At 38.5% G+C, this 144179-nt stretch overlaps 7 protein-coding genes and 2 long non-coding RNA genes across 10 annotated transcripts in view; 4 read left to right on the top strand and 5 right to left on the bottom strand.

Annotated features, from left to right (window-relative positions):
* Window positions 1-37429, bottom strand: part of LOC131682153 (laminin subunit alpha-1) — a 465292-nt gene extending 427863 nt beyond the window's left edge. Inside the window, exons 1-2 of the mRNA XM_058963402.1 lie at window positions 37258-37429; window positions 25375-26091 (exon numbers count right to left, since the gene is read on the bottom strand). Of these exons, the coding sequence (XP_058819385.1) occupies window positions 25375-25651 (277 nt within the window). The 5' untranslated portion in view covers window positions 25652-26091; window positions 37258-37429. The remainder of the gene's footprint in view (window positions 1-25374; window positions 26092-37257) is intronic.
* A 25777-nt stretch (window positions 37430-63206) lies between these two features.
* LOC131682149 (non-lysosomal glucosylceramidase) lies at window positions 63207-100646 on the top strand. Its single transcript, XM_058963398.1, has 8 exons — window positions 63207-63715; window positions 76192-76461; window positions 92703-93217; window positions 93279-93534; window positions 93588-93701; window positions 93770-93884; window positions 93958-94087; window positions 94554-100646. Exons 1-8 carry the CDS (start codon window positions 63549-63551, stop codon window positions 95648-95650), a joined length of 2664 nt encoding a protein of 887 aa, XP_058819381.1. The 5' UTR covers window positions 63207-63548; the 3' UTR covers window positions 95651-100646.
* LOC131682152 (uncharacterized) lies at window positions 70551-71303 on the bottom strand. The gene is made up of 3 exons (XR_009304029.1): window positions 71159-71303; window positions 70849-71101; window positions 70551-70782 (listed from the first exon to the last, which is right to left on the bottom strand). It is a non-coding gene; the product is annotated as an uncharacterized LOC131682152 (long non-coding RNA).
* A 2530-nt stretch (window positions 100647-103176) lies between the features above and the next one.
* LOC131682150 (transcription elongation factor S-II) lies at window positions 103177-105222 on the top strand. The gene is made up of 2 exons (XM_058963400.1): window positions 103177-103383; window positions 103901-105222. Exons 1-2 carry the CDS (start codon window positions 103315-103317, stop codon window positions 104744-104746), a joined length of 915 nt encoding a protein of 304 aa, XP_058819383.1. The 5' UTR covers window positions 103177-103314; the 3' UTR covers window positions 104747-105222.
* Window positions 105223-108412: 3190 nt separating this feature from the next.
* LOC131682151 (putative defense protein Hdd11) lies at window positions 108413-123156 on the bottom strand. The gene is made up of 3 exons (XM_058963401.1): window positions 123003-123156; window positions 109109-109455; window positions 108413-108768 (listed from the first exon to the last, which is right to left on the bottom strand). Exons 2-3 carry the CDS (start codon window positions 109448-109450, stop codon window positions 108604-108606), a joined length of 507 nt encoding a protein of 168 aa, XP_058819384.1. The 5' UTR covers window positions 109451-109455; window positions 123003-123156; the 3' UTR covers window positions 108413-108603.
* Window positions 123157-127164: 4008 nt separating this feature from the next.
* LOC131682148 (uncharacterized) lies at window positions 127165-129062 on the bottom strand. The gene is made up of 3 exons (XM_058963397.1): window positions 128888-129062; window positions 128295-128828; window positions 127165-128234 (listed from the first exon to the last, which is right to left on the bottom strand). The coding sequence occupies exons 2-3, from the start codon at window positions 128824-128826 to the stop codon at window positions 127426-127428; spliced, it is 1341 nt and encodes a 446-aa protein (XP_058819380.1). The 5' UTR covers window positions 128827-128828; window positions 128888-129062; the 3' UTR covers window positions 127165-127425.
* Window positions 129063-136043: 6981 nt separating this feature from the next.
* LOC131682145 (transcription termination factor, mitochondrial) lies at window positions 136044-138235 on the top strand. 2 transcript variants are annotated; one of them, XM_058963395.1, is made up of 3 exons: window positions 136044-136107; window positions 136155-136612; window positions 136672-138235. In XM_058963395.1, the coding sequence occupies exons 2-3, from the start codon at window positions 136219-136221 to the stop codon at window positions 138174-138176; spliced, it is 1899 nt and encodes a 632-aa protein (XP_058819378.1). In that variant the 5' UTR covers window positions 136044-136107; window positions 136155-136218; the 3' UTR covers window positions 138177-138235. The 2 variants fall into 2 exon arrangements, with proteins under 2 accessions (XP_058819378.1, XP_058819377.1); XM_058963394.1 differs by having other exon boundaries at window positions 136075-136612.
* Window position 138236: 1 nt separating this feature from the next.
* Window positions 138237-140470, bottom strand: LOC131682147 (ATP synthase mitochondrial F1 complex assembly factor 2). Its single transcript, XM_058963396.1, has 4 exons — window positions 140289-140470; window positions 139577-139773; window positions 138766-138876; window positions 138237-138706 (listed from the first exon to the last, which is right to left on the bottom strand). The coding sequence occupies exons 1-4, from the start codon at window positions 140359-140361 to the stop codon at window positions 138278-138280; spliced, it is 810 nt and encodes a 269-aa protein (XP_058819379.1). The 5' UTR covers window positions 140362-140470; the 3' UTR covers window positions 138237-138277.
* Window positions 140471-140789: 319 nt separating this feature from the next.
* On the top strand, window positions 140790-143150 carry LOC131682144 (uncharacterized). The gene is made up of 3 exons (XR_009304028.1): window positions 140790-141046; window positions 141101-141936; window positions 142009-143150. It is a non-coding gene; the product is annotated as an uncharacterized LOC131682144 (long non-coding RNA).
* Window positions 143151-144179: the final 1029 nt, after the last annotated feature.

Genomic DNA, 144179 nt, shown 5'->3' with positions numbered 1-144179 from the left:
CTCATCGTTTATGGTGCCTTTGGTTACGAATGGTTCACTACGTTTGCCGCAAGTTCATATTGCCTGCCAAATGAAGTACTTTAAAGGGAACGGGCATAGCGTAGTTGGTAAATCGATTGCCTTGTACGCAGCTCACCTGGGTTCGATTCCCAACCCCGCACATACGGTGAGAGATTTTTCCAAAAGAGATTTCTCTAACCCGAAGAGGCGAATGACTCTAAGGTTAAAACCTCTATAATAAAAAAGTACTTTAAAGTGAATTTCTACAGCTTCTACCGCTTGAAATGGAAATCCACAGCACCAGTATTTCGTTACCAACGTCGTGCAGCGTTCCCAGGCGCTATTCCACGTACTGAGTACACGTGACTATTAAACTAGGTATCACGAACCAGTTCACGAATACAAGAATAATATTTCATGATTTCGTGAACTATTTCACGAGCACGGATATTGGATCGTAACTAACATATTAGAAATCATGAACCAGTTCATGAATACATGAATAATATTAGATGATTTTGTGAACCATTTCACGAGCAGAGTTTTGTGATTTTTTACCAATTCCGGATTTTGTGTAGATACTGGTACCGAAAATTGAAGACGTGGTTTTCATTTAAAAATTTGTTTGTGGAAAGCGTGGAAACAACGAGAACATCGTAAATGTGAACAAATATGTGAACTCGGCTGCAGGCCTTTACTCCCATCATTACAAGATCAGGACGTCAGGACTTGTCAATGACATGGGAAAGCAGCAGTGTTTTTCGGAGAAAACGCATTTCTTCGATGTCCGTTATATCCGTGCGGACTCTTCACGTCTGTTGCAACTCGTCACTCCCAGGATACCTTCTCCAGGACTCGAGTAGTACGACATACCCAGATAGAGCAAGACAAAAAGATGTTCCATCCAATACAATGGTTATAATACTTCCAGCAGAATACACGGAGAATGTGGTGGAAAGGCGGTGTCTGAAGCCTTTTCCTGTTGCAGAGTATTCAAAATTTGGTGAGATCAACCCAATTTATTGTTATTTTATAGTTCATTATATAATTCATACCATGTCATAATTATTAGATCCACTTATCCACTTCCCATTTTCCTTCCCTACTAACAAATTCATCCCTCCGTAATACCTATGAAGATTGCGTGGGTTTCCCGTATCTTCTAAAGTAGGTACATTCTAACTAACATTCCCTTCCCTTTAGCAATCGTAAGGACATGGCCAGGTGTGCAGTGAACTATACAACATCACTGTATCAGCCACCCATGATGAGTGAGGTCGTTTTTGCTATGCTATGCTATGCTATGCTATTTTGTGAACCATTTCACGAGCACGGATATTGAAATATATTAGTGATCATGAATTAGTTCACGGGAATTGAATGGGCTCATGAATAAAATTCCGAATTTCGTGAAATAGTTCACGAAAAAATAACCAGAATATTTCGATGTTGTGAACTATTGTTCCTATAACTATGAAAAAAATCATGAGTCAACCTTTGGTTTTATGAATAATGTTCATAAAGTTGTGAACTAGTTCTTGGCGGAAACCGTGACTGAAGTTCACAAAACAAAATCAAATATTTTCACAAATGAAAGCCTTATGCGGGCGTTACTGAAGGGAAATTGAACATAATTATAAAAGCCATGATTTTTGGTCATGGTCCTGTTTTCGTAACGTAAAAACGTGATTGTTCCAGAATTCATGGCACTTTATTCACGTTTTTGGGAACAATTTTTTTTCCGTATATTATTCGTGCAATTTTGCGACTTTGAAAAATGCTAGAGTTGAACACTGATCCGTGTCAAGTCCCTGACTCTGTTGTACTTCAAGAAGACATTTGTATGCTTCAAGTGTTGTGCATGCTTAACGGAATGGAAATTAATGTTAAGAAAAGCAAGTTTCGGACGCTTGCAAACTCTATGCCATTTTTAATGTAGCCTACAAGGAGTGTAGATGCTATCCGCTACCTACTTTATTGCTGCTACGACCGCCATAGCTTTTGAGATGCTAGAATTTTTAAAACGGAACACTACAGATTTTGATGATTTCTAGACATAAAAGTAACTTTACTGTGCCTTGATTAGTAGTATACTAAAGTACGCTATACAAGTATGGGCGTTCCAGTTGAATGAGAATAACGTACACTTTCTGTCAACTTCAAACTCTAACCAACGAAAAAGCCCACATGAGTTGAAACAACTTCTTTCGAATTCATTCCCGATTGAATAACTATAAAATGTCATTCTCTCTGACGTATTTTTTTTTTTACAATGGAGAAGACCTTTATGTCCTAGCCCAGTACACGTGCTAACGGTAGGGTCCAATCTACCACACGGGGTGCACTGGGGGCGTGTCGGACTCGAATGGTGACCAGCCATTAATACCGACTAAACTCCATTGGGCTCCGCCATCATTCCTCCCAGGAACTACCTCTCGGTATTACTTCTGGGGGGATGGCTGTACTCAATGTACTCATTCACTCTCACTCGCGCGATCATACATCCTGTATGAGGCTTACTTGGGTGCTCTCTCAATCACACTTTGATTCACTCTCAAACACTCCCACATGAGGCTGACTTTTGTGCTCACCTTTTACGTTCCATGCGAGGCTGACTTGTGTGCTCACCTTACTCATTCCTTGCTAGGCTTACTTTTGTGCTCGCCCTACCCATCCATGTGAGGCTGACTTGGGTGCTCACCCTATCACCTGATTCACTCTCAATCGTGCCACTCTATTGTACCTTTGTCACTCCCTCTGGCATCCCATGTGGGACATTTTTCTTAGGCCCCACTTCTGACATACCATGCGAGGCTGACTTTTGTGCTCACCTTTTTCATTCCTTGCTAGGCTGACTTTTGTGCTAGCCTCTACCAACCTGTGAGGCTGACTTTTATGCTCACCCTTAACATGCAATGTGAGACTGACTTGGATGCTCACCCTTTCACTCCTCTGCCACGCCATGAGGCATCGATAGCTTAGTTCCAACATACTACGCTACGACCCTCCCGTCTTGGCATGAGGCAGTCCACTTATACGCCTATACACTCACTCTTCTGTCTTGCTTCGGGGTGGCTGGGTTTACCCCTTACGCGGTTGCCATTCGCTGCGCCAACCTACCTCGGCATGAACAGACCATTCACTCTCTTATTTTGCGCTTGGCCTTTTTCGCTCCAGCTAACCAATCACTAGTTAGCCGTGCCCGCCGTCTGTTGCTCGGTTCGCCAGATTACCTGTAGCCTACTGGCAATCTGGATGGTAGCAGCCGAGACTGCGTTCCACTTCTCCACCGTTTGACACATCCGCTGGATAAGGGTATCCGGGGTTGTGTCCCAGCCACAGACGTCAAGCATTGCTCTTCTTTCGACGTCGAACCGATGACATACGAACAGTATGTGTTCGGCAGTTTCATCTACACCTGGGCAGTCCGGGCAGACTGGGACCTCCGCGTGTCCGAACCTGTGGAGGTACTGACGGAAACAGCCATGGCCTGACAGGAATTGTGTCAGGTGGAAGTGAACTTCCCCATGGGGTCTTCCCACCCAGCTCGATATGCTAGGTATCAGCCGGTGGGTCCACCTACCTTTCGAGGAGTTGTCCCACTCACGCTGCCATCTGGCGACCGAGGTCACCCTGGTGCGCTCGCGGGCTCCCCTATTTCCACGTAGCTCAAAGCACTCCTCATCTTCCCGTATGACCAGCCCGACTGGCATCATGCTCGCTATCACGCAGGATGCATCGTGTGATACCGTGCGGTAGGCAGATATCACTCTGAGGCACATCACGCGGTAGGTGCTCTCCAGTTTCTGTAGGTAACTGGTTACCCTCAGTGCTCTTGACCATGACGGGCCGCCGTACCTGAGGATAGATACGGCAACGCCTGCCAGTAACCTACGTCTACTGGCGCACACCTTTGAGCTGTTGGACATCATTCTCGATAGTGCCGCAACAGCAGTCGACGCTCTCTTGCACGTATAGTCGACATGGCTGCCGAAGGTCAGCTTGTCGTCTATAATGACTCCGAGAGACTTCAGACTTCGCTGTGAAGTGATCGCGACTTCTCCCACATGGATAACTGCATGTTGTGCCGACTTGCGGTTGTTGATGATAACTACCTCCGTCTTATGATGAGCGAGCTCCAGGCCTCTCGCGCTCATCCATTCCTCCACCGTGCTAATCGCGTGTTCTGCGGTTAGTTCTACCTCAAGAATTGACTCCCCGTAGACCTCCAAGGTTACGTCGTCGGCAAAGCCGACGATCTTGACCCCAGGAGGGAACTTCAGTCTCAGAACCCCGTCATACATGAGGTTCCATAGCACCGGGCCTAGGATCGAGCCCTGCGGGACTCCGGCGGTAATCGGAACCCTTTTCTGACCGGCATTGGTCTCGTATAGCAGTACGCGGTTTTGGAAGTAACTTTCCAGGATCCGGTACAGACCCACCGGTAGGCTAAGCCGGTGTAACGAGAGCGCGATGGCATCCCAGCTTGCGCTGTTGAATGCGTTCTTCACGTCAAGTGTCACTAACGCACAGTATCGAATACCTCGCCTTTTTCGTTGGATCGCTATCTCGACAGTATTTATCACTGAGTTGAGAGCGTCCACTGTGGACTTACCCTTCCGAAAGCCAAACTGGTTGCTTGACAGACCGTCCGTACCTTCCGCGTACGGGGTGAGCCTGTTGAGGATGATCCTCTCAAGCAGTTTGCCAGTCGTGTCTATCAGACAGATTGGTCTGTACGCCGATGGGTCGCCTGGCGGCTTCCCGGGCTTCGGCAACAGCACCAGTTTCTGCCTTTTCCATCTATCGGGGAAACGGCACTCGTCAAGGCATCTCTGCATAGCTAGCCTGAACATGTTCGGGTTCGCTATGATCGCTGCCTTGAGAGCGTTGTTTGGAACTCCATCCGGCCCTGGAGCTTTGTTCATTGCTAGGGATTTAGCCACTGCGAGTAGTTCTTCATTCGTCACTGGAACCACCATTTCGACCGTGCCCGCACTGTCTCGTAGTGCAGGTGGCCAGGGGCTTGTGGCTCGAGACGGGAAGAGTACTTCGATAATCGTTGCCAACCGGTCCGGAGACCGTTCTGGGGGTGAGGAGCCCCCTTTGGTCTTGGCCATCACAATCCGGTAGGCGTCACCCCACGGATTCGCGTTGGCACTCTCACACAGGTTGTCGAAACACGCTCTCTTGCTGCTTTTAATAGCCTTGTTAAGGGCTAATTTCGCAGCTCGAAACACTTCACGGCGGTTCTCTCTTGCATCCTCGGTGCGAGCTCTTTGCATCCTACGTCTAGCTCTGAGACAGGCTGACCGTAGAACTGCAATCTCGGCACTCCACCAGTATACCGGGCATCTACCGTTTCTTGGCAGTGTTTTTCTCGGCATAGTGGCGTCGCACGCGCGTGATAGAACAGCTACCAGCGCATCCCCGCTTAGACTGTCGGTGTTGGCCTCCAGTCCCATGGCCGCGGTGAAAGCTTCGCTGTCGAAGTGATTGGACTTCCACCCGCGTACCTGACAGGGATCTCCCGCCCTCGGATGCTGCACACCATAGTTGATCTTAAAGCGGATTGCTAAATGATCGCTATGGGTGTAGCCTTCGTCTACCCTCCATTCCATGCCTGGAGCCAGACTCGGGCTGGCAAAGGTCAAATCAATCCACGCCTCCACTCCGTTTCTACGGAATGTACTAGCGGAGCCATCATTAGCTAGCACAGTATCGAGTTTCGCAAACGCTTCCATTAGCGCTTGACCCCTGCTATTTGTACAGCGGCTGCCCCACTCCACTGCCCAAGCGTTGAAGTCTCCCGCTATTACTACCGGTTTCCGGCCCACGAGGTCCGACGAGAGCCTGTCGATCATCTGGTAGAACTGTTCTATTGGCCACCTTGGTGGGGCGTAGCAGCTGCAATAGAACACACCATTGATCTTGGCAATCGCCACACCCTCGGCGGAGGGGTGTATTACCTCTTGAACCGGGAACCTTCCCGTTGTACAGATTGCCACCATTCCAGACCCGTCCGACACCCAATTGCCGTTGCCGGCAGGGATGCTGTACGGGTCTGATAAGAGGGCGACATCTGTCCTCGACTCCGAGACCGACTGCCACAGCAGCTGTTGGGCTGCTGCACAATGGTTAAGATTTAGCTGTTTCTCTCTGACGTATGAACAGGTTGAAAGAGCCCATAGCCACCCAAAATATAATTCCCAATAAATCAAACAGGCGACCACCCAGAAAGGCATTCAATAAACAAAAGTTTGGCTTTTATTAATTCGAGGAATACACGACATGCGCGTACAACCATATAATTAAACTTTACGGTTCCTTCAACTGAATACCGTTGCCTCGGGATTTTTATTCTGCACGTTCAATGAAGTACAAATAAACAAGCTAATTGAAAATGAAACAGCCCCGACCATCCATTAATCATTAGTTGTCGTTGCTGAATACCCGCGCACAACTTAAATATACTCGAAAGGGGCGCTTCCGATACAGGTGAGAGTCCCCTGGTGATATTTAGTGGGAAGAGTCAGCAAAATGTTAGCAAATTGATATAACTGACCACCCTGACTACCGAAACTTTGGCGGTACTGACTGCAAACAAGTTGTTGCATTTGCTGCTGGATGGTTGAAAAAAAATCAGCCACACATGATTAAAGATTACACCGGTTCTGGCATGGTTGGTGCAGCTGCTTGGAACACCATCAAACAGTATCGGTGATGCCTGCCCATATCGGTGCATGTTTGTATAAATACATATTTCGAGGGCGGTTCCTTGTTGATGGGCACAGCAGAAGCTTCGGCGTCAAGCATCCGACGGCTCGCCCCAGATCGAGCCCGCGAAACCTGCGCAAGCCGTCAAAAAAGTGCAGTGTTTGCCTACCTGCAGACACACTTTTAATAATCAATTAGTCACTGTTTGCTCGATGATCATAAATCATGATGGTTGTTGATTTTTAATAACGGGTAAGAAAAACAGTTTCTGATTCACTTGCGAAGCACTTTGATGGAACATAAATTGCAAGTTTCTGGATGCATGATTCTCGCCGTTCACTGTACTGTGTTTCAAAATTCAGCTAACATTTTTCCTTTCTCATATAAAGAAATCACTCTAAAAATCGACTTTTTGACCGACGACCGAATGGCCGAGTGTCATATACCATTCGATTCAGTTCGTCGAGATAGGAAAATATCTGTGTGTATGTGTGCATGTGTCATCTAAACATACACAATTTTCTTAAAGATGGCTGATCCGATTTCCATGAACTTAAATTCAAATCATAGGTTTAATAATAGGCTGTTTTGTGAACTTTAGTCGCGGTTTCAGCCATGATAATAATCGATTATCTGTACGTGAACTGGTTCACAACTTTATGAAGATTATTCATAAAACCAAAAGTTGACTCATGATGTCATTCACAGATTTAAGAACATTAGTTGACAAGATCAAAACATTCTGGATATTTTCTCGTGAACTATTTCACGAAACTCGGAATTTTATTCATGAATCCATTCAATTTTTGTGAGTTAATTCGTGATTCCTCATATATTAGTCACGATCCAATATCCGTGCTCGTGAAATAGTTCAGAAAATCATGAATAATGAATGTGTATGTGTATGAATAATATATACATTCGTGAACTGCTTCATGATTCCTAGTGTAATAGTCACGACTAACCTGCATGACCGTGAAATAACTTACAAAATTATAACATATTATTAATGTACACATATCATTGTTTTTTGGCAACACTCCTGTAGTTGTTTATATTGCGCTTTTGCTGTTACCCTTTAATTTTTTATATTATCGCTGTTTTATTCGTTCTCACTGAAATTTTATTTGAGTTTGTGCTTCCGTAAAGTCGTTGTTATTACATGCAACTGAAGGTTTTAGTGTTTATTTGCTCTGTCTTGTGTATCAAGTGAAAATTATCCCGACGTGCTTTGTTATTGTCTGCAGATAGTTGCTTCATAGGAGTGTCACACGATCGCCACTGACGTGTGTGACGTCATCGATCATCAAAGCTTCGTCGCTTCATCAAATCTGTTTGGTCTTCAAGCATGCAGCGTTATTCCGTCAGGTAACATTAGCAGCAGTATATGTATATGTCCTGCTGAAGCTTCGACTGGAACTGCTTGTCTCTCAAGTAATGACAACTCTCAGGAGTATGGGTTATCAGGCGATCATCTTTGGAATGATGTGCAGGAATTTCAGGAATCGACTCTTGATGCAGACTTGAATGGTAAACTGACGATTTATTACCAGAACGTCCGAGGCCTACGCACAAAAATCGATGCAGTTTTCCTCTCAATCTTTTAATCTCTTCTTCTCATTACGACGTAATTGTTCTCACCGAGACTTGGTTTAGATGATAGGATTCATTCTCGTCAGCTTTTTGGCGATACATATGCTGTTTATAGAAACGATCGCAGTTTTGAGAACAGCCGTAAATCACGCGGAGGGGGCGTACTCATCGCCGTGTCTACAGCATTGAATAGTTTCGTCGATCCAACACCTGTTGACGTTTCACTTGAACAGCTATTCGTTAAACTGAACATCGGTGTAATTTACTTACCACCAGATCGTAAGAGTGATCTAATCAGTGCAAACAACCATGCCCGATTGATTGATGCTGTTTATTCTTGCCTTGGAAGTAATGATTGCTCATTATTGTTTGGAGACTACAATCAGTCTGGCCTCATTTGGAATACGCGCAGCGCTATTGGATGGATTCATCTTCAACTGTATCACACAAATTAATAACATTGAAAATCGTAACGGTCGTATCCTGGACTTTGTTTTATTGAATGAGACAGCACTAGCCGACTGTCAGATCCATGAACCTGCTATTTCTGTGATTGATGCAAATCATCCTCCCGTAGAAGTTATTGTTAGTCTGCCCAAACCTTTTATTTATGAGGATATCCCTGATGATCTTGGCCTTGACTTTCACCGAGCTGATTTCTTGGGACTTGCATCAGCACTACTTCATATCGATTGGCATTCACTTAAGTATACAGAAGACATTGACTCTGCCGTTGAACATTTCACTGCTGTGATTAATGCCGTCATGGCTGACTATGTTCCTCTGCTAGGCCAGCTCGTAAGCCACCGTTGGGTAATGCACATGTACGACATCGTTGTGTGCCTGCTCCAAAGTTTTTGAGATCATAATGAACGAAGTGCTCTCTGCATCCAGGCAAAGCTACATTTCTCCTGATCAACATGGATTCATCCCAAAAAGATCAACCTCCACGAATCTCGCTCAGTTTGCTTCATTCTTGCTTCGACACTGTATATACCGACTTGAAATCAGCATTTGACAGAGTTGATCACGCAATACTTCTGGAACGGTTGAAATTAATAGGAGTGTCTTTTGAGCTGATTCGTTGGCTCGAATCATATCTGAGAGATCGAACACTTGTAGTAAAAATTGGATGTGTGTTCGGGTGTTTGGATCCACTCTCTTTCACACTCTTTATCAATGATCTAGCTACAGTATTACCACCGGGTTGTCGCATATTCTACGCTGATGATGTTAAATTATACATGATCGTCAAGTGCATCAGGGATTGCTTAGCTTTACAACAGCTCTTGGACACTTTCAATGACTGGTGCTCCTTAAACTCGCTTACAATTAGTATTCATAAGTGCAGTGTAATATCGTATCATCACAAGCACAAACCAATTTCACACGACTACTGTATAGAAGAACAGCATCTTGAGCGTGTACTACAAGTGTGTGACCTTGGAGTCACTTTGGATTCTGCACTCACTTTCCGACCTCATTTAGACTATATTATTAACAAGGCAAACCGCCAGATGGGATTCATGTTTAAAATTTCTAATGAATTTAATGACCCTCTCTGTCTCCGTTCACTTTACTGCGCATTGGTAACTCCATAATATGGTGCCCGTATCAAGCAACATGGATAGCAAGAATTGAAGCAATTCAAAGAAAATTCGTTCGTTATGCACTAAGACACCTTCCGTGGCAGGACCCTATTACGGTTCTTCCGCCATACGCAGACCGCTGTATTAGGTCTACACACGCTTGAAGCGAGGAGGAGAGTAGCCCAAGCTGTTTTCGTTGGGTCAACTCCACATCTCTGCACCGGAACGTGTACTCCGTCAACGAAGCTTTTTGCTGTTGGAACACAGGAACTCCCTGTATGGTAGCCATGATCCAATTCGCTTCATGTCTGCCACATTCAACGAAGTGTTTGCGGAATTCGATTTCAACGTGTTATCTACTACCTTCAAAAACCGGCTATTAAGTAGTTTCTGACATACCCGATATTTCCGGACGACATTTTAATCTGTATTTTTATTTGCTGCTTTTGTATATATTTTTTGCATTGTTTATTTTATTGTATTAGTTTGTTTTTGTTATATTTATTTCTGTATTTATTGTTAAGTTCTGTATTGTGTATTCATTTGTAAAGATATGGGGTTTTATGCCAGTTTAAGTATAGTTAATATTTCACTCAAATTGGCTTTTCCCCATCCCTTCATATTCATTAAGACCAACTAGGTCAGATGAAAACTAAAAATAAATAAATAAATAAAGACGTGCAATAGTCACGACTTGCCATTCATGCTAGTGAAATAGTTAACAAAATCATCAAATATTACTAATGTATTCGTGAACTGTTTCATGACATCTAATATATTATTCATGATCTAATATCCGTGTTTATGAAATAGTCCGTAAAAGCGTAAAATATTTGTCATGCATTCGTGAACTTGTCCATGATATCTTGTATAATAGTCACGACTTTCTCGTGATCATCAAACAGTTAACGAACTCATAAAATATCCATGTATTCGTGAACACTGGTTCATGATTCCTAGTACAATAGTCACGTCTGACCATTCATGCTCATCAAATAGTTCACAAAATTATAAAATATTATTCATGGATTCGTAAACTAGTTCATGATTCCTAGTAGATGATTTACGGTCTATTTTGTGTGCTTGCAATATTTAGAATATATACTTCTTTTTTTCAATTTCATGCAACGTTATAATGAAATTTTTACGTGAACTTTTTCACAAAATTTGGGAGATTATTTGTGGAATCATTTATGTTTCATGCACTTTTTCATGAAATGTCCAGCTGCTAGCGACCAGTAATAGGTAGGATCAGTAGATATAACAAAACTATTAGGAACTCGAACGACCGTACTCATTTCCAGTGTGATGTCTTGACAGAAAATGACAACTGCGTTAAGTACTGTTAATGATACAGTTCACATAATAAAACTGCTGATATCATGAACATGAGTCACATTACTCCACGTGTCAAATTCGAAGGTAAGTTCTGCAATAAAATATCACGACAAAGTGGATAGAAATTACGAAAATCGTGATTAAGAACCTGAAATCATGAACATAAATCACAAAACTCGTGACAAAAATGTCGAAAATCGTGACTAAGATCCTGAAATCAAGAACATGAATAAACATAAATCTCTGCTCGTGGCTAAAATATCACAACAAAGTGTATAGAACTTACGAAAATCATGACAAAGTTACTGAACATGAACATAAAGGGCATAAAACACGAAATTATTGCGACACCGAAAATGGCATGCCAATTTTCTTATAATGTTTAAAATCAAACCAAAATGTTAGGGTAATTATATACATATATTTACTTCAAAAATCAAAAGAAAAGTTAATCGATGGAGCCTTGAGTGTAAAATTGAACGCATTTTCGCTTGATGCCCTCCATCAAAGTCTTTACAGTGTCATCCGGTACCAGTTTCTCAGTTTTTTTCCATTTTCTTAACATGTCCTTCTCGTCTTTGACTGTCTTCTTGCTCTTCCGAACCATCATTGCCCAGTACTGCTCCACCGGGCGCAGCTCCGGACAGTTTGGCGGATTCATGTCCTTTGGAACAAAATGGACAGAATTGGCCTCATACCACTCCAGGACATTTTTAGAATAGTGGCATGATGCCAAATCTGGCCAAAATAGCGGAGCTTCGTCGTGCTGCTGCAAGAACGGCAAAAGCCGCTCGCCATTTACTGTGCCCTTTGTCACGAAAGGCTCACTCCTCAGTCCGCAAGAGCAGATGGCCTGCCAAATGAGATATTTGGAGGCGAACTTCGACATTTTATGCTTCTTAAATTTGTCGTCCACATAGAACTTACTCTTGCCGGTGAAAAACTCCAACCCCGGAATTTGCTTAAAATCGGCTTTTATATACGTTTCGTAGTCCATCACACAGCAGCCATATTTTGTCAGCATCTTCTCGTAGAGCTTCCGTGCCCAAGTTTTAGCCGTCGATTGTTGCCGCTCATCGCGGTTTGGAAAGTTCTGTACCTTGTATGTATGTAGTCCAGCTCTCTTCTTTGCATTCTGGACGTAGCTCTGCGACATGCTGATCTTTTTAGCCAAATCACGGCTTGAGACGTTGGGATTTAATCATCCGCTTCACCTTTCCCTCCGTCTTTTTGTTCTCCGGTCCCGGTTTGCTTCCAGCTCCTTTTCTGTGGTCCAACGTCAACCGCTCCTGGCACCACTTCAACACTCTGGAGAATGGTGAATGTTCAACATTTTTCCCAACAGCCGGTGCGACAGGTCAGGAAATTCCAGGTGTTTGGAAAGAATTTGTTCTCTCAACTGGCGTTGGTTCACCTCCATTTTCGTTGAATCGAAAAACACGACTTCGAGTTTGACAGCATGTAAACAATACACATCAATGAGAAAGTGTGCAAAATTTGGTTGATTTTTACCCAATGGTAAAAAAGTTAAGAATGTGTCGCAATAATTTCGTGTTCGCCCTTTAAATCACATCACTCGTAATTAAAATATCAAAAATCGCGACTAAGATCCTGAGATCATGATCATGATTCACTCTACTTATGACTAAAATATGGCGATAACGTGAATATAAATTACGACTTTCGTGAAAAAAAGTTCCTGAAATCATAAACATCGTTTGACTGTCGGCAGTGGATACCATAAATCGTGTTCAAGACAAATAACAAAAACTAAATTTGTCCAGAGAACAACAACAGTAACCCAACAAAACATTCGAATGTAACGCCATGTATATTTTCGAGGCGAACTAGCTTTTTTGAAATCACAAATAGTTTCATGAATATGAGGTTTATTATTTACAATTTCAGGAACTTGGCTACGATGTGACGAAATTGTGATCTTTTATTCGTGAATTTATGAACGGATTTTTTCCGTGAAGTGGAGGAGGGAATCAAAACATATGTTTTGTGCTTTTGAAGAAATGAAAAGTGCGTCATGCGAGCGGCTAAATTCTAAAGGAACAGCCTTTGCTCTCCAAATCATGTCAGAATTGGTAAATTTGTTAAAATAATTACCATCTATCCTGAGAACGTATCATTACACTGACCGTCGGTAGATGAAAATCTCTAAGAGTAAAAAAAACTAGCAGCTATATCTCATAGTTTCATTGTCGACTACTTCAAACTACTAATCCTATTTCTTTTACACTCATCCAGTTGTCAGCATGTAATACAGTCATACCTCAAGAAGCAGTGATTTCAGTCTTTCTCGAGACGTTTGAAAAAAACCCATTCCGTATATGATGCGGTCTTGAATGTATCATGAATTACTTCACTGTGTATATTTCAACAAACATACCAGTAGCCGTATACATTCTCCGCAATCCGTGCTAGATGATGCGACGATGTAGATAAGTCAGCACCTCGTGTGAAGTTATGGTCGAGATTCTATGCTGTAATCATAGTTTTCTGTGATGATATTTAACTTCCTTTTCTTTTTTGTGCAAAAACAAAAAGATTCGCCGACGTTGAGAACCGGGAACCAAATCGGATGGCTAAGGAGTGTGAAAGATCAGCAGCAGCTGTTCTGTAATCTCTGCGAAAGCACTTATTAGGTGCTCGAAAGTTGCTTTTTTGACCGCATGCATTCCGTCGCTGATCGATGAAGAAGCGTGTGGAGACCTACACAGATGAATAATTCATATGCACTGAATCGCCACTAGGGTGGTACAATTTTGATAGTTCAAGTAGCGCAAATTGTTCTATAGCTACTAATAACCTATGAAAAGTTAGGATTTTCGGTTAAGCGATGAATTCAAATGCTCAAATTATTTTTTTCAACATATCTGTTACCACTATTCAGCAGCAAAAGCCACCCTATCAACAACATAGCGGCGCGATAGGCGTCAACGATCGGTGTAGAGAACGGTGGTCGACGAGACGCCGCGTTTTATTTAACAAACCGCGGCATCATGATCTGCATGTTCTCGATGGTTAACAAAATCGAACAACGGCAATCGTAGCGCCAGGTTAAACCGTGCAGCCGTGCGGGAAAAGTGCATTCCTTCAGAGTCCCAAGCTGGCCCAGGAAGAAAGATGATTACGGTGGTTATGATGACGGAATACCGACCGTTCCTGCTCCTTTACAGTCCTACAGTTGAATTAACACTCGAGACCTGCGAACGGTTCTCGCTCGACGTGCCGCGCCAAGCTCGTAACCAGAGAGTGTTCATTACCGGCAGAAGTCATCAGCGCCGTTTATGCGGACGCAAATAATAAGTGGTGCGTTTGAGCAGAGTTCTGCGCTGGCCGCTCAGAATGGGATGCTCATTAATATTTCAAGTGAAGTGAATAACAACACCCTTCAAGTGGTGAGCGAGATTTGCCGCACGTTTGAGCGATGGATGCAGCGAACTGCGTTTCTTTATGGGGTGCATAGTCTAAAAAATTGCAAGTGGGCTCATAACTAGCAGACATACTTGATTTTTGATGATTCATGGCGCCAACCTGCTGACAGAATTATATTGTTTATTGTTTCGAAAACAACGACACACCCTCAGACAAATTCATTTTTAATTCATCGTGAGTCACTGGAAAGAAAACTTAAACTACTCTTGTACGAGACTAATTATTCTGAAGTCTTTTTGTCCTTTCCAGAACTCTTCAGCTATAGCGGCATTTAAGTGATAACTTGATACTTAACCATTTAAATCGATGCTAATCTACTACTAATTGACTGCTACGCTCCGCCACCTACGGCACCATCACGATGTGAAGTGGGTAGAATTTCTCCTATGTTTATAGCTAACATCTATTAGCACCGAATAACAAACCAACCACTCCCCACCGAAAAGCCACCCATCTAGTGCATAATGTGAATCGGCTCAATCCGAAATAAGCTCAATTAAGATAACGCCACAAATGAGTGAGATTACAATAAATTTCTCATTACGGTCCGCCGGCAAGTTTGAAAACAGATTGAAACCTACGGTTCTCGTATCGTCATCGGCGTAATGCGACCATCAATTTTCCAGCAATGATACACATAGTAGGTGTGACGCTCAGAAAAAATGCAGCGTCTTTTTATGGAAATTGATCCCCGATCGAGTGATCATTTGTTTATAGTGTGGTAAAGCTGTTAAGATTTGAATGCACCGACGAATTTCCAGTTGTTTTGTAGTGAACAGGTTGATATTGTGGTTGAACTGTTGGTATGTGTTTCCGAACGAAGAAGCGCACTTAATAGTCTTAGATAGGCTATGAATTGAAACGAAACGATTTGTACTATCCGATAAAGCGTCGTAAAAGGTAAATTTTTAAAACTGGCACGTTCCTTGTCTGTTCTGGCCAGATGCTTGAGTTTTTGTAGTCTATTCAGTTCTTTCGGTATTCCTAAACAATTCGACAAGACCACCGCAATGCTCTTTTTAATACACTTTGAATAACGTTTTCAAGAGGCGGCTTTTCAGTTGAACCTTTAAAGTCATTGCGCAAGGATAAAGCAACGACAAATAGAGGTACAACAACTTTCACCTGATGATAATTTTCTACCTGTCATTCGCTCACAAAAGGGTCAATATTGAAAAATGGTCCGAAAATACTTTTCTTCAAGTGTTTACATTCCATCTGTTTTTGTTCTCTCTATTCTTCCAAAATGCTAGCAGCCTTAACCTATTCTTCTTGATAGTCTTTTAAACCATTTGTTCCACCAAAAAGACGGATTCTTCCACGTGTAATCCAGAGGACCGAAAAAGTGTGATAAAGAAACCCATAAATCTCCTGCGATGTAGGCTCACTTTACTAATTCCCGAAAGAAAAGAAAAAAAATCATCCACCCGCAGTTCACAAATTCCGCAGGTACAAAATATATACAGTGAAAACCCGATTTTGTCAGCCTCACGTGAAAATCAGTTTGATGAGTAAACCACGAACCAAGTCAAATTAGAGTAAATCGATATTTTTCTTATCTAAAGAATCTTAAGGAAGCAAAATATGAAAAAAGAATATTTTAACAGCTTAGGTTTATTATGTCAATAATTTTGTCAATGTCTCCATTTTGTCAGTCCAAAATACTCCAAGCGGCTGATAAAATCGGACCTTCACTGTAATGCTTTTTTCTATTTCTCTTTATCTCTCAAGGCTGTTCTGATCTGATTCAAGAACCTAGCACAGCGGAGTTCACGAAATGATTATAGCTATCGGTTTCACTTCCAGGCGTCCGTACTAATGAGAACGAATAAGAGTTCTACATCAAACAGAGTTCTATTGAAGCAAACCACGATCTTCTAGTAGAGAAAAATCGGCACTCCTCCTCGATCTTCCAACTAAAGGCGACCAAATGGAATCTCCATAAATTACACCGTCCGGGCGGTAAGGAATCCCTTCTGTCAAAACGATTCGGAGATCTTGTGCTCAAGATTCGGAAATATATCAATAACGATCTAGGTTCGATTGCTCGCGGATATCGGTGACTAATATAGTATAAATAATAGAGTGGGACACGCTTATATGAAAAATAAAATAAAACTATGCCCCGGATAATTATATCATAATGTAGCCCTAAATGTCTACCATTCTGGATTGAGTCATAAGAAAAATAGTAGAGCTAACACTGACGTTATCCCGATACTATTTTCTATACGCGAGAATTCATATGTTATCACAAACAGCTAAACAATTTTCAATGTGGCATTTTTAATTTAAAAAAATATACTCCGCTCCTGTAAAATGAGTTCCCCGCAATTATATAATCAAGCAAAAATACAGCTTAACCGCAAGATGCAATCTCTTTCGTATATATTTATTCCAACAATAAATCAATGCGTTATTGTTGTAACATTTTGCAATCGTTCACGTTCCGTTATCTTGGCGCATTCGTATACCACGGATCGGGCATTGACGAAGAAGGAGTTTGCCATATCATTGTTCCATTCTTCGATGGAGCAAATCTCGGACACGCAGTGCAACGATCCCAAAAGCTAATTTACTTCCAGTTCACTTCGCCGCAAACTTTCAGCCCGTCAAACTAACGTTCATCTTTCTTTGTAAATTGCTTCACATCGAAGCCATTATTTATCATTCGATTTTCCGACAACAGACTTTTGATCAGTGTTCTGTTGTTACGTTCGACTTGAAAATCTTACAATTTGGTATTATATTACTTCAAATATGAACTGAATGCAGATGTCATTATACAAAGCATGTACATCGAGTATATTGTTTCAAATAAAATAAAACGCAATCATCGCTAGTATAAAAAGCGTTATGAAGAGTATTGGGTGCAATTTTTTAGAAATGATTTAGTTAGTTTTAGACCACTGCTAGTTCGTTGTGTCAAAAATCCCTTCACTTAATAAATTAATTTCTAAATAGAACAAACATAATGACACAATGCACGAATGAAAATGAAGCATTTCGTGCATTCTAATTAGCTTCGTATGAACATTATTCATATTTATGAATAACTTATGCGGTTATTTTTCTTTTCATTACAGGTTGTTCGTAAAATTGCAGGTTGATAATGAATCGATTTCGAAAATTGCACGAATTACTTGATTCATTTAAACAAAAACTTCATCTGATTACATGCAAAGAATTCGTATATTTTACAAAATCTATTCGTAGCAGATTATGTGAAATGAATTTTTATACTTAATTATTGTGGGGGTCTTTTAGAAAAAAAATCGTTTATATTACGAAAGATGTTTGTAATTATTAAAAAGATTCTCGCTTATTTTATCAAACAATTGTTTTTGCGTTTGCCCAATGAAACCGATGCGTAATAAACCCGCGAAACTCATTCCATATTTATGAAAAATTCGTAATAAAAAGTAATAAAAATAATAATTCGAAAAATTCGTATATTTCACGAAAGTTTTCTGTCCGAAAGTTATTCGTATGAGTACTAAGAATATATTCTCTCAATTTCCCTAAAATCTGATCACATATTCTATCCAATACATAGTTATAAACACTGCGGCGATCGTTTCATTCCCTTTTCTATGCTTGTGCACAATATTACAAATTATCGCATCATATTGCATATACTGATAAATAGAAATTACATTCTAAATTTCACTATCGTTAACTTTCGAAACAGCTGTTTTGAAAATATGTTAGTATACTGGAAATTCTCATGGGTTCAAACACCATACAACCTCATAAAAATACCATGGATATGGTCTGCGTTAAATTTCACGACCATAAAACACCAAAAAATGGCCACAAAAAACCAAAAATCTTAAGCGTTTTTTTCAAAAAGACATATCTACAATGAGTGACTCTCATTGTTTACTTTACTCTTCTGTTAATAATTCGGTCGCTTTGACGTTTATACCCCAAATCATTGCATAATATACTAGTCAGAACCACCGTTTTTCGATCTGCACTGTAAAATAAGTGACAAGTGTTATGGTGACGCCGTAAAAATCGAAAGAGAAAGTAAAATAAGAGAATCACTAATTGTAGACATGTCGTTTCGAATAAAAGCTCTAGAAATACGCCTGAATATGGTTTTTATAGGAGATCTTTCTGACCATAGGTATGGTGTTTTCATGGGTTGAACCCGTTTCAAGCATTATCAAAATATACAGTGAATTCGGACAATACGAATTATGGGATTTTCGTTTACTCGGGAGTCCACAAGCAGCACTGTGGTGCCACCAGTCAACTTTTGATGTTTACACGCAGTAGGCTGCGAAAAAACTTTGTGAAAATAAAGCATTGTATGAAACTGATTAACCTCAATTTTTGACAGTTCTGAGAGCTTGTTGACATGAAGATTTTTGAGTCTACCACACTATGAGAAACTGGGATCAGGGATCGAGACGCGTTTAAATTATAACTCATTGTATAAACTCGCTGTTATCGTGCAATATTCTATAGGTCGCCGGTGTGAGTTTTTGTTGTGTAAAAACAATGAAAAGGCAGTCACTGAAAAAATGCTTGTTCCAGTTTGCACAGTTTCTACAAATATAATGGATTCAATGTTCCTAAAATCCACAATTTGATTATTACGAAAATAGTCCATGGGTCATTCCGCGCGAAGTGGTCAAAGCACGCGTAATCGACCTTCACGAATTTGAACCAATTTTAGAGGAATTGTTCATCTAGGACCAATCCATCAAAATCCAAATTTTTGTGACAATTGAACCACCCCTCGGGCCATGGGAACACCCCCAGTTTTGACAATTTGAGAAAACCTTTGATATACTTTTGATTATAAAAAAATATTTATTTTTAGAAGGAGTGTTGCGAATTATGCGATTTTTCCAGTTAAATAATTAAAGTTCCTCAGACATTTTTACATAAAAACACCGTTTTGAAGCCAAAAAACCATAACCATTCTCATATAAAATCGCAAGCGCACATGGACAAAAATCCAACTTTAGTGTACTGCGTTCACACATAATTTATCGTGACGTACACGAGAAATGGCGAAAATCTACGTTTTCGTTTTTCCTCAGGCAAATCAGGGTCGGTTTTTATGACCAATTGAAGATTTTCTCAATATTTGTCGATATAAAAGGAATTTTATATGGTACAATGCGAGATTTTTCCGTCAAAACGGTGTTTCTCGGGTTTGGCTCAAATCATATTGAGATCATAAATGTTTTTTATTTCAAAATGTCTGAGGAACACGATGAAATTAGAATTCTAAAAACTAAAATATATGTATTGTTAGAAAATAAATTTTTAATTTATACATGTAAAAAACATAGTTGGCGGCACTGCCGCTCAAAACTACATTTTTTCTAGACTCCTTGAACAATTTCCTTCTAAAAACATCTTGTGGCTTAATTTTAGAAAAAATATAACCGGAGATATAACCAACAGAAAATCAAGGGTTTTAGCAATTTGTCAAAACGGGTTGGTGCTCCCAGGGGCCGAGGGATGATTCAATTGATACAAAAATTTAGATTTTTATATATTGGCCCTGGATGAATAATTTCCACCTTTTTTATCACTTCACGCTAAATGATCAAACGTATTTGATCATCAAAAACAAGAATTTGTCTAAATTAGTATTAAGTTATCTCGTGTATTCTCGACGTTATTCCAAATTATGAATACATAGTTCCATTTTTAATATGCACCTTTGCAATTGGAATTTGAAGACGTTATTCAAGCGTATGTTTTTGTATGATAAAATTACAAAGAAAACTTAAAAGACAATTAAGATTTAACTGAGAACGCCCCAATTCAGCTTTTTGTTGGTGGCTGCGTTCCTAAATGCACACCCCACTTTGCCAAGTCGTCCGTCCAGTGTCAATTTTGACAAATCATCAGTAGACATTAATTTTGACAAGCCATCCCTTGAGCCTCAAGTTTCACAGCTCGCACATTCCTACTCATTTTGGTTCTCTCAAACGTCAAATTTGAAATTTATTAATTTGTTTCTGATAGTTTTATGGAGAAATCAATTTTCCTTGAGTATCTAAATGCTGATCAGTAGGTTTATAAGCATATTCACAGCTGTTTGCACCTTGAACCTTGAACCTTACCTGAATTTCGACACAATGAAAATAGTGATAAAAATAATTGTATAGAAAGTTGACGATTGCTAGCTGGTCTATTAGCCGAAGAAATCGATTGTAGATTGCGTCTTCCAAATTTCCAAAAGTATATGTTGTATATCTTCATTTTGGATTTAGTGCCGCTGTTGATTTGGGTTACAATCGAATAAATCCAATGTTGACTGTGCGGATCCGTACCGAAATCGGTTTTTATTTTCGACGGAAAACTTACAACGTTTCAATTTGGTGTTAAGGTGGTATGTGGAAGCCACATTGCTAGGCACCGACTCGCTTGTTTACATTGAGAAAAACTGAAATCTGAAGTGAAAATTCAAACGCACAAATGAGATTTTCCGAACATTTTCCTTTGGTCATCTGCACATTGGCAGAAAATTTGAAGTTTTGTTAGTAAACGATTAAATTTTCGCGAATGTTTTTGCAGTGGTGTGTGAATAAAGTGCATTTGAAAAAGTGCAATGAAAACGAGAAGAAGAAAAATAAGAGTGTTTCGAAAAGAAACCCCAAGTGAAAAGGGGTGATATTTTCGCACAAAATAGGAGCTACAGATGCCATTCCGTCAAAAACTCGGATTTATTGTATAGGAAAATGTTCTAGCTTTCTTAAGTAGCAGTTTCGTGGCACACCAGCAAGGTTAGTATTTTTATATTTACTCATGTCAGATACATGGTTAGGCAGGGGGAGAGGGGTGTGTACGGCGTGACAGCTATGTTGTGGCTCGCATGTATAATGTCCTTAAACGTTTGAGCTGAGAACAGAAATTAACGCCTACCGCGTTGTGAAAGAAGGACAGATTGTCAAAATTGATACGACTGATGATTTGTCAAAATTGATACGACTGATGATTTATCAAAATTGACACTGGACGGACAACTTGTCAAAGTGAGGTGCGCATTTAGGAAAGCAACCACAAACAAAAAGCTGAATAAGTGGCCATTTTGGAAAACAAAAACAAGCAGTTTTTTCTCACATCGTTGGGAAAGACTTCATAAAAATGAATCAATGTATTCGGGGCATTAGTAAAATGATACACTGGGAATTCAAATGAATAAAACTTTATTATTCTTTCAGAGAAATCCCTCTGAATTGCCAAAATACGTCAGACGGAATGTAAAACGGCGTTGACAAGTTCGTTGACGATAATTATCCGATCCATAGGTTTATCATAAGAAGGGGTAATTGAGTGTACTACAATCGAATAATACCTGAAGGTTAAAATGTTTTGACTCTCCATATAATTTAGAAAAATGTTAGAAAACAAAGTGGAATATTTGGACTAAATCGATTAAAAATGAGTTATGTATTTCTTAGTTATTTATAAACAACTAGACATGCTTTGTTACGAATAAAGATTGTGGTATGAAGTTTCAGCATTTGAAATGATAGAGTATCACAAATTCATTATATATGATTTTATTCTGCATAAAGCTGTACTGTAAACTGTAAACTGTTTCCAAAAATTAGGGTCCTCATCTAGTACCATCCTGCTCATATGCTTTTATGTTAGTTAATCAACTGCATCACTCAGTTCATTAAAACAGTGATCGTTATGAATGTGAAGTAAAACACACCAGCATTAGCCATTATTACTAGTGCCAAATTCACAAAAAGCTGTCCGCACACTGACACAATTAGTGGTCCATATAATGCGAAATAACTCCCGGGGTGCTGTTATTAACATCGTCGCGTCGATCCGAAATAAATTCCAACTGTCTAGGTATGAGACATGGAACCCATGGCCGCGTTTCGAACATTGATCTTATTTTCTGTTCTCGTAGCTCGTTTGTCTACAGCTCACGCTCACAGGTTTTGATGGATCATAACTTTTTCCACCGTGGGCATTCTTTCGCACCAGGCAATTTGTATTGTTATGAGTTCGCCGAAAGGACCATCAATTAGGCTTTGCGCAGCCGTATACAGCACACGGTAGCGCTGAATGAAATTGATAGTTGTTCATTTTGGTATTAGTTCAGTATTTGGTAAACAATATCTATCAAGTTCTCAGAACTTGAATATGATTGGTTTTTCATAGAACTAGGATAGAACTTTCGACTACTGGAAGGCAAGCTGTTGAAAAATGCTCTCAAGTAATTTTCCAGAGATCTTTGAGGGGAATGAAAGATTGGAAGTCATTTCTTTTCTTTTTCTAGAGATGTTTTCAAGTTATTTTTATTATGATTTTATTTTGAATAAGATCAGATAGTATAGTCATCAGTTATAGTTTGCAGAATAAGCCTTCTAGAAAAAAAACCTTTAGTTAATAAGTAGGATCATTCGTGACTTAATAACATGGCGCCTAATGCCAATCAACGACGTACCACTAGCTCGGTTAATATAATCGTGGGTGAAGTCCCAAGATATACCGTGCGTGATTCCTGAGTTCGACTTGGAAATGATTATGATTATCCAAACCATCGATCAATGCACCGCCACACAGCGGAGCAAAGTACTTCTTTCGATGAACAAAACCTGTTGCATTCTGGCTAATGGCTATGACCCCTGAATTACTGACGTCTTCAGAAAAGTATTTTGAGTAGAGTTAGACATTATTTTGATATCTTACCAACAACTTTTTTATTACGACAAGGAATTGTTTCTCAGAATTTCGGGCAAGATTTTACCAAAATGCTGAGTAGCATTCCATTTGAAATTTGAGTAGGATTAACTCAGATTCAGAAGGATGCTTTCGCCTAAAATTATAACAGAATTTCGGAAGTGATATCAAGTACATATTAGAAAGTTTTCAATGCATACTCGTACTAAAAATCAACTGATTAACCGAGGCCCGAAGGGCTGAGTCTCTTATACCATTCGACTCAGTTCGTCGAGTTCGGCTAATGTCTGTGTGTGTCTGTATGTGACCAACAAATGCACAACGGTTACTCGGAAATAGTGGAACCGATTTTCTCAAACTTAGTATCAAATAAAAGGCACAACTTTCTCACCAGGAATAAGGAATCAGTAGCGCCTGGCTCAAATGGCACGTTTCCCAAAAAAACAAAATTTCCAACCCCTGGAGGGATTAAGAGTTTTTATTCAAACAGTAAGCGGAAATATCAACCCCCCGAAGGGATATTGAGATAACAGAACGACAACAGACCCGAAGAGATATTGTCGTTCAAATATGGCTTAAACTATAACTCTTTACCATACTGGGTTAGGAACAATAGCATATCCTTGAACTTCAGCTCTCTGTACATAGGTTCATCTATCTACAGAGAATCAAAAATTCGGATATGTAATTGCGTTACTGCTGAGCAATTACATATCAAACGATATGAAATTATGTTATCGAATTCACAATGATCACACGAATAATACTCAGCACGCTGAATAGTAGCCATATGATAACTGAGTTTGCAATGTCAAGTCAGTGCCCTGACTAGAATACTGCAATTGTGCATGGAAAAATGCAGCAAATTCTTTGACATTTTCGGACTAACATCAGGCCGAAAAGTCTTTGTTCAATCATTTTCAGTAATACCGGAATGCCCAGGTAGATAGCATTTGAAATGCTATCTACCTTTCAGAGCAAAAATAGATTCTTTTACCGCAAATTCTCTGTTGAAGTGCCGATTGTACGCCACACAGAATCGCGAAGAATTCTGCTTAGAATACTGTACAGTACCTACCAAGCGAATCTCATTGCACGACAATAGACACCAGCACCGGCTTGGCCCTCCAACAAGGAACCTTCTATAACAAACTACATAATCTTCAAGCTGTCGCTCCAAGTTTTATTATTCGCTGCAATCTATTTGAAAAAAATATAACAAAAGCAACTTCATCCGGGCATATAACTAATTTTTTTTTTTTTATCCCTTTATGGACAGCTAGGGCCGAGGGTGGTGGCTAGCAGGTTTCATACATCCTTGACCTGACGGACAAAGCTATGGTGCCTTGAACACAGGCAACGCAGATCCAAGGCCATCATTGAAATGATAAGTTCTGCGTTTGAGATGTACTTCCCCCGGTTGCCAGACGAATACCTGTAATTATTACTTGTTGCTTTGTATGTATGAATCTAATGTTCAGTCCTGAGTGGTGTATGCGTGGAAGATGTGGTTTTTAGCGTTCGAGTCCAGGAGTGCATATCTGTCTGGGTTAGCGTGGGCGTTTACTAATTGTGTAATAGTGTGATCGCTAAAGGAACTTCATCCGGGCATATAACTAAATTGTAACATTTATATTTCAAATGCATCATTCAAAAATCAAATAGTGATTAGGTTGAATGACAAATCAACCTTAAATTATTGTTTCAAGAGACATATTGTTGACAATACCCTGTGAACATTTACAGCAGTTCGTATATTATCAACAATATGTCTCTTGAAGCAATAATTTCTCGTTGATTTGTCATTCTATTAGCACGCTCACGAGTACCAATTAGCAGCTACAAATTTAAGATTCACGCATCTCTCTTTCCCATACTCAGACAAACCCAGCATTTATGCAAATGCACCAACCACAAATTTGTGCTCTGTATGCTATATGGAACAAATAACCCGCCACCTCAAAACAAACATTTCAAATTTAACTATCATTGACAAACAAGAAAAACCTACCATGCTTGAAGTGTCGCGTCCTATGTCCACCCCGCCGTAGCTGTCCGATTCGCATTCGTCCGTTCCGGTTCCGGGAAGGCTGTGCAATTGGGGTCACATCCGGTTCTTCCGGAATATAGAAGCTTTCATCCCGTTGATACCCATCCAGATCCAAATCGTCGTAACGCCGCAACTCTTCGATGTCCACATCGTCCCGACCCAATTTTCCGCTGGCCGCGGCTGCCAGTAGACAGCACGCGCCCAAAAAGGCTACCACTAGGTCACTAATTGACCACATTTTCGTTTTGTAAAATTCACCAGCTTTGTATTCCTTATGTTTTATCTTGCTGGTTTACGCGAGCAAACATCCACTACACACGATAACTAATCATTCAACTTCACCCTGATAAACATTGATTCTTTTCCGCACTCTTCGAAATGGTATTCTTTTGTTTTCACTTTATCATGATTTATGCAAACGTTGCCTTTTTCCGTCGACCGGCCTACAATCTTCCCGTACATTGGTTTCTTATTTCTGCAAAGGAACTTTGGCCTCCGGAAAAGCGAGAAGCCAGCTTTTATCACCAGTAAGGTCGACCTTAGTGGGTGTATGTTTCGCGGCGTCCGACGATTATGGAAGAATTAGCATATAGTGCCCGCTCGACGTTGCTCGAAGACCACGTTGGCCATTCCGTTATATTGTCTCAGCTGACAAGGCTCAGTGGAGTATTGGCCGACCTGGAAGACAGAAATAGACAAATATGAGCACATCTGCGAAAATATTTCCAACCGAGCATAAATAATACGGTGGACAGACTGAACTGGTGCTAGCGCTCCTATTTTTGGATACGCTAATTACTACATGCTCTGGACGGATTCGTGATGAGCAGCACAAGGCACAAGAAAAAAAAAGCATATAAATACAAATATTTTCCAGCGGTTAAGCAACACCTAGTAGCGGAAAGAGTGGTCATTGACATCGGTGTATCAAATGGGAAGGTTTTTTTTTGTCTAAACACGGAATCCACAGCAAAAGCCATAGCAATAATTGATTGCTCTTTAGTCACCTTAGTTGAAGTGAAAACCTGCTTCTACAATGTAACTGCGATTGTTCAATGACTACAACGTCAACAACAAAAACAACGGCAAGTCCATAATTCTGTTTAATTACCCATGCAATCGAAATTAGTGGTGTGAGAGCTTCTACCGGGCAGCCGAGCAAAAGTCTGCCAGCATCGTCCATGTCGCAGCAAACCTGTTTTTCGAAAGACCAGTCAGCTGTTTAATTTATCAATTTTAGCTAAATATTACCATAAAATTCATCCCGACACCTGTTTGTATTCTGTTGTTTCAGTTGTTGTGGTTGATCGCCTTTTCAGTAGTGGTGTCAAAAGAATCCTTCAAAAGGTAAAAATATTAGTGACCGTCAAGATGATAATGACAACACGAGGCCTACATTGATGGCTGCTATATTTATGTAGCTGGTAGCTGTAGAGTGTTGTTCTTCGCAATGCAAATATTCACAGAACAGACCAGTTCGATTTAAATTGCTAAATTTATGATAACGCGCCTCGTCGAGCACATTTTAATATATAGTTTATAGGGATATACATATATTATGTAAATTATAAACCGAAGAAATGTAGCAAAATGCTGCAAACATCTGTCCTTGCTTTGTTATCTTTTTGTAGTGTCGTAGAATCTCTAATCTTATTCTTCGTGTCTGTATTCTAGCCGTTCGATGGCATCGAAGTGATAATTTTAATAATGATCGGACAAACTTTTTGCAAAAAATAGTCCAAATGGACCACTGTTAAGAGTATGCCAAAAAGCTGAACAAATTAACTCTGGTCTACGGCAATAGCAACAATAATAACTTATGAGAGAAAGCCTATACGACAAATCCAGACTACATACTTCAGTCGTCCACTGCTGGTCGGGATTCCTGCCACATTCTCAACAATCATAAACTCATACAAAGGCCCGACACATAACAGAATCCTCAGAATTTCCGCTGCATTGTTCTACCTGTGAGCATGAAGTGTAAAGGGAAATACGCCCCTGCAATAAAATTCTAGCACATAGAAACAAAAAGGGAACCCACGAGAAGCGAAAAACGTACACCGCCAAAAAGGGATATCCGATAGCCGACGTTTTTTTACGGTACATACATATGCAATTACAGCAATTGCAACGAACAACATTCAAAATACAAACCACCTACATATGGTGTTATCAAGAGCGATTCGAAGCTAAAGATTGCACGAATGAACTGCACTCTGAGGTCATTATCATTATTCTTTCCAGCTCATTTCGTCCCCCAATCGCTCAATTGATACTGGACCGCAACACTTCAACCGGACGGATCGGTCTTTCGGTTATTCCTGCGTTGTGCTTTTTGTTTGTTGCAAATTAAACCGAGAAAGTATGGGTGTTGTAAATAAATATCAATAACCATGCATTTTAGCTCGATTGTACAGTAGGTAATCAGCAGTCAGCACTGCTAATAGCGTAGAAAGTCGAACTAACTCAACAGAGATTAAATATTTAGGAGTTGTCACATTATGCCAGTAGATTGAGGAGTGTGCCGGCGTCGGCGGTAAAACATGATGATAAGTTATGTTCTACCATAGACCATGCGGTAGACTTGGGTGCAACGCCCAACTCCTACTCTGCATAAGGCAAAGAATTCTTCACATTTCCTTTCGATCATGCCCATATGAGCCTGCCTAGTTCTAGTTTTCCGTTCTAAGTTTATAACTGATTCGCTCTAGAATACCTATCCGTCTTTCAATTTCATTGCTTTCGTTTCTCTTAGTCTCAAATTTGCCGAAAATAGCCAACAAAATCGATACAGTAAACTTATATTTGTATAGCACATACATTTTTGATTTTACGAAAAGTTCTGTACAAGATGAGTTAAAAAGAAAGTTTTCGATAATTTTATTTTTTTAAATAGCTTTTTGTTTCACGCAAATTAAAAAAAAATGAAAATCAAATAACGGTAAGCAGTACAATCTCGTACAGTATCAAAATACAGTTTTCCAGTTAAAATATTATATTTAGACTGTGATAGCACAGAGAACAGACATCCATGATCGAACAAAAATATTTAAAAAACGTGTGTAAATATTTGAATTAATATACTAAAAACACTAGCGCCGCCACACCAACCTATCCCAACTATCCGTCAAATCGATTCCGGAACCGGTTCGAAATCCTGGATGGATTCAGCATGGAATCTAGCTCAAGAAAAACAACCGATTCCGACTCTATCGGTTGATTGCATTTGAGCTGGAATTCATGCTGGAAGTCCGAATCGGTTCCGGACTAGTTTGACTGGGTAGATGAATAACCGCTGTCAATTCTGTCGCACTCAGCCACAAAAAAACATGACGACAGTAGCGCACCTGGTTTAGTATCCAAACTACCTTCGAAACCGTTAGAGATTTTACACAAGTTGAATGCTGAAGATGGACGTCTGTTCTCTGTGGTGATAGTTATTCATGGAAACAATCAATACAGACTGAAAATGATTGTACACTTCATACGTCGTTTCCTGCGTTTTCGTGCATTGTAAATAATTGGTTTCGTTCATTTCACGACCTAAAATATGGCGACTTGAAAAACGAAAATTTTCGTCATTTTAAATATTTAGTACACATTGCAGGAAATTTATCTTCGAAAACGAAATTACTTTTCGTAATAGAAAAGATTTTTTTATTTTTATTTTAGTTCGTGAAATGAACGAAACCAACTATTCACAATGCACGAAAACGGACCCGCGGATGGGTCTATTCATACCCAATTACAAATAAATTCGTACGACGGTATAATTTTTTTATGCATAAATATTTTCGGGATTCTTCGAAAAAAAATCGTTTTATTACGTAAATTGCTCGTAAACATCAGAAAGACTTTCGTATATTTCATCAAACAAGTCGTTTGAATAATGAAACAGATTCGTAGTGAGCCTACGAAACTCGTTTTTGGTTTTTATGACAAAATCGTAATAAAAGCAAAAACGTTTCCATAGAACTACGAATGATTCATTATATTGTTCTTACTACCGAAGTCATTATGTGTGTATGCATGTATAACTTTATTCATACATCTACGTCATTCTGTATTTTTTGTGTCACAGAGAATGGAACGCGGAATACTTAACTTAAGCACGCTGAGAACTCGAAAGTCTGTTTCCTTCAACACTCATGCCTCATAAACATACCGAGCAACGGCAAGTCTCAGCGATTTGTTTAGGACAAGTTATGCGCATCTGTAGGCCACGAGAATTTAGCTGACTACGCAAGCCATAGAAGGTTCTATTCGCAGTCGCAACACTCGCTTTTATCTCGCGTCTAACATCGTTCTCACAGCTCACTAGCGCTTCAAGCTGTATGAATTCGCTGACACCCTCGTACTGTATATCACCTATTTACCACTCGGAACCAAAACTGTTCGAACTACTTCGCTCACTACCAGCCAGCATGTATTTTGGTTTGTCAGAGTTCTCGCAGCCTTCCTTTTAAATGTCACAAATACCTCTTCCACTGGTCTTCGATCAACGCCAACGATGTTGATGCCATCAGCGATGCCAAGAAGCATGTGATATTTTGTGGTGATGGTTCCGTTCCTTTGGCACATCAGAACTTCGCACCATCGAGAGCTATGTTGATGAATAAATAAAAGAGTACATCGCCCTACTTCAATTCGTCTAGCGTCATAAACAAGTCGTATGCATCTCTGGCTATTCCGATACTTGATTTGAACTAATCTAGCGCCATATGAACCAACCTAAAGAGAGCGTCCGATATAAAGTGCTCAAACCGAAAGTAATTTTGTATTACGATTTTGAAGGCAAGGCAAAAGTGAAGCTCTTGTGTAATGTTACGGTTTATTTATATAAATATGTACCGTCGTGCGGGGCTACTTTGGATATGTAGGGCTACTTTGCACACTTTAGTTTTTTAATATTTTCTAACAGACTCACTTTTATTAGATTTATTATACTTTTGACATTTGTAGAGCTATGTCTTTTAACCATGTTGCGTATGCCTTTTGTCATTTTTCTTAACACTGTTAAAAACAAACAAAACACTTCAAGGGCCGATAAAAATAATTAGAGGCTCGTAAAATGAGATTGCTTGACAAAGCAAAAAATTTTGAGTATACTTAGACGACATACTATGTTTATACTATGAAAAAATGGCGTTTTTCGTTTGTTTCTAATGCGTTAGGATCAGTTTTTATGAGAATTGGAGGTATTTGTGTCTTTAAAAAAGTTGTTTCTAATATCATTATCAACAACTTTAACGAGGATACCAAGCCTCTAAATAATGTTTTGAGTTTATTCTCCATAATTATTTCCAGGAGGAATAATCACCAAAATTATTGTTTTCAAGGGATGCTCTGTATTATATTATACAATTTCTTCGAAGACATTGAACCTCCAAAGATGGTGGTTGCGAAAAAATTTGATCTCGGTCATGAAAAAACTGATTTGGAACCTTTATTTCAGAATTCTTGAATTAAAAAGCGCATAACTTGAGAACGTGGCTTTGTGTTCTAATTACGCCATCAATTTAGCACTCAAATATATGTCATATATAGCCCATTATTTCACATTTGTATTTTGTGAAATTTTCAATCCCACCGTGTGACTATTATTATAATTGATAATTCAACAAATCTTTTAATGCTCTTAAAAACCAATTATTACATACTAGAGATAAACGGCAAACGCCATTTTTCAGGATTTTCCTATTTTCTTTCCGAAATACAATATGCAGTATCAACCCACCCAAATTTTTTTTGACAAGCGATGTTATAAATGTTAAATTAAAATGAAAATCTCATTTTAGAAATGTGATAAATAGATGATATTTTATTGTTTAAAAATCTCTGATATCAGTATAAATTAATGATATTTCAAAAAAGTAAATAAAATTAATTAATTTTTATTTTATATCGAATTCAAGAAGTGTGCAAAGCTAGTTCATATAAAATATTTAAAACGCTATATGAACAACTTTTCTATCTGTGAACCAATTCTGCTCATACTTGGCATGAATAATACATACAAGATGGCGATAAATCTGTGCTGATATGATACAAATCCATCCATCAATTATTAAAGGAGTTATAATTCATCAAAATAGAAAAATTGATAAAAAGTTCGCAAATAAGCCTCGCACCACGGTATATACATTTATTATTTAAGAAAAAATTCTGGAAAAGCCACAGCCACGAGGGTACACGTCAAACCATTTCCACGTCGACGAGCTCCACGGCAGACATGAGTGGAATTTACGTGTCGCCTTCGCCTCATCAGAATCCGACACTAACTTAGTGACAGGACTAAGGGACCATTCATAAATTACGTAACGCAAAAATTGCCTAAAATTGACTCCCCCTTGTAACAAATTGACACAAATTTCTCCATCCCCTCCTCCCCTATTACGTAACAAATTCCCAGAATTTTTTTTTTCTTCGGTGAAAACATGTTACGTAACGATCTAGCTAACTCCCCCTCTCCCTATGTCACAACATGTCACAACTTGTTATACCCCCTCCCCACCTAAAAGCGTTACGTAATTTATTAATGGTCCCTAATCTAGCGTCTGATAGCGTCGTTGGCTTAGGTAGGTCTACGCTGTCCTCTTGCAAAAATAAGTGTGCGCTGGTTATGCGACTTATCGACGATGACAGTTATGTGGTAATGCGGTCTGGGCTTGTTTTGGTGGAATGTAAAAGACGGCCATTCTAAACTTTTAGAAAGTGGCAAACCACGGTGACAGACGTCCGTAAAGAGACTTTTCTTGGGGACAGTTTCCCGACACGTTTAAGCAGTCAGGTGAAGTGCGCGCGTGTGACAGATAAAATCCCTGTCGAAAAGTGCTGGCTCGTGGCACGGGCACTCGTGTGTGTAGTATTGGCTCGCCATAGAGGGAAAGCTAACCGCAAAGGAGCGCTCTCGCTTCCCCGGCTAAACGATAAGGAGCGACCGACACCGACCGTTCTCACCGTGGAGGATCAGTCAAACGAGCCAAGCTCTACTCCACAGTTAATTGACAAGGAGAACAAAGCAGCGTGGACAAAGGTTCACCCTGGAAGGTTCACTGCGGTGACTTCCAGATTGTTTACGGCGAATAGACGATCCGGCAATAGTTCGCCCCCGTCGCTAGGGAGGTTCCTACAAAAGAGCCAAGCTCACCTCCCTGGCTAAGTGCAAAGAACCGCTACCGTAGCAGCCAACTACAACCAGCATTTGCAGCAGGGAGAACGTGGCCGTTGGGAACCCCGGCCGGTCGTAGACGGTAAGAAATTGCAACTCATTCCCGCCACCAGCAGCATCATCGAAGTGTGCAGAACAGAGGAGATCGGAGTAAATAAACACAGTAAATTTTAGTTTATTTGTTTTTCCCTTTTTGAATTGTTTACATACGAAAATCCGAAATTCCGCTAGAAGTATCTAGGCCGCCCTGACAAGAAGGGTCCGCCGGGAAAACAAGAACCAACCAAGGCAACCCGCTACTTACAACCTCAAAAACCAATTCCAACTTTAAGAGAAAGTGACCACATAATTCTTAAAAACAAGAAAAAAGCTCATAAACTTGATCAGCAGTTTGAGGGCGTCGATAACTTTAATCTCAGAGTCCTATTGAAAACGAACTCTTACAAAATATGAAAATATTTCAAATCCAGAATTGTCTCTGGACGAAATTGTTGAAATGAACTATGATGAGATCGAATCCATCATGAAAAAGTTAAAAAGTATGAAAGTTTCAGGTTATGATGGAAATTTCAACATTCTTCTTAAAAACCTTCTCGAAATGACCATAAAATACTTAGTCAAAATATTCAACAAATGTTTTGAATTAGCATACTTTCGTAAAAGATAGACAATGCCAAATTTATTCCTACTCTGAAACAAGATTGAAATCCAGCAGAAGAATTTAGTCAACGAGCATTTAATTTGCTCTCTTCTATTAATAAATTATTTGAAAAAATAATTCTTATGATGGCAATGAAAATTCAATTTTTCTTCTTGAGCAATTTGGACTTCGTATTGGACATTCAACTACTCATCAACTGGTTAGAGTAACTAACATGATAAAAGAAAAGGCGTCCCTCAAGGGTCAAGCACAACTCCAATCCAATATAATATTTTTACAAAAAAATCGACTTCTTTTTTATCCGCTTGATTGTTAGTATTGAATCTCTAGAATAGTCTCCCGCAATCTTGGTGGCCTCGCTGAACTTCTTTTGTTTTATATAGCCATGCATTTCTATAACACAAGTAGATTTCAATCTATCGGTAACAATTTTCGAAAAACTGACAGTGATAAAAATACTGAACTACCTCTACCCAAATTTTCAAGAGCAAATACCCAATAGGTCATTTTGTAAAGCACTGCAATTTGATGTGGAACACCCTTCAATACCGTTGTTCTCCGCGTTTATCAAGTTGGCGAACACGATAACTCAAAAACTAATCAATGAATTGATTTGATTTTTTATGAGAACGCATAATATGTGTAGCCTGTCGATGAACCACAGAAAACTGAATAATTTTTTGTTTTCTCCCTATTATTTTGAAGAAAAGTGAGCAAATTTTACAGAACAATATGAGATTTTTCGGTTTTCATGAGGCCATTTTCCGAAACTCAAACTTTCTCTATTTACGAGTAACTACAAAGCTTTTACAAATCTTATTGAATTTCTTGTATTAGACAGTTTTATCAAGAGTTATCGTTTTCGCCGCGGCGCTCCTCGGCGTGTAATTGGTTGGACGATTACTTTTTGAACGCTCGTATGTGTGGCTCTGCGTGACTGAAAATATTCGCCATAATGATAGTAAGCTGGATCTTATACTATCCATCCATTCTCGACAAACATATGATTACGGCCTAAAAGCCAAGTGCCAAAATTCTCTTTGGAAGGAAATTCTTAATAAACCGTTAATGACGGAACACAGTTCACAGCAGTTATTGAAAGAGAAAGCTTTTCTCTTTTGTTTTCTACCAACATCTGCGATCGGCAAGTAACGGTTTGCACTTAAAATGAATATTGACAGTTGGCTTATACGCCATAATCATATGGTTGTCGAGCATTGTTGTCTTGCCTTCAAAATCGTAACACATTTTTTTTTTTGCTTGAATACTTTACACAAGACGCCCCCTTAAGAACAGGCTATCAAGAATTCAGAACAAAATTCTGAAAATGATTTTGAAGCGTCTACCCTGGTTTAGCACAAACGGATTACACAAACTCGCAAACATAGAAATATTAGAAATTATGACGAACCGTATTATAAGCAATTTCTGACAAAAATCGTTGCAATCACCAATTGCAACGATTAGCTTTCTTTACAGTTTATAAGTTAGTTTTTAAGATTTGTTTCCCTCCTTTATTCACATGACAAGTAGGCTTGAAACTTTCTACTGCAAAAATCACGTAACAGCGAAAACACATTATATTTTAATAATAATTAACTGAATCATGTAAGTAATAGGGATATAACGTCACTACTTGTGGTTGAACACCCAAATAATTGAATTAGAAATATAATGTCAACTAAGAAATATAATTAAATACAAAATTAAATATAAAAAAGCAATAGAAAACGACTTGCTCTTGATCCAAAGGACTAATTTATACATTCTTTTACATATAAACAAACCCACGGCTCAGTTAGGCTAACGCACACGACCTTCGAAACTTGACATTTCCTTTGTTTCTAAATATAGTTTTACTATGAAAAGTGCTATTTTAAAGAAACGCATAAACTTAACACAGTGTTGATCACACCTAAAATATTAACCAAGAAATCATGAAGCATCCTAGAATAGAAATGCAAATATCTAACTACTAAAACATTTTCTGGACAAATAGTGAGGCCACGGGACCAACTCGAACACTCACCCCATGTATTCCAACCTAGGAACAACCAGTGGATTTTTGGGTGAAGAATACTGTTGGATATAAATTTGAGAAGACTCTACCTCACATAGATAGTGAAAAAACCTATTTAGGGTAACAGCTCCCTAATAATTCATCTTAGCACCTCTATTCATCCCACCCATTGGAACACATTAGTTAGAGCAGTGTTCACTATCTCTGTTCATCGCATTAGCTTAAATGATAGGATGAATATGGATGCATTGTACTCGACTTTTCACTTCGCTCAAGCAGGAGTTTTTCCAGGCCAAATTTTTAATTATATTACTTCTTAGAAACGAAAACCTATGAAACCTATTTAAGCGCAATCCAGTGACAGTTGGCCAAGTTATCACCGAACTAGTGTGACATCCTAACTAATGAGATGAATAAAGGCTCGTCTACCATACGACCGAAAGTTTGATTGTGTTAAAAACACAAAGTACCAATTTCAACTTGGTGCTTCATAAAAATTAGATTTTTAATCAGATTTTTGTGATCATAGATTTCCACCTGTGACCCTTTAAAAGAACAAAAATATTGACCAAAAATGAAAACTAAAGATTAAAAGAATAAAAATAAAAACTAACAATCCATGCATTTTGGAAAAAATAATGTATTTTAATTATTTTAGTCCAAAAAAACTAGCCTTGCATCATGTGCTCAAATTCTATCAAGTTTCAAAATTTTTAAAGTATTTTGAAAAAAGTTGTGAAAGTTGTGGACTTAAGATGCGGAGAAAAAATCAGTTGCGCCTTGTGGTTACGACTTCGAGATTTGAAATTCACGGCAAAGTTGTCTGTTGAGAACAAGAGCTAGCATCGAACCAAACCAAACAGCTGGCGCTCGCATCCAATTTTTGTACGAAGAGTCCAAGAAACCTGAATACCAAAAAATATCTGGAAACAAGTTTTTTCATGCCTCTAAATTGTCTCTATAAACTGTAAACTTTTAAAATGTTTGCAGATATAGGTTAATCAAGCTTTATATGACATCAAAGAAATCATAAATTTCAAGTTATAAATTATAAAGTTGTGTGTATTTTCAAACATCTAAAATCTCTCGGACGTGCGCTCAAGCATACGAGGTCCACTGTGTACTGTTTAACAATACTTTTTCGCGGACATTTTTGAATACCCCTTACAACAGGTGAGCAAGAAATAATCAGCGCAAAGAAGTTCAATGATAAGAGAGCAACTAAAATAATTACACTTACCGATCGAAATACCACCAAGATACAATAAAAAATGTCCAACCGATGCAGGACAAGGTCTACGACACAATCCCTGTCGTCTTATTGCGGTATTCAAAAGCGCACTCTGAGCTGACACTCAGCAACCAACACTTAAGGTCCAACTGGGCACAATCTCAATCGAAAGAATAAAAGTGCATTTCCAATGCGTCAATCACGCTGTATATCAAGGCTTTCCCTCACTTTAGATTTTTTTCGCAGTTTATCTGCCCTTAATTACTCACAATGAACTTTATTTATAAAACAAAATATTTTTTTCATAGGTTTTCTCCTGCATTCAGGACGCCTCGTATATTGAGATGAATATTTCACACAGACTTTCACTGCCGTTTCCAACCGCAAGAAGGGCAAGTACCCGAAAGACCATTTTCCGCACAGCACCTTTCAGACATTTAAATTTACCGCCACTTATTTCAGGCGCAATCACTGCACCAAAATGATCCAATCTGCGGTTAAGAACACCATTTATTTTTATTTTCATTCAATCTGAACGCAACTCACTGATTGGCACTGCTGTACTGGTTAAATGCGAAAGCAATGCTGTCACTCGCGGCGGCGATACAAAAAAGCCGTTGACATATTAACACCGTATCATGTATTTCGGTCCACTCAGAGGCAGATCACGACAAAAGACAAACCGTCTGAACCTTCCGTTAAAGTGTGCGCTGAGACGCACAGTCTATTTAAATAGTACACCGCGCTAAGTAATTTACCATTACATGAAGGTGTATGCCGTAAACAATTCTCTGACCGTCACGAGCATCACATGAGCTGACTCAAGGCAGCATATATCCAAAAAGGACTACCAAACCACATTTCGTAGAAGCGAAAAAAAATAAACAAAACAGCGGCAAAATAATCCAACATGAACCGCAAACCGCAATTACTGCCAGGATTCGGTCATCGTCCAACACGCAACGAACTACGCACAAACACGTCCGCACAGTACAAGATCCCGCCGAAGACTAACCTCGAGAAGAAAAATTTGCGCTGATTGATCTTCTGCTTTCCTCCCGTGTATCGTCGCCGCCACAGTCGTGGGAAGCAGCGTATCGGAAGAAAATGCTCGATCGCAGACCGAACAGAATGCACACAGCAAGAACTGGAGGAGACAAAATGCATCGTTGAGCGCGATCGTGATCTTCCCCGGGTAATGAGCATAGATTCTCTCTTATTGTCTATGCTCAAATACTCTCGCTACATTACCGCGTGCGCAGTCTCTCGCTCAACTGATGCGAGAGATGGTAAACAACGTGGATGAAATGTTTGGGATTTAGCCGGAGAACAGTATGCAGTTGGGTAAAAAGTAGTCGACATTAGATCAAGGATGGCTGGTACATGTTTTTACCAATAAAATTTTGTACAGAGTACAACCAAAGCTGAAGAAAATTTATGAAACATGTTAAATCGTAAACGTCTCGACAAATTTGTTTTCTGAGTATCTTTCCGGACTTTTTTTTCACATAATTTTACTATGAAGTGTGGCTCGTTAAACCGTATACCGTTTTAAAATCCACTAACAGATGATAAGTCAAGAAGTTGTATTCCCGAAATATATCCAGAATTTGAATTTGGTCCTGCATTGGTATTCGCCTACAAAGGATTCAGCCAGCAGGCACCCCAGCAAACTACAAATCGTATATCAATATAGAAAAAAGACTCGTAAATTTGTCTACAAAAAATCAAAATTGTTTAGTTAGTCAATTTCAGTCTGTAGAAGTAGATTTGATACCGATTATTAGAAGAAACGTGATTTCATTACGACAGTTCGATCAGAATTACATTGATGTTGTTCGATCGGAAATGGTCGTAGGGCACTAACAACTTACATCCATATATAGCTACAAACATTCAAATTCACCAAAATCGTATTTTCGTTCACATTCAATCGTATTTCACTTTAAACTGTGTCTAAATCCGACAAACTTCCAAAAGTTAGGTACGGTTTAATATATCACAACATGTATAAACACCGATTTTGCGAAGTCTTTTACGACTTCTGTCATATGTTTCAATTCACAGTGCTGAATATATGGTGAAGATATACCGGATTAACGATTTTTTCCCTTACAGACGACATATGATCAGGGTTACCATATTCACAGATTTTTCTGTAATGTCACAGATTTTTTTTCACAATTTTTGATCACAGATTCTGTTTTACAGATGACAGATTTTTGGCATTTTGATAAAAATTTCACAGTTTTTCACAGATTTTTGGAAATATTGTCATTTTTCAGATTTTTTAGAAATTTATCACAGATTTTGACAGATTTTTTTCCTGTTTTAGTCATCACAGATGGTAAAAAGATTATTTTGACCGAAACACAGATTTCAATGTGGTATCCCTGCATATGATTACGAAATATTGCCTAGTTCCCTTATGACTGAAATAGGTTTGTGTAGTCGTCTCAGTGCTACAACTAAGACGTCGCAAGTTTGAATCCAACTTGAAGATGTGCAAAATATCCAAATGTGTTTCTAAACAATGCTGACAGTGGCCACAATATACAAACAGATGTTTTAATGCCTTTTACCTCTTTTTTCAAATTTGGTATGTTAGAGATGATTGATGTGCTTTATTGGAGTTCTTACATGCTGGCCTTCTTTATTGACAAAATATAGTTCATCGCATATAGTGTTCCGGGTACGTATACAAGTTATTTATATCGTAAAAAATGTGAGATTACGTCGATTATGCATTTGTAAATGTTATCTCTAGAATCGCTGTAATACGAGAAGTAATCGCATTCAATGTGTATATTGATGACTGGAATAGGAATTTCAGCAGCATATCAATATTAATTCGTCAAAAGGGCGAAACTGTTTTTTGTAAACAAACTTGTTTCGCTCATTAGTCTGCTGCAGAGTGGAATTTCATGCAAAATTTGCGTTAATGTAAATTTTTACCTTTCGTAGAAGTAATTTCAATTGTTTTCTGCTTCGAAATTATAGTAAATTAAGAGAAACTATCAAAATAAAAGTTTGTTTACAAATCTTATTCGCCCTTTTGCAAATTTAATATGGATATGTCGCTTTTCTGCATTTGGTACGACTCTTTTGAAGGCATATGCACAGTTATTATTCAGTTGAGACTTGAGAGTACCATAAGGCTTACTGGGACAGTATACTAAACAGAACATGGGTAGTTGGACATTCCCAAAAAAAAATTTTTTGGATCTCAAAGGCCATATTGTACTAAATGTTACAGTAAACGCAGATGCCAAATTTCACATAATTTGGACAATTTTGGACCACCCCCCCCGCTTCGCTTGAAGTTTTTGACGTTGGTACTATTGGAAAATATGAGAAATAATATATTAAATGTTATAACTTTTTAAGTAATACTCGAAAAATTATATGTGGGTGGATTGAACTCAGTTCCGAGTCCTGCTCGAATAAAAACTCTAATAAACTGAATACAGGCCAGACTCGATTATCCGTAGACTCGACTATCCGAAGACTCGATTATCCGTAACTCGATTATCCGTAGAAAATGACTTGAGTATCCGTAGACAGATTATTTTTCGATTATTCCAACTTGTTTTTTATAATTTAGGATCATTTTGATTTGATTTTAGCTATTTCTAATTTCTAAAAGAATCGCTATTATCTAAAAAAATAAAAACTTCGTAGAGGTACACAAATTTTACTTATTTCGTAATAAACTTAGAATTCAATGCGATGTCACATATATTTCAATATATATTTCAATACACAAACCGATTAATTAATAATTGATACCAGCTACAATTTTTTAGGAGAATTCAGTATTATAGATTCACTATATTGCGTAAAAATGGAGAAATTTCGCGCAGTTGGCAAAAAAACCTTTAAGTTCATTGCGATTACCTATATATTTTAATGCAAAAATCGATTGCAAATGACGCAATTTGCGCTAAATCGTATTCAGAGTTGGCAGCACCCTCTCTGATTGATTGTGCCAGCGATTAGGCCCTACGTTGTGCTTTTTTGAAGGACAAGGAAATGCGGATCAAACATCCTATTCCAAATCGCCTGAATGAGGTTTCAGAGGTCCACGGACAGTTAGCAGCAGAATGTTCTCAGAAAATAGCACGTAAATACATTTACAAATTTATTTTATTTAATATAATTACGACGAACCATCCGCTCAAAGCGGAGGGTTGACTAGCACTGAGGATTTTTATTTTTTATCTTAAGAAACATTTACATTTAATCCCTAATATAATAATGGTAAATTTATAGCACATACACGCATACTTTGTGTTCGCATATGGTAACGACGGTAGAACCGAAATCACAGCAGTATGTAAGGGGCGTCCATGAATGGTGTGTTGCAACACTGATTTTAATTAAACTTTCTGTACATGAAGACTTTATTGCAAAAAGCCAATTTACATACTTTGTTTTTCCAAAAGTCTTTTGAAAATGGTCAAACTTTTTTAACATTTTTTTTTCAAAAAGCTATAGCCTTAAAATGACAAATCCTACACAAAAATGTTGTGGGAGTGATTTTTACAAAATTATTCAAACTTTTGTGAGAAGGTATTGTCTAATTTAGCAACTAAGTATTATTCAAGAATCCCATTGAAAAGAATCTATGAATGACAACAAATATTCCATTATTACTTCTTTATTTTCTTGTTTAGTTCTGAGGAAGGATCACGTGAGAAACCCGTTAACGTACAAATGCTTGAGCCCTTCGCGATCATCCACGACACCGCGATCTCGCAAACATGATAACATCCCAGTGATCAGGTGAACGTCTCAGCGCTTATGAATTTTCAAACGTGGTCTCAAGCGTGAACCTAACAACTCCCGCGCTCGCACGATCGTCAATCGCTCGCTTCTGGAAGTTTCTATATTTGGTATCAGGAGACTAGGTCCTTGCCTTCAATTAAACCAATTAAAAAAAGAAAGCTCTCATATCCACTGGACAACACGTTCCTTGACGTCATGATCGGTAACTTCAGTGATATAGGGTAACTCACTCTCTGTCAGAATGTGACTTGTAGTCCGTAAATTAAATATCAGAATGTTGAATGTTCGCGTAACCATCCAAGAACACACGCGAATATGTGAATGGCTACACGGTTACAAAATCGAGTTTTGTACACGCGAAGTCACATGCACGCGAGCACACGCGATAAGCACGTTAACATACGAACGCTTCAGCCCTTCGCGATCAACCACGCACACCTACACCAACGATCGCGCAAACTTGATAACACCCCAATAATAAGATAAACGTTTGAGCACTTACGAAGTTTCAAACGCGGTCTCAAACGGAAACCTACAAACGTCCGTGTTCGCGCGATCATGAATCGGTCAGGTCCAGAAATTATGTCCCTCCATCCTAGCAACTTAAATCCATACATTCAGTTGGACCAATCAAAAAACAAAGCTCATATCCACTAGACAACACATTCCATGGCGACATGACCGGAAACTCGAGTGATATGAAAGATCTTACTTTCTTCTAGCAGCTAAACCGTACACCGAAAATTAAGTATCAGATGCACGGTTCGCGCGCGATCATCCAAGAACACACGCGAATATGCGAAAGGCACAGGGTTATAAAATAGAATTTATATACGCGAAGTTAAATAAGCGTTAGCACACGCAACACGCGTACGCGATGATACACGCGATTGCAAAATATCTACGCCCGCACATATTTGAACCGTGCAATGAATATCACATTCAGAATCACGGCCTGCTGCAATTAGACTTAAGCAGTGTTTTAGTGGGCGACGTTGCCTGTATCGTTTGCAATTGTAGTGTGTGATTCTGACGGGGAGCCCTTCCAACTCTCGAAAAAAAAAGATTTTTAAACATTTCAATTCCACAAAATTGTTACCATCATAGAAATACACCATTTTATTTAACCAAATAATTTGATATATCGAACAGCTCTTGAGTTATTCTCATTTTTTGATTTTAAAAAGTCCTACCTTGTATTCCCCCCTAGGTTGAGGGGTTAGACGGGATTGTAAACATCATCAAGCATATTGCATATTTTAAGATGGTTATTGCATTACACCTCGATAGTAATGCATCGAGGAGACCGAGAGAGCGTATGGGCTTTTTTATGTGTAGTGTTTTTTCATACTCCGCACCTGCTCAAACAAACGACATGGTCTGTGCGCGCTGTCGTTGCCGACTCGCGGATCGATGTGAATTGATTCTTGCTGTAGGCCGTGTTTGCAAACATTATTCCACAGCTTAATGGCAGGGTTGTTGGACACGGCTCGCAGTGAAGGTCATTGTGTGTCGATTTACCGGTCGACTATGTCATCGTGCTAACACGATGCCTCCTGATGAATATCGTCCGAGTCTGTAAAATATATAATCCTGTTAAGGAGTGCCCAACAGTACTACTACTCATAAAATAGCCCCAATTAACCACCAACCCGCCCCTCAAATCTTTGTAAAATTAAATCACTTCCTCTAGTTACTTCTTGTTTTAATATTATTGCAAAATGTACGGCTTAATTTATAATTATTTACCCCAAAAATCTCCCTGATAAAGTTCTAACTATAAAAAACACTAAATGACCACTTAATCTTACGAATATTATATTACCCCTTTTGTATAAGTATAATCTAACTGTAAAATTTCTTTAGTTTCATTATGTGTAATTCCCTGGTTTTAGAAAATCCAAAATGATCCAGGCCTACGAGAATTGTAAAGCCAATCCACTCTGGCACACAGTAAACTCGAGATGAATAAGGCTCGAGAGTAGTCCCTCAGGATGCGAAGGGTATCGAGATGTATTAACTGACAACGAGTTTTATAGATCGGAAGTTGGAATCTATTTCACCATGGGTAATGTCGAAGAGCAAAGCGTATGAACTGACGTTTATTAACAGTCTCGATTCTGTCAACTCTATTCTGGTAGTACGGTTTTCACACAGCTGTACAATGTTCGATCAAGGCACAATAAAGCGATTTAAGACAGTGAACGTCCCTGAAGTTTTTTGCTATCCGAAAGATTGATGCCTTAATCACAATGAATGAAGTCTGGGGTTTGAGCGTTAGTACCTAATCCAACGGTAGCTGAACTGGACCGGATGACGCGAAAGTGGCGACTGAGCATTTACTCGGGTTTAGAACAACACCACGAACTAAAGTTGTCCGTTTAAATCATACCACGAAATGAACCTTTCGAGTTCACTTTGAATAAATTCAGGATTCAATTGATATCGAATGCCGAAACATGCATGTCGTCGGCGTTTGGAAAGTTCGATATTGACGTCATTAAAATAGGAGAGAAGTATTACTGGGTCGAGGGAACCTCTTTGCAGGATGCCGGATGTAGCGAGAAACGTCTTTTTTGCACAACTATACGAGTTTCGTGTTTTGGAGCTAGCCACAATCCGGCACTAGCTTAGTTCTGTCACTAACTTAGTTTCGGATTCTGGTGAGACGAAATCGAAACGCAAATTCCATAATTTATTTAGTTATAGATTTTGTGCTCTCAACGAGCAATGGTGGCTTTAAGCAATTTTCTCCTTAGTGGAGAAAAAATAGTTTTACCTATTTTTTCTCCAACAAGGCGAAATATAGCATAGTTTATACAAATCTTTCTATATCTATAAGTATATATCTATAAATCTTTCACTCTATATAATTAATTTCTTAGTTTATTCATTTAATTGATGTTATGCCATTCAAATATTAATGTTGACAAGAAAAACACTAAAGAATACCTGCAGTGTATTCCAGGATGCTTTTCAATACTGGCTGTGTAAGGGTTAGAATAGAATAGAATAGAATTAATTGATGTCATGCCATTCGTTTATTTTATTCATTTTGAATATTTGACTAATCTTAAATATATTATCATTTCATTTCAACTATACCCCTCATTCTGCATTCTTTTCATTCATTCTTGTTATTTGAGTTCAGTTTATCTATTTTATTCGTGTCACTTTATTCATTTTATTGATTTAATTTCTTTTATCACTCTTTTCATTTTATTTATTTTGCCAGCTCATACATATTATTTAATCTCTACATTTTAATAATCTAACTAATTTGTTTCAGTTATTCATTTTAATAATTTCATTCTAATTATTAGTTTGACATCAGCCATTTTAGTCTATTATTTTTTAATATCTTTTAATTTTTCATTTTATTCTGTTCGCATTTTGCTCACCATTTTTCTTTCTTCATTTTATTAATTCTATTCATTTCATTCATTCTCTGCGTTTTATTCATTTTATTGATTTTGTTAGTTTATCCATATTATTCACATTATTAGTTTAATTTATTCTGTTTATTTAACTTTTTTCATTTAAGTATTTTTTTATTTTATTTATTTTCCGCATTTTCTTCATTTTATTCATTTCATTCAACTTGTTAATTTGGAAAGAAATAATTTATTCTATAAATTTTTTTAATTTTTTCGTAATCTAGGCTAATTTTAAATTTAATGAACTGAAATAATTTGATTTATTTATTTTATAAATTTAATATATGTTAGTCATACTACTCATCTTATGTATTTGATAACTTTCCTTTTCTTTTTTGGTCCATTTTTTTTAAATTTTGTTTGATTTATTGAATTTTCATAATATACATTCACATGCGCATTTAAAGATGATACGTGTAGCACATTCATACAAATTACAGTCACTACGTTGCACAGAGGAGTAACTAGAACAAATTCTTGGCCAATAACCAAAATTTTTTTTCGATTTTTTATTTAGTTATATTTTTTAGATACCTAAAAACATACTGCATATTATGGCAAAATAAAGAGTATGCCAAAAATTGCTAAATAATTTTTGCATGGATGCAAAATGGTGATATTTTAAGGGTTTTTTAATCATTTTTTATGATATATCCAGCAAAATCGCTTTCTAATGATGATGACTGTATTAAATAAGACAATATTATAACAAACGTAATTGAACACAACTATTAGTATAACCTCAGCTTAAAAATAACCGAAAATAGTAGTGTTTCTGTGTATTGGACCAGCTTTAGAAACACCCTTTTAACCATTTTATCCCAAATTTGAATGATAAAAAAGGTACACTATACGGCAAGATCCGGTAAAGTTGCTGAAACAACATTACAAAACAAGATTCCGGCTATCCGAAAAACATTCAATCTCTTCCGATCTTTTCCTATCCACAAATTCCAAGCGATTTGAAAATATTGATATTTCCACTAATTTGAGGTACGCCAAAATGCTGTAGGGCCAAATACTATGTTTGACAAAATGTATATCTATGAATATGTGCAGAGGTATCCCTTTTCTTCTCCCTTTTACACTGACCAACTGTTCATGCATCGGGAAAAACAAATGTATTCACAAAGATCACCTCGAAAATATTAATATTCGGAAGGATCTAGAAAATTGACCTCTGCACTGGTAGGTGGATAGATGCCAAATGGTCCCAAAAACTAGTTATTTTCTATTTTTAGTTCATATTATGGCATAATATCAGCAATAGCCGCAATAAATAGTTTTGGCCAGGATCCGACCCCAGTTACTCCTCTGTGCGTTGGTTGTTTTATAGCCCACAACCGAATTCGTGTGAATTCTATCTTAGACACATTTTTATCATTCAATAGATGGAAAATATGCAAAAATAATAAAATTGAATTTTACATTTTGGCTGCGCTTCGTTTCCACGGTGAGGTAAACAAACGACTGTTCAACTTAAAAGTAGGACGGTAGTGTACAAATTCGAGATCTTGCTTGCAGTTTAAACTTCAGGTATCTAAAGCTTAACTAATCATACACAGATAAAAATATTTCGTAATTTTCAATTTATTTTCATGCACATATTTGGAGCATGAATAAAAATGTAAAATTAAGCTCCACCACAAATGTACACAACTTGTCGTGCTTTGTTCATGGAATTTTATTATAATTTTACACGTTGATTGAAAATTACAGTTTCATTAAACGGGATACCAATGCCTTTTAATGTATTTTTAATCCAATGTTGCTATAAAATAAATGACATGTAATATTACACGAACGAAAGTGTAGAATAATATGCTTTTAGATGCTCCCATTGAGTACATTGAATTCAACTTAACTTTCAATCGAATTTTTTATTCAAGCTTTGTATGTTTACATTCGTATCGATTTACATTTCGTTTAAATTTCATTATTTTTTGGTGTGTAGATTCTGCTTTCACTGCATTGTTTTGATTCATTATTAATCATTATATGTATATAGGTAGCACACAATTCGGTGTTTGATGCTAGATCATGTCTATAGTAGCACAGGGCAATTCTGCAAGTCTCAAAGCAACTATACAAAATACTGAATGATATAGAAATAGTACAGTTTCCGTAAAAAGCGCTTAACTACCTTCACATTCACATACTTCTAAACGTAAACAAACAAAACCTAACCGACCGACTAAAGGAGCCGAAAAGGTGAGAAAAAATTAAGCATAATTTCCTACCACTTCTTGACTCACGCTATATACGCTGTTGCTGATTCTTTATGTTTTCTTGGCGAAATTTAAATAATATGTTTCGAACAGCACGAAGGAGCTGCATAGGAACAAAGAGCATGCCGCTATCGGGAGAGCACGCAAAGTAAATGGGAAGTGGGAGAATAAAAACCAACCGTACTCAGTCAAAATGCAACTACTTTACGAGTGATACAAAGGAATGACGCCTGTGAAACTAGTAATCAAAACAAAACACTCAAGAGAGCGGCTTTCCCAAACATGAACTCCTGGCTATTCTTTGTAATAAAAAAATGAAATCCTTGGTCACCGATTGCAGATAATGCCTTCGAATCATTTCTGTAGTGTTAATATGCGAAGATGTTTCTTCGTATCTGTATTCAGTGATCATTGTGGTATTGTGAGCATAATCGATGAGGCGTCTCCATGACATGCTATGCCCAAAGAACATTTTTGTCTATGTTGGTGAGCTGAGCACGATGTTAAAGCTGAGCTATCCATGAAAGAGCTTTATGGTTGAAATATTCCGCTGAAATATTTCGATCCGTACGGAACCATTCAAATGAAGCATTCGTGGTATATTTACTGTGCCATTTTAGGGTAGTAAGTTTCTGTAGATCATCATGGTATTTCAAAATACACGGTAAACTAGATGTACCTAGAAAATTATTATTAGTACAGTAAAGACCCGTTTTATCACCCTCTTGGTGAATTTTAGGTTTATAAAACGGGGACATTGACAAAATCGGGACATATATATTTCTAACTTTTTAAGAAATCGAAGCTTTTAAAATATTCTTCTTTAGTCCCTAGATGTAGCCTCATAACCTTTTTTGGTTATTTAGTTTAAATTTCTGGGGTCTGACAATGCAAAACTTATCAAAATAATTTTTTTTTAATTTTTTCAATTTCTGATCTCTAAGATAAAATTATGCAATATGCTCAAGAAAAGGTTTACTCGAATTCAACTTGGTTCGTCTGCTAGAGCCCATCAAACTACCAACTATCAATTTTCATATGAGACTGACAAAATTGGGTCAAAAAGCTGATAAAATCGAGTCTTCACTGTAGTACCCATAAAGCACAAGTTGTCTAGATGGAACTTGATCACTTATCGGTGCAAATATTTTCATTGCCAACTAATATTACTAACCAATATGTGAGAATCCCTATAAGGGTACACAAATAACGTAGCATTTTTCAGCGATTTTCGACCCCTCCTCGTAGCATTTTGTCACAAAATTCTAACCTACCCCTTGTAAATAACGTAGCAACAACCAACACCCCCCTCCCCCCACCCGACCGCAATGCAGCCGGGGATGAAAAACATTAAGTATGTTTAACATTCTTTTCAAATACATGTCCTTTTCAAATGTTCGACGCCCGAATAGAAATGTACAGTAACAAAACCATGATTTTCACTGTGACCGTACAGTAATTTTACAATAATTTACAGTAAGTGTTAGTGTTATGCTACAATACAAAAACAATAAACTTTAACATTTTTACAGTAAATTTCAATGTAAAATAGACTTTTACAGTGAAAAAGGGGGGTGGTTATGTATCTTAACATTAAAAAAATCAATTTTTCTCCACACATTTTTTTCTCGAAAACAGTAAAATTTAATGTGAATGCATTGTATCAGCTTTTCGCTGAACAGTGAAATTTATTGTTACATGAAATTTTATTGTAAATCTACTGTGAGAACTTGGCATCGAACAATGTTGAAACAGTAATAACTATAATATTTATTGTTTTATGATTGTTTGTAGGGTAAATGCTATTGTAAAATTCTATCCGGGCGGCTTCTATCAACATTTTCATTATACCAGAAAATTGCATACAAAATAAGAACATTTCATGACGAATATAGTGTTGATCGTTTAGTATTGAAATTTATGTCATGGAACATGAGGAGAAATTTTCTCAGTTAACATTCAATTATTGTAAGAAGCTTACTTTCAACTAAATTACTCAATTTGGTTTGATTTAATCTGAAGAGAAAATTTAATTCAGCTACCAAACCAAATCTACTGGTACATTTTTTTTTTTTTTTTTTTTTTTTTTTTATTTCAATTATAGAGGTTTTAACCTTAAGGTCATTCGCCTCTTCGGGTTAGAAAAATCTCTTAGGAAAAATTTCTAACCCTATGTGCGGGGTCGGGACCCGAACCCAGGTGCGCTGCGTACAAGGCAATCGATTTACCAATACTGGTACATTATGTTGCTATGAACATTAGAAACGATGCGCATATTTTCTCACTGAAGCGAATCATAAATTAAAATTGGTATTAATTCTTAATATTTCGCTTTAGTAACATTGATAATAAAAAAAAAGTTTAAAAAAATATGAAAAAAGTTACATGTGAGTTAATTTGAGGTAAATTTAAGTACGTGAAATCGAGGGTATGTTTTTTATTTATTGGTTCCGATCATTCTACATTATTAAAAAAAATCTTAATAGCTAACTTATAACTAGATTTGGTGACATTAAAATCAAATAAATGAGAGGTTCCGTTGAATTTGTAACAGCATCTATCCACAGGATTGTTTTGACCATTAACAGTACGGTGTCTGTAGATTTTTCGTTTATTATTATAACTTCGGAATCCACAACAGGGAACGGTTTCTTAAAACACGGAGAGGTGCAAACACATTAATCCGCGCAAGAATATCTAGGCAGTCAATATTACTACTCAACATATCGAATATAAACAATCTTGGCAAGAATATGAGGCGGAACTCGAACATCGGTAACTCAATAAGCAATATTAAGCATGCATCTATCGTTGGAAGATCGTAGATGGGCAGGGTCATTCCACGGCAAATGTCTTAGTGCAAATCACACAAAACATTTTTGTAACCGGTTTATTTGGACGTTACCATGGGGAGCCCACACTTGCACAGCATTCTCTAAAATTCTTTGCACCAATCGGCAATACATATAGAGATTCTACGCACTAGTAGAAATCCTCAAAACCAGCGGTATTTCGCTTTAAGAAACCAACTATTGCGGATGCCTTCGCCGTCGTTGCGGTGATGTGATCCTAGAAGCTAAGCTTTCTATCAAACAGCACTCCCAAGTCACGAATGGAGTCCACTCTTTCGATGGCGTGGCCTTGGAGCAAGTACTCATTGTGGGATAGAGTGGAGGATCGCCTGAAACTTTTCATCTTACATTTGGTCAGTGTTAAGTCAGACCGGACTAAGTCGCAAAACGTCAAAAAATGAGATAATGATAGCACCGAGGGGCAAGCACTAAATCTTCAATACGTCGCAGTGCCAAATGTAGTACTTAATTAGTTACTTTAAGTACCATAAGGTACCATAAAGTACACTAATTATCGCAAATATTTAAAAAGTACGTGTTAAATTCATTGTACTTTAATTATAGGCAAGATTTTAAGTAAAGCGTCTTCGTACTTTAAATGCAAATATGTACTTTTAACAGGAGCGGATCCAGAAAAAAAATCGGAGGGGGTCCAAAATTTCGACTTGTTCATTGTACAATACGTAATATGTAATACCCTCATTTAATTAAGATCAGTTTTGGTAATCGAATCTGGTTTGAAATGATTTTGATCTTATAATTAATTTAAAATAGAAACTATTTTAAAATTTCTCAAGAACTTAAAAATTTACGTGGGGGGGGTCCGGACCCCTAAGACCCTTCCCCTGGGTCCGGCACTGACTTTAAATACTTTAAGTACTCTCACTTCGACATTAATTACATTAAGTACCTTATTAAGTACAACAGAACTTTTTTAAATACTTTGAATATTTACTTTAATTATATTCAAAATGCATGGGTAGGGGAATTGTGGCAAAAACCGACACTGTGGGTAAAACCGACACCCCACAACATTTCCTAGAAATCAAATTTTTATTCATTTCATAATGATACATTATTATTAGTACTTTTGTTTAGAGCATTTGAAGAAAAATTGGATTTACGTTAGTACGCCGAATGTCATAAAAATAAACAAAACATACGACAGCAGCGTTCATACTCGTCTGGATGTTAAATTTCGTTGGTAGATTTTGAGGTTTTAATCGAACAAAAGCTTTTCAAATCACCACATTTTTCAGTACCTATTATCATCGGTCTATCCTATGATCAACTAAGTGTATTGAAGACTAGGGGCAGATCACTCTAAGAATGTATAACAAATTTGCATCAAATTAGAAAAAATGCATTTAATTTCCATTTTTGCATCAGCTTGGCACTCCCTCGCAGAAAAGTTTGTTTAGCAAACGTCCTACGCTGATCCACTTTGTTCGACGTTTTGTTAAATGTAGGGCTAGTTTTTCTGTAGGGTTTTGACGTCTTACACGCAACGCAAACCACATTGCAGGCAACGCAAAAACATTGCACGCAACGCAAAATACATTGTGAATTTCTATTTTGATGGAAATAAATGCATTTAATTTCGCTGATTTTTAAAAATGCATCACAAGTGATCTGCCCCTAGATTGAAGACGAGTTTGAGAAATTCAATATTTTTAATTGCGTTTATAAATAAATGTGCGCTGTTGGGGTAAAACCGACACCCTGTGGTTAGGGTAAAACCGACACGCTGTTAAGATGGTTGTGTATACTTGCGATTCATTACAAAATACTGGGGATCTTTGTGACACTTCAATTAGCCTATTAGAATACTATAGTATTAGCAGAAATACACAGAAATACTTTTATTGTGTTTATTTCTTGTAAGTACCTTTAAAAATCAAAAATTGGAATTTTTGCTTATCTGATTCTATCGAAGCTCTTGCTATTTCTGCAAAAAGCTCATCAAACCGAATTTATAGTGTTCTCTTGGTTTGTCATAGACGAACTTTATCACAATGAGACAATGATCTTATGTATACCCTAATAGATCGTTGATGATCAGAGTCCGAAAAATCAAATCTAAAAGAGACAGTTTTACTAAGAAGTGTGTGTGTCACTTATAAGTGAATGAATCCAATTAGCAGAACGTAGAACGCTTGCAAATCTTTTCTTACGAAATAAAATGACACTGGAGGTTGCAATGATGTGCGCAAGGATTATTTGGAAATACTCATATCAATAAATAATCCTATAGCATAAAATACTCTTATTTATAGTACTACGCTTTCGAACTTTCTTCCCCTCACTACATGATGAAGCAATAAAAAGCACATATTTGCATCATACATACTCACACTTTATTAATCACGAATATATCTCATTTTTAATTAAGATAAAAAATTTAATAAAGTGGAGAGAAAATAAATTAAAGGGGGTGTCGATCTTACCCCTATGGGGTGTCGGTTTTACCCGCAGTGCCTACAAAAGTCACTTTGTTTTCCAAGTTTTACAACCAATAATTTTTATTGAAATTAATTTTTTGAAGCGCTGAAAAAATTAAGTCTTGTTAAGAATTTTCTGAAGAAGAATTCTGCATAAAAACCATAATTTTATTGGTTTTGTGGCAACTTAGAAAAATTGTTAAGCTTAAGGTGTCGGTTTTAACCATAATTCCCCTATTTCCATTACGACGCACTCAAACCTGCTAGTGCTTGCCCCTCGGATAGCACTGGATAAAGAATTTCTCCAGCTACATTAGACTCTTACCAGATTTGAAATATGTAACAATAAACAAGAATTATGACAAAAATTAATTTCCAATTATAACGTAAAGGATACTGCGATTCAAGGGTGGCAATAATCGGTTTTTTTCCTCATCGCTAAAAATGAGGCTCACTTACTGATGGACTTCACGCCCATCACTGAGCGATAGAAAATAACGATAGTAGAGGGATAGAATTAATACATCGCTCACGCATCGCTTGTCGTGCCATCAGTAGATGAGTTGTAAATGTATGGCTCAGTGATAGATAGATGAGCGATGTTATAAGATACTATTTTTGAGCATCTGATGTAGATATGATTCTCATAATGATGGAATTTTATGAGAATGAGATGTATGTACAATGGATGACGAAAAGAGAAGGGAAATAGATGTTTACCGCCATTTTCAAACTCAAGATGGCGACTTCCAGTTACGCAAAATCGCCAACAATCCTATTAATATGAATATTTTTGGAATGGGGTTGATGAGTACACGACGGAAATCGAAGTTTGGTGTCGTTTTGAAATTCAAGATGGCGACTTCCGGTTACGCTAAATCCTCTATAATCCCATCAATATGGGTATTTTTGGAATGCGGTTGATGAGTACACGACGGAAATCGATGTTTGGTGTCGTTTTGAAATTCAAGATGGCGACTTCCGGTTACGCTAAATCCTCTATAATCCCATCAATATGGGTATTTTTGGAATGGGGTAGATGAGTACACGACGGAAATCGATGTTTGGTGTAGAGGTGTGCGCCGATGCATTTTTAGTCGGCGGCGGCGTAAGCGACATATTTGGCCGGCGGCGGCGGCGTTGGCGGCGTCACGCCGTTGGACCCTATCGGCGGCGGCGCGCCGGCGTGTTTCGGCGTAACAAATATTGACACCTATGTAACTAAAAAAAACTTGGCAGTACAATTCCTTTCCCAAATTTTCGGGTTCTATTGTATGAGGCACATACAAACAGACGTTACAGCTTGAAGAAAATTCTAAAAAAATCATCGCCCACAATGTATTAGCGACATCTGTTGAACACATTGCACAAAATGTAATTCTCGCAACCACATCAAATTTTTTTAACTGATGCTCTAATAGTGCCCACCCTGCTTGCGAAATGCAAGATAATAAATGAAAGGTGGAACTATTTTTACAGTTGTAAAATTTGAAGAACGAAATAGAAAAATTGTCGATGTCGCATACTACGACTTCGCATGAAATAATGATTGCAATTGACAAATTTGAAGAATGCAGAGTAACGACTGTATTTCAATGACCCATAATAATTATTTATTGTTCTATACTTGGGAAATTAAACAACGGTAAAACAGTTTTTGTTTTGTTTGAGGAAATTAATTCTTGTTGTCGTTTCATTGTTTTTTGTTTCAATTTAGTCTTCTTTACCGTCGCTCCCACAGATACCAGGTACCCTAACAGGAGGCGTTATTAATGGCATTACTGCGCAGAAATATCACTTTTAATTATCGTGTAAGGACACCTTTCAAGGTAGACACATCCCAGTTAAGCTCAGTCGGAAATGAACCGGAATCCTGGCTGGTTCCAGTTCGTATTCTAGTTAGAATCGGTTGTGCCACTGGATCCCGTGTACGAACTGGAACAAGCCAGATTTCCAGTTCAATTCCGGCTGAACTTTGCTGGGATTACTTCATTTTACAGGCTGGCGTTTACTTTTACTTGTTGTAAGTACAAAATTGCCGCGATGATAAGGCATATTCGATTCCATGGCACTAGATTTTCTTTCAACGTAAGATTTGCTTATACCTTGAATGCAAAGTATGCTCGATGTGCTGGAATCATACAGATCTGCACCCTGACGAAACCTAAATATACAGTTACTATCATTCATAATAATTCCACGACTTGATGTTTTAGCTCCTTTGGGTTGAAGCTGATCATTAAACAAGGCTGATTGAAAATGGTCTTAGCGTATCTATAGTTTTCGTTGCACCTGCACACCGCCAATTTCTCCAGCAGTTCCGGGGATCTTCAAATTCTAATCCATTGCATACATCTATTTAGATTCGATACACCGAATCAATTAATTTACTAACATCCTATTATGTGCTTACTCACAGATCGGCATCGTGTTGTATCTTAAGAAATGGTTGTGAACAACTCCCGCCTTGCTCACTTCGACAAGAATGAGTTTCACATTTTCAGCCCATTTTGTTTTGGTTTGCATGAGATTAAAAAGACGGTAACGTTTTCGGATGGGTGCAGGAACTAAGTAACGCATTTAGCTCTGTGTCAACATCTTTTCACTAACGCCACGCTCGCTTATATGGCGCATTTTTGTAATTTAAATCGACCGTTTTACCTACGAGTGATGAAAATTCATCTCGTGTTACGTCCTCTTTGTCTGTGATACCGGGCTGATGCAACTGCCACTGAAAATCTTTCTTGAGTGGGGCTAGATGACACGATTAATAATTTATGCGACCAGAAATCTTACCCTCTGCATCGCCACATCAGTGCACCAACGTCGCTAAAAGTCAAGATCACTCTGCGCAACTATTCTTCAAGAAAAAAATTTCAAAATAGGTCACGATTCAATCAATGATAAATAAACCTCGTATTGAAAATAATTTTTGTGTTTTTACAAAATTAGTTCACGCAAAAAAAAGATTCCATTATACTCAAATGTTTAGCAGGTGGTTGTATCTGAATATGTTTAATATTTTTATGATTCTAGTTCATAACTTGATGATACATTGATTTATATTAGCTTTATTGACTGAAAAAGTAAAGTATTGAACGATTGTGCAACGATTTTCGTAAATTCTCGTCGTGTTATCGTGATATTTTAGTCTTGAGCTTACCGTCGGATTTTTTACACAGAGTCACGTGTCTTATAGTTTTCTTAATTATTTCACGGACATGAATTGTGGCTAGGTAATGTATTTTTGGTGCTCAGCGCAGTTTCATTTAATTTCGAAAATTACACTGAATCTTAACAAACGACCCAATCAAAAAGGGCAAGTTGCTGGCTAGCGGGGGGCTATTTGCCAACTCGGATGCGCTAATTGCCCTACAATTTGCCAATGGTAATTAGGGAGCTATTTTATATGCAACATTTGGGCGATTTGCCGCAGTCATTTTTTTGCCGCTCTATCCGCCTTTAAATCGCCCAGGGAACGCGCCATTTAATCGCCCTTAATTGCCTGATATGAAAATTAAAAATAATAATTATTTTCGGATTCACTATCTACTCACATAAATTTATCGGTACACTAGGTAATAACCACCAGACTATAGGAAGAATCGATGGTGAAATTCGTATTGCACACCAAAACTTACCACAATCTGACTTTCATTTAGACTCAGAGATCTTGTTCCACTATACTTACACACGATTTCCCACATTCTTTGGCTAAATGAAGTGCACTAGACAAACAAAATACAAGCGAGAACACGCCAATTGTTTAAAAAAACAATTTTAAACTTAAGCCAAACATGAACCGCCATGTTTGAAAAACGCAAAAAAAAACAACCAAGTCCATTTCAGCCGCCAGAAAATTTGTCTAAGTATTGAAATTGCCTTTAAATAGCATTCGCTAATTGCATTTGTTCCTAGGGGCAATTAGCACAGGCGAGTTGAGTCAAACGTCAAACTTTTTAAATCGCCTGACCATGTTCGTACGCATTTTTTTGACAGGGGAATAACAGGGTTACAGGCAGGGATGCCATTATGCCAGATTTATCTGGCACAGCCAGAGGTTTTGGCAGCTTCCAGACAAAAAAGACAAATCTCTCATTCTGTCAGATTTTTAAGTTTTGGAAGCGGCTACATCAACATTTCGGAAATTTGGGTAAAAATGTCCCAAATTTTACAAAAATCGATTGATGCACATTCTACGAAAACTAAAATATATGCCAAATTTCGATGACTATGAGGTCGTTGTCAAGTGCCAGATTTTGCCAGATATTTTAAATTGAACTGCCAGATTTTCTTTGAAAAATAGTGGCAACCCTGGCTACAGGTCCTAGTAGTTTCCTTGTATCTAATACTCGCGCCTAGGAGACTGGTTGCTGGCAGTTGTACACAATAGCTCACATAGAAATTTCAAAATCCAAAGAGTAGAGCGAATAATCCATGAATAATAGTCTGTATTCTTTGTAATTGTTTACGTAAGTATATTAAGATTATGTGAAAGATTTATTACTTTATGAACTATATCATGAACAGTTTCACGAGCTCGACTGGTGAATCGTGTCTAACATATAAGAAATTAACAATATCTTAAAAGTGGATGTGTTTTTTTTGAATTTGTGGACCATTTCACGAATGGTGAATTGTAACTTATATGCTCGCAATCATAACCAGTTGACAAAGCAAGAATGGATCCATGAATTATATTCCGAGTGTCGTGTCGAAAATATAAAGACTTTGTTAACTTAGTGATCTAATTCACAACCACTAATACCAAATAAAGATCAATATGTGATAAATCATGAATCAGTTAACGTCGTATATTCGGACCTTAGACAATGTTCATAGATTTATGGATAAAATTATGAGCTAATGATTTTCGAGTTCGCGAATTGTCGGCGTGAGAAAAAAGCGTCGGCGGCGCGCCGCCGGTCTACCTTTCGGCGTCGGCGTTTCTTAAAATTTACCGGCGGCGGCGGCGTGGCGCGGCGGCGCACAGGTCTAGTTTGGTGTCGTTTTGAAATTCAAGATGGCGACTTCCGGTTACGTAAAATCGTCAACAACCCCATCAATATGGGTATTTTTGGAATGGGGTTGATGAGTACACGACGGAAATCGATGTTTGGTGTCGTTTTGAAATTCAAGATGGCGACTTCCGGTTGCGTAAAATCGTCAACAACCCCATCAATATGGGTATTTTAGGAATGCGGTTGATGAGTACACGACGGAAATCGATGTTTAGTGGCCATTTTGAAATTCAAGATGGCGACTTCCGGTTACGTAAAATCGTCAACAACCCCATCAATATGGGTATTTTTGGAATGGGGTTGATGAGTACACGACGGAAATCGATGTTTGGTGTCGTTTTGAAATTCAAGATGGCGACTTCCGGTTGCGTAAAATCGTCAACAACCCCATCAATATGGGTATTTTAGGAATGCGGTTGATGAGTACACGACGGAAATCGATGTTTAGTGGCCATTTTGAAATTCAAGATGGCGACTTCCGGTTACGTAAAATCGTCAACAACCCCATCAATATGGGTATTTTTGGAATGGGGTTGATGAGTACACGACGGAAATCGATGTTTGGTGTCGTTTTGAAATTCAAGATGGCGACTTCCGGTTGCGTAAAATCGTCAACAACCCCATCAATATGGGTATTTTTGGAATGCGGTTGATGAGTACACGACGGAAATCGATGATTAGTGGCCATTTTGAAATTCAAGATGGTGACTTCCGGTTACGTAAAATCGTCAACAACCCCATCAATATGGGTATTTTTGGAATGGGGTTGATGAGTACACGACGGAAATCGATGTTTGGTGTCGTTTTGAGATTCAAGATAGCGATTTCCGGTTGCGTAAAATCGTCAACAACCCCATCAATATGGGTATTTTTGGAATGGGGTTGATGAGTACACGACGGAAATCAATGGTTAGTGTCGTTTTGAAATTCAAGATGGCGACTTCCGGTTACGTAAAATCGTCAACAACCCCATCAATATGGGTATTTTTGGAATGGGGTTGATGAGTACACGACGGATATCGATGTTTGGTGTCGTTTTGAAATTCAAGATGGCGACTTCCGGTTACGCAAAATCCTCTATAACTTCATCAATATTGGTATTTTTGGAATGCGGTTGATGAGTACACGACGGAAATCGATGTTTGGTGTCGTTTTGAAATTCAAGATGGCGACATCCGGTTACGTGAAATCGTCAACAACCCCATCAACATGGGTATTTTTGGAATGCGGTTGATGAGAACACGACGGAAATCGATGTTTTGTGTCGTTTTGAAATTCAAAATGGCGACTTCCGGTTTTGCAACCTAAGATTCGGATTTATTTTGAAATTCAAGATGCAGTGAAGGCCCGATTTTATCAGCCCCAAATTTTGTCTACTCCCGGTTTTATCAGCGTTCTGACCCGATTGTCAGCCTTATACAGTGTTGGGTAAAACATGTGTAACAAATACCGAACTTTATTAGATCGCGTCAGTTAACTTAATCGTTCTTGAACCGAACCGAAGCAAAGTAAAGCTGCACAATTGGTGCTTCAGAGTTCTAATTTAATTCCATATCGTTATATGGGCAAAAAATTCGTTAACGACGGCACACTGAAAAAAATTATGCGAAGTGCATTTTTTCTTTGGACAAAACAAGTGTAACTTTTCCTTTCCGTTTGGGTTTTTTTGTGAAATAGTACAAAAACATACGGAAAAGATTATGTTTCACAACAAAAAGTTTTAAACAAATGTTATTCTGCCATCATGACGCTAATAACACATACAATTCCTTAAAAACTACAAATAGTTATAATATTAATTATAATTATAGTTATGACATTAAAGTACATGTTTGCACATGTTTTACCCAACACTGTATAGAAAAAATTATGAGCTCTAAGAGCCTAACTAGATTAAATTCAAGTAAACCTTTTTCTGAATCTTTCTTTTCTTGTTTTAAAGATGCAAAATATGCAAAAATAAAAAGATCATTTTTTTAAATTTTGCACTGGAATACCCCCTTTAGAGAAATGTATACCAAATAATCAGAATAGGTTATATGGTTAATGAAAAGGATAGAAAAAATGTGTCCCAATTTGTCCAATACAGGTAATTTTCGATATCGGGGTATGTTACCCTCGGTATAGCGTCACTCGATATAACGTACTTATTTTATAATTTATTTTTCAGGTCCCAATTTCTCATCAATTACGCATGTATTCCATATTTTAAGAATTCAATATGTTACACACAATCTTAAAACGTATTAATTTGGCTTCTAATGAGCATGTTCGCAATTGGTTACTTCAGTGAAAGCTAAAAGAGCGATTTTTTCCAATTTCATTTGCGTATGATCGTAATTTATTAAAACCAACCACGTATCTCAATAAATAATACAAGATCAGTAAGTTCTAACTGAAAACTCAAATGAATAATATCAGATACAATCGCTTCCTGAATCTCCCGAATTCGGTTTTTCGGACTACAGAATCTTTTTATCATTCTCAACATTTGGGTCATCAAATTACTTCAACCACATGATCTACGAATCATATTGAAAGTAATGCGGACACATTTAACTCCGATTTCGGATATTCCTGAATTCAGTTCGCTGGACTCATGATTGTTTTGTCTGTTTTGCATTGATTTTGCCATGATGTGACGCATGAAATGACGTACCCTAGGAATCCAGCGATTTTTATCAAAATTTTACTGCTGGTTTTTGAAACTCCTGAATCTGGTTACTAGAATCGAAAAGTGTTTTCGAATCCTATTATGTGCCACATCAAATTAATAAGCGTGAGAGATCATAATTTTAGTTACTGTGTACGTTTTACGACCGGTTTGGGGTATTTAAGAAACCGGTTAGCGGACTGAAATATATTTTCAAAATTTCTTGAATCGTGGATACAAGTGGATCTTTATAGTCCATTCTAATGATATAAGTTCATGTATTGCTTTTACTTGATGAGGTGCAAGCGGTGGGAATATTAAGAAACACTTTACAAACCCAGACATAATAATAATGACTAATGATTTAATTATTAGGAAATGAGTCAAAATAAGAAAATTTTCAATAAAGATTAACTTATAACTGGGGGTGGGCGTAGCGTAGTTGGTAAATCGATTGTCTTGTAAGCAGCGCACCTGGGTTCGATTCTCGACTCCGCACATAGGGTTAGAAATTTCTAATATGAGAATTTTCAAACCCGAAGAAGCGAATGACCTTTAGGTTAAAATATCTATAATCAAAAAAAAAATATTGTAAGTAAGAAAAGTAATTGTGACATCTTTTTCATGGAACCACTATAATATTCTTAAGGGAAAAGCTGTTTCACACTGCTAGGTGGGTAAGATTTTCAAAATTAGTTACTCGTTATCAAAATTCTACAAAATAAAGTACCATAGATAACAATTCTGTGAGAATTTTGCATGCTTCGATATAACGTACAATTTTTAAACCGAGATGTATATCGAAGCTTAACTGTGTCCCCATTTCGTCGGTCTAAAATAAACACAGCGGCTGATAAAACAAGTATTCGCTATAGTGACTCTTAATGCTCAACATTTTTGGAATGGAGTCAATGAGTGTACGACAGAAATCGGTCTGGCGCCATTTTGAAATTCAAGATTACGGTTTTGCTTAAATCATATTCTTTATTTATTTCCTTTTAGTTCCTTGTCTCATAATTATTTCTTATTACTTTATTCTTAAGTTTTTTATGCAAAAGAAATTGTTTTAGAGTTGTAGACCATTTTTCTTAACCGGAAGTCGCCATCTTGAATTTCTAAACGACACCAAACATCGATTTCCGTCGTGTACTCACCAGCCCCATTCCAAAAATACCCATATTGATGGGATTATAGAGGATTTTGCGTAATCGGAAGTCGCCATCTTCAATTTCAAAACGACACCAAACATCGATTTCCGTCGTGTACTCCTCAACCGCATTCCGAAAATACCCATATTGAAGGGGTTGTTGACGATTTTACGTAACCGGAAGTCGCCATCTTGAATTTCAAAACGACACCAAACATCGATTTCCGTCGTGTACTCATCAACCCCATTCCAAAAATACCCATATTGATGGGATTATAGAGGATTTTACGTAACCGGAAGTCGCCATCTTCAATTTCAAAACGACACCAAACTTCGATTTCCGTCGTGTACTCATCAACCCCATTCCAAAAATACCCATATTGATGGGGTTGTTGACGATTTTACGTAACCGGAAGTCGCCATCTTGAATTTCAAAACGACACCAAACACCGATTTCCGTCGTATGAGTACACGACGGACCGCATTCCAAAAATACCCATATTGATGGGATTATAGAGGATTTTGCGTAACCGGAAGTAGCCATCTTGAATTTCAAAACGACACCAAACATCGATTTCCGTCGTGTACTCATCAACCCCATTCCAAAAATATTCATATTAATAGGATTGTTGGCTATTTTGCGTAACTGGAAGTCGCCATCTTGAATTTGAAAATGGCGGTAAACATCTATTTCCCTTCTCTTTTCGTCATCCATTGTACATACATCTCATTCTATAATAAAATTCCATCATTATGAGAATCATATCTACATCAGATGCTCAAAAATAGTATCTTATAACATCGCTCATCTATCTATCACTGAGCCATACATTTACAACTCATCTACTGATGGCACGACAAGCGATGCGTGTGCGATGTATTAATTCAATCCCTCTATGATCGTTATTTTCTATCGTTCAGTGATGGGCGGGAAGTCCATCAGTAAGTGAGCCTCACTTTAGGGTTGAAGGAATCAGTCGATTATATCTGCTCTTGGAGCTGATCGAAATCGGAAAACGGGCCTCAGTATTGATTTTTTGCCACCCTTGCAGTGCGATTCAAACTTTAAACTCGCTTTTCTCGAAATAAATATATTGTCACTTAGTCTATGTGTGGGGATGGGAATCGAACTCAGGTGAGCTTCGTACAAGGCAATCGATTTACCAACTATGCATCGCTCCCAAAGAGATTGTTATATATTGGCCCTAGATGAGCAATATTCGTAGTAAGTGAAGTCTATAAATGAAAATAAACATAAGCAATATAATCCCCCTAAGAAATGAATGTTTCAAAATCTTCTAATGAAGGTCCTTCGCTGAATAAAAAATTATTAAACCGGTGATGAAAAATCTTCAGACAATAGGTGATATGAATTAATTGAAATAATACTCATGCTATTACTTGTTTGAGCAAAGAAAACTTATTGAACATTTGTTCAAATCGGTATACTAAATCGTTTACTTTGATCAAAGTAGCATTTGCTCGATCATATTTCTGTCAATATTTTTGTTATCATATCAACTTGAGTAAATGCTCGGAAAAAAGTCCCGCAAAAGCATTCTGATTTTTATTTATATCACCTAATGATTAGGCTTCTCAGTGGAGTTCAAGATAATTTCTCCGGTCATGTGAACAATGGAAGAACTTTCTTACCAATTCATATGCATTTTGGTCATTGTACGCCAATCGAAGTAGTAAACTAGTATTAGGATAAAAATAGGTGTCATATCCAAAACTGGAAAAGGAAAAGTTTCACCTAAAGCTTAGTCTTTCATACAAACGGCCAGATTGATGGGCGGGTTTCGATCTCAGCTATCTACTGAACTAACGGTGGTGTGTGTACCACCTTTAAAAGTTCACTGCACACTCTCGAGTTTGTGTACGCACGCTTCATTCATTATTAATTTCTCTGTATGTCATGTGTAGCGTTGGCATTAAATCCGGTTGCCAGTATGCTGGTACCAGCATAATATAAATAAGTGCTAGCTGTTGATACCGCACGCTGTTAACAAGCAATACTGTAAACCGGCCACCACACCCAACCATACATACACCATAAACAGTAGACGAGAGAGTAGAATTTTTTGTTGATATCGATCATTATAGCGACTTCTGTCATGCATACATGCTTCACACTCTTCAACAGGATGAAATCGCTGGCAGTCATCAGTCTCCGGTGTAGTGTTTTCATAGTCGGTTGTGTCCCGTACAAAGGAAGATTGGGACAATTTTTCAGTCAGTTTTCAAGTGAAAAAAGTAATTGTGAAAACTTCTTTACTGCTGCCGGATTTATGAATTGTTAGTGCAAAAGAGGGTAGCAACATCTACGAGGCAAATTAATTTTGCTACTTGGTGCTGATGCTTAATATTATTTGCTGCAGTAGTAAAACGAGTAGAACATATTTATAGATCAACAATACTGGTGCTTCAAGCAGCAAAAATACATTGATTGTTAAGAAAAGTGTTTTCATTGTGCTTAAAAATGGATTGTGATAGTGCTCAATCCTTCTGTGAGTTTAAACAACAAGTGTCAATCGTACCTCAATTCGGCCTGAAACTTAAATTCAATCATGTATACCCCGAAACAAGAAATCAAAATCTGAAACCATCATTTCGACAAATGTGGCCTATACTCCCGATGGCCCTAAGGTAGGTTATTAGATCGAGTTCCATATATAGAAATGGCAAACACAATTTCACTTTCTATGCTGCCCGCATAAACTGCTCGGTATACAGTCATACATATAATGTTGAAACATGTTCATACCTATGCTTGTAGTCGCGCTGTCTACGATACTTAAGGGTTTACGAAAAGTCAATTTATGCTGAACGATACAATCTTCTTCATATCTCTAAGTACCTTAGAAGCCAAAATATAAAACATTTACAGAATACCAGACGATGTTTCCGAAAAAGTGCTTAGTGTCGAATATGAAAAATTGAAAATCGATTATTGTTTTGGTTGTTGAAGTTTTTACACGGGCATATTGATTTGAATGCCTGTGAATAAAATTCAAAGTTGAATAAACTTGTAGCATATGGCAAAATTGCAAAAAAGCATGTTTTTAAAATATAAATCACCGCCTGCAAACCTCAAAACATATATAGGCGTCGGCTAATTCTAAAACCTCTTATACAAACCGGTCCCAAAACATTGAATATTATTTCGTCTCTCCGCATGTGTATATTCTATTATCGTCCAAAAACCGGATAAAGTGGGTGGGAATAGGTGAAAAAGGCTGAAGCTGAGGTCATCGTTCAAGCATCGTGATTGTCGTCATCTTTCTCCAGTTCGCCACCTACTTCAGTAGTTGCTACGAAGTTTTCGATTATACCGCGGGGGCAGTTGTTTAAGAAAGCATTTTTGTATTGAAAAAATGCGACCAAAATATTCCACAAGATTGTGGTAGCTGAGCTGATAACAATGTTCGATACACCCGGCCATCTGGTCTGATTAGGTGTTTGTTACAGCGGGCTCAAGTGGACTTTTATAGGTTCCGATACAACCTGCAAATCGTTTAAAATTGAGTCTATCGTAGATTATTCCAGTAACATAGCGGAAGTCTTCTTGATCGCTTGAAGGAAGGGGGGGGGGGCATCTAAAGCGATCAACGAGTACAGCAAAATAAGCTGTTTGAAACAAGCCGGGAATAGCGGATAACTTTGTTATAGATTCATTCATTTGTCACAAATTTTGAAGCGTGACTTCTCTAAACCCCACTTTAGACTTATATAAACCCCGTTTTGTTTTGTTTGTTTACTAGAGTATTGCAAAGGGCAAGTGGTATCCGGTACGGTGAGTTACAATTACTTAGTTATGATGAACTTGTGATTATGGGTATAAATCATCAAATCGATTTTGCTTATATTATCCTAATAAGATTTTTTATCACCTTTCAGATTCTACAATTACCACATCTAAATCAGAAATGCGTATTTCGCAACACTACTTGTGTTGATAGTTGTGATGCACACAATTAGTATTGCGAAAAACACGTATATGCTTTAATGCACTCTAGAATAAAAACCCCTTATTAGGATTGAGTTTTTTATTTTTTATTGTTTCATTGGGCAAAGAGAACCAAGTGGGGAAATAAATTTTCAAGCGTTAAAAAAAAATTTCTTTGCGAATCTTTTCAGAACTTTGGGTGAAGCGAATTTATCAAAGCTTTGGTAAATTGTAATGTATCGTTTCAATAGCATTCTGCAATTTTTTCATGCAAAAATATCGACAAGCGATTCGGTGACGATGCTTTTTGTAGAACGTCCCTGGAAAAAAAAACACGATTTACGGTGTTAACTGCCATTCAAAAACTGCTTAACCTATTTATTTCAAATTTTGCCTACACATTCTATGTAAAAATACCTCAAAATGTAAAATAGTTCTCGGAATATTTACTATTTATTTTTTTACATTATAATATACAAAATTTTTGATCAATTCTCAAAAAATAGCCAAACTGGTGTTTTTTTCACGCTGAAGCCTATCATCCTCTTAAAAAAAGTTTGCCATCTTCGTTACAGAAAATAATGATAATTTCTAATCTTTGTAGATCCGCAACATATAAAAATCCTTAAGGGGGTGATCTACAACCAGTGGCGTATCCAGAAGGATGGTCCGATCTCCCGAAAATTTTCAACTTGTTGAAAATTTTTAAATCAGTTTGAATTTTATGTTAGTTTCATACTCATAATCTCTTCAAACCAAATTTAACCATAATTGTTAATTTTCAAATTGAAATTTCGTACCCCTCCCGTATTTTTTTCTGGTTCCGCCCCTGCGCAGCAAGATCTAAAAAATCGAGCTTTTGGACCTATGTTAATAGATAAATCGAAGAATATGTCACAACAATCTTTCATATAGCTTTTTTAAGATTCTAACAAACAATATTATCAGAAAACCGGTTTTAACCATTTCTGTGGCAAAACCGCGGAAAAAAGTAACGGAAAATTAAATCTTTGTTGTTTTAGTAATTTCAGCCAGAATTACGAACTGCACTTAACCCGTCAGTTAGGTATTACAGTAACGAAATAGTCCTTGACTCCGCCATTTTATGTGTTTACAAATATACAGTCGAGTCTCCTACTACGCGAATAACTGGGGGCGTTAAAAAGGAATCCGCGTAATAGGAATCCCATAGCTTATGGGATTTTAACTAATTGGTGCTGTGGCCGAATATTTTGTCTACGTTGACATTTAGCAAAGATCTGGCGGACAGACATTCTTAGTATTTTTTTAAAATATTTTTACTTATTGTAAAACCTTAAAAGATCCACGGCTCAGTTGTGCTAACGCATTGCGCCGTGTCAAATAAACCTTTAGAAAAAAAAACTGCCAATACCTCCCCTTTTTTGACACATCGGCGGACCCCCTGTGCATTGAAAATATACGAAACAACTGATTTTCACCTGCCAACAAATTGCGCTTCAAAATAAAACTCTTCGCCATATTTTTGAAAAAAAATTCATTTTGAATATCAAATGTTTTACTAGCTGACAAGCGCCGCTCACTAGCGCCGCATAGTGAGAGTATCCTATACTAATCGGGCACTCCTTGACATCTCGAGCAGCTTTGCTGAAGACATCACCCTTCTAAATTGCCATCATTTGGAGAAACTGAAATAAAAAGATGTATGATGACTAGCGCCACCTAGCGGGTGATATCCGATGTAATCATTACATTATCAAACAGCTTTTGTCGTTCTCAGAAACCTTACAGAAAACATCATTTTCCTAAATTATTAAACTTTCACCTAACATCACCTAACATGTACTGGAAGTTAAATTCTCCCTAGCGCCGCTTAGTGGTTGAATTCTCAAATTATATATTCACCTTCGGGTAGCACTTGACCCGCTGATGAATATCGCCGAAGACACCACACTTCTAAATTATCATGATCTCGAGATATATAATTTGAAAAATAGTACATGCTCACTAGCGCCGCCTGGCGGATCTATTTCAATTTGATTTGTTCATAATAGTGTAGCCCTTGACCTCCTCTTGAACTTTGCCGAAAACACGATCTTTCTAAGTTGTTAGACTTTTGAGATGTATCATATTCTATAATGTGCTGAAAGGTTGTACGCTCACTAGCGCCACATAGTGAGAGTATCCCAGACAAACCTGTCACCATTTCTTGAGCAACTTGACTGAAGACAGTAACCCTCTAAATATTCTCTTTATTAAGATAAAGAATGTTTTTAACATTAATTGATCATTTGCATTCGCACTAGCGCCGCCTGGTGGGACAATTCCGAGTTATTATTTTTACCATCCAGAAGCTCTTGACTTTCTGGACAAATCTTCCTGAGATACATCCTTTCAAAATTATCTGTTTTTCGATATATTTTATGTTAAACCAATTCAATGATAGTCACATTCATGACGAGAGGTTCGATTTATTTACTCTCTTTTACAGCACCCCTGGTGGCACAGTTCCCAAGTAATTGGATATCCAATTACTCTAAATTGTAGGTTTAAGTAAGCACAACAACTTTGCCAAAGAAAATATGGTGCTAAATGTTAACGCAGATGAAATATTCGGCCACAGCCCCAATCAGTCAAAATCCCATAAGCTCACACTTAGAAATTTTCGCAGTATTCGGTAATTTTTTACCGAACTTTCAACAACTGAACGTTCGGTAACCAGTTCGGTAATTGTATTGATGACAGAACGTTCGGTAATAGAATTTATTGACGACCTGTCAAAAGTTACCGAATAGTTTTGTAATTTTAACCAAAAGAATACCGGACGTTGTCGGTACATTCCGATTTTACTTTAAATGAAGATTGCTAGTCATGGGAGTTTCGGAAGGCTTTTTTATATAAACGGATAATTTATTATACTTCATAATCCCCTAAACATATATTTCGAAAACTATTCTTATTCACTTTCACTTTGTAATCCCTCCAACTTATGACACAACAAACTAAGTCATCCAATAACAGGCATTAGTTGAAAAGAATTGGCAGTAACGGGATGTGCGTAGTGCGATTATCCGTCTTCTTTGGATGAATACAAAACCAATTAAATAATAGTTTATTTTCACAACGATTATAGCATACCTCAATCCTTTGGAAAGCAGCTTGAGAGAGTTTTTCCTTGCTGCATAATCCTTTTTCGCTGGTGTACAAACGAAATCTTTCCACAATAATACCTGCGGATATAAAAATGGCCGCGATTTGACAGTTCATTTCTGTGGAGTGGCAGATTTACCAAAGATCGGTACTTGAGAGACAATTTTACAATTTACAATAAACCATTTTTACCGTACGTATTGCAATTTAATTTACAGAATCCCGTAAAACAAATTGTATACCGCAAGCCGTTCGGTAAAATTTGACGAATCTTCTGTAAAAATAGGGTTACCAACCGTCCTTATTTTCGAAGTTTTTGGAAAGCGTCCTTATTTTAATTCAAATGTCCTTATTTTTAGTCTCAAACCTTGGCATATACAACGTGGTTCAACATGATGTTTTTTAACAGGGCATGTCATGTTATTGTAGTTTAGTATTGTTTGCTACCACATTATGCTCACCATTTTCAAATTATTCAACTATATTTCGAAAATCAGCGATCTGTGAGAAATGTGTTTCGTGCACTCCGACCATAATATCAACGACACGACGAGACACTTGCATTCCGAAAGTGTATCACAAATATGACTACCCCTCAGTGACTCAGGTAACTGGTACTGTCAAATTTGATATTTGATCACAAAATGCTAGAAACCAGCAGCACTGACTAACCTGTTCGCGTTGGTCTCCTTTGGTTACTGTTGTTATCCCTGGTTACGCAGGTGAAAATGACAACAGATTTTTTTTCTTACCAATATTTTATTTTGAAATGTTTTTAAATAAAATTATTTATTGAGAATTTCGCGACAAAAGCTTCCGGCGGTTTCAGGCTATACATGCTGCTATGAAAAGTGATGAACAGCAGTTTTCTTTATGTACTGGTGGTTACTGTCTTCATAGACGGGTCGGTTTGGTTCTATAATTTATGAGCCTTGAAGTGATGACCTTATAGAAGTATACAACATGATTGATTCGTTATTCAACCAGCGGTGCCTTCCTAATTTGCTTCCAGAACCTCTGGAGATCAAAGAATTAGAGAAAACTTTTATCTAAAGAAAAATAAGAAAATGAGTAGTACATACAAAAACAGTCCCTGTTTGTTCCGGAATATTCTAATAATACCCTGTTTCCCGGTATACTGGAACACCCCTACTTAACGTGCGTTGTTGTTTAGTCATCTGGTAAACATTCTTTTAATCTATGTTAATCGTATGCATTAAGAAAACTCGCATAAAGCGAAGGTGAATTTCGTTCTGAGAAAAAGAAAATGAATTTCTGTTCAAATCTATATAGATATACAATGTACATGAAAAATATATGTATGTATATTATACATACATATATTTTTCATGTACAACTTTTCTGCTGCACCATGGCACATCAAACAGACAGCAACTTCAAGACTTCATCAATCACGCAGCTTGATTCTATGAACTTTTGATCATATTGGTCATTTTGGCATCGATAAATTTGTACTTTTAGTATGGCTTAAGAAGGGATCAGCGATCAAATTGTTCAACATAAACAAACATTTTGGCTAGATTTTAAAAATAACAATTGCGGTTTATCTATTAATTTACCTATCTCTATATATAAAAATGAAAGGGTTTCCGTGTGTCATCGCATAACTCAAGAACGAGATGACGGATTTCTATGATTTTTGCATTATTTTCTGTGAAAGGTTCTTTAGCAGGATCACAAAATATTAACATTTTCTTAGCTACCTATTAGTGCAATTGGGACATTTTTAATTTTGGATTGTTTGCATAGTTTGTCATTACATGTAGTTACGTTGGTGTGCTATTTGGTCCAGTTTTTCCGCGACTGTGTTTTTTTTTGTTAAAAAGTTCTATTTTATGACAAACCTTGCTTTCATGCATTTAAAAGGAAGAGCGGCGAGAGAGTTGATAAGTAATGTGTATGAAGGCACTACATATTCACAAAAGAGAGTATGAATGCAACGATGCTTTGTTTCCACGAATTCCCATGATTCAAACGAATTCAAATTCCGATTCGACTTTGAAAATTAAAATAAGCCATTGAAAAGCACCGGAATAAATTCAAAGTACCGTCGATTCTCCCATGGTCCTTTTCAGATTGGTAAAGCATTAGCATTGTTACTGTTTATAGAGATAGGCACAAATAAAAGCATTGTTGATCACAACGTGTTAGTGTACACATGTTTTACAATTGGAATCACCTCACCGGAATTGAAATTAATAGAAATTTGATCCACAAGCATTGCTATTTTTGCTTTTGTTGTATTTTTCAGTGAGTAATTATAGGCAGGACAACGTCTGTCGGGTCAGCTAGTTAATTAATATAATTAATTATTTAAAGAAATAATTTGGCTTTTATTAAAGGTTTAATTCAGGTTTAATAAAGCTTATCGCATCATGGTACTAGTTAAAAGGAGAAAATAACAAACTATTCTTTATCAATTATTTATAATGTTATAGAAAACTTCCCAAATAAAGTTCTTCAATTTCTTGGGGATCTTGGCGCTCATAGAGAACGTTATGCTTCAGTATGTGCGACATACCGGAAGATACACTGGATTCGCTAGTTGTGATACATAGAAGGTTATATTGAAATTCTGCATGTACTGCAACCGAGTACTAAGCTGCTTCAGATTATCCTGTAATGTGACGAAAAAAGGATGATATGTTTTCATTAGATGTATTAGACTCTATAGGACGCTTACCTTTGTTCTCAAGGCCAATCAACTTGTAACATAGCATTGCTTCATTTCATTTTACCACATACTGCACATGTACCGTTTCGAAAACTACTCCATTTTCAAGCTGCTGCAACGTGCGAGTATTTTCGCTATCGGTATGGTGATCGCAGATAATCTTCGTCTTCCTGCATTGTATGATATCCCTGTAAGCTTTCGGCACCAACTTGGAGAAATAATATTCATCGCGTTAATCTAAACCAGCTACGTCGACGTAAACCTGAAAATGCACCCAAATTAGACCAGACATATAACATAACCAACATTTAGAACTTACCGTTTGCCTCATATGTCAGTCCGTTATTATATTCGAAACATTCCCGCTGATCCAGGTCATCACATCGGACGGTAGCACGTTCATAGGATTTGTGTCCGTATGAAATTAATCTTTTCAGGAGTTTATGTTGTAAACATAAAATGGTTGCTATACAGCAACAGAAAATAAAATAAACAAAGAAGTGTTGCTGAAAACAATATTTTTTGGTCGCATCGAGGGACGACTCAATGAACTGGTAACTGGCGGTAAATTACTCGCACACTTTTTCTTCAAAACATTTCATGAAGTTTCAGGTCGTGTCGTTGATAATATGGTCGACATAATCGGCCAACTTACTCCACTATTCGCCATACAATCAAAGAGTAAAAGTTGCAATTCTCGTTATTGGATGATTAGCGAACAAATCGACCACATTTAGCACGCATTGAAGAAAACATAGCGGCGGTGACATTCCCAAGCATCAGAAACCAACATTACTCGACTAATTAGCCAGATACCACTTGAAATTCGTCATCAAAAATTGGACCAGTCGAATGGATTACCTCAAGCGCCAACATGGTCAATATTTAAAAAAAATTGTTTTCAAACAATAAATGGCAAAAATGTTCTTTTGATTGACAAATAAATATTTCGCGATTTACTCAATTTTTCAAATTTTTGCGAGATCAAAAAAACGTCATGATGAATCACCCTGTATTAAATTATTCAGATCAACTTTATTCCAAGAGAATCAATTTCAATTGTCAATTTCAAATACTTCCAGCGATTGTTTTTGTTAATGAATACTCTCTGTGACTCATTCCAACCAAAAGTTCTTTTACTCAGAAGTAACCAAAATTTGTTGGATAGCTCGATATGAGGTTTGGCCAAAGTGGTTATCTTCGCTCAATATTGGCACTACACCATTTAAATTTGTCTCGATCAAGATTCAACGTCCCATATCAACTGCTGGAAAATAAGCCAGAATCCCGATTTGGCAGGGATGTCCTTAATTTGCTCTCAGTCCATTTGGTAACCCTAGTAAAAAATGTCACGTTTACCGATGAACCGGTTTTAATTGATGATTACCGAATTATTTCGTCAAAACATTTACCGAACAGTTAAATGAAATCTGAGTGTGTACGGGATTCCTATTACACGGGTACCGCGCAGTAGGAATCCGCGTAGTAGGAGACCCGACTGTACATACATTTTCAAATAGCTAGAATTTTTCCTTCCCTTTCCAAAAATCACGTCCGCTCGCTTAACTGTACCTATTAATTAGGACACTTTTTCAACATAAACTGCCCAAACAAACCATCAAAGGAGAGAAGATTCGCCAAATATGTGAAGTTTGAGTTTTGGGACATTTTGTCCCAGAAATCTGTTCTGAATAATCATTCTTCTCTATGCTGCAAATCATTCATATCTTGCAATTTTTCTAATGTAAATAAAATCTCAGCAATCAAATGATATTGATGCGACCTGTGTCAGAATAAAAGAAGTTGGGTTTCTTGGGTATTTTGCCATTCATATCAAATTTTATAATTTTCTTGTGCATCTCTATTATTCGAAATCTTAAGAACAAAACAAAAACAGATTCGTTACCGATAAAATTCAGAAACCTCAGATTTTTTAACATTTAGTCTAGACACCTCATTTTTTCATCAATTCCCTAATACCCCAACTACCCATATTTTACCTGCAATAAGACATCTACCATGTGATTTCTAAGCGACGTTTTACACTAGAAATAAAAAATTAAATAATAACTTAGTGTTAAATGGAGTTAATATGTACTATTTAATGCAAAAATATGGAATCGAGACTAAATGTCAAAAAATACAATGTGTACGAATTTTATCGATAGCAAATTTACTTTTATTTTGTTCTATAGGATGTTCTACTTCAAAAAGGTACATTTAAAAAAAATGATTGGGGAATAATAGAGATATATGCACGAGAAAATGATAATATTTAATATGGATGACGAAATTCTCTAGAACCCCAACTTCTCGTATTCTGACAAAGGTCGCAAAGGTATCGTTCGATTCCTGAGATTTTTCACGTCAGAAAAATTTGCAGCGTAGAGCAGAATAATTATTAGAAATAGGGGGTTTTTGGGACACAATGTCCCAAAACTTCAACTTCCCGTATTTTTCAAGTAACGGAAAGACTCTCATTGTAATGCTAAGAATGTTTCCTTTAAACAATGGTATAAACAAAAGATATAGCATTTAATATATGTTTCCTCGTATTTTCCCATAGTACCAATGTTAAAAACTTCAAGCAAAGTTGGTGGGGTCTAAAATTGTTCAAGGATGTGAAATTTGGCATCTGAGCTTACTTTGACATTTGTCACAATATGAAAACGGGGTACGACGAGATATCAAAACAAAAAAATGCAATGCCCTAATCAAGGTACATACAGGCAAATTGAAATTGTTCGGTGGTTATTTCTACCAGTGGTAGGTAGAAAAATGAAATACAAAATATGTCCTGATATCATTTCCATTTTATCGGAATAAAATTCGGCTGGTTTACTACAACAGATCACTACTATATTGAACAAAAAACATCATCTAAATATGTTCATTTAAAAGAAAATGGACGAAAATATCTCATTTATAGAGGGATTAATCTATCAACAAACAGTATTACAAGAAAGAGCATATTACATCTAATAAATTCTAAAGGTGCTATTGACCTAAACTTAGCCGTTTCGCCGATAATAGTTGATTGCTTGTCTTTGGTCTTATTTATAGATACTGGAAAGCGGTAATAATCCGTCTCGGTCCTCGGGACATCTTGAAAGTTTGAACGAATTCTAAATTTTTTTTTATTAGAAATGTAAAAACATGTTTTAAACCAACTAGTGGTGCGAATATGCCTTTCTCATTTATCCAAACTATGATTCATTATGCTCAATATATTAATTGAATTCTTATTACACATAGCACATATCTCACGACTACCACGAAAGTCGACCAAACAAAAACGTGTAATATTTAATTAGCTTTATCATCATGAGTTCAATGTTATATTTATGAGATCATGTTTTGAAATGTTTGCGAATAGGCTTGGAAGGGAAGGAGGGTGTTTAGTAGACTGGGAGTGGAGGATGTGCCAGGAATCGTTTATCTTATTTCGGTAAGCGAGATGGACGAACGTCAACACATATACGTAAAAAAACGTATCGCCGCCTCGAACTTGATGACGCACACAAGCTTTCTAGTTCCAGCGTCAACTGAGAGAAGCGTCAACTGTTTAGAAACTGGAGCGACTGGGTTATCCTAGATGGTTAACCAGATGGCTGCATTCTTACCTCTCATAACAATCCGCTTCGCTATGATTGGCATCACACGCTCAAGCGCGTTCGAAACGTAAATCGGTTGCCTCAAGGAAGTCACCTAGGGCCACTGATCTTTCTCTTATTCATCAACGATCCCTGCACCCACATCAACTCTGCAAAACTACTCTATGCTCATGATCTGCAAATCTTTCGTTCAATTGCCTCAGTATTCGACTCTGCTGTGCTCCAAGACGATATAGATAATATAGAGGAATGGTGCTTGCTGAATATATCGTTACGAATATACCATTAAAGCTTGTGTCATCGAGAAGGAGGATTTTATCCGTGACTTCGGGGTGTTATTCGACAGAAAACTTCGTTTCGCCGACCACATCACTGCAACAACGGCGAAGGCTTTTGCAACATTGGGTTTTCTAAAACCGAACACAGTCAATTTGCTCAAATTTCTACGCACTGAAATTTTTATACTTCGACAAGTCCGGAACACCTTGGAGTTTGCTGTACAAGTATGGGCGTCATACCACGCCATTCAAGTAGCCGGCTGGAGCGCTTTCAGAGAAGCTTTGTACGATTTTCTCTCAGAAAACTGCCTTGGAACGACCCTATCCGTCTTTCGCCGTATAGTAATCGATGCATGTTGCTATGATTTGCCAACGCTAGAGTCTCGCCGCACTTTCTTGCAATTGTTGCGTCAATCCGACGCTAGCTTAATCCTGTCACTAAGTTAGTGTCGAATTCTGATGAGACGAAGTCAAAACGAAAATTCCATAACTAATTAATTTTTAACCGCTTTTTATACTGGAGGTTCACTCTTGCCACACATTTTCGAATGAAAACTTTTCAAGCGATTTTAATGTTAATATCCGATTTTTATTTTCTAATATATTTGAAGCGGGTTTTACGAAGCATGTTCTGTTCTTGTGAATTTAATTTTCGGCTGCTTGTTTTACGTTGTAGAACGCTTGATTTCAAAACGAAATATGGATGCGTACATTTTAATTTGATAAATGACGTAGCCAAATTATACTATTTTACCCCTGTTATCCTAGGCGTAGAATGAATGCGTTGAATAAAAAAGATTCATGATCTATTACTCATTTTACCAAACGTCTCTAGATAAAGTATAAAACCCGACAAAGATATACTACCAGCAAAGAAAAATTATACCAAAATTTTTTTTTTCATTTGGTTATCGGAAATGCTTTCAGTTCAAGCGATTGAAAATTATGAGAACTAGACGAACAGGGGTGGGTCCAATAATGTTGATTGTGCGGCTCTATTTATTTTGAAACGCTGTTAAAACAAGCACATCTGTTTCCACTACTACCGGAGAGTTGCGATCACTTGTTCATCGTAAATGATTTATTTATACCCCATTCCACGGATACAGCTTTTTTTTCTATCCGAACATAAACCAGCTAACCAAACACATGAATGTTGACCTAGAGTTTAAGATTGGATCTGGCATGTTTCGTGTAATAATATGATACTTCCGATGCAAATGGTTGGGTATTAATTTTGAAGTGGATTTGATTAGGAAAATGCTATACTCTTGGTAAGGTCAAAAATCAAAAATGTATTTCGTTTTGCAAAAAAAATCTACCACGGTTTGCTGCTTGACTTTTATACAACATTAGAAAATTCAACCTCTAACTGTAACAATGAACCCAGTAATAGCTTCTGATTACTAGACCCACACCCATGCACTAATCTGGATTTTCCATTTCCCTCCCATCGGCAGGTACATCCCGTACTACTGGAAGGTATCACGCGAGGGCCGCCAGGTGCTGATGGATTACTGGTACACGGAGACCGGGAAGCAGATTTACGGAGCCCCGCTCGGTGGTATTGGCGCCGGCACGATTGGACGCGGTTTTGCCGGCGAGTTTTGCCGGTTTCAACTGAAGCCGGGTCTGTATGAGTATAACACGGTGCACGCGAATCAATTCATCGTCACCATTAAGGACGAAAACAACGTGACCATTTTTCAGAGTTTGCTTTCATCGTACAGGTAAATTGGCCATAATGTAGATCGTATAAGAAGGCCTAGAGATATACATATATTCGTGTCGGTGTCCGTGTTTGATTTGCATATACGTATGACTTTTCACTCGGTGTTTCTGAACATCAGTCCTCGTTTGAAATGCTTGTTGCGCTATGCTACATCCAATTAACGGGGATTTATGAATGATTAAGATTTCAACAAGAATCACGGTTGTTAGATTAGTTCGTAATGCTGAAAGCAGAAATTGAAACTTGCACAATTACGTAAAACTGAACTAGGTTACATAAGAGTTTCTATGTATTGTATGTGAAGTGTTTTTCTTGATTTTTTAAAGTATATTGTAATTGGGACGTATGAAACATGTTTTCATGTGTTTGTACAAAAAAGGGTTTTATACAACAAACAACAACAATTACATGAAAAATGAGCATGTCAAGCGAACACCATGCGCGAATTTATTAAATTATTTTTTTAATTACAGTGTGAGCTGCTTTGACACAAAAAATGCCATTTGAGTTCGGTGATTCTAGAAACAAGTCGTTGGAGAAACCCGGCGAGGGGGGGCTGTAATGGGATGTAAGTCAAATTGGTCGGCTTCTCCGGATCGGTCCACGTGTCGACAAGTTTCGGCATTAGCAACAGCGGTCAGTAGATAGTTACAGTTGTGAGACAACAGCTGTGCGTAGACAGTTACACTAGTTTGCAACAGCAGCTAAGTATGAAACACATTGCACGAACGACACGAAGTCGAAAACAATTGAGATAAGTATTACCGCCGGTGATCTGTCCGTCGGAGTACCTGAGAAATTCCGCTGCCGAGAAACTCTCAGTACCAGCTAGCAGATAAATAGGAACGAGTAGCGCATAGGAAGATAAGAAACCCTGGAAGGTAGTTGTAGAGAGATATAAGTCATTATAGTATGCACCTCTGGATTGGTTCGCGTCTGGGCAGGCGACCCGTTAGATATTACATCAGTAGATGTCTGTCAAAGATTCCTTCTCGATAACAGATATTGTCACAATTTTTTGAGCTGATTCGTTTAGTACAAAAGACTTCGTCCTCCAGACCTAAAAAATATCTACAAAGTTTGAAGGTGACTATTCCCCCCCCCCCCTCCTCTCCCTCTATTATAAGAAACGTATAAAATAAACCCCTCTACCCCAGAACATTTTTTGCTCACGGGCCTGCACAGAGATGGAGGTAAACACAGTAAACTAGGCCTTACAAAAATGATTATTTACATAAAAACAGGCATGACGGAAGCTAGCATAAGCTATGTACGGGTATCTCCCTATACAAACTCCGCATTTACATATCAAATGATATGAGGTTACGTAATCGGATTCACAAATACTCAATACTCAGTACGCTGAATAGTAGCCATATGATAATTGAGTTTGTAATATCCAGTCAGTGCCCTGACTAAAATACTGCAATTGTGCTTAGACAAATGCTACAAATTCCTTCAACATTTTCGGACTCACATCCGGTAGAAATGTTTTTGTTCAAACGCAAGTTTGCAAGCTACGCCATTGGTCGCCATGCTGGAATGCAACCCAAGAGCGAATCTTCTTTCAAACTAATCCTAGCCTGATCTAGCCAATTCGTTTGCGAATCCATTTCCAGTAATACCGGAATGACCCGTAACAGGTAGATTTGAAATGCTAAGTTCTTCGATTTGATTTCTACATACGATTACTAACTTCGATCTCGAATGTGCCGAAATCTGTGCGATAAGGACAGCTAGACTCTCAGAGCAAAAACAAATTCTTTTTTACGCGAATTTCCTGTTGACAGTATTTGTACAGTATTTATCAAGTAAATGGGATTCATAGATACTGTAACGTATCCCACACTAATTTACACCAGCACCAGTTCCAACAAAGAACCTTTACTATACCAAACTATACGTATAGTATAGTTCAAGTTGTGGCTCCATAGAACCAGACAACCATTCCTCGTGAATTCCATTCTCACAATTAAAACCGTTTAAATTGGAAACTACATGTGGGTGTGAAGTCACTGAGAGCAAGTAAATACTCATCCCAAGTACCTATTTGGTGCCACATATAGTTGTTTAATGTTCAAGAGTGCCTCTAGAGCAATGTTGTATATACAGGTCTGGCGAAGATGGCACTTTGGTATTCGTAAGATGAATCTTACATGAGTGGTGTAAGTGATCACAGTATAAATCGACTTGCTTTCGTCATAGCGGTCGTTCCGCTCCCATTGAATCGTGTGACCGCTATGACGTCAACCCGTTGTGCCTCTGGATTGTTTACATATTTTTAGTTGCCAACACTAGCAAACCGTGTGTTCTGCCACACCTATATATACCTCATAGCCTCTAGAGCAACAGTAGTTATTGTTATGAATGCACCAGTCATCGCCATCAGAACCATTCTCTGAAGATGGTTTAACTTCGACTGCATTGTTGTGACTCCTCCCTATTGCCACCACACAAGGTACTCGTATGCCAGTGTTGGTCTGGCAATTGTTATGTATATCCACTGAATGTACTTGGGTTTGAGTCCCCATGATTTGCCGTAAGTCCGTCTGCATTGTCATAGTTCTAAGTGAAAATGACTAAGAATCAGAACTACCGGAAAAGAACTCACTGCAGGTCCAGCAGACCGCTTTTTTCCCGAGTGGGTTAGTAAGATTCGGAGTGTGGCGGATCCAGGGGGAGGGTCCTGGGGGTCCGGACCCCTCCGAAATTTTTAAACTTGCTAAGAAATTTTAAAATAATTTCTATGTTATATTTCGTTCTAAACTGAAAATCATTCCAAATAAGATTCGACCACCAAAACTGATTTTAGTTAAATGAGGTTATTACATATGACGTACTGTACAATGAGCATTTCAAAATCGAAATTTCGGACCCCCTCCGAATTTTTTTTCTGGATCCGCCGCTCGGAGTGATCTCTACCCATAGTGACGAAAGATCAGACATGGCGTGGGTAAGTGAAAATGAATATTCCCGAATAACAACTAGTGGTTATTACCAATCATTCCATTTTTTTAATTCCCTTGCAATAGTTCTCCGTTCTAGCCGATAAAACCTTTTCGCGGGTACTGAAACTCTCATGATAGTGTTTATTAATGAGAAGGTATCACCGATGACCGAAATCCCCTCAGACTAAATGGAGGTATATTTGAATATTTCTCCGATGGCAAAAAGGCAAAGAGGGATACGCCACCGGCTACTACTAATGTCTACGCTCCCTTGTTCACTAAAAAGCGAAAGTCACATCTCATTGAGGGAACATCTATTTATTTCCAAGATTGCTAAGGACTTCAACGACCGCATTGTCTGAAGGCATACTATTCTCGAAAACGCCTAAGTGATATCCGCATCAAGTAATGTGGTGTATTAGAATCGAATGTGTACAGAAACGTTTTGTGCGGATGGCACTAAGAAATCTACCGTGGCATGATCCAGTTAATTTGCCAGTATATCCGGATAGGTTTCAACTGCCGGCAATCGATACGTTGCAACGCCGGCGAAAAATTCCGCAAGTGCTGGTAATCGCAAAACTGATTAACGGTGAGATGGATGTTTCAGAGCTTCGTTCGGAACCCTATCTGTCCATTTAGACTCCAAAGTGTGATGGATATAATTATGTTAAATAAATAAATAAATCTTCTAATGTCCCTATAAATTTTCGAGAAAGGAAAATCGTTTCCTCTCTTAAACTTCCTCGTGAAGGCCTGAGGGTGTCCCTTGATACGTGCTGCTACAAAACCGAAGTAAGTGGCTCCTAGTCTCGGAAGTCTTAGAAACTAGCAGAAATTTTCACAGGGGATTTAAAAACCCCATTACTTTCCTACGTTTCCACAATGTAATTGCATTGTGTAAAACATGGTTAAATTCCGACGTAGATCTTCCGCAATTTTAACATTATTCGCCAGAGTCGTGAAAATAGTGTGGAGGAGCGCTTTTGGGAATCAAAATGTACTATTATTTCAATCGGATTAACCTTTACCTGGTACCAGTTATTGAAGTTGTCGCCTGTCAAGTTCGAATCAGAGGCAAAGACTTATTCACATTACTTCCATATACATCGCAGAATCGGTTCTAAAAGACTTCAACTCCTATGGTATGCAACGGGGTTGTCTTCACGATAATAATCAATTTATCTTACTATATGATATTCGCGACAATTTCAATATGACCATCGCAAATACGGTGAAACTGACATGAATTTTTACTTCACCAGCACCAAGCGCATTAGATTTATCATTGAACTCGCCCTCGCTACAATTTGTGTACCCGTAGATTAAAAGAGCTACGTGTTCACTATATCCGAAACAATCGAATCAAAAAAGGAAACTCCTTCGGTGAAAGTGTACAAGGTTTTGACTGGCTTGATTCTCGCCACTGCAATTAAAGGTCAGACGAAATGAGTCCCGGCGTGAACAACTATGGACGGTCTCCTACTCCATAGTGGGCAGAGAGTGCTTAGAAGTGTACGCGGAAAGGTCCTATAAGGACTTTTTGAAAATCGGATCCCTCGAATTTTTCCGAATTTACGCGACGTTTGAAGCGCAAGTGAAAAGCTTGATGAAAGCTGAAAAACGCGGTTATTGGCACCGGTTCGTCAACGGATTAACGAGAGAAACGCAGTTTCGTCCGGTAGCTTCGTTGTAGGTTCAATTCAAATTTTGATCGTAATACACAGAACCAATAATTCCTTTTCGGCGAAAGCAGCATTCCATGTCCATCCACGTTCAAACAATAGATTCGATCAAATGATACTACTGTATGTAAACGTAATAAATGCTCTTTAAACACACAAACTCATCTGACAGCAAAGATGCTTACGCTAAGCATTGTAGTGCGCATATCACCGTAACGTTCGTCAAATGATGACAGCTATGCATAACTTCTATGCTAATTATTATGACAGTAGTGGTGATGGTGAGGCTGTGCTGCAAGCAATCTCCCCACAAAACTGTTGGTTTAATATTTATCTATCAATGACCGGGCCCACATCGCTACGGTTCCAACGAGGCTCTTCGTTCGATAGAGCATGGAAAGCACTCCTTGTATTACTTAGGGCCACATGAGACTTCCTTAGTGCTTTATCTGAAAAATTATACCAGATTACCTTAGTTTGGGTTCTTTCGCATTGCTCCATTTCAGGCAATGAGAAGGCGGATACTTAGACATTAGAAGGTGATATTTATAAAACATTGTGTAGCTTCAACGAGTTTTTAGATACTTCTTGTCGAAAATTGATAAATTTCGTGGAACAATGGAAGTTTAGAAATCGCAAAGGTATCAACAAACCTTTGATGACGGGTGATATCTCGGGCTATGTCCAATCGTCTGTGCTTGTGCTAATGGTGATCGCGACATAAAACATATTGTCTGGTCGTGCGTCTAGTGTTCTTGCACCAAATCTCCGTTAACGAATCCCCTCGGCCTCATTCCTGTCCGAGATGTGCTGGCTAACCTCGATCGCCCCTATATGTCTCTCTTATTCATATTTATCAACACGATATATCGTCGCTGTTGTGCTATCTTATGACAAGCGCCATTTTGCACATTATGAGAAAAACGATTTTTAAAGTTTGATAATGAATATCTCGAAACATATAAATGGTATAAACAATTCAAAGAAGACAATTGATGCTTCTATCTATTCTGTATTAATTTCCCAAATATTACGAGGATCAGTTGATTATGTTACGAGTTTTTACAATAAATGTAAACAAAAGTCGCACTTATACGTGTCATAGCTGTGTATTGATGACAAAATTTGTATGGCGTGCCATAATCGTGCATGGAAAATTTTCCATAGAAATAAATCATCAATAATTAACTTTTATTTATATCTTTGGCTTCAGTTGGTCTATAAAGAATCGGCGAGATGCATTTTGAAGGAAATGAGTCAGGGAATCTAGAAAAAATAGTTATTTTTGGTTACAGTGTTGCCAAATATGCTATATTTCCAGTTCAAAACTTAAAATGCATTTTTCTCACAATTCGTATATTTTTGATTTGAAAAATGATTATGCCATTGTGTTTCTCAGATAGTTTTACATATAAAAACATCTTATACATCAAGATAATTTGAGCCAATCCCCAGACACAGTCATTTGAAACAAAAAATTAGAAAATTCTCAGCACGTTTCTCGCTATATCTCAGTAACCAAGCAGAATGTCAAAATTCTGTAAACGCCACTTTGTAGAGATTTTTTAGTTAAGTAATGTGGCATATCTAACTCAGTTTACCCCAAAATGGCGTTTGTCATAAGATAGCACAACAGCGACGATATGTCCAAATTTAGTTATCTCTTCTCTTTTGATTGATGTGGTGATTTGCTACCTGGAAATCTGGCCCCAAAAGAGTTCCCAGCGGATCCAGTCGACGATCCGGTTCATGTCCTGGCAGTGGCATGTCCGTTTGCCAAAACAAAAACAACAAGTTTAATTTCTTCTGCTCCCTGTTATTGTTGTCCGCCCTCTCTTCACTTTCCCTGGCGCGATCTTTGCTACTCTGATTTTGGAAAAAATCCCTCTTGCGTATGTTTTTTGACTTCCTTTTAAATACTTGTTAGTGTTTCTCCTTGTTTCAATTGATAAACATATAATAGTTCTTATTAAAAAATTACTAATAGCATATTTAGTTTTTGAAAATACTTCCACCCTACCTCAAATCTCAAAAAAATCATAACCAATTAACTATTATAGATAGCCTTGTTTATTCAGCAAACTTGTGTTATTATACATATTGTAGTGCATTTTGCAGGTAAACTTCACACATCTAAGCAGTCGATACTTTGAACATCCTAACCACAAGGACCACTCTAATGCCATTCATCTAAAAAATCGTCATAAAACTAACAAATTTGCCAAAGACATAAGGCACGCAATGTTACTAAGGTTCTTTTGAATTTTTTTTCCAGAACTAGTCTTATTATGCAGTGTAGTCCTCTGTACTTGACTCTTAAAGTGAACAGACTCTGAGTCTTACTATAAAAATTGATTCCGTCAGGCACTAGTTACACTGTTACTATTATACATAAATGATACATTTCTATACTTATTGTAATCATTAAATACAACACGTATAGTGTAAAATATAGGTAACCCGTAAATGCATAACGATGTTTTAAAACAACATTGCGAAAAACATCTCAAAATATCACAGTAATATATTGAAAATATGAGACAATTTTCACAAAATCAAAAAAAATGATTTGCGCCTTTGAGGGTTAATATAGCTCTCATGTTTGGAAATAAAGTCAAATGTGATATCAATTGATACAAAAAATATCTATTGCACATTTTTAAAAGACTTATTATGTACAACAAGAATGTTGTCAAAATCGGAGTGTGCCAAAAAGGGAGCATGTCAAAATCGGAGCGTGCCAAAAACGGAATCTTACTGCTGAACAAAATTGCATTAATATTTTTCTTCCTTCTAGATGTAGATGTGTGAAAATGTATTACTCTTAGCAATAATATTTCAAATTTCAAACAAATTCAAGTTATTACGTCATATTTTCAAGAAATTTGAATTGTGAAGCAAAGTAATTTTTATCTTTAAAAAAAATAGATGTGTTGTACATCGAGAATTTCAGACGCATGCATTCTGTGCGCGAGACACATACGTGGTTAATCTCAGGTTTTGGTTTACTCCAAACTTTCGAGTGGGTAATTCCCCCCTCGGTTATTTTCGAGTAGGTAGTACTACCCATTAGACTGGTTCAATTTTTGACTTTTAGCTCCACCAGACTCTACTGATTCCTTTTATGGCCCTTAGTGATTGTGCAAATTTTGTTACCGATCGGTTGTGTCTACGGACCCTCCAAAAATTTCAAAGTTTATATGGAAGTTTGTATGGAAAATCGGTTAACATAGAAAATAAATTCATAAAAAATCACCTTATCAATCAATTAATCAGAACACTATATATTTCTGAAGGTAATCCTCTACTGAACACATTCGTGGAACAATAAAAGTGCATGCAACAAGCAGCATGACTTCAAAACAAGTGGATTTTATTATTAATCATAGCAACCCTGTTTGAATAGCTGTATCTGCCATACGCGAGCGGTGGGTAGCAAGTCTAGTTTACACTTGTATAAGGAATCAGTAGAGCGTGGTGGAGCTAAAAGTCACAAATTGAACCAGTCTACTACCCATACTACATACGTGTTTCGCCGGCCCTGGAACTCAGGGTCTGTCGTCGGTGATGGCTCCGAAGGTAGACAAAACCGGGGGCAGAAAAATCGGGTGTTGATAGCTATTGTCACCTCAAATTTCAATGTGGAAGTGAGTTTTTCAGTAAAATTGGGGTAGCTATGTATGTTACCATTAAAGAAATGGAATTTTTCATCGCATTATTTTTTTTTAGAAGCAGTAATAATTAAGCAATTTATTGTAACATGACGTTTTACTGTAGATCTACTGGAAGTACTCTGCACCAAACATTGTGAATAAAATAACAAGACAATAATATTTGTTGTTCACTATCATTGTTCACTATTGTTGTTATTTGGTGGATAAATTTTATAATTAACATCTATTCAGATAATACAAATGTATTGAAAAAAACCTGTTTTAATCCACCTAGTGGTGCAATTGTGCCTTTCTCATTTATCCAAACTATTCATTCCATAGTTGTTGTTTTCTTTTTTATTAACGACTTCGAATGAGTTAATTTTTTTCCTTATTTATATTGTAACGATATTTAATTTGCAAGGGACTGGAAGGTGTGAAATATTTTTCAATATTAAGAGCCATAGTACTCAAGGAAGAGCGAGCAGTTGAAGGAAGAAAGTTTATAAAAGCGTGGAATAGGGTCATATGAGCAAGCTTAGAGTTTCCCGGTTCTGACAGCATAAGTCATTAAGTGCCTTTACGCTTATCTGGGCATGCCGCAGACTCAAGTGATTCGCATTTAATACCAACATATCCTTACCCCTGCGTTGCAGAAGACAAAAGGTTAAATCGCCGGAAAACTCTATGCTTGCTCATATGACCTTATTCCACGCTTTTCTTAACTTTCTTCTTTCAACTCCTTGAGTACTATAGCTCTTAATATTGAAAAATATTTCACACCTTCCAGTCTCTTGCTAATTAGCTGGAATTGTTCAATATAATTGTGAAAATGTCTGTCACATTCTCATAATACGTAGCACGTATCCCACTACTACCTCGAAAGTTGACGCCGAATCACTTTAAACAAAATAGTATAATATTTAATTGACTTTATCAGCCGGAGTTCAATGTTATATTCATGTGATCAGATTTTGAAATGTAGAGGAATGGGTTTGGAAGTAGAGGGGGTGGGAAAATAGAGGATGCCTCAGAATCCCTTCATCTTATTGCGGTATACGGGGTGGATGAAGGGAATGCAGGTGTGAGGGTGGTCCAGGGGGAAGGGTGATGAAGAGGAAAGGTGTAAGGGTAAAAGGGAGGGGACGTTGCTACATCCAACTGCATATTATATCTTCCATTTGAGACTTGGTTTGACAAAATCGATTCAGTCATCACTTAAGAATCGATGTGACTTTAATTGTGGAATACGCCCGGAATCCGGAGCTTGAGAAATTATCGATAATGGACAATATATTTAAAGAATATTTGACCGGCATATAGACCTGAGAGTCGATGTAAATTGGTGACCATTTCAATATATTTTCAGCCTATGAGGTATTACGATTGGTTTATATGGGAAATTCCACGGTGACCTTACTAACCAACCTGTAACTCCGGAACCAAGAGTCAGACCAAGAGAAATTCAGCAGCAGTCAAGGGTAATACTGTATCTTTCATATGAAATCAAGTTTGTAAAAATCGGTAGAGAATTCGCTAGGAAATAGGCGTGATATTAGCTTAGGAACTTGGTGAGTTCGCCGGCATAGGTGGCCAATGAGGTCAAATCTACTTTGATTGGTCATAAGTCATATCTATTACAACATTTAGACATCATGGTGTAACCAGTTTATATGGGAATTTACGGTCTGATCACACTATTCAACCCGTAACTCCAGAACCAGACGTCGGATCAACTAAAAATTCAATAGCAGCTTATAGGAGCGTTATACCTTTCATTTGACTAAGTTTGTGTAAATCGGTTCAGCCATCTCTGAAAAAATTGTGTGAGTTTAAATGACACACACATACACACACGCACATACACATACATACATACACACAGACATTTTCCGTTGCTCCGTGGACCCCTTCGAAATCACCTTGGGTCATCGCAGACCCCTTCGAAATTATACTGGGTGGTCGCGGACCCCTTCAAAATTAGCCTGGGCGGTTGCGGACCCCCACGGCATAACATCGATTCATATGCTGTCAATATATTATTTTCAGTCTGGTACGACCAAAAATTTGAAGTTTCAATATCCGTCCGGAAAATATTTTCCTCTTCGCGGACCCCCAGCAACGACTTAATAACCCCCTAGGGGTCCGCGGACCCCAGGTTGAGAATCGCTGGTATATGACAATCGGCCCTCCGGGCATCGGGTGTTGCAGTGATTGCATAGCGTTTCTTTATATGAGAAAGGCAAACATTTTTAAACATAGGAACTGTTATGTTTACCCATTGTCTGGAATTTGCTCGAGTCAATTTGTTACTCAAAAAACTAACAGAACTTTCTCCTTCGTTGCTTCATTTGAAGTTGCTTTTGAATTCAGTGGACGAAACTGAAATGAAACAGGCTGCAATCCTGTTTGCTTTGTTATTAAAATAAGAATTAATCAACCTAATGGTTAATGAAACGTCCTATCAAAATTTACACCCTACCACAACTGTCGCCTAGATTTTCCATTAAGGAGTCAAATTTTCACATCTGAATGTCAGTCCCCTTATTTTTACATATCAGCATACAGATTGCAGTGCATGCATGTAACCGGCAGCAATATTTTTCGTCTGGTGCACTGACTAGTGGAAGACGAACAAACAAACGTTTCGCAAGGGGTATGCAGATGTGTTGAGTTGTGTTGCTCGTGTATTTATCTCTAGCTTTGTCTTACTCATATTTACCCTGAAAAAAAACGGTTAATGGGTTTTTCTCAAGTAGCGAATAACAAAGCGAAACCTCTAGAAGTGTTTCGCTAAAAACCCAAGTTCTTGTTAATATCATAAACCATCGTCCCACTTTTTGCTCTCCTGCAGGCATGGCAGACCAGAATCGATTAAGGCATCGTAGCGCCTATCTGGAACCGGATTTTAAGAAAATCGGTTACCTAGAATGCTATGTATAATTATTGTCCTAAGAAATCAATTAGTTGAATTGCGGTTCAATACCGAAATTCTACAGGATTAAAGATTTTCATACACGTCATACATTCCGGCAAAAATCCGATAGATTAAACCCAAATTTTAGAATTATTTCCATGTATAAAGCACTATTATTAAACAAATCGCATAGAAAAACGAACTAAAATTTGCCAACGCCTCCAGACGGGCGGCGTCATAAATTACACCGGTAATCACTACCCGCTATTGCAGTGGGGCAGTACATTACAATATTTCCCCCTCTTTGAAAAACGGGCATATTTAAGATCAGGGGTTCATTCTTAAAAGGTAAGATTCCTATGCCAACTCAATGTGCGTCGCATGCGGCTGTCGAACAACAAGTTCGTGATATTCAATCCACCAGCCATCACATAGGATGATGAGCCTATTTGCGCCATGTTTCTATTATCACCCTACCCATTTAAAGCTGTTGGTTAGAGCAGTGTTTGCCATCTTTGTTCAACGCATTGAGTCAAATGGTAGCGGAACAATAGGGGCACTCGATTCGAGTTTTCATTGTGCTCAAACACGAGAATTTTACTGTTTTCAACGCATTTGTATTATTATATTGGTTCTTAACAACGAAGCAAAGCGGTTGATATCAATTTTTACGCATTCCATTGATTGTAAAGCAAGAAATTACCGAATTAGTGAGACACCTTGCTTAGTATGGTGAAAATAGGCTCATCACCCTAGGTATTTGCAGTTTCTGCAAGCAACGATTATGACGATGCTATATAAACTGCAGCGTTGGGCGGGAGAGGACTGAAACTGTGCGGTTTATTAATTAGGAGTCTGTAAGCTTATGAGCATTATGTTTTCTGCCAATCGCTCGATTTCCGTTTTTTGCGGTTGCGAGTGTCAATGTGGGGTATGGTAGAAACACTTATGCCCCAGTGGTTTGCTCACTGAATTTTACTGTGCAAGTAGCATAATTATAGCGTTGAACTGCAGGATGCGTGATTCGATACAGTTAACTTCATCTTGGCTATATGTATAAACATATACCTAACAATAGTAGCGATTGACGCAGCCGCTTCGAAGCACTAATAAGATGAGCACGATAAAACGAATTCCTATCACTATGATCTAGTTAACACAACTACATTTCAACTGGAACTTGACTTCAATCAGTGCAATATTTCTCTTGATAGATAAGTTTTGTAATTGGCCATTCGTCGAATACACTGCTATAGTAGACATTTCCATCCATTACAACCTTGAACACTTTATTGAGTATGATTACGTTAGAGTAAAGATACTCGTTTATATGCAAGATAATGTAATAGAAATGGGGCTGCACAACGACTAATGATTATGTTTTCTTTCCTATAACATGACATTTCCTACGATCAGATAACGTAGTGTATTTATTAATATTACAGTGGTGTTTAACTGGGAGGGGGGGGGGGGGGCTGGGGACAACCTAAACAACATCGAGCAACGGTTTCGGGAGAGCAATCACCGCCAGGGAACTCTCCGCAGGAATAAGTTAGATCCACCGCCGAGGACTAGTCGAGTAGACTGCAACAGAGCACCGAGTATGACTCGTCGATACGCCAGCGGATCGGATGTCACGCTCCATCCGGAACCGCCAGGGCCGGTTGTTCCGATAGAAATATAGCGAAAAATAGAGAAGAATCGGTATTGGGAGAACTTTTTTCGCCAGGAAACTCTCCGTCAGCGTAAGCGAGATTCACCGCTGGGGACTAGACTGAGTAGACCGCGACGAGACACCACCAGTCATGGGTCATCGGGGCACTAGTGAACCGGACTCCTTTTTTTTACAATGGAGAAGACTTTTACGTCCTAACCCAGTACACGTGCTATTGGTAGGTGTCCAAGCTACCACACGGGGTGTACTGGGGGCGTGTCGGGCTCGAATGGTGACGCTGCCATGAATACTGACTAAACTCCATTGGGCTCCGCCATCATTCCCCCCAGGGACTACCTCTCGGTATTACTTCTGGGGGATGGCTGTACTTGATGTACTCATTCACTCTTGCTCACGCGTTCATACGTCCTGTATGAGGCTTACTTGGGTGCTCTCTCTATCGCACCTTGATTCACTCTTTAACACTCCACATGAGGCTGACTTTTGTGCTTACCTTTTTCGTTCCTTGCTAGGCTGACTTGTGTGCTCATCTTACTCATTCCTTGCTAGGCTTACTTTTGTGCTCGCCTCACCCATACCATGTGAGGCTGACTTGGGTGCTCACCCTATCACCTGGTTCACTCTCGATCGTGCCACTCTATTGTACCTCTATCACTCCCCCTGGCATCCCATGTGGGACATTTTTCTTAGGCCCCACTTCTGATATACCATGCGAGGCTGACTTGTGTGCTCACCTTTTTCATTCCTTGCTAGGCTTACTTTTGTGCTAGCCTCTACCATACTATGTGAGGCTGACTTTTGTGCTCACCCTTAACATGTCGTGTGAGACTGACTTGGATGCTCACCCTTTCACTCCTCTGCCACGCCACGAGGCATCGATAGCTAAGTCCCAACATACTACGCTACGGCCCTCCCATCTTGGCATGAGGCAGTCCACTTATACGCCTATACACTGGCTCTTCTGCCTTGCTTCGGGGTGGCTGGGTTTACCCCTTACGCGGTTACCAGTCGCTGCGCCAAACCTGCCTCAGCACGAACAGACCATTCACTCCCTTTTTTGCGCTCGGCCTTTTTCGCTCTAACTAACCAATCACTAGTTAGCCGTGCCCGTCGTCTGTGGCTCGGTTCGCCAAATTACCTGTAGCCTACAGGCAATCTGGGTGGTAGCAGCCGAGACTGCGTTCCACTTCTCCACCGATTGACACATCCGCTGAATAAGGGTATCAGGGGTTGTGTCCCACCCACATACGTCAAGCATTGCTCTTCTTTCGACGTCGAACCGAGGACATACGAACAGTATGTGTTCGGCAGTTTCGTCTACACCTGGGCAGTCCGGGCAGGCTGGGACCTCAGCGTGCCCGAACCTGTGGAGGTACTGTCGGAAACAGCCATGGCCTGACAGGAATTGTGTCAGGTGGAAGTGAACTTCCCCATGGGGTCGGCTCACCCAGCTCGATATGTTAGGTATCAGCCGGTGGGTCCACCACCATTCGAGGAGTTATCCCACTCACGCTGCCATCTGGCGACCGAGGTCACCCTGGTGCGCTCGCGGGCTCCTCTTTCCACGTAGCAACACTCCTCATCTTCCCGAATGACCAGCCCGACTGGCATCACGCTCGCTATCACGCAGAATGCATCGTGTGATACCGTGCAGTAGGCAGATATCACTCTGAGGCACATCACGCGGTAGGTGCTCTCCAGTTTCTGTAGGAAACTGGTTACCCTCAGTGCTCTTGACCATGACGGGCCGCCGTACCTGAAGATAGATACGGCAACGCCTGCCAGTAACCTACGTCTACTGGCGCACACCTTTGAGCTGTTGGACATCATCCTCGATAGAGCCGCAACAGCAATCGACGCTCTCTTGCATGTATAGTCGACGTGGCTGCCGAAGGTCAGCTTGTCATCTATAATGACTCCGAGAGACTTCAGACTCCGCTGTGAAGTGATCGCGAATTCTCCCACATGGATAACTGCATGTTGTGCCGACTTGCGGTTGTTGACGATAACTAGCTCCGTCTTATGATGAGCGAACTCCAGGCCTCTCGCGCTCATCCATTCCTCCACCGTGTTGATCGCGTGTTCTGCGGTAAATTCTACCTCAGGGATTGACTCCCCGTAGACCTCCAAGGTTACGTCGTCGGCAAAGCCAACGATCTTGACCCCAGGAGGGAACTTCAGTCTCAGAACCCCGTCATACATGAGGTTCCATAGCACCGGGCCTAGGATCGAGCCCTGCGGGACTCCGGCGGTAATCGGAACCCTTTTCTGACCGGCATCGGTCTCGTATAGCAGTACGCGGATCTGGAAGTAACTTTCCAGGATCCGGTGTAGACCCACCGGTAGGCTAAGCCGGTGTAACGAGAGTACCATGGCATCCCAGCTTGCGATGTTGAATGCGTTCTTCACGTCAAGTGTCACTAACGCGCAGTATCGAATGCCTCGTCTTTTTCGTTGGATCGCTATCTCGGCAGTCTTTATCACTGAGTTGAGAGCGTCCACTGTGGACTTACCCTTCCGAAAGCCAACTTGGTTACTTGACAGGCCGTCCGTACCTTCTGCGTACGGGGTTAGCCTGTTGAGGATAATCCTCTCAAGCAGTTTGCCAGTCGTGTCGATCAGACAGATTGGTCTGTACGCCGATGGGTCGCCTGGCGGCTTCCCGGAATCGCCGAACTGACCTCGGCACCTAGCTGATTGGCTCGGTTTCGGGAGAACTTCTCTCTTACTACGCCACTCGGAGGAATATGGCATAGTGCCTGCTAATCCAATACAAGCTTCGACTTCGCTGTGTCTTACCGGCTTAACAGAACTTCTATTATAACGCGACATCACGTTTGACCAGAAATCGACTTTTTTCTTGTCACCAATGTACACATACAAAGCAGAATATATTAAATTGCATTACTTTCGGCTAATTCTTATTATCACAACATTATGATGTATCGAAATAAATTAAAATTGATCTGCACTCTTCCTTGTTTTATGTCTTTTTACCAACGCCACATTTGAATTTTTAAATGTTAAATTTGTGCCTGTTTTTCCATTATAAACGTGAAATTTTACCAGTATAAGTTACTATTGGGATTTTCGGTTGATTGACACCGGTGTAGTGGAGTACATTTTTGCCCTTTCTAGCAGCAGTGCAGAAAGCTGGGTATGTTCCATTGACACGTCTGCTAGAAAGTGCAAAACCAGTGCACCCCACTACATCGGTGCACATCAATCAAAAATCCCATATATTGATAGAATATGATCTCAAATCACAACTTGTACGAGTAGAGCCATAAGGTTGAAATAATGTACCAAATATGAATATAATTGCAAGTAAACAATACATCAAAATATATTTCGATTGCAGTCGGCCTAAAACGCCTCTCGGCAGTTGGGAGAGCAACATAAACCCATCGAAATGTAACTATACGGCACTATACCCTCGAGCATGGTCCGAGTACGATCTTAGCGAGCACGGCATAAAGCTGACCCAACGACAAATCTCACCGATAATACCCCATGACTACAAGGAAAGCTCTCTACCGGCTGCCGTTTTCGTTTGGACTGTTGAAAATATCTGTGGAAAAGATCGGCAGGTTACGATCACATTTACATTCAAAAATGGTACCGGCAATCGGAAGCAGGATGCCGAGGGTAACTGCGAGACGACTCCTTTCGTCCACGGGTCAGCCAAGGGTATCAGTATTAAGCAGTCCATCGCGGATATGCAATGTACCTATTGTGTCAGTTGCAAGACCTCATCGGAAATAAACATGACCAGATGCGAAAAGTTCGATCCGACAGGGAACGGTGAAAAACTGTGGAACGATCTGAAAGAGAATGGGCACCTTACGGACAAATCGGTGGATGACACCTTAAAAGGTGAATAATGTCTTTTGGCCATCATATTCATGGATCTAACCAACTATTCAATTATTCTTAGGTAAAGATGTAGCCGTTGCAGTAAGCGCGCAGATTTTAGTACAATCAGAGAGCAGCTCCGAGCTGAATTTTTCCCTAGTCTGGGATATGCCAAAGATTCATTTTACCAAAAAGTTGAAAGAGCACTACAAATATTATACCAAATATTTTGGAAGGGAAGGTGATGCCGGTCCTTCAATGTCGGACTATGCCTTGCAAAACTTTACAAAATGGGAGAAGCTTATCAACGAATGGCAGAGGCCTATTCTAGACGATAGGTATAGATTTGACCGTATAATGCTAGAATATTTACGACAATAATATTTTTCAGTGATTTACCGGATTGGTATAAGAGTGCCATATTTAACGAACTGTACTTTATCGCTGACGGGGGTAGTGTTTGGCTGACCATAGATGATTCCAACATACCGTATGATGATCCCAGGTTAGACATGGCGGCCAATTTTGCAAAAATCCTGTGAAACCTTATTTTTATTCATTTATGCCTACTAGATTGGCCTATGGACGATTTGCCTATTTGGAAGGCCACGAGTACCGCATGTACAACACGTACGATGTCCATTTCTATGCATCGCATGCACTGGCTAGTCTGTGGCCCAATCTCCAAGTAAGATATATTTGATGTATATAACATAATTGAGTAAACTGGTTCTTGTCTAAGTTTTGGTGATCAATTTCAGGTTAGCCTTCAATATGATTACAAAGATACGATATACCGGGAGATAACGGAAGGACGGAAAAACTTGTACGATGGAAAGATTTTGCCGAGAAAGATCAAAAATTCGGTACCGCATGATTTGGGTGATCCAGGTAATACCGTGTTCATGAATATATGTCACATATTGCATTTATCACTCATATGAATAAAGGTGTTGGGAGAAGTCGCCCCTTCGTCAATAGAAACTCACGCTTTTCTATGAAAAATGATCACTCACGCAAATAAATAAAATTCACAATTGCTCAGGGTAAATAAATCCACCGGAAAATGAACTAATCAATTTACCACGGGATCTTGTGGTGGCGCAGCCTTGCTAGTGTTCATTCTAAACATGCCAAAATAAGTTTATTCTACTTTATATTCGGTTTTCTTACTAATGAAGTATTTTCGTGAAGTGATCTGGTGAGCGAAAAGAACATTTTTGAAGGTGATCATCACCTTATCTTGAAACCAATCATGACACCTATTCAAAGTCTCCTAAATGTATTCAAAATAATTACAAATTTTATTTCATGGACAGATAGATAAATAGTAATCATCATCTTATCTCGTTTGCAGATGAAGAACCATTCGAATGGATCAATGCTTACCCAATCCATGACGTATCAGAGTGGAAGGATCTCAACACCAAGTTCATTCTGCAAGTGTACCGCGATTACCATACGCTCAATCAGTACGCGCAGCTCAACGCGGAAAATGCGAGCAAATTCAGCTCGATTGAGTTCATAGACAAGGAAAGTATGTATGAAATGTATGTTCAAGACAATCGGAATAAAGTTTTACCGGAAGAAAAAGCTCAAAACCGCAAATCGGCCTCGATGTACATAAACGAGACAAACGGGAAAGTCTACTTGATGGATGCGATGACTTACCTTAAGAGTATGTACCCTGCCTGTAAGTTGGTGCTGGAGAAAACCCTTGAATGGGACAAAGACAACGATGGATTGATTGAGAATAGCAAAACTCCGGACCAGACCTACGACACATGGGTTATGGATGGACCAAGCGCTTACTGTGGTGGACTTTGGCTTGCTAGTTTGCACTGCATGTCCGTGATGGCCAATCTTCTCGATCAGTCAGACGATTGTATCAAGTTTCGAGAGATTTTGGAGAAAGGAAAGGTGTCGTTCGAGGAGAAACTGTGGAACGGATCCTACTATAAATTCGACGGTCAGAGTGCTTCGAAAAATTCGATCATGTCGGATCAGTTGTGCGGCCACTGGTACTTGCGATGCTGTGGCTTCAATTACGATATTGTACCAAAGGAGAACGTGCGGATCGCCCTGAAAACTATTTACGATAACAATGTGATGCGTTTCTGCGGCGGAACAATGGGAGCCGTGAATGGATACATTCCCAGTAGTCAACCTAATAAAGATGGTCGAGCGGACATATCGACAGTTCAAGGAGAGGAAGTGTGGACCGGGGTCACTTATGCACTGGCATCGACAATGATCCACGAAGGAATGTTCACCGAAGCATTTCAAACGGCTGGCGGACTGTACCAAACTATTTCCGAAAAGATTGGTATGAATTTTGAGACACCGGAAGCACTGTACGCCGAGCGACATTATCGTGCTATTGGGTACATGCGTCCACTTAGTATTTGGTCAATGCAAACTGCCTGGGAGCAGAAGAAGCAAAATAGAGATTAAGGCTATTGTTCTGTTGATGTTTTTACTGTGCAATAGTAACGTGAGCAAACAGTTGGATCAGCGTTTTTCTTTCTGATTAGGAAAGTATTATTGTAGTAGTATTATGTATAGTTACTTTTGAATTAATTGACTCACTTGTAAAACTTACGATATTTATTAATCAAGTCAAATAATTCCAGCAAATATAAATGATTTTTTTAAACATATCACTACATTATAAAGCAATTGCAATGTTGGATAATGTGTGCCGCTTTAAAACGAATTCAAAAAGTGTATTACTAAAAGAATTAGTTCACATGGGAACAAGTTATAGTTTTTGAATCAACCATTGGTGCTACCTAGAAAAGGAGTTATTTTTTGTTTCACACTTATCCAGCTTTAGCACGCCATAATGGTGATTAATTAGATCATATTCGTTATATTTACGCAGTCGTTTTGATAATAGTTATTAACAATTTAACATCAAATTAAAATCAAATCCCATTAGAAATGATGAACATTCATTAAGCAAACGCCCAATGCATTAAACCAATGCAGGATGACATTCTATTACTGGGTGACTGGAGTAAACGATTATTGTTGAAATAATAGTATGATTACAGTATGAAGAGGACGATATTGGCCACCATTATGGCATGTAAAAAGCTGAATACTAAACGAAGTAATAAACGAACAGAATTGAAGGAATGCAATCGTACCCTGTACCATAAAGAAAATTTATGCCAGAGACCACAAAGTTTTTGATTTTCAAACAAATTTTCTGTGACGTTTAAAACGCTATCTGGGGCCCCATTCTCACAGTCACGTCACTTAGTGACTAGAAGGAAATTTTCTTTGTCACTAAGTGTCATGACTGTGAGAATAGGCCCCCTGGTGACGAATGGGTGTGCAAATGCGCCCACAATAAAGCAAGCAACAATCTCTGCGCATTTCACCCAACCATCCTATTACTTAGTACCATCCTGGTACTGGAACAAACCTAGTGTTGATAAAATAATATCATGGTGAAATATTTCAAATGACTAAACAAGACACTTTATTTAGTTTATTATACTTTTTTGTAACAATGTACAATAAATTACATGGAAGAGTATTATAACGTGTAGTAAGCCACGAAACAGAAAATTTTCAATCCACTCCACATTGATTTATTGTGTAACTTGGTTAAAGTCATTCAAAGCTACAGCAAAAACTGTGGATGCCAGGAACAAAGAAGTAGGTATCATTTTATGCAAAAAGTTACCAAAAGTGAAGCAAAGCGAAATTGATTCTGGCAGAGTTTCAGTCTGCAGTTTGCGCGATTTGTGCGAGAATTCTGGCAAGGAATTCGCTCAAATGCAACAACCGTTTCTGACAGAAGCGGTTACCGATGCGGCTCACTTTTAGCAAGAATCCAGCCAGGAATGTACGGCCAGGATTTCTGTACGCTACCTGCCACATCTTTATCGGATGTTTTATTCGATTCGTGCTAAATTCTACCAGGTAGGAAATGCCACGATCTTTGCACGGTTTATTTCCGTGTTATACTAGGGGTTTGCTCGGTTCATGTCAAAACTTGCCAGAAAACGCGAGCGAAACTGAGTTCGCCGTAGTTCAACTAATCCGACAGAATGCGCGCAGAAATCTGACAAGGCAGCCAAACCAAAAATCTAGCAGAACGATCTCTGCCAGAAAATTTAGTGACTGCCCTCTAAGAACGGTTGGTTTCAAAATCGTCCAATGAAGGACGTTCGTTGGACCAATTAGGACAACGTCCAAATAACCGTTCAACAAACGTCCATCGTTGGACCCGTGTTGAACGATTTTGAAACGATTTTTTGGACGTCTCAGTGGGTGGGTTGCAGCCCACTATTTTTCCCGTCGGAAACAATTTGTGTTGAATATTGTTCTCGGATGGATTTCTGTGTGGTGAGTTTTAAAATCCCGTGATGTTTCCCGCGGTTGGGTTTACACTTCAGGAAAACTGTCATTTTTGTGTCGACTTATTTCCCGTCACGGAATTTGAAATCTCGAGCTCAATTTAAAATACGCAAAGACCCAAATACCGTGACACGTTTTCCGAACTGTAAACTAGCCTTAAAGGCAGAACTTAAAAAAAAATTCGTATTTAAACTATGAATACGCCTTAATTCGTCAAGCATAGTATGCGCTGTAGAAAAAAAAATTGCAACTAAATTACCATAAATTTGTCAAGTACTTTTTTTTAAATATTGGCTGTACTGTACGTACTTTATAGCACCTAATGGTACTTAAAGTACCTAATTAATGAAGACTTTTGCACGTAAGGCCCGTGTCCAGCCTTTAACGTACCATAATGACGGTCATTTTCATCTCATTTATAATTTTCAACCAGTCCCTATTCTGACAATAGTCGTTTATGCCAATATGACAGCTACCTCCAGTTAGGAATGTTTAGCGTTCTAACGTTCAGCGCATTGAACATACCGGGCATTTGGTGTAATCAACTATTTGCCTTAGCATATTACGAACAGGGCAATGTTGGTCGCCATTATGGCACGTAAAAAGCTGGATAGCAATTGCTGACCAATCGTAGCGCCAGCTAATGGCAAGTTGCTTCTTGCTGACGGCATTTCAAAACGACAGTTTTAATTTTTACACGCAAATAAAACTTTACATGGTTGTCAGTTCTCAGTATCGTTAGTATTAGTTAGAAAAAGTCTAGAAAGAGACTTGTGAAGAGAGAAAAAGCATTTTTGGCAACGTATGTCCTACAGACACTTTATACACAGACTTGCGGAGACAAAAACAGTAAAACTAACAACCAGCGGTGCCAGATTTACAGACACGTCTGTATTTTACAGACTACTGACTACAGTCGTGATTCACTGGTTGGGCCACAGCCTTGTCCAACTAACGAATTTTATTCGCTAATTGGACCGACTAACAAATGACAAAAACTCTCCAAAAGAGATGTTAGCAGTGTAAATGCATCTGTTCATATCTCTAAATATTGTCAGATTGATTGTCAAAGTAAATTTGACACGAGATTTTGACGTTCAGATGCTTTTTAGTTAGACAATAGTCCAACTAGCGGAGGTCCAGCTAAAAAGCGGTCCAGTTGAAAAGTGTCCAACCAGCAAATCACGACTGTATTACTTACAGACATGCCGCCGCATCCGGACATCTAAATACTTTTAAAACAGTAACTGTCAACTGTCGCAACTGTCAAAAAAGTGAGCGTATACATTTTCATGCATTGTTCTATATGACAAACTATTCTTAAATCTACTTGTGTAGGGTACAGTTAAAAATCTGATCATACTACAGTCGTGATTCGCTGGTTGGACACTTTTTAACTGGACCGCTTTTTAATTGGACCTCCGCTAGTTGGACCATTGTCCAACTACAAAGCATCTGAACGTCAAAATCTCATGTCAAATTTACATTGACAATCAATCTGACAATATTTAGAGATGTGAATCTTCTTTGGAGAATTTTTGACATTTATCAGTCGATTCAACTAGCGAATCAAATTCGTTAGTTGGACAAGGCTGTGGCCCAACCTGCGAATCACGACTGTATTACCGGTTATTTTTAAAACATAGTCTTGTAATTAAGTTGATTCTTCCCTGGAGCGCACATCATCGGTAATGTAGTACTTATGCTGAATACTTTGTTTTTACCGCATTTCAAAATGAATTAGCATATGTATAAATAATTTAAGATTTGGGCATGTTCAGGAGCGTTTTATTTTGTATAGGAGTTTCAAAGTAGAACTGAAACTGAAACCTTCACATCCCCAGCAGAGCGTTTTGTTTTATAATTTCGAACAGTTTTGTTTTAAAATTTAAAACTGATTTTACTGATTTTAAAACACGTTTGGAACTGCTTTTTAAATATTCTGGGTGCAGTTGAAAATCGAAATAGTCAACTTGCGCCTTTCGGTTTTTCTCCTATTTTCACCGTACGCAAGTAAAGCGCAACTGGTGTAGATGATGCGCAACATGATTCTCTAACATGTACACAAGATGCGCATTAGTTGCCCACTTTGCAAATAAGGAAAAGGCGAAAGGCACAACTTCAATATTTCGAATTTCAACTACATGAAAAGTATTCAGCACAGACAGACCAGACTTGGGGAAAATAAATTTGAATACAGCAATGCTCAAGGCATGGCGAGACATGAATTTTAAACTGAATAGAACATCCGCTAAAACTGCTGCTGGGGACAGCAAGTTCTAGTTTTAAAATTTTCAGTTTTATATTAAAGAACTGTCAAAATTTTGAATCTAGATCTGAAACTCTCCTGAACATGCCCCTATATTACCAAAAATTATAAGAATATCTCAAATCCATACTAGCTCGTTAACGTGAAATATACAAATAAATGAAGGCACAATAACTCGAAACTAACTGTTTGCAGCTAGAGAATAAAGAAAGCATTAATAGAAAATCTTAATAATTTGCTAGTCAAAAGATGCAAAATCAAAAGATTTTAATAATAAAATTACATTCAGAATATAGGTAGTTTCGAAAGCATGAATTTATTGCACTTCTTTGAGTGAGGGTAAAACTCTACTACACATAACGACATACTTGAAAGGTTTCGTGAAAAATCAACAACAAAAATAGTAACAAAGACCTGAGCTTTAAATAAAGCACGCTGTGAATTACAACTTAGCTAAAAGCATTGCTTTCTGAATCCAGCAGCGGATATTGTTCTAGCCCTATATTCTCATTAATCATGTGCGAAACTCGACGCAATAAAAAGAAACTGAACGTGGTGTTATTGTATGACTGTGCTCACTTCACAAAGATTGCTATTTAATAAATGCTATATGTTGTACTGTAGATTCTAGACATTGCGGTTTTCGAAAATTATTCTGAAATGCAAATGAAGGCAGACAATCACAAAATGACTCAGAATGACATTCCGAAATTTCCAAAATAGAGGCTTAATATGTACCCAAGCATTAAATCTAAAATCGTAGTGTTCTTTGCTTTGAAGGGTGCGTCAGAAAACCAGGAATAAGTGTGGGTCATAAAGCCCGTCATAACGTCCGGGACATTATGACTCACAAGCGAATAACGATTGTAGTTGTATTTCGACTATACGACATGTAGTCTTCTTTAGTGTTCTCATCGGACTATAGAAAATTCCTATCACTGCAACTTTTTACACCGAAGACAAGTCGGAGGTGGTCGGTATGTACCTAGAAACTGACCATTGTCTGCTTTGAGGTATTAATTTGAAAAGACATGAATATCCGTTAACTTGAGCACGATTGTGATCAATAATGAACGAGCATTAATTTTTGGAACCCACTAGAACTTGCAGTTTTTGATAGACTAAATATTGGGCTACGAATGTTATATTCGGGAGCAATCCAAAATGCACATCATTTTATTCCCCAGTTTTAGGTGTGAAACTCTGGATGGCCTTAGCCAGAATTCCGGTTTTAATGGCTATCGGATTTGTATACAATTGTAATATATTACAATCGGTTGAGCCACTGGAGCAAAAGTTCTGACAAAACCTTCTGGACTTCCTGCTGATTTTTCAGCTTGATTTACTCGGATTGCGTGTAATCGATGCAATCACAGAGAACAGACATACAAGCTAGAACATTTTTTTTGTAAAACCTGCGTAAACATTCGAATGAAAATACGTTACAACTCACCGTTGTACACAATTTCGCATACGTGAGTAACCATCGTATCTAAGCTTGCACGCAAGGTCCGTATACCGATTGCAGGAAGTCTGCTAACCGATCGTAGAGCCAACCAGCGGCAAGTATCTAGCAAATGAGTATTTGGGACCGTGAATAAAAGGCGGAGCTAGTGTTCTGGGAAAATCTGTTAGTCTGTGGTATTATCACCTGTAAAAACCCAAACGCCATTAAAAAATAATTGAAAAACATATCGCTATATTGAGTAAATGGCCAATATTAGTGTGGTGTGCGATAATACATTGGCCGTTTACTTGAGAAACATTTTTGTTTTGTTTTAGTTTTTTGGCCATTTACTTTTTTCGTTGCTATATTATAGAACAGAAGAAAGCGTTTTTCTTAGTATTCTCTTTTTAAAAATCTCAAATCATCGAAGAAATATGCAAAATATAAAAACGACATTAAATTCAACTTCCCAGCTAATTAAATAACGCTTAAAACACATTGAGAATGTCCATAGCTCTTTTTGAGACGTAAAAAAAATTAAGTTTAGTGAAAGGCCAATAAATAATTTGACGTTTCAGCAAATGGCCAAAAGTAAACAGCCAAAAAATCACACGATTGAAGTACAAGGCCAATAAATTTTTTGATCGAAATCTATCGATTTTAATATCCAGTAAGCTTGTCACATACATAAAAAACCGTACAAGGTGTGAATTGCTTCAATATCTTGATTGAAAATCAAATTGGGACAAATCAGTAGAACTAGAACTTTTCTCAATCCTATTCGCCTAATTTAATAATACTTTAATCAAATGTGCGTGAAATTATGCTATGAACATTTTAAATGTATTCAGAATGCGTTCTAAAACATAAAAACATACATAATAGCCAACAGCCAAAAAACATTTGAAGTTTAGTGAACGGCCAATGTGCTATACAGTGAAAGTAAAGGGCCATTAATCTTTTTTGAGCAAAAATCCGCTCAAATCAAGTAAAATCTCCAAAAAATTATTTCAAAATATAGATTAAACCACAACGAATGTGTGAATTTTTTTGACAAAATTCGCCTTCGTTTTCAAATAGCAGTTTGAAATATATTACTAAAAATTTCAATCCCATTTTTCTCGATTCAGTCATTTTGTTTATTGGCCCTTTTCAAAAAAGGCGTGAATGTAATCTCTTACAAGATGCAGCGATGCCAGATTGGCAGAAACGCCTGTACGCCTACGAAAAACAACCCAAAAATTGCTCATTTTTGGGGTAGCGTTCGTTGAATAACGTAAATTTAGGTAAACCGCGTTGAAGATAGTTTCAATTCAACCATTCAATTGATGATAACATGAAATTTTATTATAAAACTACTGCGAGAACTCTGCGTCGAACAATGTTGAAACAGTAATAACTATAATATTCGTTGTTTTTTATTGCTTGTAGGGTAAATTCTATTGCAAAATTCTATTCGGGTTGGGATGCAAAACTCCCCCCGGTGACGGAAAGGCCGCTGGTAACCGAACCAACCTCTCATCAGCACGCTCTTTCCGCGGCCCATAAATGACATAAATGAAATTTAAGATTGATTAAAAATAAAACCATTACTTGCATTGAAATGTTAATTCAATATTTTTATTTCGAGATTCTGATGTAATTGGGTGTAAGAACCATCTACAAACTTTTACAGACATTTTAAAATATTTTTTTTACATGCGCTTCTCCAAAACATATGGCATCCCTGTCTCTTGTTTCCGAAGTCGACATATTTTTGACAGCCGATATTGCTTTCAATAACAATAACAATCGACATGCCGAATAGTGTTGCGAAACAGAGAGAAATACGATTCGACGTGAACGCGAAAATAGGACAGAAAGATGTTCGCATCGCTCTTGGACAAATCCTGCCGTCGAGAGACGAGAGAGAGCTTAGCGATTTTTTCACTCGCCTCGCACTCGAAAGGCGTCAGAAAGGTTTCTGAAAAATTTAATGTGCTCCGTTTAACTATAGTTTTTGACCGGGAAACCTAATCCAGAATCAATATGAATGTCGAGGAAGAGGTACTAAAAATCCAGAAGAAGCTCGGTAAAATGACCGCATCCGATGGGACGGTAAGTAGAAGTGTGAATTCTCGTTTTTATAGTGTCATGTCGATCTGCGCCAGAACGCGCATCAGTTTTGGTACAGTAATGGATGACTGTCGGATAGCGAGCCTGGTAGGCCACTGAAACTTTGTGAGCGAGACCGTTGTACGATATGAGCGAGGGCTGCGGAGAAAAGGAAGAAAAAACAAACTTCAACTTTTCGAGCTATCAGCCGGCAACACCACCCCTAGCTTGTTAAAGACGCTTTTAATTTTGTTTATTGCTATGATGTGTTTAGATCTATTCAATGTTTCTGCGTTATAGCTCTTGAAATAACCAACCGGCTGTTCTTAAACATTTAAAGTACCTACCTATAATACAATTTTTACTGGAATAACACTGCCACTCCCATCTGTAGTTCCATACGTCGGAAATTTAAATGCACGTCTTCCAAATTATTCTCCCCCAGAAAATGACCAATCCAGTTATACATGTATTTCTCATCAATAACCTAGATCTCGTTTTTCTTTCCACTATCCACTAGGGTCAAGAGCAAGCACTGGACTTGCTACGGGAATTGCAGCGTCTGAACGTTGACTTGGATATATTGACCAAAACACGCATTGGGATGACCGTTAACGAACTACGGAAGTGCAGCAAAGATGACGAAGTGATCAGTTTAGCAAAATCATTGATCAAAAGCTGGAAGAGATTCCTAGCTGCAACGCCTCCTTCGAAAGAATCAACTAAGGATTCATCTAAGTCATCGAGCAAATCATCCAGCAAGAATAGCAGCAAATCGGATATCAGCAGTGGCAAAAAAGAATCCGAGAAGGAAAAGGATTCCAAGAAACCTGTCCAGTCCACTTTCCCAGCTCCTTCCAGCAATACTACCGATGCTGTCCGCCTCAAGTGCCGTGAAATGTTGACTAATGCGCTGCGAGTGGATGGAGAACCTCCGGAAGGCTGCCAAACTCCAGAAGAGCTGGGTGACGAACTGGAAGAAGCCATCTTTGTAGAGTTCAGAAACACCGATATGAAGTACAAAAACCGGATCCGCTCACGTGTTGCAAATTTGAAGGATCCCAAAAATCCTAGTTTGAGGAGTAACTTTATTAGCGGAGCCATCACTGCCCAACGTCTTGCAAAAATGACTCCCGAGGAAATGGCCAGCGATGAAATGAAAAACTTGCGTGATCGTTTCGTGAAGGAGGCCATCAATGACGCTCAGCTGGCCACTAACCAGGGTACCAAAACCGATCTTCTCAAATGCGGCAAGTGTAAGAAACGTAACTGTACGTACAACCAGCTGCAGACGAGAAGCTCTGATGAACCGATGACAACGTTTGTTTTGTGTAACGAATGCGGACATCGCTGGAAGTTTTGTTAAACTTCGGAACTAATGTTTTCTCGTTTGAATGTTTGAAGAAATTTAAGCCCAAACAGCCCATCCCCAGCGAGGAAAAGCAACCCCCGTATAATATTTACTATTAACTTAAGTATAAGTGTTTGCTTACAAACTCGTATTTGAACTGCTTGCTTCAGTTTTGATACGGTCGATGATTTAAGTTCAAGAAAACATTATCACCTGGTGGACGAACACAACTAATGTGTTGCTGTTTAGACACAATAAGCAAAACAATTGTACGCCTCAAATAGTATTTTGAGAGCTATGTAGCCGGAAATTCTGAATAAATGCGAGAAACAAAATAGGATCCTATAGGTGATCTTCAGTGCGTTGTTCAGTTTGTAGGCTGTCGAAAAGTTTACAAAAATTAATTTTAACAATTCACATTATGCGATAATACATGAAAAGTTACAGAAAACTGCAGTGTGTAATGAAATAAAAATACAAAACGTACTAGAGTTGATTATTTTATCATTCATCCGAAAAATTACGATGGTCGTTACATTTTTTTTATTTTGAAAACCGTACTAAAAATTTTAAATTTGAAAAACTTGAAAATTTAAATTTAGCCGTAAGAATTTTTGGATTGAACACCCCGACAGGGCCGAGGGTGGTGGCTAGCGGGTTTCATACATTCTTGACCGGGCGGACAAAGCTATGGTGCCTTGAACACAGGCAACGCAGATCCAAAACCATAATTAAAATGATAAGTTCTGCGTTTGAGATGCACTTCCTCCATTTGCCAGACGAATACCTGTAATTATTGCGCAGAACTGTATGTATAATAGGGTGGGACAAAAAATAGATTCTAGCTCCGAGCAACTTTTTAGGTACCATTTGGGTCCTAGAACAACTGTGCAAATTCTTAGCTCGATCGGTGAAACTATATTTTTGCGCCCACTGTTTAAAGTTTACATGGGATTTTGTATGGGAAAGTTAACTTTTACAAAATAATTCCTCCAAGAGTCGCCCATTACTTCCTAAAAATAAATCGTTATGTGGCTTGTATAGGAAATTTAACAAAGAAAAAAAGTCTCGAAAACCACGAAACGATCTGATTCTTGTGGGAAAAGTTATTAAGCAAAAACCAATTGATGCTCTGACGATTGAAAAAATATTCATTTTTTCTAGCACCACTGCTGTTGGTTGTCCAATTATACGCAATTTTGTTTTAATCCTCTCTTAACGTATCTAAATCGTTTATCTATACTATTTGGCCACTTCGCAAGGTTTTGAGTTATAACTTGAGGCTTCTTTTGTACATAATAAAAGAAAGTTAAAAATTTTGTATATAATAAAACCGTCAGAAGCAATGATGCTATGAAAAGTGAAATTTTCATCAATCTTCAGGGCATCAATCGGTTTTTGCTTAATAACTTTTTCCACAAGCATCAGATCGTTTTGCAGTCTTCTAGACTTTGTTTCCTTCACAAATTTCTTAAAAAAATCAGACATCTGTTTATTTTTAGGAGATAACGGGCGACTCTTGGAAGAATTAATTTGCAAAAGACAATTTTCCCATACAAAATCCCATGTAAACTTTAAACCGTGGGCGCAAAAATATAGTTTCACCGATCGAGTTAAAAATTTGCAGAGTTGTTCTGGGAGCTAAATGGGACCCAAAAAGTTACTCGGAGCCAAATTTTATTTTTTTCATATAACCATGTCCCACTCTAATGTATAAGTCTAATTGTGAGTCCTACAGTAGTGGTAAGCGCGTGGAAGGAGTGATTTTTAGCGTTCGAGGCCAGGGGTGCATTTCTATCTGAGTTGGCATGAGTGTTGACTAATTGTGTAGCAGTGTGATCGCGAGCGTTTGTGAGTTAACGTGTTTGTGCTTGAGCGTTTGTGAGTTAACGTGTTTGTCGCTTGCGCTCGCGTGCGTAAATGCGATTTTATAATCGTGTGGCCATCATCATATTCACGTGTATTTTTGAACGATCGTGCGCGGACCATGAATCTGATGCTTAATTTTTAGTGCATGATAAAGATATTACAAGAGTCAGTTTCCCGATATCACTAGAGTTCCGGGTCATGCCGCCATGGAACGCGTTGTCTAGTGAATATGAGCGTCATTTTTGATTGGTCCACTGAAAGCATGAGTCTAGGCTGCTATAACCGAAGGTAGAGACTTCCAGATGTGTATAAGTCATGATCGCGCGAGCGGTGGGTTAATGCTTGAGACAGCGTTTGTAAATTTATATGTGCTGCAAAGTTCATTTAATTACCGAGGTGTTCTAACGTTGGCCAGATCGTGGGCGTAAGTATGTGTAGATGATTGCTTTTGCGCGTTCGCAATTGTGACCAGGTTTGTATTACCGCGAAAGCCACGAGCGTTTGTACTTTTTGAATTGGAAATATGGTGAAATTATATGAGAGAATATGCAATTAAAGTGTGTAAGTATGAATCTTATTTAGGATAGAAAAATTAGAGGAGCTATGACATGCCGAATGAAGAAAAAAGATGCAAAGAGATCAATTAGAAAGATATAAATTGAGCGATATTATTTTTGGTATACAACAGAAGTGGAAAGGCAAACTTATAGAAGTACAACACAAACAGGCCAATTGAGTGGAAGAAAAGAACACATGTAACATGCAATCAAACTACTTTAACTCATCTAAATGCCAGCGAATGATTTTTATTTACCATTAACGACAACTGCATTCTGTTAGGATTTCATCATTCTCTGCTGAACAGGAATGGATGATCCATGAGCGTCGGTAAATTGATTGTATCTTAATTTATCCAATCCTATCTTCCCGAATGAATAGAATCGAATGCACAAATTGAACACCGGATTTGTACTAGTACTAAATACTAACTAATAGGCTTCTGCTTCTAAATTTATTTAATTTCCTGCACACGATGACGAAGTCGACCGATAAATCGACACACAATGACCCCCACTGCGAGCCGTGCCCACAAACACTGGTATTAAGCTGCTGAACAATGTTTGCAAACACAGCCCACAGAAAAGGTCAATCCAAGGCGACGCGCAAGTCGGCCTCGTCAGCTCGCACAGGCTAGTGGTTAAGCGTTAGTATGAGCAGGTGCAGAGTATGAAAAAAGGCCCGTAAGTCCTCTCGGTCTCCTCGATGTACCACTATCGAGGCATAATGCAATAACCATCTTAAAGTCTTGCAGAGATTCTTCAGCACTGATGCACGCTTGATGATATTTACAATACCGTCAAACCCCTCAACCTAGTGGAGGGGGATTGAACACCCCGACAAATTTCTACGAAAAGTTTGAATTTTTTATACTATTCTAATTTACTTGCAATGCAACCATCTTATAGTAGCCTATGGCATGGTAAATTATTTGTAAGTGGTATGTGCGTTCATATTCTACATTCTTGTAGGTCAAATTTAATGGGCAATTCGTATCTCAACTCGTGGAATAAAGGGCAGCTACACGACGAAAGTTTCAATCTAACCTCAAATACTCAACCTAAATTTATTCACTTCCTATCAAATGCGCGTCAAATATAATTTTTACAATTTTTCGAAATTGGCTTGCAAGTTATTTTTGATTTAAAAATTCGTTTACTACTGGTTAAAAGCTGGTTGTGTTCCACTACGAAGTTGATAACAGTCTATTATCACTATCAGATAGAGAAATAGATTTTTTAAAATAAAAAATAATTTATACACATACAAACTTTATTGTCATTATCAAATATAAACATATTTTCATTGAAAAAAAAACATTAAGTACAGCAGTTAAAGTAAAAACAGTTCTAGGTACATTGATGTCTTTACAAGTCTGTCTCAAACAGCACTCGAGGTAACATTTTTAGTAAAATTCGTCACTGTTGCGGAGTCAGTCACCTAGCTTAGTTGACCTGGAGGGCAGCGGACTGCTCCTTGACCCAGAAGACTCCGCCGTTCAGAGCTATGGTGCAAGTCATCCGGACGCTCTCGCTGAGTCCTCGTGGGGCAACCCAGTTGAATGAGATTTCTCTTGGATCGGAGGTCATTTTCTTGTGTGTGATGGCCGACTGTGGATTAGAAGATTGTTAAAAGCATTTAAATGGTTGTAACATACAATATTTAATATGCGCGAATATTAATTATTGTGTGCGAGTGAAGCAAAATAACTTGTTCGTGATCTGAAGTAGTTATCCGAATAAGGCTATTTCTAATGAATGAGGTAGTTTTTCCTTGTTCAACTATGCATCAATCGATAACTTATTGGCGCAGAATTTTACCGGCGAGTCACGATATATCGTTTCACTGTGTTGGTTGATAGTATGTAATATAATATCACTTAGAAGATAAAATTGGCCATTCAATCACGATTTAGATGTACATTAATATCTAAACAAAACCGGGCCTTACCTTCTTCGAGTTGCCACAGTCTAGAGTTTGAATGAAATTGTTGTTCGGTGGAACATCGAACGATCCTACTGCCGTTTCGCCGACACGAGCCTGGCAAAGTAGCCCTTTGATGGTGTCCTTGTTGGTGTTTCCTTTCACGGTTACGGTGATTCCTTCGCCGGATTTAATCTGCTTCTTGTTCAGCACAATTGTGTACGGTGCTGCTGACTTCTGCGGTTCAGTGTGGTGCTGCGGAATCATGTCACCGCATGCAGCGGCCGGAGCTCCCGCCGAGAATGATAAAGCCGGAGTGGCACACATGCTGGCAACTGCCATCAGAATGAAGACGACTCGGTAGGTCATGTTGGCTGAAAGAAAGGTATATGAAATTTTTCAGTACATTTCAAATGCAGGTTTGTGCAGACTGCCGGCAAGGAAGGAACATGCCTTCCTGGTGAATAATTTGAAGCTAATGACAATGATATAAACTCTTCAAAAAAGACTACCTCGGAACACTGCTTTGGGTTTCTTCGATTTATCAAATGTTAACTCATCGTAACGGCCTGGGTCAACTGACTCTACCAACCTAACTACTCTTGTTTTCAGAAAAAAAGAAAAAAAGCATCCCGATTTTATCACTCCCGTGGAGTATTTCAGACTGGCCAAATCGGGATATATGGTGCTGGCTTCACTGTATTATCTTTAATCGCTTTCAAACCATTATAGTACTGCGTTGCTAAATAGCACCAAAACTTACATTACAAACTAGCATAATCCAGCCTTGTTCATTGACCTAGATATTTGCCAAACTCTGTACTTCTTGGCTACAATCAAACAGCAGCAAGAAACTAAAATCCGGGTGGCAATGACCACCATCCTACGGAAAAGAGCATGCTGCATTCGAAATATATGCCTTTGTCGCTGGCTCCACCACAGCAGAGCGAGAACCGCACCTGAATTGCATTGTGGTCGCAGACGGTTTTTATCTCTATCGCTTACGATAAAACCGGTCTTCTGAAATCATGTAGTGCACATACAATTGATTCCTAGGTAAATGTTGCTTTTCTTAAGATAAATTGGTTATACGATCAAGCCCCACAAAAAAGATTTTCAGTAAAATAGTTATACTACACGAGCAGAATGCAATAATGTGATAAGTCTATTTTGGCCCTATTATAGCATGAGGGGGAGAACTATTTCGTTAATTACTCGGCCTGCAATTGAGGGAATACCAATCGATTCATTCTAATGCCTTTGCTTTCTTCCAAAAAACAATTGTAATAAGAAAAATGGGCAGAAAATAGTGAAATACCTGCGTTTGAGTGCAACGAAAACTCGAATCGAGTTCCCCAATTTTCATCTTATCATTTGACGGCTGTTCGGTCTTCTATGGAGGCTGTTCTTTAATGACAGCTTCTTTCCCAGAACAGCCTAGATAAACCGTGTAGTGTCGGTAGTGGTTGTTTCAACCGGCTAAGAAATACACTACGGACCACCTGTTGCAGTGGTAAAATCCCACCAAACAAGGAACTGTGGCTGTGGTCCACTAGGAGGTTGATAACAGTCTATTATCCTTCTCTGGACAAAACCTGCCTAAAGTGTTAGATGTAACTCTCTGCTCTGATAGTATTACGAACGAGTTGGCAAACTGGCTCGAACCGTCGTTGTCATTTAAACGTCTCACTAGATATCGTCACATATCGTAATCCCAAATCGATAAACTGGGACCTCTACGAAGAGGGCTTGGCGACTAGGTTTCATGAGTAACTTCTGACAATTGCTCTAGATGACTAGAATGAGGTCGTGGATAAACCAAGCTCATTCATAGTAGCAGCATACCAAAAGACTTGTCCGCTTCGAGTTATGCGTGCTTCTAGGGGAACACCTTGGTGGAACTTGTTCGACTCAAAAAGTTATGTAGAAGAACTTGATATCGCAAACTCAGGGACGGGTTGGATGCATTTAAGTTGACTCGCAAAGCATACAGAAATGCCCTTCGATCCTCTGAGCGAAGTGGTTGGAAAAGCCTCTGCACAAATGTCTCAAGTCTCAACGAGACTAGTAGACTAAATAAGGTGCCTCGGAATCGAAAGACTTTAATGTCAGCTCGATTAGACCTGCTAAAGGTGAATACTCGTCTGACGAAGATGTTGTACTCAACTGTCTTTTTGACACACACTTTTCAGGCCCCAGAGTTATTTTCAGGTAGTTCTGATTCTTGGGCATTTGCTCGACAACCAACCGCGACATCCGAATAGATCAAATGGGCGATTGAAAGCTTTGCTCCGTATAAGTCTCCGGGAAAAAATGGATTCATTCCAGCTCTACTACAAAGAGGATAAGAACAATTCAAGAATATTTTGAAAAAAGTTCTTACTTATAGTCTTGCAACAGGATGCATTCCATTAGCGTGGCAGGAAATAACTGTAATATTCAATCCCAAAGGTGACCGCGTCACTTATGAGTAGGCAAAGAGCTTTAGACCGATTAGTTTAACGTCGTTGGTTTAACCTCCTTCCTACTCAAATCAGTGGAACGTTTAATCGAACACTACATTCGGGATGTTAGCTTGGACGATTTTCTCGATATTGAAGGTGCTTTTGACAACGTGTCTTTCGAAGCCATTTTGAAAGCAGCGCGAGGTCGGAGTATCTTCATATATCACTAACTGGATATACGCTATGCTTAGCATCCGACATCTGTGCTCATCGTTATAACAAGTAGAGATAAGGAAACTGAGTGTCTGCGGATGTCCTCAAGGTGGTGTGCTGTCACACCACCCTGCTGGAACCTTGTCGCCGATGGATTGCTGAGGAAACTTAATGAGCTTGGGTGTCCGAGGTATGGTTTCACCGATGATTATCATATAATGATAACCGGTATTTGCAACACATTTTTTTTTGATTTGATGCAACAAGCCTTATGCGTTGTTGAGCAATGGTGTCTTCATGTTGGACTATCAGTCAATGCAAATAAAACATCAATGGTGCTTTTCACGCAACGAAGGATTACAACCGGAACTCGTCCATTGCAGTTCTTTGACTCTGAAATTATTATCGCAGATCAAGTTAAGTACGATAGGGTAATTCTTGACTCAAAACTTAATTAGACATCGATTACAGGATCAAGAAAGCCTCACCTTCGACAAATGTAGACGGGCGTTCGGCAAATCTTGGGGGCTCAAACCCAAATACATTCAGTGGATCTACACAACAATTGTTAGCCCAATACTGGTATATGGGTGCCTTGTTTGGTGGTAGATGGGAAAAGTCGTGACAATCCAATCAAAGTTAAACCATCTTCAGAGGATGGTCTTGATGGCGATGACTGGTGCGTTCTCGACAACACCTACTGCTGCTCTAGAGGCACTCTTGAACATAAAACCACTACATGTGTTTCTGAAACAAGAAGTACTTTCTTGTGCATACCGTCTTAAGGTTATTAGACAGAATCTTTTTTTTCTCAGGCAGTCAGGCTGCTCTAAAAGCACTTAATTCGGCGGATTCGAGATCGAAATTAATAATCGCATGTCGAACTCAAATCGCTTCTACCTTCTATCGATACCCGGTCATTCCGGTATTACTGGAAACGAATGGGCAGACGAATTGGCTAGAGCTGGCGCTATGACTGACTACGTCCAGAATCAGTTCTACCACTGTCGATAAGTTGGATAAAGCACAAGATTCGCTCTTAGGCTGCATCCCAACATGCCAACCATTGGCGTATCTTGCAAACATGCGTTCAAACAAAGACTTTGCTGTCGGATGTGAGTCCAAAAATGTCAAAGAATTTGCTGCATTTTTCCAAGCACAACTGCAGTATTCTAGTCAGAGCACTGACTGGACATTGCAAACTCAATTATCACATGGCTACTATTCAGCGCGCTGAGTATTATTCATGTGATCTTTGTGAATCCGATTACGGAACATTATGGTGGAATATTCGAAATGTATCTGGTTACGCTCTTTTGAAGGAAAGTCTATGTCTGAAAATTAAACCAGTCAGTTTTTTCTTTGTTAACTGGTCTTGTCATGAGTTAAAATATTAATTATCTTCTAGATAAATCGTTCAGCTCAAACCTTTGTGGAAATGTGAGGTGGGATCATCATCAGGGGTCCGCGGACCCCAGGTTGAGAATCACTGGTGTAAACTATAACTTTTTTATTTGATTATTCTTCAATTTCTTTCCTTCCTCTATTTCTCATATGGGAAAAATGCGTGGTATGTCGGAAAACGCGTGGTGGGACAAAGCCCCCCCTTGCCTCCTAGGATGCTACGGCTCTGCGTAACGTGAAGTTGCCGCAACAGCATGAAAAAGTACAAAAGTTGAGAATCATAAAACGCCTAATATCACAAAACCATTGATGAATAATGTTTATAATAATACTCCGTGCACAATTATCATCAATTGAAACACGTTTGATTGAAACTTTTGTTTACATTTTGAGTAAAAACTCTTGATATAACCAACCGTTTTACACATAAATTGAGAGTATACCACAGGAAAAGTATTATTATCGATTGTCATCACTGAAATGCTGCTAACATTTATAATTTTCAAGTTATTGAATCTCCTGTTTCAAAAAGTATGTTTCTTGACAAGTACTAAATAACGCTTGTCGTAAGTTAGCACAACAGCAACGATATGCCACATACTAGGGTCACACATCTCAGCCTAACTCGACGAAGGTAAATGTACATTTGTAGGCTCTCCAACTTATCAAAAAAGCTGTTTTATGTAATCGATGAACAGTTGGTGCTGTAGCGGCCGCCTTTGGCGACCGGCAAAGAGCCAACAGACAAACTATCGAGGATTTTCGCATATTTTATGCTACTCGTTGTTCGATACCGGCACAATGGAGAGTAGAATGGAGCGTGGCAGCCAAGATAGCATATACGATTTTCCAATACGGTTGTTCCATAAGATACTATCAAGTGTTTGTGCTGTTGGAAAGCTTGGTTATTTGGTAGAAAAATTGTCATACATTGCTTTGAGTTATGTTGATTGCATTTGTGGATTCCAGTAGCTCTAAGTTCGCTCCTATTCTTCCCAGATTCATATAACAATGACAGTATCAGCATCCGTTCTAATATAACAGTTTATAGAACTATTTTTCGGCGATGCCAAACATGATAGTAGTTATTAGATGACACACACAGTTTTAATACAGAAAATATAATAATGCAGGATTTCTTTATTATTTTATCATTTTTGATCATTTTTTCGTTATTTGTCACGATCAATGATTTTGAAATGCGAGTAAATTTTTTTTAAAATAATTTAATATTGACCACCTAACCACACATCGCCCCAAAAGTGTATGCAATTGGCTGTTTCACCACGTTCTACTCTACCGATGGTAGATGTATGAATATGGAAGTCGTCGGCAGAACAAGTTGTAAAAATCAGTTGTGGGTCAATGTTGTCATCGCATGCATAATAAAGCGTCAATTTATCAGATGCAAAAGAGACGCGGGCTCGAGAGAACTGAGAACCGCAACAAAACGTTTCAAGTTTTAATTAACTGTTAAACGCAGAGTTGGCACATTAGATTTAAACTCCTCTACTGATTGAAGGGTCGAACAGAATGTTGTATAGATCAAATTATCAGGTGCACAACAAACCTGTTAGAAGAGAACAATTGAAGCCACTTTTCCACCTAGAAGCTGATTAATTCAATCGACGGTGAACGGTCATAAATCCCTGTTGCTCGTGTTCAGGCTTGGGCGACATAGGCCACTGGTTACCTTGATGTGTTAAAATGATTCGCCAAAATCATTAGGGTCATTAACCAGTGTGGGTTCTACGGCAATTTCGTTTTCATATAGTGGTAGAAAACTTGTCTTCATTAGTCATCCATCACGGTCAGTCTATATCAGAAACTTGTTTCAAATTGACAGACATGCCGGCATTGTAGGATTGCTGATTGGTTTTTTTTGTATCATCCTGACTCCAGACGATAGAAAAACCTGCTAAGGGGAAACCAGAATAATAAATTTGGTACTGAAGTGCACGTGACCTCAACCATGATGAGAGCCGGTTTCCTGATGCCAAAAACACCCCGAATATTTGCTAATTTATGGGGGATAACCCGATCCGATTTCAAAGTCAAATTAAGTGATTGCGGCACCATGATATAGCTGATTTCTGTTTATTCTGCCCTTTTCAACTGTGATTCACCAAGTTTCACTTTCCGCTTTTTAGAATGACCACCCAAATCAAACCGATAATATGAAAAATGCTACGCATAAAAAGTTCGTAATTTTGCTTTGTTTCGCTATATCACAATATGACGCATTTAAATTGTCGCAAATAAAGCATAATCTGCATTATAAGAATTGTAATGCGACAAATCTGTGGGATCCAAATTTGCTGACTGCCGAAATAGCGACAAAAGATGCAAAACACTCGATTCGCATATATTGAATATAATAAAATCGTTTGGCACTTGCGTACCACGAAATTCAAAAAATCGAATTCTATTAGAATCATGCAACTCGTGCCAATAGAACTTGCAAACGAGCAATAAAAGTGAAAGGCAGATTATATAAAACTGAATATGATTACGTAATGAGTATGCAGTAAAACAAAGCTACACAAACATCAATTCACTCATCAGTTTGCAATAAGCCTATCTCAAATGTTAGTAACAACTACACAAATGTGATCTAGCCGTTTGACCTAAAATTCGCATATATCCAAAAAAGTAGTTTTTGCTTCGACCAGAAGACTCAAGCGGCCACATGATTGCTTCCAACGAGTGACCTTATGATGTAGAATACTACAACCGTAACTAGAGAAGTTGACAGAGGTTGTAAAACAAATGCGGAAATTTGTTTTATTCCAAACGATGCTAAAATGGTAGCGCGGCTATTTAATAGGCAGTACTTATATAGAGTGAGATCAACTGCAGTCTAGCTGATGAGAAACGCACAGTTCTCGCCTTTGCATTGATACGACTGGAACTGTTGAATCACCCAATCTAACTAGCTGTAGTTAGAGCCACTTGCACCTCTAGCTCTTTGTCTGGGGCTAATACCTGTCGATATTATAATTTAACCCTCACTGGACCAAACCGTCCGATACATTTATGGATGTAGCTGTTTACTGTAATGGTTATCATGTTTTCAGATCTCTTGTTCTTTTCAATGTTGTAAAACGACAGCAAATTACATTATTACATTCTGTATTCACCCTAATCACACGGAAAACAGATGTCTATATTCAAACGATTTAGTTCAGAAATATTGTGTAAATATTTGAAAGAATACGCATTACTATACTGTCATCATACCAGCATGTACCGAAGGCACAGATATAGATCGATACAGATGCGCTTCGTTTGGCCAAGTTTCTATCAAAACACAAGAGTGAATTTCAAAACGTTACTTTACTATCGATTAACTGGAAATTGTATTTTTCCAAATGGCCTTTCTTATCTTACAATATAGATTTTTTGGAACACCTATGCAAAAGAGTATTTGCATAAAAGTTTTAGCAAAGTTCCTTTAGCAATGCAGTTTTTTAGAGTTCAGGATTTGACCTGCTGACTATCGGTCCTGATCACTGCAAGAGGAAGGGTCCATTAAAGTACTAACAAACATCATAACTTTGATGTTATTAAATTTTGTAACTTTAATAAATCCAAATCTCAACGTTCCCACTCAAAAATGTATATTCCACCTTAATTTCAGCTCCCACCATCCATCCATCCTTCCATTTTTCGTCTGCGTCCCTTATCACCTATTTTTATTAGGTGATTCGTCAACAGTGCTATCTTTGAAAATGAGCCACCTTGGTCATGCAACTATTTTTTTCGTGTAATTTTAAATGTTCATTGATTGCAAGGGAACACGTATCCGTCGGGTGATGCCAATCGAGCCTCTCATTTCTTCAAACTGAGCAAACCAATTTCTGTATTTGTTTAGTGTTTATTAGACCAACTAGGGAACTAATCCAAAGAGTGCATAGGGAAAACGCATGCTCTTGTCTGAGTGGAATGACGACTCAATTATGTGTAAGGTTTAACAATTGACAATTCGCGAGAAGGATAGAAAACCAGTTACCAGTTTCCTTCAGTCATATCAGCACGAAGAATAGTAATGTCTTATTGTCATGTTCATTGGTTTGCTTTCAGTTCGTTACAATATGTTCTTTACATATTGATTTGAGATATTATTATAAATGGTATTGAGTATTTTCACATAATTTTGAGTAATACATGCGCTATATTGCCTTGTAAACCATATTTCATTTGCATAATAATATTGCAACAGAATCGAGAATCGCTTCTTTATTTCTTGCATCTTCTGCATTCTCTGGTTTTGATACATTGTTTTTTTTTCAATTTAGTGATTTAGTTTTTCCTGCCTCCATGTCGTAAAAATTGACAAAACAACACTCTCTATTGTTCATCTCCTGCATCTTTTAAACTTTCTAGGTAATTTTACTTTATTAGCTTATAGTACAAGCCAGTGTCGGAATAACATTCCTGTCATTTCCTACTACGATCTACGTTCGGGCCTGGCCGGCGCCGGTGGTGATCAATAAATAACTTGGGGTTACCAGAAGTTGTACATTAAACGATGGTTTGTTACTTCCACGCATTATCATCTATTGATTCTCTATGCAGTTTCAGCTAGTCCCAATCAATAACGGAGTAGCAGCCAGGGGAGTCGCGCAAACTCAAGCCCAAGCTCATTGGACGCGTGTGAACATAAATAATCCAGAAACGCAATTCAAGGTTCTTGCAAAAAATTTATAAACCATGGTTGTCGAACAATTTACGAGACCCACACAAAATTGGTATCAATAGGCTGCAAATAAAATAACGTCAATACGTTGACTACTTTTTAACCTCTTCATGTCCATGTTGTTTGTGGACAACAACGTTTTTAAACAGCTATAACTTATGATTGAGGCAAGATTTGCTCACAAAAACAAGTAAGGCTAATGAATGTGACTATTGCCTTTCATTTGAGTATTAAAAGTTACAAGGATCAGCTCTAGAACTGAAGTTATTGCAATTAGTCTGATTGGATTCCGATGGAGCAGTGCTCCCAAGGATAGTTTATGTTGATGACGGAAGATATATTTTTCATATATCTTCGTTATGTTACAATATTATTGAAAACTGATAAAACTTATCAATTTAGACTGACTTTGGCTACGTTTTTCACGCATTTGGACTATTTTAAATATTCTAGGATAATTGTATTGAGCATTGGAAGGTTAAATTTTAGTATCTTCTAGCACTGCGAGGGAAGTACCTATCTTTATGAAAAAGGCTATTCGTGTTTCTTGGCCCCACCGTTTTTAAGGAAAAAATATTACACTAGAAAAAAGTTAGGCATCAAACGGTTAAATCACGCCCGCAAGTTTCACAATCGTGATTTAGAAAAGAGGGTCTTATTTAGCTGCGCTTGTTCCGTTCTGTGGGTAGTACGAGCCTCCACCGAGCTGTTGTTCTGAAACCGTAGACGCATCTCGGTCGTTCCATCCAAAACACTAAAATCATCATTGTTGTACACATAATCTTTGACGACAGATGTATTGGTTAACAATGATCCTACTATAAGCTTTAGATGGTTTGTTCCCTTCAAAATTTGTTGATAGCTAGCAATCTTACTGAAGTTCGAAAACCTTCTTTGAAGCTTTCGATTTCTTTGAAGTTAGTAAAACTGCTCTGGAGTTTGAAGGGCCCTACCGTTCCTGAATCTTGCTGAACTTTTCATTCTGATATTCGTAAAACTATTGCAATTTGTAGGTTTTTTCGGAGTATTTTACTGGAATTTGTAGAACAACTGCGAGTTTCAATAAATTTTCTTGGAGATCGCAGCGAATACCTTGAAGTTCGAAGAAATGTCGTAAAATTTATAAATTCTCGCCGAAGTTTGTATGACTACCTAAGATCCTATTGAATATTCTCGAAATTTCAAAGACATCCCCGAAATGCTTAAGATTTCTGTCAAGTCGTAGGGTTTTCTTGAAGTTCAGACATTTCTGATGTTAGCAGAACTGCTTTGAGATTAGTGGAATATAGCTAGTCGAGGACACGTGGAAGATCTTTGCTTTGTTCAACAAAAATTCGTTGCACTTCACTAAAATTACAGTCTTGTACAACTCCTCTGAACTTCTAAGTATCTCTCTAAATTTAAGAAATCCTGTGCAATTTGTACGACTCTCCTGAAATTTGTAGAACGTCCATATAATTTGTAAGATTCCATAGGAAAAATAATAGGAAAATCGATGGTAGCATAGCAGTTTGGTTTCGCGAACACATGCGCGACAAAGCTGTGACAACAAATGAAGAAACAACCAGTAACTTCCTAACATGAATAATTTTGCTCGCGATCTTCTCTCGACCGGGTTTCATGAAACTTTTAATTTCGGAATAGTGTAATAAATACTTGGAAATTTAATAGCCGCTGTTTATATTGGTGACGTCGCGCTGTTAACTGAAATATTCTAACAGTAAATTAACCCTTTCAGGCCAAATTTTTTTCTAGTGCATGTAGGGTTTCAAAACAATTTTTCCTTGAAAACGGTGGGGTCCTATTTTCATAAAGATAGGTGCTTCCATGGCAGTGCTAGAAGCTGGTCAATTTTTACCTTGTAATGCTCAATGCAATTCTCCTAGAATAATTAAAATAGTCCAATTACGCGGAAAACGTAGCCAACGACTGTCTAAATTGATAAGTTTTATCAGTTTTCAATAATATTGCACCATAACGAAGATATATGAAAAAATCATTTTCGGTCGTCAACGTAAACTGTCCCTGGCAGCACTGCTCCATCGGAATCGAATCAGACTAATTGCAATAACTTCAGTTCTAGAGCTGATCCTTGTAACTGTTATTACTCAAATGGAAGGCAATAGTCACATTCATTATCCTTACTTGTTTTTGTGAGCAAATCTTGCCTCAATCAAAAGTTATAGCTGTTTAAAAACGTTGTTGTCCACAAACAACATGGGCATGAATGGGTTAAGCTGACTTGCATACAGTATAAAATCTTTGCCAACCAAAATCATAAAGATAAATTCGTTGAATCAAATACCTAATACGAAATGCATTAAATGCTATTAAATCGACTCCAATGAAACGTGCATGTTTTTCCAGAAGCCTTCATGAGCTTGGTAAGGCCATGTGATGAAGGTTCGCCAGTGAAGATCCTACTATGCTCTAAGCAGCTACAGGTTCATCGTTAGTTCGCAGTTCGTACATCTAGTATTTTCAATCCCTTTCGCTTGGTATGTTATTCATGGTTATCAGTGAGCACATGGTTTAGGCTACTTCATGATCAGCAATTAGCAACTGCCGAGCGAGTTAACTATCGTTAAGTTTTCCCACGCTTGCACTTGACATTTGATAGGTTTTAATGAGGCAATTATGGTATACTTGAAAATCGAAATAATTGATGAAGTTCGCTAAACTTTTCTGAATTACATAGAACTTCTGTAAAGTTTGCAGAAATTTCTGACCCTCTTAGGACATCGTACCATTTTCTTGAAGTTTACAAAATCGAACTATCTGAAATTTTGCGAAGTTCTTCTTCACATAATTGCGCAAGTAACTACGGGAGCTTTTTACATTTTTATACTATATTGAGGTATTAACCTTAGGATCATTCGCCTCTTTTGCCGGGTTAGCTCTTTGGAAAAAAATTCTCACCCCATGTGCGGGATTGACAATCGACCCCAGATGAGATGCGAGGTAATCGTCCGCCTCCGTTAATATTATTATTACTACAATAACATGTTATCCGATTTTGTTTTACAAAAATCGGACTTTATGGTGTAAAGTGCTAGCAGAAATTTAAAAAATCGGACTGTGCAAATTTCAAAGCTATTGTTCCAGTAAAATTTGAGTTATGATGTACACCGCAAAACTAGTTTTCGGCGAGGCGCCTCCGAAGACACACCGTGACTCGCTCAATTATCAGTGTTTTGCAATGAAGTTTTGGGAAAATATGTTTCAATTGCGGCATACTATTATTGCCACAAAAAAAAATAAAAAAATATGTTTTAATACCTAATTAACCTTCATCTCTGCCCTCTCCACTCAACCCACTAGTTCCCACCACCGCCTCTAAGCGGTCTCTATAAAAATCTAATAAAACTACTAAAAATGATTGTATGTTGTCACCCGCACTTGTATTTCTTTCCAACACTCACACCCCGTTTGGGAAGCTGTATTTATGTGCGCCAATATTCAGACATATTAACCCACTAATGCCCATTTTTTTTTTTGGCTTGAAAAAAACTTTTGTAGGCGGACTTCGTGATGAGAAAAAAGAAAATTATGTTGATAATTCCTGTCAGTAATGTTGTTCAGTTTTGAACAATTCATAGTTGAAGCAAATATGTATTGTTATATACATACTTGAAACAAAATAAAACCAATACACACAAAAACAAAGAACGTAAATTCCAAATTATTTTCAAATTTATTGCTGGTAGATAATCACCCACTATTCATTAATTTTTATATATGTATATATGAGTAATTTATTTCTAAAACTTGTAGCGTTTTCCTTTGTTCTTGATGCTACACCACGGTGTTCCTAAAACCGTTATTAACAAAAAATGACCATAAATTTGCCATACGGCATTCGAAAAATACAGTATCCAAGCATCTTCTCAGTGAATTTCAAGATGATCCATCGAGGGATTCGAGAGAAATTGCGATTTGAAGTTTTATGACACGTTTCATAAGGCTACCAGCAAACACCCACGGGTTTGGTCCTATCTCTATAAACAAAAAATATTTGTCTACTTATTTAGTATATGGCATTCGAAAGATATAGTAATCAAGTATATCCCCTGCAAGTTTGAAAATATTTCATTGACGGAATCGAATTTTTTAACGGTTTGGATGTGGTATGCGGTCATAGATGGGTTTTTAATGGCATTTTCGTTTTTGACGGTGCACTACACCGGTGTAGTCGGTGGTACACTCATTCAAGTTTGGGTGTAATCGTCTATCTATTTTTTGCACTACACCGGTGTCACGGTGTTCCTAAAACCGTTATTAACAAAAAAAATGACCATAAATTCATACGGCATTCGAAAGATACAGTATCCAAGCATCTTCTCAGTGAATTTCAAAATGATCCATCGAGGGATTCGAGAGAAATTGCAATTTGAAGTTTTATGACACGTTTCATAAGGCTACCAGCAAACATGGAAGAATAATGGTACAAGAACGGTCGCATATATCATCCCTTGACAGGTTAAAGCGGGTTTAGTTAAAAGAACATTGCCTGACAATTTAATATTTATCACATAAAAATGCTAAGCTTGAACCTTATTTTCTAAAATCTCGTTCTCCAGAAAAAAGTAAAATTACCATAAATATAGTTCATATACATGGTCGTCAAAGTAAATTAAACAAATGAGAACACTTTTAAAGTTTCTGAATTTGTACTTTAGAAACTCAGCAATAACCAAAGGATCAACAACATCGCGAACCCGTTGTGAATAAAATAAATCACCTTGAACACGCCCTAGAAGATCAAAAATGGAGAATTTATCTAACCTGTGAAAGCTAATCTTTGAACTTGTTTTATTAAGAATAGCTTCTTTGTATTCCACATTCTGTACGTAAATTTAAACTTTTAGGTTAGAAAAATGATATGTATCTAAAATAAGAACAATTTGATTACTTTTTTAAGAACAATTTGCGCCATTGGTTTGTTTCGAGCCAACACTGCAAATTGTCCGTTGTCATGTGGTCTTTGTATTGCAGCGAACAAAACAATTGTCAACCGCCATTAGGTTGTTATCAATATGTCACCTTTTCTTCTTATATGCATAAACGATTGATGAAAATTTTAACACCTTTCTACTGAAATTCTAACCTTTATAACTGTGCTAATTGAGTAATTCCAATTAATATATAAACACCAGCTCACCTGTTTCAGCTAATTAAATAGATAAACGTCGAATAAAATCACTGTTCAATCGAACTATGTTCCACCTTCACATGAATTGATCCTCTCGAATCGAACTCACAAGCAACTTTAAGCCATGTGCAGCTGCTGTGCCCGGGTTTTGTTGGCTCCGGTATGCGCGCCAAATTTCTGCCTTCGGTTTGGTCGACTCTCGCGAGAACTTACACCGTTCTCTCGTTGCTAGATTTGGCGATCTTAAAACGATCAGAGTTGGTGATCGCAAAAGCTCATCGAGTTGGATGACGTTCTTAACCCTTTCGAGTCCGGAATGCCAAAGCGTAACAAGCATTTATTTCATAACAATCATCGCATCGACTGGGTTATTTTTTCTCATACAACTGTGGGATATCTGTGCTTAGTAACATTGAACACTTCAAAATATTTTGTTATTCTCTATAAGTTGTTGTAAATTTTGTTAAATTCGATACCATTGCAAAGTGGTCCAGAAAGTAACTTAAGCAGGATTTGTACTTAATCTTACCCTGCCTTTGGGAGAGTTATCGTTGCATGTAAGCCCAAGATCAAAAAGTAATCATCCAAATCAATTTAGACAGAGCCATATTACGTGCAGTGATGTTGTAGAACGACTAAATTTACAAAAACTTTTTGAAGATATGCAAGGTCTATCTGCCATATTTTTCATTGCACAAAAAATTAAATATCAAGGTTTAGGGAGTTTCTCAAAAACATTAAAAATGTAGCTTTTTTCAAGAGTGTGCAATATAATTCGCTCACATTTTAGCTTACCTAATTTTAATCTACCGCAACGATCTACATTCTAGCTTACTCTCCTGCTCCCATATATTACAATTTTCTATACGCCCTCCCCATTAAAACATAATTTAGTGAAGGTCATTTAACAGTAAAAAAAATTCTACAACACCCGCATTCCACCTGTTCACATTGCTTTACATGCTATACACGACATTATCCGGGTTTATGTCCAGTCCTCCCGTTTCAAGCATCTCCCTTCATGTCGCTTCGAACCTCGGACATTCGAAGACCGCATGCTCCGATGTCTCCTCGACGCTCTCACTTTACGAACAATACGGTGACGTTGCGTGCCCGAACCAATGAAGTAACTTCCTGAAGTTCACATCTCCATTCTTTCTATTGACCCACGTCGACAGGTTTGAGAAAAGCCGGTCCTTTCTTCGTGTTGTCGCACTCCTGCTGCCACCCCATCATCGAATCGAGTCATCGGGTGATACAGATAAGGATTATCGCAGCGACAACGCATACTACTTCCAACGGTATTGTTCGACTGTACGCGCTCGCGCCTCGTACGGCCATCAGTCGTTATGTCCTGTTAAGCTTTTCGCGGCTCTCAATAGTCCTCAGCGCCGCACTCCAGGCAGGAACCTCATATCGCAGTAGGGATCACGAAACCCTAGATAGCAGACGTCACGTGCTGCTTCTCGGACCGCCGGAGCACTATTGTGTTGGACCGAGAAGCGCTGCTGTTCGTCTCGTACAGCAGCACTCTGCTCAGGAAATAGCTCTTCAGGATCTAGAATAGATAATCGGGGACCCTCATTACGGGTAGCGCTACGGCGATGGCTCCCCAGGTGGCGCTGTTAAATGCATTCTTCACATCTATCTTCACATAGCAACAGCGCAGTATTGGTCCCCCTTTCGCTTCTGTTTAGATGCCTTCTCGCCACTCTCGAGCACTGTCCGAATTGCAGCCACTGTTGATGCTCCTTTGTGGATTCCGAGATCATCGTTTGACACTTTCCGATCATCCGTTTTTGCTCCTTCTTCCTCGGTAGTTGGATCGTACTTTGGGAAGAAACTTTCAACAATTATCTTCAGCTTACCTGGGCATATTTCGGCTTCTTGGCACAGCTCTTTATGGCTAAGATTGATCTCCCCTTTTAAAGCGGCCCTAGCTTCCCGAAACGCTGTCTTGCACTCCTCCCTATGTGGCTCCGGTACAGCTCATTGTACCCGCCTTCTGGTTTTAGGACAAACAGCGTTTAGCGTACTGAGCGTCTCATTCCACCAGTAAACTGTATGCGTAACAATCCTTGTTAGATAAGCCGCATTTGCATTCTCTGGGACCGAGAATGTTCGGCCGAGTTGCCTCAACGAAGAGGTCTTTGTTGAAGGCTTTTTTGTTCCACTTTCGCTCGCCGGTCAGGATTCTGTTGGCCGATACGGTAGCGAATCGTCTGGTGGTCACAATGGGTATACTTTTCGCATCCATGTTCGCGGTCATTGAAGGACTACAGAATGTGATGTCGACGATAGACTCCCTCCCGTCTCTCCGAAATGTGCTAACGGAACCTTCATTGCACAATCATGTCTAACTTCGCTAAAGCTTCCTGCAGGATACATCCTCTTAAGTTAGTTACTCTACTGCCCCACTCCACAGCCCAGTCGCCAAAGACACCCGACTTTTGGCCGATCAACTGGACGGTTAACTTAACTACGCTAAGTATAAGGCTAAAGCTTAAGCTGCACTGCTACACTGTCCACCTTGGAGAAGCGTAACAGCTGTACACGAAGACGCCTTTGATTTTGGCGATCACGAAGCCTTCGTATGAGCGTTTTATCACTTCTTCAATGGAGAATCAGCTGATAACTTGTATTACAGCTACCGTTATCAGGGGGACTTGGTACGGCTCTGCAATCAAAGCGACGTCACACATAGTTTCTGTCGTAGATTGCCACAATAGTACCTGTACAGTGCCACAGTGATTCATGTTTATCTGGGTTATCTCCATTACCGTTAGCGTGCACTCTCCCTCTTGTAGGCAGCATATTTGGAGCACCCCGTCCGATGGTCGTTTCCGTCCTCTACGGTGTAGCATGCACTTGATTTTCTGCGTGCAGTCTCCCGCAAAATAGCTCGTCTGCCCGTATTTCCAGCTCATTCTGAATCTATCTGGGTCTTTACAAGCCCCTGCTCAATGTCCAAAGCCCAAATTCTTGAAGCATTGCGCTTGTTTATTCACTCGTGGGGTGGCACTCAATGGGCATCCGACTGTAACTTTGCCTACTTCGAGCGCCTTGCCAGCAGCGGTTACCGGTAGACGAACTATCGCTGTTAGAGGTTCCTCGTACCCCTTCTTTAACCGGATTGTCATGTGCACCCCATCCAGGCTGCACTGCTGCTTCAGTTCACCCCTCAGTTCATCTACCGTCGTGATCTCATCCAGGTCCTTGAATACAATAACTGTCTCCGAGCTTAAAGATTTAACTTCTGCCTCGTCATCCAGTGATTTAGTAATAATCTACATAGTCCGGCTGTTGATCGTGGGTTTCTCCTTCAACTCGAAGACCATCGCACCTTTTCATGTACATCTGGTTCTTCTCGCGTTTTCCCCATAATCCCTCAGTTCCTAAGATGCTTTTATTGCTACGATTTTTGATTATTTAAATCTAATAGCGTTTTCGTTTTTTCTTGGTGCTACACCGGTGTAGTGCAAAGAAAGAGATAGACTGATTACACCCAAATTTGAATGAGTGTAGCACCGACTACACCGGTGTAGTACACTGTCAAAAACGAAAATATCATAAGAATCCTAGCAGAAGCGACACAGATTTGCTTCGTCGGAGTTGCTTTCGGAATTAGGTTTAGCAGATCCCAATGCTGCCCCAACCCCACCACATTCTAGCACGACACCCTAAAGGACGATTCAGACGATACATCAACTTCCGTCAACGGAACGTCACCGTTCCGTCAGGTTAAGTTTAATACTTTTCTCTTATACCCGTTCACATGTGCCGTACGTCAAAACGTTCCATACCATTCATGTTGTGTGTGAATGCCTCCATTTAACTGCATGTAACGTATCCCGACGGAAGGGTGACGTTCCGTTGACGTTGACAGAAGTTGATGTATCGCCTGAATCGTCCTTAATTCGCGCAGGATAGGTAGGGGGAGTGCTCGTTAAGCCTGTGAACACCTGTCACTGCGTTCCCTCGGTGTGTGTCAAATAATGTCGCTCACTTTTCTCAAATTCTCAATTGCGCCACTAGGTGGATTAACACAATTTTTTTTGCAATTTCCGATCACCACACAAGCCATTAACGAATGGGATTCAAAAGAAAAATCGTATATTCAAGCGAGCACTAGGACTTCAGGTCATTAAATGATTTACGGATGTATAAAAACTTCAGAACAGAAAAACCAAGTTTTTTTTATTGTACGGTAATTAATTACATGGATGTTCTTATAAATCATTCCATTGATTCGGTCAATCCAAAAAAATATTGTACGATAAATTAAAAAGAAACATTTAAAAATCATTTCACTTTAACGATTAATCTAAAACGATTGCCTACTTAAAATTGCCTCAACGGCCCATCCAAACTTATATAAGTTAACAAAAATGCATCAACAAAAGGAATGTTCCTTCTGACCCTGTACGATCATCTAGGGTACACGACTAATCACGAGCGAGAAGTACCCATTCGAGTAATACAGTTCGTCATAGTCATCGATATAGTTTGTGTTCCGCAGGGGTTTGTAATCTTTGAATGGATTGTCGGCGGCACGTTTCACAAACACCAGATCCTTCTTTTTAATCGCTCGCTTACTAATACTGTAAATGGTTGCACAATCCTGACAAGCTTCCGCTCGCGTGTAGGACGTGAAAACGATCGGAATGTTGACATACCTGATCAACCGAACCAGAGTCGAGGACCACGTGTCTTTGCTTGATTCAATATGCTCGTGAAATCCACAATTGTAGCTTACAATGATCTGAGGACGCTCCATATGTTCGACTGGTTCCAGCGAGTGGAACAGACCTTTGTAGTAGTGCATCTTGATCGAGCAAGTGCCCTCATATTTCAGCTCGATTTCATCCTTAATCGAACCTAGCGAAGGCCCGATAAAATAGATTATCACATCCCGCAGCTGCGGAATGTAGGTGAAAATGACAGAACAGGTGTTGTAGTCGAAATAGACGATTTCATCTTCGGCCCCCACTACGTAGATTACTAGGGAATTCTGCAGCTCGTGGTTCATGTTCGTAAGATGTAACGCATAAAGAATTGTACCGATGTGTGAATAATTCGATACGAATTTAAGATCGTTGAAGTTTTTCACCGATTCTGGTCTGAATGGAATGTTAATTTTGTACGCTAGATTCACCAACTCGAAGGAATGTTTTGGAAATCTGCTTAGCTCAAATTCGGTTAGTTTCGGAAAACCGAGCGTTTCGAGTCGTGTTGGATAATCTAAAATATTATTGCACAATTACTTCTCACATTTTTTGTTTAGGAAATTAAAACATTTACCTGCATCCAGCAAAAGATTAATCCGGTACATTTCGCACCACCTGGCATGGTCCGCAGAGTCGTGCGTCCGATGCTCGTCACTGCAGTAAACTGTTTGATAGCAGTCTTCACATGGTTTCAACTTGGATGAATCGTATTCGAAACACACGCGACAAATGTTCGGGAAGCGCAGTAGAGTATACTCGTGTTGATGTAGTTTTCGTTGCAGTATTGCAATGATCAAACACTCCGCCAGCGATATGGTACACTCCAAATCCCGGCGGGTGCTCCCAATAATTTCACCGTATTCTTCTCGCACTTCAAGGATGTGCTGAATGTTCTTCATCGTCAAGATTTTGGTCACAGCTCGGCAGAAATCTTTGTGTTTTTTCCAGTCTTCCTTCTGATGCTGCTCTCCGCAGTATCCGATCAACCGACAACCCTTGCAGTAGCGTAAGTTTTGTCCCACCAGCATCAACCGATGCTCGGTTGCCCGGCTGAAGCAAACATTGCACCGCGTCGGGTTGAAGTTGTTGTAAAGCTGTTCATCCATATCTGTGCATAAATTGGTTATAAGGTTCGATACATCATTGAATAACATCGTTCAGCCTTACCTCGCAGGAAACGTACGATTTTCTACACTAATAATCTTCGCAACTCAGAAAAGCGGGTACAAATAAATATCTTTAGATTAGGTGTAGTACCGCCAGCTTGCTACTTTTATGAAGCAAAAAAACCTTTTCTTATTTTTTTACCCCTGTTGAAAGGATTTTGTGGTTGGGTGTTGCTGACTGACTCGAATCAAAATTCGTCGATTGCTCTTAGGTCGAATTGACGACGCTGAATCCCTCCATAGGGATTCAACGTCTTCAGGTCGAATGTAAATAAAGTTCGTTCTGTAGTGTTTAACTAGCGCCCAGATGGCGAAATCGTTGGAGTTCGACAGTGATATACTGCCCATAAACGCATAAGAGTCCCATGTGGATTTTTGTCGAAAATGAGTTATCCGTTGGATTGTATTCTGTATCACCACTAAATCACACTGCACAAATAAGATTACCGGGTTTGTTCAGAAAAAATTTAAAAAAATGCCAAAACATGGTTGTCCCATCCATTTGGCTCAATGGATGGGACAATCTTGAACAGCGTTTTTCTCGGTTTGCTGTTTTTCAACATGGGACTCTTATGCTGTTATGGGCAGTATAGTCACTTGCCAAATATATTATTTACCAGATACTATTCCGGCTCCGTTCAGAAACATCTTTCTAAGGTATGCCTGGGAAGCATAAGAGTCCCAAGAACCGAAGCGGCGCAAATTCGCTGAAGATCTGCCAGGTGAGAATGCCACCGTCGGAAGCGGCGATCTCTAGTGAACACACTTCTGATTCACTCGTTTGTCCGGCTTGCTCAAACATAGGAGCTATGACTAGCTTAAGTTCGACTGAGCGATGGCAAAATCGGACAGTGAGCATAAAAAGCAATGTGATGTACGATGTATGATGTAGCCACATTAGATGGCACAATCGAAAACATGGCAACGCTACTAAAATGCAAACAAGAATGAACACTCCTGATGAACTTGGCTGAATGTTGCCGGATCGAATCGAAACTCATCGAATTTAAACAAAGTTCATTCTGTAGTGTCAAACTGGTGTCCAAGTGGCGAAATCGTTGGAGTTCAACGGTTCAAATTCAGCGTTGCCAGAAAACTATTATTTCCCAGTATTGATTTGGTGGCCGTCAAATAAGAAATGGATTCACGCTCATTCAAAACTACTCAAAATTTGAGTTCTCACTAATCAATTTCAAAAACCGGAGTAACCTGTCAAAAAATGAGTATCGATTTGAGTAGAATTGACTCAACTCTTGAGGAACCATTAAATTATCAATGATTTGAGTGGAAAAAAAATTACTGGTGGTGCACGGAGTGGTGCAATCTGCAAACAAGATTGAAAATTGATTCAAATGTAGATTAAACAGCAAAAGAATCGACGAGGAGAAAAACTAAAAGGTATGTTTTCACAAGTGTTGTTCTTTTTTTAATAAAAGGCTTTATTATTTTTTAGATCAATTCAAACGAGATCCTATTTACAGGAAAGTGGAGAAAGGACCTCGGAATAGACTTTTACGTATTGTATTAACGACTAGAGATGCAGGTAAGTGGATTTTAAAATACTGATTAAGGCGTTTGTTCCTTTTATTAAAAATACGGAACGGTTAAATTTAATATTTGGCCTTTGCGTAAAAAGTACTCAAAATTGACATTTTCTTCCGAACTCAAAACTGAGTAAGCGAGGAAAACTCAATTTTTGACTATGTGCACTTTTTATGGAATTGAGTGGCTGGTCACTCATTTTTGAGTTATTTTCAATGAGCGTGTGGGAACAAGATAATTATAAGTTTATTATTGGAACATATAAAAGTATTATCTGAACGAACGTCTGTTCACGAATGCACTCGCTTCGGTGTCTTCCTTTTTACCCAACAAACAACGAAAGCTAAACAAGCCTTCTTTGATCCAAGAGAATAGGCTGAACAAGAACTGTTTAAGCAATTATCCAGCTAAATTGTTTGTTGGGTAGCTCCTAGGGGCAGATCACTCTAAGAATGTATAACAAGTTTACATCAAATTCAAAAAAAATGCAATTAATTTCCATTTTTGCATCAGCTTTGCACTCCCTCGCAGAAAAGTTTGTTCAACAAACGTCCTACGCTGATCCACTTTGTTCGACGTTTTGTTAAATGTAGGGCTAGTTTTTCTGTAGGGTTTTGACGTCTTACACGCAACGCAAACAACATTGCACGCAACGCAAAATACATTAAGAATTTCTATGTTGATGGAAATAAATGCATTTAATTTCGCTGATTTTTAAAAATGCATCACAAGTGATCTGCCCCTAGAGTAGCTCTCTTGTTGTACTGACGCGGGGTGCTCAGTGAGTAGCACTCATTCCGATAATTCTGGCAAATTTCCGTTGCTTCAATCTGCCCAACGACTTTGTTAAACAATCCGCAGTCATTTCTTCCGTTGCACAGTAGACACTTGTTGCAGCTGACAAAGGTCCTTACGAAACGTTCCCGAGTCTTGATGTGTTTCGATCTCTTTGATGGGCTTTCTGAACGAACGAAAGCAATTCAACTCTGATTGTCCTCGTAGATTAAAGTTGGTTTCACCTGTACGTAACCCGTTTTGTGTAACAGCTTTCGTAGCCAAATTACTTCCTTGCATGCTTTACTTAGCGTCGTATATTCTGCTTCCATGGACTATAACGTCACAGATGGTTGTCGACGGCTCACCCAAGAAATTGCTCCTCCTCCCAGTATGAAATAATATCCAGTTGTAGACTTTTGTGATTCCTGATTAACGCATGTAGTAAACCTGAATCGTCGAACGGTTTACTACATGCGTTAATCTTCAATTAACCGCTATCCATCGGTGTCTTTGTCGGTTTCGCATCCTTCATCCCGAAGCGATTAGCTACTTGGTCAATGTAGCTACCAAGACCAATGCTTTACCTGCCCTTTCGGCTAATCTGCATAGCATAGCAAAAACGACCAATGGGATGTGGGTTTGGAGTGATTTATATAATATTCAACTAAATGGATAATAAAAATTAATTAGAAATTAGACTGATCTCACCAAATTCACTTGATTGGTCTGTAACAGGTGGCTTCAAAAGCCACCGTTATGATACTTTTTCCGAGCATTCCGCTTAGATGGGATACCGCAACAATAAAAAAGTCTCAAATGAAGTTGACGAAGAAGGCATCGATGATGATTCGGGTGGCTGGTCTAACTGCAAACAACTAACAGACCAATACCGATGCTGACGTTTTCACTAAATTGAGTATATTATTGGAGACAGTAAAACACAATAGATTTTAATGTGCAAGAATATAGCAGTTTTAAAATTTCCTCAGCGCAAGAAATAAGCCGTGAATTTCAGTACTAAGATTTTTTTTGGCGAAGAAACGTGACAGATTGAGAAATCGCGTCCACCCCGCTCTTTGCATTCCCAAAAAATAGAAAATTTTTCCAAGATTTATAAAAAAAATCATCAGGGTTGCGTAGCCTTTCATGGATTCTGTTGTGTTTATGAGGACGCATAATAAACACGTGGTTTCACGTTTAATATCTGTTTATTTCTCCTCTCTCATTCGCCATCCGTGTTCCCAGATCCAACATACCATTTTCTCCTTTTCTCAAAATCAAGACAAGTTTTATATAATTACATATCATAACCTTGGTATTTTACCGGGACTTTAGATTCACGCCTCCGTTCTGTGATACGAGTAGGAGAAGGTTAGCTTATGGTTCACTTCATCTAATCCTTGTAATTGGGTTCTTCTTCGATTTAAATTAGGTGTTCCGACATGCTTCCGCCAGATGAGCGAATATAGCCTGCGCAAAACATAGATAGTTTTTTTCGATTATAGATTTTTTAACCTTAAGGTCATTCGCCTCTTCGGGCTAGAAAAATCTCTTATGAAAAATTTCTATCCCTATGTGCGGGGTCGGGACTTTAACCCAGGTGCGCTGCGTACAAGGTAATCGATTTACCAACTACGCTACGCCCACCCCAAAAAACATAGATTGTGTTTGTCAACAAACTTCCATTCTGAAACTCTCTTAGCGATAGCCACATGTCATAGGCAGTAGCAGAAATTAACACATGGTACAACTGATTGTTCTCCAAGGCGAAGCCAATTGGCACACGTCCCTTGGCATCCTTAACCAACCATTGTGCATCAGCTACCGCCGGCTTCGGATCTTTCACAGTATCCCAAACCCCAAAGCTCTTCTTTTAATAGCAGCTATTTCATTTGAAATTTCTAGCTGTCCCAATTAAAATCATTCAACTAAACAAACTATTGCTTCCATTTTGTTTGTCAACCTGGCCCGGTTTGATTGTTTCACATAAAACACAAAGTCCGCAAAAACGCATTCGCTTTCCGTATCCACACTTACGCAGCTTTTCTGGGCCCATAACCTATTGATTAGGGGGCCGTCAAATAAGAAATTAATAAAGAACAAGATTATTATAATTTTATTATTAGAAAATATAAACGTAGTACCTGTACGAACGTCTATTCCCGAATGAGAAATAATGCACTCGCTTCGGTGTCTATTTACGCCACTTCCTCTACCAGTTTGTGATTTTGACAGCGCCTACTCTCCTGCCGTTTTTAGCACACTTCATTTACTGACGAGGGGTGCTCACTATTTGTATTAAAACCCAGGATGTTTTAGTAAATTTCCTGTTAGCATCCGGTTCCTATCAGGAACATGAAATCATGAAACGAATCGGTGCAAAGCCGCTGAAGATCCGCCAGACGAAGTAGCCGCCTACCTACCGTCGGATGCGGACCTCTCGCAAGCAAACCTGTGATCCACTCGTTTGCTCGGCTTATTCAAACATAGGGGCTGTGTCTATTTTGAGTCCGAGTGAGCGGTAGCAATATCGGACAGTACGCGAAAAAAAATGATGTGGTGTAGCCTCATTAGGTAGTGGAATCAAAATTAAACTTGAAATTCTGGTAAAATATAAATGAAATGGATGAATACCTCGAATGAACTGAATCAACTGACATTCCGACGAGCAGTGAAGCCAATTGTCATCAAAATTAACACTCATCACCAAATCAAACCTGATAGTAATCCATGGTTTCGATGCACGAAAATGTATGCAGACGAAAACTTTCCATAGTAACCTATTTTCAAGTTGCAAACCAATCTGACTCTATGAAAAGCGTAAGTTTGCTTGTTTGCATTCCTTCCATTCGTTTATTCAGCGTGATCATTTTTCAATCTGAGTATGCTGCACTATCTTCGATTTTGATACATTCAGAAGTGAGGCGTGGGCTCCATAATATTTTCCGCATTCAATCGATGTGATTGAAGCAGTTTTGACGTTCCGATTGCGATGAGAAAACATCCATATAGGCCCGATCTTCACTCAATGCTGAGTTGCCTCTGACAACACGTAGTACAGCATGTATTGACGAATGAAAAGTTATATTTGGCGCGTTATGTATTTGGATTTGATCGCCTACTACAAATATGATGACCTGATAAATAAGGTCGATTGGTTCAGTATACAACATTCAAGGTTGATATGCATCATTTCGGATCATCAATATTTTCATCAATCACCATCACTGCTGACGAGTTTTTTTTATTTCGTTTATTTGACACGGCTCATAGCGGTAGCTTAACGGAGCCGTGGATCTTTTATGTGTTTACAATATGTAAAAAATAAAAATAAAAACAAATATTATTGTTTGTCCGATGGATCTCGTGCGCGCAACTTTTTATTGCGAGCGGAGACCTTCTTTCGCGGCTCGCCTACTGCGTCATGGGGACTGTTTAATTCTCTCCTGTCCTCTGTATCAAGGTCATCATCGTTAAAAGTGCCTTGGTGCTCGCGACCAGATGTTCTTTCCTGCTTCTTGCACTTACGGGTGACCAATGTAAATCCGTCGTCATTCTTATTATCTTCATCACCGATGTTACTTACAGTTGTTTCAGGGGTGCTGGATGCTGCTTTGGCAGTTGTCAATATGGACTGAACAGCTGCCACAAATTTGGCAACCGTTTGTGGTTCAGGTATTGGTATTGAAAATTCTTTTTTGGGTTGGTTTTCCGTGGATTCGTTGGCAATCGGTAGCGATACATTCTCCTCTGTATCTTCCGCGCAAGGTTGTCCGTGGTGTGCTGTCTGATTACAATACTTGCACGTAGGAGTTTGCCACTCATGGGTGCATAACGTAGTTTGATTAATAGTAGCTTCGTGGGTTTTAAGTTTTATAGTCAAGTGGGAGGGGATAGGTCTTTCGATCCGCATCCTCACCACAAGAACACCGTTAGGTGTACCCGGGAAGAAATTTCTCCACGTATCACGTGTAACGGATTCTACTTCTCCGTATTGCGACATGTATTTTGCGATTAGATCAGGAGGGGTACGTGGTGATAGGTCATGTAATTTTACATCTGCATAGTCTTTTTCTATATACACGGGAATCTTAATTCCAACTTTACCACTTTCAGCCACGTGCTTCAAGTTGTTCTGCAAAACGAAACGTTCGGCTTGTGCTAACGTGTTGAATGATATGAGCACTACATTGCGAAGATGATGATACTGTAGATACATAACCTCCTTGAGCATTAGCTGCATTTTCACCTTCAGCACGTATTCCACTTCACGAAAACTCAATCTTATTGAATTAAGAATTTAAAGTCAACGACCGCTGTGTTGGGTCGGAGCAGAGATTTTTCGTCAACTTTACTCATGATGGCAAGAATAAATTAAAAGTTTCCTTTATTCTCGAGACAATGCACACTAGATCGAGAGGTTGCTAGTTGTTGTTCACTTGGTTCGATTGTACGTCTGACTTGGGCAGAAGTAGAAAGTAGACTGCTGACGAGTTTTGATTTGAGCCAATTTGTTTCCACCATTACTTTTTTTGTTTCCAATGTGGCTGCGCTACAGCGCTATCTGACTTCGCTACCGCCTTCAGTCGGCCATAAACTAGCCATAGCCTCTAATGTGGTTTTTGTTTGAAGCGAAACTGAGCCAGTTTCTAACCCCAACTGCTGTCGAAATAAATAGACTGACAACGGTTGGAGTTAGAACCTGACTCAGTTTCGGGTTCAAACGAAATCGCCATAAGTTGAACTTTGTTTACATTCGACGAGTTTTGATTCGAGCCAATAATAGGGGCCCCATAACTCTGTTTATACTTTCGACGAGTTTTGAGTCGAAGCAGTAGCATCCCACCCCGCTGACCTCAGTGTGACAGATTCCTTGCATATAAATATTTTTAAAGTAGAATGGTATTTTGCGGTGAAGTGTTATCGCATATTTATATTGTTTATTGCAGGTAGCACGAATAAATTTATTGTTGGTTATTCGTAAAGTTAACATTCACTCAATGAACAATCAAAATGTTAAAATTTCTACGTGTCAAAAATCACTATATTCGGATGGTGTCAAAAAGTCCTTTCGGTCAACGTAGTTGCGGCGAACAAAGGTTTCGTTATTGTACGAACCATAATACTAATCTAGGAGACGATTTGCCGTTGTCCACTGTATCTATCAGCGACTTTTACAAAGTGCACAGTGCTACTGCGTTGTGGAATAAGGAAGAACTCTTCAATCAAATCAACAGATTAATCAAATGCGGCCGGGATGACTTCGATATTATTTACAAGATAAATAAACGGATTCTAAAGGCAGCTCCACCAAAAATGATTACGGATAATATTCAATTGCTTCTGGAACGGGGCGTCGGAGAACAATCCATTCTCAACTATCCAAAAATTCTATCAATTAGCACAGGTATGCGCACAGTTTGTTCGGGGACTCGAACGCATTAACATTTGATTGCTTTGTTTTAGTGGACCTTGCACAGAAATTATCTGTTTTGGAAAACTTTAAATATCTTGAAGATATTAACCATATGGTACCATTTCTCAACATTCGACACAGTGTTTTAGAAAGAGTTGTTGAGATTTCTCAGAACGAAACAATAATGTATGGAAATCGTTTATACTACCTACGCGCCAAGACTGGACAGGATGTGCACACGATTGCCCGCTATCTAGCTACTAGTATCAGCGTGTACAAGATAACTTTGGAAAAGTTTCAATTGAATCTTGATTACTGTCTCCAGCACTTGGAACCCGCGGACGTGGTTAGGCATTTGTCGATCCTGGCTTACGCGAGCTCATCCATTGTCGAAAGATTGCAAATGTTGAAAACTTTTCCATTAAATAAGGTAAAACCGTGGATGGTTAGAGTGCCCAACCTAGCACTAGAGAAAACCTTCGACAAAGTCTTGCAACAAGGCGGTGATCGAACTTTCAAAAACCCTCTTTCCGTTGTTTGGTTTGAAAATCACATAGTTCAAAAAATGAAAGGTTTGTACGACTTTAGCGAAAAAGAAGCGAAAGCGATTTACACCATTTGCAAGGGAGGTGTTGCGTTGCTGGACAATATGGAACAGTTGCAACAGAAAGGTGTTCGAAAAGAGACTATACTAAAGAATCCTTTAGTGCTAGCTGCCTCAAAAGAAGACCTTGATTCCAAATTAAGGATCTTGTCCAGCTTGAATACGTTGCGACATTTAAATGACGTCATTCCTCTTTGTCAATTGAAAACTTATCAAGTGCTGAAGATTGTACGTTATATGAACAACGAGCAACTGCCGAAAGGAAATAATCGGATATATCATTTCGCAGATCGAACAGGAATTGATCCAGCAGTTGTGGCTAATCAATTTGCTCGTCGTACATTTATGTTTCGCATTCCGAAGCAAAGCTTTATTGAAAACCTTGAATTGTTCGCAACAAACATGAGCTGTGAAGATGTGCTAGCCGATTTGTGGGCTTTTAAGTACTCCCCGGCGGTAGTAGCGGAAAGAATAGCCCGCGCCCGAGCAGTCCGTGGGAAAAAGCTAATGCCTTGGATGGTTCGCTGTCCCGATGCCGTACTTGAGAAGTCACTTCAGCTGACGAAGGATGATCGTGAACTTCTGGGTGATAACGATACCATCGTCGAATACTTAGGTGAACGATTAGGATTTGATCGAGATATTACAAACGCTATCATCCTTAAAACGCCCGCGGTAAAACATGTGCGTATCATGAAAGTCAAAAAGATGATCGATTATCTACTAGACGAGCTGGACTACACACCTCACGATATCGCTTTGAACATACGTATTCTAATGCACAGTTTGGAGACCACAAAAAAGCGAATGGAACAACTGAAAGAGATCGGCTGTCGACCTCGATCGTTGGTTATTGTTTGTAAGAGTCAGCGTCAGTACGACATGTTTGTAAAGGAGTGGTTGGAAGGGAAACAGCGGAGGCAGAAATGGCTTGAATCCAACAGCAGCTAAAAGTGTTTGATTTTAAAGTGCTCCTACGTCCTGATAAAACTAATGAATAAAAAAACTCCGTTAATGTTTGCATTTTTTTTTTATTTAAATACGTTGTACGCTTATAGGCTTTTCTGTTTCACAAAAACATTACTTGAATTAAAGTGAACCATCAGCATGGCAGCAGATAGACGTGCTTGCGAATCTAGCTGCTGAACGTCGTGAGCCCATTCAACTCGACCCCAATATCCCTGCTGGTATTCCTCCTCCAATCGTGCCAGCAGCACTGCCTTCTCCGGACTGATGAATCGATCTACGCAAGCACAGGTTAAGATTAACGATTTAATCGTATCGACGGCGAACATGAATCCATGCAGGGCTGCTTCATTGTACGACGATAGATAGCGACTAATATTCATAGCCGTACCTGGCGCAAAGTTTGGAATTTCTAACCCATCAGTGGCACTTAGTTGGACTTGGAATCGTTTGTTAAACCAATCGATAATGGGGTCCCATTCGGCTATCTGTAAGTTTTTGAGTGCTGCTTCTCCCTAGAGTCAAAGTAGTTGTGATTAACTGAATATAATCTAAAAGACTTTTTGGAACTTACACCAGAATGAAACAATACGGCATCGGTATTTAAGTAATTTACAAGGTAGTTTACAATATCAGCTTTTTGCAGGTGGTTTGGGTTATCTAGTACCGTGCTACTCAGCGCTGTCTGAAAAGAAGTGAGATTGCTTTTTACGAAGATCGGTGGTAGATTATTTGATATGAAATCATTGGTGTAACGGTCATTTGGTATATTTTTGCTTTTCTTTTATAAAAAAAGATTGTTATTTATCATTTCAACACTCGACTGACTAACCGAGGTCGGGAGTGTCATGTGTCGTATACTATCGGAAAATGACCGCATAGTAAATTTCCATTAACCTGGTATCACTATGATATTGAGATAATACAAAAACCATTAACCCTCAAAGGTGATTTTTTAATGCTTTAAAAATTGTCAGGATTATTACGAATGTTAGTGCGCATTTGAGGATTAAAATTACTTGGATTTACCAGGCTAGCAAACTAATGACCAACCACAGACAATTTGCGCGGCAAAGTTTCTGAGTTAATGTCACCAGGTATAAAACTGTATTAAGAAGCAACATTTAGTATTTTTAGTATTATTCAGTTGAAGAACATATAGATCTCAGAAAACGTCCCCCTAAATAAGGTCATGCGTAAAAATTAAACGTAGTCGCTACTATGCGTCTAAGAAACTCACGCATAAAACTTAAAGCCAGTTTTCGTATTGACGCATGCTAGGTCCTTCCTAAATAAAAACTTTGGACCTCAGGGTTTTATGATCCATATTTGAATTTCGTTTTATGTCACATCGTATATCGAATAAGTACTCTTGAAAAACCTACCAGGTGCATGCTAGATCGGTCGACAACTTCCTTTTGAGCATCCCATTCGGTGGCAATCGCTATAGCCAACGGTTCACTTTCAACGTAGAACGGAGATCCATTGGGAGTTTTTAGCTTGCGCTGGTCTAGTGTTATTTCGTACTTTCCGTTGCTGCTAACCACGCCGGTTTTGCGATAAAATCGTTTCGGTGGTGCCACTGTAGGAAGTGAAAATTATGTTCAAATTATTCGAAAAACTTACGCATTCAGACTTATTGAATTTTGAAAATTGATTGATGTGTGCCGGCTTAGTTCAGTGTGCAGGTTCCAGCTTGTGCATTTTTGATCAGAAGTGCAAAAACTAGACTATTCCATTGACACTACTGCTCGAAAGTGCAAAACCGGTGCCCTCCACTACACCGCTGCACGAATCGAAATATAAATTTAAAAAAATTAGTTGTCCCCAATTTTAATGAAAGATTGAAATTATATCCTTGATCTGATATACAGTCCTGTACTGACAGATTTTCGTATCCAATAAAACAATTACAAAAGAAAAGAATAAACTGATAAAGAGTATAAAATCTATCGTACTAAATAATTTTAGCATTTTACAAAAACTAAAACATCTCCAAAAACGCTCAGTTCTCATCCCGTACGGAGCTGTAATTATAGCCCGCAGGATTATTTGGAGACTACTACTTACTACTTCTGGTTATATAATAGGACTTACCGTATTTACGAATGATTATATTATATACTGTGTTTCTTATACCATTGAGTAATCTAGACGGGACCTGAATCATTTTGTTGTAATTTTATTTCATCTGATCAGTACCAAAACAATTTAAACTAATTTCAATGGTTCTGGCACACAACATAAACCGAAAGGTAAACAAACAGGCAAAAGCATGCTGGCCCGATGGGCTGGATGTTGTTAGCTCGAATCAAAACTCGTCGAAATCGTTCGAATTCAAAGGGGAGCTGCACGGTAAATTTTTTTACCCATTTTATGTCTGCAAATTGCCCGGAAGTTATTCGAGTTGCCAAAAAATGGGTATTTTTTTGTTTCTAGCAATGAGTACCCTAATAAAAAATATCATACACGAACTTTATCCCGTATAGTGCAACGAATCCACATATTGTTTGGATGATACCCTGAACAGGTCGTTAGGCTGTTAAATCATATGATGTTTATTAGGGTACTTTTATCCACTTCACTCGATGAGGTAATAAGCCGTATGAATAAAAATGAGCATTTGCTCAAGACAAGTTTGCTCTGCTCGATTCTGAGCAAAGTAAACTCTTGTAGCATTTGCTCAACTTGGTATGAATAAAACTTTACTTTACTCAGCTTAGACTGTAGCATGTTCGAAATTCGAACATAGCTTTTGCTCCGTCAATATTTTGTCAACAAATGTTAATTTCTCCAAGAAGAAAACTTACAAATTATTGATTCAATACAACACGGCCGTGATAAAATTTTGTAAGGTAAGTTTTACCGGATATTTACAACGAAAAACAATAATAAAACGCATTTTTTAGCTACTACACCTAGCTCAAGTCTGTGAGGTGCCGCTAGCAGATGAAAAAACACCCTAAAAGAAAAGAACGGAGTTTTGACCAAGACATGCCAGGCGAAAAAAGTAACCGGATATAACAACATTAAAATCTATTTAGAAATTCTTAAAATTCGGATGGTCAACATATCAACAATTGGTAATATTTGTGAAAAATAACATTGAAAAGAACTGCACCAGTACAGTATAGTAATACTACAAACGTGATGAATGACACCAATCACCAGTACCGTCAACAACATCGTAAATCTAGCAGCCGCAACTAGTGTAAACATAATCAAATTATGTTCCCTGATTTTTATATGTACGAATCGTTCATGTTCGGTGTCTACAATAAATGGAACGATGCCGGGGATCAGCCCTGTTACGATAATGCTGTTCAAAACAAAAACAATCTGCAGTTTCTAATGATCGCAAGTGAAACGATGCAATTTGCTACTACCTGTGTACACTTTACGGTGTTTCGAAGCATGGAGCAGATACTGCCAACCGGATTGTGCATCTTGTTAAAATTTTGAATAGTTATATTTGATCAATACCATAGTTCAGCCGTTTCATCGTTAAACTCAATCAACTATGGATGAATCAACCAAAGTACCAGTTATTACTCACTGTAAATCGATACGAAATTTCTTGCGGTTGTACTGGATAGTTCTTTGCGGAACATATAGTTTCTCATATTCCTTCATAGTGAGATTGTAATATGTCGGTACAGCTTTTTTATTAGTTTCATAACTTTTACACGACACATTCCGGTTGACATTGCTAGTTGTCGTTCTTGGACAAGGACTAATTCATGTCGTAAGTAATTCACACCTATGTTTTATGATATGTAGTTACATTACTTTGTGTGTATCTGTTTTATTTGCACAGGTAAACGCGTTGATTGAGTACCTTTAACAATGTTCAGAAGTATTCAATAGAAACAGCATCTTTGTCGCAGACCGAACCGACCCAATGTTACAGCAGAGGACGAACAGGGATATACAATCGGATGTTGATAGCTGTTATGAGGAAGAACGTCAGGTGAAGAAAACAACTCCGGTGCACAACAGCTCCAATTTTTATCGTACAAGCGCACATTGCATTTCCCTTAATTTAACAATGTTCACTGTAGCTATCTTTGTGATGGAACACAACCATTCATTATTTATCATTAAGATATGTGCGTTCCTAAAAGTAACTGGCGCTCTGATGCATAGCGGTAATGTTCCATTCCCCGATTATGTAAAGTAGCGCGGATATTATAACTGCTGATTGTGCATTGGCATTTAACATTAGTAAAATTGAACGGAAAGGCGGCAGCTAATGAGATGACGGAAAGAAGATATTTGAAATTTTTCATGGAAACTAGTAATATGTTAACTCGATAAGCACGATTATACTGGTGTGTTAGAGTGTATGAGTATTAGATTAGCATAATTATTGTTCATTTTTGAGAATAGTATAGTTTAAAGTTAAATCAATCAGTGTTTTAAATTATTAAAAACAAACCTGTTTTAATCCACCTAGTGGTGCAATTGTGCCTTTCTCATTTGTCCAAACGACGATTCCATGGCTGGTTATTTTCAATATAATGGTGGAAATGTATATTAAAGTAGCTAATACCCATCGCGCGTTGCTGCGACTTTCAGCGAAATAGGTGGAAAACACAATTTATTCCGAAGCGCCACCTGGCGGGCAGATAATCCCCAACCAATAGCACACAAACACGCTCCATAACAAATGCCTACTATGTATAAATTTTGATGGCAATCGATTAAGTCGTTTCGGAGTCCATAAATCATATACATACAAACATTGACATTTATATACACAGAAATTCATATACATAATCTGAATCGCCAACCACCAACTTGAGATGCTATGTGTCGACGCTGTTTCAACTTGAAACCAGATGCGGACCCAAAAGGAAGGTCCAGGGGATCCGGACCCCGCCGAAAATTTCCAACTTGTTAAGAAATTTTAAACTAGTTTAAATTTTAATGTAATTTAAGACTCAAAATCATTTCAAACCAAATTTTTCGCTAATTTTTAATAAACACTGCATTGGGTTGGGTATTACGTAATGTGTTCATTCAAAATCGAAATTTCAAACCCAATAGTAAATTTTATTCTGGAAACGCCCCAGCATAATACAAAAATATATAATATAGCTTAATCAGCATTAACTCAATGCCTATACTTTCAGCTAACTTAATTTATCATGCGGGGGTATGTGTGTGAAGAGGATGAATAACCCACAACCGAACCATCCCCCAGCCTATCTTGGTATACCTACTGGGTGAAGGTGATGGGATGTGGGATGCCTTTCTCATTTCTCCAAACTATGATTCCATGGCTAATTATGTTCAATATAATTGTGGGCGTGTCTATTACATTCTTAAGGTATTTAACACGTACCCCAAGACTACCACGAAAGTCGACGCTGACACACTTTAAACCATAAAGTATTATATTTAATTAGTTTAGTCAGCTTGAGTTCAATGTTGGCTTCGTGTGATTATATTTTGAAATGCTGGGGAAATGGGTTTGGACGTAGAGGGGGTGGGGGGTTAGTATAGCAAGAGTGGAGGAGGCGTAAGAAATCCTTTATCTTATTTTGGTATGCGGGGTAGATGAAGGGAACGCAGGTGTAAGGTTAGTCCAAGGGGGATGGGAGGTGATGAAAGGGGTGAGGTGGAAGGGTGTGGGTGGGGGTGTGTTTGTGGTTGGATGGGCGATGTAAAAGTTGGAATAATACTTAAAAAGTACACTTTAAAGTTTAAATAAAGTTATTAGCGAACTTTCAAGTTGCTTAAGCTTTAATAAGCTGCTTAAGCCACTATTAGAACACGAAACGAGAAGCTTATGCAGCTGACTTATACAAACTTTTGGTTGATTGGGACTATTTCAGTCAATACACGATCGAAAATCATTTCTTTCGATCGATTACTCTATCTATTACTATCTTTGATGTGCATTATGTTGTAGTATGTATGATTTTATCTCTCTGTTCACAACGTTCTTGTGTGGAATCATTAATTATTGTGTTAATGGGTAGA

This window comes from Topomyia yanbarensis, chromosome 2 (genome assembly GCF_030247195.1).
Source record: "Topomyia yanbarensis strain Yona2022 chromosome 2, ASM3024719v1, whole genome shotgun sequence".
NCBI lineage: Eukaryota > Metazoa > Arthropoda > Insecta > Diptera > Culicidae > Topomyia > Topomyia yanbarensis.
This window is presented reverse-complemented; position numbering and strand designations above follow the sequence as displayed.

Coding starts and splice junctions, on each gene's coding strand:
- LOC131682149 (XM_058963398.1), top strand. CDS start 63,549: ATGGATTGTGATAGTGCTCAATCCTTCTGTGAGTTTAAACAACAAGTG. Junction 93,218..93,278: donor GGTGGATGACACCTTAAAAG/GTGAATAATGTC, acceptor AATTATTCTTAG/GTAAAGATGTAGCCGTTGCA. Junction 93,885..93,957: donor GTCTGTGGCCCAATCTCCAA/GTAAGATATATT, acceptor GATCAATTTCAG/GTTAGCCTTCAATATGATTA.
- LOC131682150 (XM_058963400.1), top strand. CDS start 103,315: ATGAATGTCGAGGAAGAGGTACTAAAAATCCAGAAGAAGCTCGGTAAA. Junction 103,384..103,900: donor TGACCGCATCCGATGGGACG/GTAAGTAGAAGT, acceptor ACTATCCACTAG/GGTCAAGAGCAAGCACTGGA.
- LOC131682151 (XM_058963401.1), bottom strand. CDS start 109,450: ATGACCTACCGAGTCGTCTTCATTCTGATGGCAGTTGCCAGCATGTGT. Junction 108,769..109,108: donor ACTGTGGCAACTCGAAGAAG/GTAAGGCCCGGT, acceptor TCTAATCCACAG/TCGGCCATCACACACAAGAA.
- LOC131682148 (XM_058963397.1), bottom strand. CDS start 128,826: ATGGATGAACAGCTTTACAACAACTTCAACCCGACGCGGTGCAATGTT. Junction 128,235..128,294: donor TAATCTTTTGCTGGATGCAG/GTAAATGTTTTA, acceptor ATAATATTTTAG/ATTATCCAACACGACTCGAA.
- LOC131682145 (XM_058963395.1), top strand. CDS start 136,219: ATGTTAAAATTTCTACGTGTCAAAAATCACTATATTCGGATGGTGTCA. Junction 136,613..136,671: donor AATTCTATCAATTAGCACAG/GTATGCGCACAG, acceptor GCTTTGTTTTAG/TGGACCTTGCACAGAAATTA.
- LOC131682147 (XM_058963396.1), bottom strand. CDS start 140,361: ATGATTCAGGTCCCGTCTAGATTACTCAATGGTATAAGAAACACAGTA. Junction 138,877..139,576: donor ACCGATCTAGCATGCACCTG/GTAGGTTTTTCA, acceptor ACTTCTTTTCAG/ACAGCGCTGAGTAGCACGGT. Junction 138,707..138,765: donor CCGTATTGTTTCATTCTGGT/GTAAGTTCCAAA, acceptor CTTTGACTCTAG/GGAGAAGCAGCACTCAAAAA.